Here is a 144,179-nt window from a genome sequence, read left to right as displayed (position 1 = left end):
ACCTATATATACCTGCTGCTGCTACTCTTCTGTTAAACACGAGGTCTTCCTGCTTGTCAACAAAGCACACCTACTCAGAGAAAACCCAAAGCTACCAATTTACATAGCAGATTCAAAATCACTGACAGTGACACAAACAAAGTCAGCTGAATAGATGAGAATACCAATGTTATGAGATGGGAAGAGGTAACTGGCGTGAACAGAGCTTTGCTCATGTGAGGGGCTTCTGTCCCCATTAACGACAATTCCCCACTCCTATGCAGCCCTTGCACCATAGCCCAGGCTGTTCAGAACTATCTCCCAACCCTCTGGAAAGGTGCAAATACGTTACATTGGGTAGGAGGAGGTGGAAGAGCCCCATGGCGCAAAGATCCTTCTCCTTGTGCAACTTTGGATTGAACTCTATTTAACTTTGTGAGAGTGTTCAATGTCCCTCCTTACCAAACTTCACATGCATTCTCTCAGTAATACTTGTGGCAATTCTGCAAGCCAGGAGAGCATTATTCAGTAGACTGCAGCTGAGGAACTGAAAGGGAATCACTTGCCTAATGAGCTCATGATGGTAGAGATGAAATTTAAACTGGGGACTTCCTGGGGACTTCACAGTTACCCTCAAGAAACCTAGCATAATATTGACTCTAAATATTGGCATTGTATAAGTTCCTTCAGAGACCAACGTTGAAAGGAAATGTGGCTATGCAGAGCAGCAACTAAATTCTGCATGCAATTTAACATGCCGTTTAAAAGCTGGAATGCAGAAGAGAATTCTGTCTGTTGAGTTCCACAATGATACGGACATGGAGAGATGCCCTGCTCTCAAGCTGGAGAGATAAAAGGGGGGGGCAGTTATATGGTGGCAACATCTGCAAAACCTTAACCTAGGATCAAACACAGACAGACAGCAGACATGCAGAAGGCATTCCAAACTGCCTTTGAAAACGCATCCATGAATCGCACAAGGTACTCTTAATAGCTGATGAGAAACCCAGAGCCAGTCTAGCTGAAGGTATCCCATGTATAGCAATTAGATTCATTCCCCCCCCAAAAAAAACCAAAGAAAAGAAACAGATGTGCTCTAGCACAGCCCAAGTAGAGCATTTCCTTTCAAATAATTGATTTTTAAAAAAGCAAATCTGTATCCATTTCATTTGTAACAGCCAGTGTTTTTGTACTCTGCTTTTCATAGTCCGTGCCTCTAAATACAAAACACCCAGATGCCTTCCAATTAATGTACACAGCCCACATCGATAACCTGCATTCACCCCACCCCTTGCAACCCAAGCACATGCCTGAGACTGGAAATTACCAACAGAAGTGGTCATTCTTTTAGCGCCTGTGTGATACTTTTCTTCTGAGGAACACAAAACCACATCAGAAAATGACCCCCCTCCCCCCAAAAAGAGGTAGGTTTAATTTGCACCAGCACCATTACCTTGTGTCCACTGCACTGTAGCTATTCTTTCCTTAATGCAAGAATTTGAACATTAATTCTATGCCACGGAACATGAATTAATGAAATAATTAATGAGCTTGTGGAGCTCAAAGTTACACGCCACAGAGGAAGCTGACTATTGCAACTCTCCACAATTTACTGCTTTTATTTTATTTATTTATTTACAATATTTATGTACCACTCCCCATTGAAAATTTCGGAGCAGTGTACATTATGAAAGCGGTATATAAAAGGCAGGAGCCACTCCACTGCTTTATAGCAGTATTGAAGTGCACTGAGAACTGTTGGGGCCCATTGATGCAGACCACATACCACTTTCATACCACTTTCATAGTGTTATATCCTGCTTGGTGTAGATGTGTCATGGGCCCCAAAAGTTGTCAGTGCACTTCAGTACCACTATCAAGCAGTAGTGTAGATCCTGCAGTGCACTTCAGTGCCTCTATAAAGCAGTAGTGTGGCTCCTGCCTTTTATATACCGCTTTCATAATGGAATATCCTGCTTGATGTAGATGAGCCCACTGGCATAGGTTTCTGCTGGTAGGGGTATGCCATCATAATTAGGCAGGCTTACTGACTCTTGGAGAGACGCCAGCTTTCGCTGACGTTTTCTTGGCAGGCTTTATAGCGGGGTGGTTTGCCGTTGCCTTCCCTGGCCATTAATACCTTTCCCCCAGCTAACTGGGTACTCATTTTACCGACCTCAGGAGGATAGAAGGCTGAGTTGACCCGAGCCGAGGCTCATTATACATGACTGAAGGAGAAATGTAGATAATAAAGCTGGAATACAGCTGGGGCATTTGAACTGATCATCATTTCAGAGAATTCCAAAGTGTCACTTCCCAAAGGGAAGCAGTAAAGTGCCACGTGGTTTCAGGCAAGATGGTTTCAGGCAGCCGGCTTGGTTCCACTCAGCCTTCCATCCTCCCGAGGTCAGTAAAATGAGTACCCAGTTAGCTGGGGGAAAGGTAATAACAGCCGGGGAAGGCAACGGCAAACCACCCTGCTTTAAGGCCTGCCAAGAAAACGTCAGCGAAAGCTGCCATCCCTCCAAGAGTCAGTAATGACTCAGTGCTTGCACGAGACATTCTTTTCCTTTTTTCCCTAAGTACAAAAGATAGATATCATTGGGAACATTACTGGGGGTTTTGCACTTGCCTCCTTTCTTCCTCATCCCCCCAACAGAAATCCCAGCTGTTCCACATTAAATGAAAAGGTGGGGAGGGTTTCCTGCTCTTCCCTACCTCTCCTCTTCTCTCCAGAAACCTCTGAGAAACACTCTGGTCTGCATTCTGGTCTATGGTGCAGGAGGATGTTCTGTCATTCTCCTGTATCACAGAGGTGCCTCTCTCCATGCAGCTAGCTGTGCTGCTGCTGCTGCTGCTGTGCCAGCTGTCATTGATGATTTGACAAAAGTGGATGAGAGGAGAAATGGAGGTTACAGTAATGTACAGTAAGAGTATCTTATGGAAAAATTAAAAGGAGAATAAACTGTAAATGAAGAGAAAAATGGAATGGAATGGAAAATAAAGTATTTATTTATTTATTTATTTATTTATTTATTTATTTATTTCTATACCACCCAATAGCCAAAGCTCTCTGGGTGGTTCACAAAAATTAATTTAAAAAATAAGAAAATGCAGTAATGAAATATAAACGATGAAATAAACTGGAATTTAAGGACATAAAAGGGAAAGGGAAACTACGACGAAGATTTATTCAGAAAAAAACATTAAAGCCATAAATATATTTTTTCCTTGTTTTAGTAGGTACTGCTGACAATGCCACCCACAAAGTAAAGGAGTTCTGTCAAATGTGAGATACATATGCTTCCTGGTTTTAGGATAAAAACATTATTCCCAGTAAAAACAGTCAGACTGTATAAATCACTAGAATCAACAGATTTACGTGATTTGGCATAAGGACCTAAAAGTTAGCATTTTAAATTATAGCTATTTAGGATTAAAAGAACTGGGAGGGAGATTGAAAAAGGAGGGCAGCCCTCAGAGCCAAGAAGCAGAAAAATTGGCTGAAGTGAAATGGTGCCTCACATACCAGTCTTGGGTCAGACAACTTTTATAGCAAAAGGAGACTGCTGTCTATATAAAATGCAAAATAACACTAAAAAGTTGGTATGATCTGGTGATCCCATTTTCTCAGATTCATATGACGAGCTAAGTAATGAAATAAACATGTGCCATTGTACAGAACTGCTGCAGGCATAAGTGCCCGACCTATAACCAGTGTCCTCTGGGTGGGTTTGCATGTTCCTTTCCTCTAAAAATGTCCCTCTCTTTTCTTTTTCAAAGCTAAGCATGGTTAGCATTATGAACAGCTGCACGGGCATTTTTACTAACAATAGTTAGCTTCAACCCACAATTTGCAAGTATGGTTAGGAGAGGATTTACAAACTGTGGTTTGGATTGAAGAACAGTTAGCATTATCATCAGTAGATGTAATGTAAACCATGACTAGTTCAGAAAATTAAAAAGAGAGAGGAAATTTGCCCAAAAGAGGAGAGGTCGAACCCGAACATAAACAGCACACCTTTGGTGCCCACACTGCAGTCGGCTTGCAATTTTTCCCCGTTATCATCCTCTATACTCTTAACAGCATTTGCAGTTCTTATAGCACTTAGTAACGTTGTCTCAAATAATGCTCCGTTCTGCTGATTTTTATCTAGAACAAATAACATTAAACGAGAAGTTGAAAAAAAGGACACAGTGGATAGTTGGGTGCTGATTTTCATAGTTACCTCCCAAACAACCTGTAAAACTTTGAAAAAAGGGTTAAAGACATTTACTGCTTCTCTTTGCCCTAGCTCACTGCAGACAGTACACTTAACGCACACTGAGTCACCAAGCTCAATGCCCCCTTCGGTTTGGCCCTGGGTGAGTGGCCAGTTTACCCAGCCCTAAGGCCAGTACCGGGAGCACATAATCCTGTGAGCCACTCCCAAATTCCTAACAAAGGTTTTGGATGTTCAACAGTGCACACAGGCAACATGATGCAATGCTATGGGAGAGGGAGAAGGAAACTTCAATATATTGGGGACAGGGTAATATGTTTGGTAGCTCTGTAGTTTTAATGGAAAGCTAATAAAATATAAAGAAGAGATTAAGAAAAAGCACTCAGTTACGAATTGCAGAAGTCTCCAGCAATTCTACTTGTCCCATTTGAATTCAGGTAATATTATCATATACAGCCAATTTGGATGGCTTTAAAAGGAGGTTGGATAAATTCCTGGAGGCGAAAGCTATCCATGGCTACTAGCCCTGAAGGTTGTGTGCTATCTCCAGTATTCGAGGCAGTAAGCCTGTGTGCACCAGTTGCTCAGGAACATGGGTGGGAGGGTGCTGTGCACTATGTCTTGTTTGTTCATCGCTGGCCGATGGCTGGTTGGCCACTGTGTGAACAGAGTCCTAGACTAGACGGACCCTTGGTCTGATCCAGCGTGGAACTTCTTATGTTCTTATGACAGGATGTTTAAAATTTCACTGGAAGGTGGCATCTCCAAGGAGGTATACCAAGAACCTCCCAGTACAATAGTGCAATGTGAGCTCTGGGGAGGAGCCAAAAGAGGGGTAGTATTCTAGTATTTAGATTAGAAGCAGCAAGCGAGTGCATTTTCTGCCAACAGAGAATCTTCTTCTAGACTCCAAACCAAACCCAGCATTTCCCAGAGGGCAGCAGAAACAATGGTGATGCAGAGAATAACAAGCACTGTGAGAAAAGAAGAAAGCGGGGCAGGATTCCTCAAGGCAGGGAGAACTTTCATGCCCCCCTCCCTGAAATAATAATAAAAAACTCATCCTTGGCAGGGGTGTGAAAGCACAAATTTGCACTCAAAAGGGTTAAGCAAATATCTGTGCCTTTTCTTTCCCTTTTCTCCTGAGCTGTGAAAGACCAATTGCTCTGCAATACATCCTTTGTGTCCCATCCCTATCCCCTTTATGCAGCTAAGCAGATTGGTCTAGGAATGTAATGAACACAAGCTATGCATCTTTTCAAAGAAAAAGAGAAGGAAACCTTGCCTTTTTGTCAAGTGGAGTCATACCTCCACAGTACAACTGTAAGGGGATAAAAATGGCCTGTTAACTCCATTTATTTACACATACATACAGAAAATGGAACCAGAGTACTTACAGAATGATTTGAAGGAAAGATCTCCTTTTCCTCGATTTGATCAGACTACATGCATAGCCAGGGCTGCAGCAAGCAGGATTGGAAACCTTCAAACATTTGCAGTAATCCGACTCGTAACTGCAGTACCTCAACTAGGAGCAAGATGTAGGGACTATGCGAGCATCATCTGATCAGGTATGGTCCTGCACTGTTCAGAGAGTTATCAAGGGTAACAGCATTTTTTTTGAAGCATCTGAATTTGAATTCTAGTATACAGCCAAGGGTGAAATCCGGCAGGCTATTCATCTATTCTCAGGCACCCACAGGACAAAACCTATGCAATGCAGGGCAAAGGAAGAAATGGGATAAAATCATGATCAGTCTATAAAACTAGGTTTATTATGTTTCAAACACTTGTGTAAGGAAGCCCTAATTCATGGGCAGGGTTGTTATTTATTTGGGTAGAACTGCTGCATTTTTGACCCTTTCAGTTTGTAAATAAATATGTTGGTGTATTTTTAAATACATTTCTTTAAAAAAAATGCCTTTTACTGAAAGTGGCCAATACAAATATCTAAAGCAATAAACTAAACCATTAACAATAAATTAAACATTGTAAAAATCAGCAAATAACAGAAAGAGCAAAAGCAGCAAACCAACTAACCCTCCCCCGCCACACACAATTTTTTAAAAGCCGTCTCAAAAAGAACAATCTCAGCCGTTCACCAATGAATGGGGAGTAATGGAGCCAAGTGAACTTCTTGTTGCAGGGTGTTCCACTGTCTTTCCGCCACCAAAGGAAAAAAATGTCCCTTGTGTCCATCTGTCATACCTCAGACAGAGTGGGGGACATGGAGCACAGCTTCCAACGAAGATCTCAAGGTGGATTCATATGAATGGAGATGTTCTGACCCCTTAACACTTTGTATTGAGGCCAGACACAAACTGGTACCCAGTACATTCGAAGTTACATATTCTAATATGCCAGATCCAGTTAGAATTCTGGCAGCCACATTCTGGGCCAACTGAAACTTCCCAAATGGGCTGGTTTGCACAACACGACAGCCCATCATGGGTTAATGAATCCCTGAGGAACAATTGCCATGTGCCGGTCACCTCTTGGAAGATGCAACCCCCCAATCGGGTGTTCTCGTGTCATCCGAACCCAACTGTTGGGGGCTATGCGAGAGTTGTTTAAACCTTGCATAACACTTGATGGGTGGATTTGGTTGACATGATAACTCCTGATCATATTTTGCATATGGAAAATGGCACCCGCGAACACTACAGCTCATGGTGGGTTAAATAAAAAGGAGCTTGTCATGCAAACCAGGTCACTGTCTTCAAAGACAGCCCCGCATAGAGCACCATACAGTGCTCCAACGTGGAAGTGATTTCTGTCTTACTCTTCTTTAGAAAGCTCAGAGCAGCTTACACGGGGCTCCAAACGGTCTCCAGTCCACAACCGCTTAGCATAAACAATGCTGCAATATTGCATACTCCCAGCACCACCTTTAAACTATGTCATCATGTATTTATTTTATAGACACGGAGAGCTGTCTTAACAACAGCTATGTGTCTCCCATAATGCCTAGTTTAGCCTTAAATCTTCATCCCTGTAAGGAGCATACGAGGTCCTTACCCCCACTCCCAGAGTTACATAGTTTCTAGGAGTTTGCTGGCCCAACCAGTAGCCAGTTGCTTGGGAAATCTCGGACTCACCTCAGGAATGGTGTGTGGGGTATGGATAACCACAGGGGATAGGCAATTATCTTGTCCAGGTAGGAAGGCAAAGCAGCCGGCCAGTTCCCACACCAACATGAACAGCCTCAGCAGAGAGCCAGCTGCCACTCAATGACAACACACAAGAGAGGGAGACCCAACCTTTCACAGCTGCTCTCCTTCCTCTTCTGTTTCAGAAGTGGCACTCCAAACAACAATGGTCCTAGAGCAAGACTCAGCTGCCAGCCAAGAAGACACTCCATCTCACACTCAGAGGAATTTCCCTCAGAGGTGGGAACAGTTGGTAGAGAGGACTCCCTACCTTGAGCACGGTGTTGCAAGACTTAATTGTTTAAGGTACAGCCCTAGTGATATTAACTATTAGGGGTTCATAAAGACTTACATTGTGGGAAGATAAAATCTGGCCATCTTTATGCCAAAGGATGGAGGGTGGCTTTGATATTCCCTTCACCAGGGAACCCATGGTAATCCCCAACAGAAATGAAACCAATGCTTGTTTGGGGCAATTGCATTTGGTCACAAACAAACCTTGTTATCTGTTTTTCCCTCCATCGGTTGTCTCCTCACCCATACCATCTATATATAGGGCAAGGGCCTGTCTTTTGCTTGTGTTACACTGTAAAGCATCATGAGTTATATCCAATGTTAGCAATACACAGAGTAGACCCATTGAAGTAAGACTAACATTGGATACAATCCCATGTACACTGATGGCATGATATAAATAAAATAGTAATTATTATTACAAAAATATATAATTTAGTCTATAGTTTTCAACAATCCCACAAAAGAGAAATGATACATGGGAACCACTGTGGTTTATGGACAAATTGGTAGAAAACTGGCTGAAAATAATAGGATGCAACAGGAATTGGCAATCTAGAGATGGAAATCAGAAAAAGATTAACTACTCTCTCAGTTAGCTGAACAGACTGCATGGTTGGATGGGTGCAAATTTCCACTGTCCAGAGAAGCAGCTCCAGCAAGGGGCAGGACTGGCCTCTCAGAGAGATTTGTCCTAAACATCCTCTGATTTAGCCTATTTCATCATCAGGGGCATACAAAGAATAATATAAGCAAGTGTCAAGGTACATCCCATACAGAATTCCAAGAACAAGAAAGCATTAAAATTAGCCATCAATAAAAACACTAAAATTGGCATACAAAGGAAAGGAGCTATTCTATTGACTTGGCGTCATTTAGCAGGCTTCACGGTGTGCCAAGTTTAACAATTCCATCCAACATTTTATTACGTCAAGTATCAGTCTTCTTCTGACCATATTTAGAGTTTCCCTCTTAGATTATAATGCCAAAATCAGTCTGTGAACTAATGACATTATCTGAAATAACACTCTAAGAAAACTGAAAATATCAGCTAAACTAAGGAAGAGGGCTAAGTTCTTTATCTTCTCTTCCTGGCAATTAGCCTATCCTTCAATGTCAGGATTCTCTCTCTCTCTCTCTCTCTCTCTCTCTCTCTCTCTCTCTCTCTCACACACACACACACACACACACACACACACACACACACACACACACCACTTGGCTAAAACAAAGGAATAAAAGGCAGATTCCAAGAATTGAGTGTTTCCAATGCCTGCTTAACCCTGTTCTGGACCCCCAAAGGAGTTCAGGGAGCACTCACTGTGTCTTATTTGCCTCCTTCTGAACAAGGATACACTCGTCACAGACGCATTATGCGAGGTAGGCCATCCTTGAATGTGTTTGGAAACTGTAATAGGGACAAAATGCAATCGTCAGACTGCCACTCAAATAAGAAGAGCCCTTTTGGATTGGGCCAAAGGATGATCTAGTACAGCATTCAGCTTCCCATTGTGGTCAACTATTTGACTCTGAGGCCATTTCTACACCTGCCTTTTCCCCAGGGATCATCCCACTGCATCCAAATGACACACAGGGGATCCCGGGAGCAGGCAGGGATGATCCCACCATTTCCCTGGGATAATCCTTAGGTGTAGAAAGGACCTGTGAAACCCATAAGCAGAGCATGAAGGCAGCAGCTCTTTCCTGCTGTTGCTTCCCTGTTGCTGTTGGTATCCAGCAGCACACTGTCTCTGGACATGGAGACTCCATGTGGTCATCATATCAAATAGCCACTGATAGACCTAACCTCCACAATTTGAACAAATGAAATGCAAGTCCATGAATTGAACACATCAAATTTAAAAGGTGGGGAATCTTTTCTGGCCCAAGGGTCGGACAGCTAGCTGGGCAGTCCCCCAGGGTCCGCATGCCAACAGGGGCCATAGCCACCCACTCGCACACACACCATTCACACAGACAAGCACACACAGTTCCCAGCCTCACCTCAGCTGATCAATGCTGACTAGCTGAGCGGTGTGTATGGCGGGGATATTTCCTGTTCATAACTTTTTGCCTGGGGAGGGGTGTGTGTCTCAGCCAGAGAAAGAAGCTGATGGGCCGGATGGTGAACTCCTACAGGCTGTATCTGCCTGCACACTGGAGGTTCCCCAAGCCTGTTTTATTCCCTTTTTAAATCCATTTAATCGCATGGCCATCCACCCATCTGGTGGCATTAAATTCCATGAGTGATGTGTTGTGTACTTGATTTTATACTGCTTTTTAAAATTATTTGTTGGCTGCCATGTGTTACAATAGAAAGTCGATCTGGTTGTCATCAACATATTTATGGCACCCAACTCCAAATACCCACATGACCCCTTCCAGCACATCAACATCATCATCATCATCATCATCATCATCATCATCATCATCAATTAATTTGTTACCCGCCTCTCCCTCTGGATCAAGGTGGGGTACAACACAATTAAAAACAACATAAAGTACATAAAACTAATTCAAATGTTTAAAACCAGTGCATCATTAAAAGCAGCACACCATTAAAAAAGGCATCTTAAAATTCAGTTGGGTAGGCCTGCCGGAAGAGATCAGTCTTTATGGCTTTCTTAAATTCTGGAAGACTGGTAAGTTGACGAATCTCTCCCGGCAAGCCATTCCACAAACTGGGAGCGGCAGAAGAAAAAGTCCTCTGGGTAATAGTTGTCAGCCTTGTTTTTGTGGGATGGAGTAAATTCTTCCCAGAGGACCTGAGTGTGCGGGGCGGATTGTACGGGAGAAGGCGATCGCGCAGGTAGCCTGGACCTAAACCATGTAGGGCTTTAAAGGTGATAACCAACACTTTATACTTCGCCCAGAAACTAATTGGGAGCCAGTGAAGAGATTTTAAGACTGGTGTGATGTGGTCATCCCTAGGTGTACCGGAGACCAACCTGGCTGCCATATTTTGAACTAGTTGAAGTTTCCGGACTAGGCACAAAGGTAGCCCTATGTAGAGCACATTGCAGAAGTCGAGCCTCGAAGTTACCAGCACGTGCACAACCATCTTTAGGTCTTCCAACTCTAGGAAGGGGCGCAGCTGGCGTATCAGCCGAAGCTGATAGTAGGCACTCCTGGCCGTCGCATCTATCTGGGCTGTCGTTTGGAGCGACCGATCCAGAAGCACCCCCAAGCTGCGAACGCAGTCTTTCATAGGAAGTGTAACCCCATCCAGAACTGGTTGACACACCTCCAAACCTAGGTTATGACCTTTGACAGCAAGCACCTCCGTCTTGTCTGGATTCAGCTTCAGTTTTCATGTAAATATGAAATGACATATTCTACTAATGTATTGTTCTTAGGCTTCTTTAATTGAAAATGTTTATTATAAGCATTTATTTTTCCTCATTATTTTTGAATTATTGTGTTTGTGGAGAAGTGTGCTTTTATAATTACTGTTTTCCCATTAGTGTTCTTTTTGATATTATGTTGATATAGATAGAATGTTGACGAAAGATTATTCAATTTTTTTTTATGCTTTCCTGTTGTCGTGAAGTGCTCCAAGTTCAATTTTGTTGTTGGGAAATGTTTAAACAAATCAAATATTAAATATTAAAACAAATTAAAAACTCAAACTAAGGATGGTTTCCCAACATCCGTAACAATATAAAAAGTATGCCCTAAGCAAACTCTAATATTTGCAAACTCTTCCACATGTACAAAATCCAGAGTAAAGAGCTTTGCACTGCACAATTATTGTTCCAAGAACAAATTTATTACATTTGGCATGATAGTAGGACACTGTCAGATCATGTAGCAAATTACCAGTCTTTCCAACAATAACATATTATATTGTTCTACAATCTCCATTGTAAATAATGTGTATGAGGAAGTCCAGTAAAAACCCTATAGATGAATTAGAAAACCACAGAGTACAAGGCTTTCTTGTGTAAGCTAAACTATATGGAAACTCAAAATGTACTGCCCTAAGAAAAAGTAACTACTTACATATACAGTCAATTGGCAATTCAGAGAAAAGGGAAATATGTGAATTGTGTACAGGAGGGACATGGGCCAGCAGTTCTTCAACTGTGGTCCAGGGACCACCATGATGAAAATAACCAAAGAAAATGCTGACATGCTGTAAGATTCTTTAAATTTTCCACTACAAGCTGAAGTGGTAATGTCCTCCCCCTAATGATGAGAGGTAGCCATGTTAGTCTGTTGCCACAAAAGTAAGAATGAGTATAGCCCACAAATGCTTAGTATACAGGCTTCTCCACATAGGCTTTCACCCCATGCGATTGTCATCCTCCATTCACGGTATTTCTACATGCAATACACAATGCCGTTGTCCTCCAGCAGTTGTCCCGTTCCTTCCCTGTTTTCCCTGTGAAATGCTGTGATATTTACGTATGGAGAAAATGTCGTATTTTTTTCAGGTCACGCTATCAAAATATATAAAAATCAAATTTGACATCCTTTATAACAGCTTGGAAATCCACTTATCAGATTGAAAAGTGAGAAAGGACCTCTGTTTATAGAAAGCCCATCGATGCCACAGCATATTTGAGATTTGACAGCTCCCACCCCTATTAGTTCAGGGGAAACCTCCCATATGGGCAGTTTTTAAGTCTCAGGCGTAACTGCTCTAATGATACTGAGTTCAGACAGGAATCTCACACATTTTCCAAACAACTGAGAGAGGTGCTACCAGGTAAGAGTGGGTACCAATGAACAAGACAAATGAAAAACCATGAGCTGATCTTTTGAGAGGACAGGGGGAAAAAACACTCTCAAAATGGATCAACTGCAGTTTGACATAGACTTATATCACCAGGGAGCATAAGAAAACACTGGCACATCTTACAAAATATCCCTGGCTGACAAGATAGGCCTTTAGTTTCTTTTAAAAGAACAAGGAATATCAGAGATATGCTGGTCAGAAGTTATTTCAATGAGCACAGGGAATGCCCACCTAACCTTTTAGCAGGTGCAACCATGCTTAGGGGCCATCACCCATATGGACATGGCAACAATTGCAAATACACATCTACAACTACCTCATTCAAAAATACATCCAATGGTATAACATATGTCTTAAGACATTTTTCAACCTGCAGCAGTGTTTATGTAATTTATGCCATCCAGTGTACATGTCCAAAAATTTATATAGGAAAATCATCAGACCCCTTAAGAAATGAATAGGGGAACACCTGAGTAATATCAAAAACAATAGACCAGGAACTCCACTCGTACCCCACCTTGGGGAAAAGAAATATCTCTTAACAGATTTTAAGTTTTGGACACTGGGAAAACATAACCATAAGGATGACTCCCATGACTGGAATATAGCAATAGAAGGATATAACTTGTTCAAAAAGAACAGAAGAAGAAGAAATAGAAAGGGAGGTGGAGTTGCACTATATGTTAAAAATACCTATCCCTGCACAGAAATACAGGCGGATGAGACTGGGAGCCCCGTCGAGAGCGTATGGATTAAAATAAATGGGGCTAGGAATAAAAAGAATATGATAATCGGAGTCTACTACCGACCACCCAATCAAGGAGAAGACGAGGACGAAACTTTTGAGAAACAAATTGCCAGTGTTTCAAGGAAGTGTGATGTAGTAGTGATGGGGGACTTCAATTACCCTGATATCTGTTGGGAGACCATTACTGCCAAAAGCGGCCCTTCCAAGAAATTCCTGACATGTATGGGTGATAACTTTCTCCTACAGAAAGTGGAGGAAGGAACTAGAGGATCGGCAATCCTTGACTTATTGACCAATAGGGATGACTTAGTGGATAAAGTGGCAGTTACGGGAACTCTGGGGGAAAGTGACCACGTCATACTTGAATTCTTGATTATGAAGGAGACAAAAGTCGAGCGTAGCCATACACGTACTCTGGATTTTAGGAAAGCTGATTTTAATAAACTCAGAACTATAATAAGTAAGGTCCCGTGGCAAGGGAGCCTAATGAGAAAAGGAGTGCAGGATGGGTGGGAGTATTTAAAAAATGAAATTTTAAAGGCACAGTTACAAACAATTCCAACAAGGAGAAAAGATAGAAGACAACAGAGGAAACCAATGTGGCTCCACAAAAAGCTTAGAGATGACCTGAAAACAAAAAGGGATACATATAGGAAGTGGAAGGAAGGCCAGGCTACAAAAGAAGAGTACAGACAAGTAGCGCAGAAGTGCCGAAATGGCGTCAGGAATGCTAAAGCTGTGAATGAGCTGAGATTAGCGAGGGATGCTAAAAGCAATAAAAAGGCTTTCTTCAGATACGTGAGTAGTAAAAGACAGAGGAAAGAAATGGTGGGTCAACTGCTTAATGAGGATGGCAAATTGATAACAGACGACAAAGAAAAGGCTGAAGTGCTCAATTCCTACTTTGCCTCGGTCTTCTCCCAAAAGTGGGTCTATGACCCCCCTGGAAAAAGTGAAGCAGAAGTTGAGGGGGCAGGATTGCAGTTTGAGATTGATAAACAAATGGTCAAAGAACACCTAATTTCCTTGAATGAGTTTAAATCTCCAGGGCCCGATGAACTGCATCCTAGAGTAATGAAGGCGCTAGCGGAAGAACTCTCAGAACCTTTGTCTATTATCTTTGCAAAATCATGGAAGACGGGTGAGGTGCCGGACGACTGGAGGAGGGCTAACGTTGTCCCTATCTTCAAAAAGGGCAAAAAGGAGGAACCTGGGAACTACAGACCAGTCAGTCTGACATCCATCCCTGGGAAAATTCTGGAGCAGATTATAAAGAAGTCAATCTGTAAACACCTTGAAATCAATGCAGTGATTACTAGAAGCCAACATGGATTTGTCAGGAACAAATCCTGTCAGACTAATTTGATCTCATTTTTTGATAAGGTAACCTCCCTTGTGGACCGTGGGAACGCTGTGGACGTCATATATCTTGACTTCAGCAAAGCTTTTGACAAAGTACCACATGACATTCTGATTAACAAACTAGCTAAAAGTGGGCTAGATGGAACAACTATTAGGTGGATTCACAGTTGGCTACAGAATCGGACTCAAAGAGTACTTATCAATGGAACCTTCTCAAACTGGGGAGAGGCAACGAGTGGGGTGCCACAGGGCTCAGTCCTGGGCCCAGTGCTCTTCAACATTTTTATTAATGATTTGGACGAGGAGGTGCAGGGAACACTGATCAAATTTGCAGATGACACAAAATTGGGTGGGATAGCTAATACCCTGGAAGACAGAAACAAACTTCAAAGTGATCTTGATAGGCTAGAGTGCTGGGCTGAAAACAACAGAACGAAATTTAATAGGGATAAATGCCAAGTTCTACATTTAGGGAATAGAAACCAAATGCACAGTTACAAGATGGGGGACACTTGGCTCAGCAATACTACAAATGAGAAAGATCTTGGAATTGTTGTAGATCGCAAGCTGAATATGAGCTAACAGTGCGATATGGCTGCAAGAAAGGCAAATGCTATTTTGGGCTGCATTAATAGAAGTATAGCTTCCAAATCACGTGAGGTACTGGTTCCTCTCTATTCGGCCCTGGTTAGGCCTCATCTAGAGTATTGTGTCCAGTTCTGGGCTCCACAATTCAAGAAGGATGCAGACAAGCTGGAGCGTGTTCAGAAGAGGGCAACCAGGATGATCAGGGGTCTAGAAACAAAGCCCTATGAAGAGAGACTGAAAGAACTGGGCATGTTTAGCCTGGAGAAGAGAAGATTGAGGGGAGACATGATAGCACTCTTCAAATACTTAAAAGGTTGTCACACAGAGGAGGGCCAGGATCTCTTCTTGATCCTCCCAGAGTGCAGGACACGGAATAACGGGCTCAAGTTAAAGGAAGCCAGATTCCGGCTGGACATCAGGAAAAACTTCCTGACTGTTAGAGCATTGCGACGGTGGAATCAGTTACCTAGGGAGGTTGTGGGCTCTCCCACACTAGAGGCATTCAAGAGGCAGCTGGACAACCATCTGTCAGGGATGCTTTAGGGTGGATTCCTGCATTGATCAGGGGGTTGGACTCGATGGCCTTGTAGGCCCCTTCCAACTCTGCTATTCTATGATTCTATGAGAAGCAGTTGTTGAGAAAGGAACTGGAGTGGATTTTAAAATTGATGAGGAGTTAGAATTTCTACCACTTCTGTAACCGCCTGTAAGTTTTGAGACATTCCCTGGTGTTTTCCGCTCAGTCCAGATATGGGAAGACCTTAAGCGAATTGCTCTGCCATGGCAACACCTGTAAGAAACTCAAAGAAAAAACTTGTACAAATGTAAAAAAACCCCATAGCTTTCAGCTCATCCCATCTAGTCGCCAGTGTAATGACACGAGACATTCCTGCTGTAAATAATTTCTGCAGACATTGTTACAAGGCAGTATTTAATATTTTCATTGTTTTATATTAAATATATGCACAGGCCACGTTTTCAATGCGCTTTCTTAATTGTAATGATTTCAGTTCTTTATTGTCCCATTCATTTGTTTGCATATGCGTTGTTACAAACCCCTGAAGAAGGTCTAACAGAAAGCCACAGGTCAAAACGCGTCGGGCTTGTTCACAATAAAATTGTCTACAGCCCTTTTTCTGATACACCATCAAACCGCCACCACACGCTTTGTACTTCGGCCATAGTGCAATGAGCTTCTTTCTGTGGGTGGTTGCTGGGGCTGTGGATGACGCCGCCAATAAAAACGATGGGGTGGGAGTGTCACCTCAGCTCTTTGCCATTCCACTATTAGTTGCCTGCAGAGCACAACGTGGTGGGAGTCTGCAAGTGCAGTAGAGCGGCATTGCCTCATCGTCCTCCTCCACTCCAGCTGGCACTTTGGCTGCAGCTGCCGCCTCGTCCTCCTCCATTTCTCCATTTTGCCTGCTCCCACCATAGTGGTATATCCATTGCAGTATATAGAATTGCTAAGAATTCATTGTATCTTGTAGGTGTGACTAGTTCTATATGTATATGTTGTGAGATAACTATGAGTAACAGAATATATTCTTCAAAATAGAGAGAGGCTGCCATGAATGGGTTGATTAAGTGCTGGACGTAGCATGTAACTTAATTTAGCAAGGATACCTTCATCTCAGTGTTACTGCTATCAGTGGCAGACTTGGCTACAGGGAATAAAATGAAAATAGTGGTATGAAACTAAAAATGAGGTCATCAGCATCATAAAGGTTATTAAAGGCCAGAGTTTGATCAGTTTAAGAGAGAGATCCTGGAAGAATCAGAAAACTGCCATACATGTTTTAGGTAAATATGAACCATTGATATTAACTGTTAAATTAAGAAGAGCCTAAGTTTTACTACAGTATGTTAACAAAATGCTTGCTACTATCTTCATCATTCTTTTAGTGATTACGACTTGCATGTATTTAGAGATGTTTGTGAACTGCCTCAGCTTAGCTAACGCTTGTTATTTTCATAAACTGTTTGAGCAATAAAAATATTTTCTTTAATCCAATTTCACCCTATTAGAGCAAAAAGTCAGGCAGATCTCTATTTTTATAAACTGAAGATGCACAACTGTGCATCAGCAAAGTAAAGGATAAAAGAACCCACAAATGCACAGTTTCGGATATAAAGTGGGGTGAATTAATGCAGCATCAGAGGAGTTCATTAACACAACCCTGCCCTCTGCCTGGCTACTTAAGAGCTATCATGGTGCCAAGTTTCATCTCTTTATCTTTAAAAAGTGACAGAGGTGTAAGCATTTTTGTTAATTTCCATTGACAGTAGAAGAGCGGTTATCCGAAAATGGATCGGAGCTCTGAAGAAGCTTCAACAGAGTGGAGAGACAGGGCTGCTTCCAAAATCGGAGTGGAGCAACTCCTCAACCCCTATAAAACAGCAGACAACAAACACAGAGTGAGGGGGGGGAAGGCTCCCACATCTATCACAATGTCCATCAACCACAAGAACCAACAAACTGGTGGGGAAAGGAAAAGGGGTGGGGTGGGGTGAGCACAGTTGCGATACCAAAAAGCGCGAGCCAGTGGAGGTGAAAAGGTAGACAAGGTGAAATAGCGCAAGAATGCATGCATGTGAAAATGACCAGCGCTTGATGCGCTAATGAAACAGAGGTGGAAATCACGAATGCATACCAGGAAAAAAAAATAGGTGTGATAGAGTTCATAGTGTACATGGTTAATTAACAAGGGGTGAGGGAAATTATTTGTGTGTGTGTTTTTCTAGTATTATTTACTGCATTTGTGTTGTTTTTCTGGGGCTATGTCCCACAAGCTGCAAAGTATAACTTTGCCACCGTTCTTGTCCTGTTGTTCTGGAATCAAACCTGTTTGTAAGAGATGCAAAGTCAAGCACCTTGGTAAATTAGAGGAATTCTTTGATGGTCTGACTACAAAGTTTGTAAGCAAGAATTATCAAATTTTATCTTTGGTCTAGAGGAACTATTGGTTGTACTGTTCATATTCAAACAGATTACTTGCACATTTAGCTGTATGTGGGAAATTATATTAGTGGTTCCAACCAACCAAAGAAATTATTTCATTTTAAATCTTCGCAAATTTCATTCTAACTAAGCAGGACCCATACAGGCAGAGGTTACATGCACACATAGCAGGAAGGCCCGACTGGTGGTAAGTTCCCACAGAACATGTGGCAAAACCTAAAAAAAATGTACACATTTGTTACACATGATGGCAAACACACAGTGACTGCAATTTCCTTTAAGGGATTGATACCCATGTAGGAAACATACCATATGTAAAGTTATCTTAGGGAATGCAATGCATCTGCTTTTCATTCTGAAATACACTCTGCCAAAACATTAATAAATGCAAAGCTTCATTCCAATATCACTATCTCATTCTTTAAAATTAGGTTGACCAGCATCAAAGAAGAATATTCCTGAGGGAGACTTACACCAAAATACTTAGACCTGAGGCATAAGGATTTCCACCCCCTGTGCAGACAGTGCTTTCAACTCTGCAACTTTTATGTGCATTAAACCTAGTTTTCTATCCCCATAGATTTTATTTCTTCCAGCGCCAAAATGTATTTATAATTATTACTAAATATGCAAGTTTCCTTGCTGTTCAGTGGCTGTACCAATGTGCTAAGTACCCTCAAATCCCTGCAGCTGAGGATGATAAACAAAAGTTTGAATTTGTGTCTTTAAGTAAAAACCAAGGTATAATTTCCCTTCTCTCAGTGTCAGATGCAACAGGGCTAGAACCCGTAGCCTGGTTCCCTTCTCCCTGCTCTGTCAGAGCTGCCAATTAGATGTAAATAAATAATCACCATTTAAATAAGTAAATAAATAATGTGAACCGCCCAGGGAGCTTCGGCTATTGGGCGGTATAGAAATGCAATAAATAAATAAATAAATAAATAAATAAATAAATCAGGGGGTTAATGGCATACCAACAGCGAGGCAATGTTATGCCAAACACTGGAGCATATTTCAAGCAGTTGTCTCTGTGGTGCAAACAAGACAGCCATTTGTATTTTATTTATGGATGTGCCCCATTGCGTATAAAGCAGGGGTGGGTGTTTATTTCTCCCATGAAGTGGAGAGTGTGGGTGAGATGAGAAAAAACCCTCCCTTGCTGTGCTCCGTTCCTTGAAGCACTCTTCTCCAGGCCTAGATTAGATACCAGAAGTGAGATGGGAGGAAATTGCTTAAAGCATGGCATGCAGCAAGGTAAGGGCACAGGGGGAGGGTTGTTTTGCTCCCCTCCCTTCACTCGTGTGCCTCATTTCAGTGAAAATAGATCCCCCACCTGCTTTATATGTGAACAGGACAGATATGTGAATAAACACACATAGCTGCTCTCATGGTCAGCACCAGCCTCCAGTGGGCCTCACTTACTTACGCACTACCCAAGCCATGGCCCCTCCTACCACTGCTACTGCTACCTAGTCAGCCCTCCGACCCTCCTTCCTTCCTTCCTTTCTTTCCACCTGGCAACAGTAGCTGCTTCATTTCCTCCTCTTCTTGCAGTCCCTATCCTCTTCTTAAACTGGCCAGCTCTGTGGGCAAAAGGAAGCGCTCTGGCAGCTGGACAGATGAGCTTGAAGTGACCTGCCATATCATCATCATCATCATCATCATCATCATCATCATCGTGTTTTTGAGTAGCAGCAATCTGAAAAAATCAGACCCTGCCTTTGGCGGGGCAGCCAATGATGGCACAGGAGTGCTGAAAAGATCACTGCTACTCAAAATGTAAGCTTTATAAAAATGGAGCGACGGGCATGGACCTGCAGGTTTGCCTGGCTGGCTGGCTGTGGAGCTTCCTTTGGCTAGCAGGGCTGGCTGGGCTAGGAGCAGGATGAGAATTAAAAAAGGAGGAAGAGAAGCCCCTCACAGGAGCTGCGCTCAGGGCTGGGCCCTTTTGATCCTCTGGGCCCATGGCAGCCGCCCACTCATGCCGACGCCTGTTGCCAGGCCTGGCTGAGGGCTTGATATGTGAACAACTAGACACACAGATAAAGACATATGGCTATGAGTTCACATGCTTTTAAAGCTCAACTAAAAACTTTTCTTTTTCCTAAAGCTTTTAAAACTTGATGTTTTGCGGACTTTATACTGTTAGTTTTACCCTACCCTGTGCCTGCTTACCCTACCCTGTGCCTGTTGGCATTCTCTTCCCCTCCTTATTGTTTTACTATGATTTTATTAGATTGTAAGCCTATGCGGCAGAGTCTTGCTATTTACTGTTTTACTCTGTACAGCACCATGTACATTGATGGTGCTATATAAGTAAATAAATAATAATAATAATAATAATAATAATAATAATAATAATAATAATAACAACAACAACAACATGTTATTTGATCACATGTTAGTTAGAGGTGGAAACAGCAACCTATTAACTTTTAACCAGGGGATTCACAGAATCCACATAGGATCTGGTGACTCCAGTCCCAAGACTGCCACCAGAAGAAACTGCATGAGGGGAGAAAGACTCTGTGTTGAACTTCATGAGCTGGCTGTTTCCACCTGTCCCGTACCCATCCCTAGGAGCCTTCCTGAGGGAGCTGGTGCCTTCTTTCTAGCCTTTGGGGTCTAGTTCTAAATGCTTTTAGTGGGGATCATGAGAGACTGATGTCATCAGCCTTGGGACTCCTTTTGGGATATGATGAAGACCATTGTGTTGCCAGCAGTGCTGCTAGAGCAGGATGTTGGGACAGAAGCCCAGGGCTTAGCACAATGTGCCAGAGGGCCCCTAAACACATAGGGCTGGCTTTACAGTTTGAAGCAGAATTACAATCTAAAGAGTGGAAGAGCTAGTAAAACCGTTAATTCCAGAGTCTAAATTTACCTCACTGCAAGCTGCCTTTAGTACTACATTCTTCATCGCAGGAGCGGGAATCTGTAGCCTGTTGCTACTCCCTGTGCTGCCTGCTGAGTGCCAGGGAGCCTTCCCCACTTCCCACACAGCCCAGATAGACTGTGGGGAAGACAGCTGTCCCATAATGGCTATCTGCAGCTGAGACAGTGATCCCAATCAGGCTTTAACCTCCCTCCCCCCCGCCCCAGAGATCTCAGGAGGGGATTGCTGGGGGGGGGGGGAGAACCTTTAACCTCCCCACCCTGCACTGATCGCATCTTAGCAAGCAGTGTGGAGAGACTTAAAGCTCCCCATTCCTGCCTGTTGAGATGTGGTATGTGGGGGCAAGAGTGTGTTTCTGTTATGGGGGGCTGTCTGAAGTGCCTTGCAGTTATAGGGTTTTTTTTTCTCATCTGAAACAAAATTGGGTTTTTTAGTTGAACATTTTGGCTGTGTTTATGTATAGTATGCTTGGCCTGGCTTAATTGGTATATTTTATGGTCATTTAAACTTTTGTTGTGTTTTAAATGGATTGTTAATTTTTGAACTGTCAATGTTAGATTGTAGTGCATTATAATTTTCATTTATTATGGCTACTGTATTTATTACGTAAACCAGTTTGAGCACAACGTATCTGGGGAAAATACGGTACATACATAAAGGAACTATGACTCCTTCAGTCTGGGCAACCTATTGCTGGAGGAGTGATCTCTCTGCTCTGCCAGACATCTGGTCTTCTATCTGCCCAATTATTGCCTGTTCTCTCTTCGTTCTTGGCATCCAACAGTCAAGGGTTATAAACGTGTGTAAAATCCATAAGACATGATGAAAAATATAATCATGAGCCAAGATGAATAGTGACCACTGCATCCTGGAAAACCAAACCCAAATTCTCCAAATGGAACTGAAGCATTCAGGCGAAACAAGCCAACAAACAAAGACACAATTTGTTTTTCTTCTTCACTTGCATACAGTTAAATAGTCATATTAGTCAGAAAAATGATGCCTTCAATTATTTTAAGACCATGTGATACTCCTGGACTTTGAACTGTTAATTACCAGATGAAATCATGCATAAATCCACTGAATCATATTTGAAGAAAAGAAATTCTTTCTTGCATGGATACTCATAGCAGAAGTAGATTTTCCCTGGTGTATTACGTATATATGCATGTGCGTCTGCATATATTACTGGTATGATTAGTGAAGAGCCCCTCATGTAGCTAATAATAGGATGGTGTTACTTTCTTACTTCAGGAGCCAAAATTACACTCCACATGAACTTTCACCTTGTTCTATCTAAACCTTTAATCTAATTATGTCCTTTTACTGCAAAATACATTATCCCAATACAACACTTCTGTTATGCAATGCACTGTGAGGAAGTTGGAAGAACTAATTTGTATGTTACTTTATTTCTTTATTCTTTATTTATGAGTATTTATAAACCACCTACAACTTTTAAAGCATAAAAAGGCAAAACAAGCACAAAAACATTTATTTAATTTATTTATTACATTTCTATACCGCCCAATAGCCGGAGCTCTCTGGGCGGTTCACAAAAATCAACAAACCATATCTACCTATCCATAAGAATAAAATGCATGGTACACTAAATTTAGGCATGTACAAATCAGCAAAACCTGGGCCTGCCAAATTCCATCTCGAAACTCATTCTATTAGATTACGAGCTTTGCTTTTTTCTTTTCGCATGAAAATCTGCATACTTTTGTGGTATTTTTCAAAATGTACATAACAATTCTGTGCATCTTTGAAATGACGGCATTCTTCTCCCATTGATTGAAACATATTTATGCGAGTTTTTCAAAAGTATGCACTTTTTCCATGCATCTATTTCAAATGTACACATGCTGTTGAAAGTATTTGTTTTGGTCCACAAATCATATTGCACGCTCGGAATTGTACAAACTTCAACTGCAGAATGCATCCCAGTCCGCGTTCAGCCCGGAAGGTGCAAACTGTGTAATTCCCAATCGAAAATGAACTAAAACAAATTTCTTACATTCCTAGCTAAACTACATCAGGAAGGCTTGCATAAATAGCTATATCTCCAACATGGGCCTAAAAATAAGTATTGTCAGTGCATTTCTAGTCTCAGGGGGGAGATCATTCCACATAGTGGTCACCAGAGCACTATATTTCCTGTTCTAAACAACTGCAGAGCAGACCTCTGTAGCATGTGGCACCACCAGGAGGAAGGCCTCACCAGATGGCCTAAAGGATCTAAAGGGTCTACAGGGGAGAATACAGTCTTTCAGGTAACCAGGTCCCAAGTTGTTCAAGGCACTATATATCTTTAAACTTGGCTAGTAGCAAATTGGCTACATATACATATGGTCATGTCTTAATAGTCAATATTTTTACAGGTTTTGCTCTGGGAAGTTCATAAAAGAGACATCAGTTCACTATGTGGTCATAAGACTGGTTGGAACAAGATCACCTACTGCATTATTCAGAAGGCTTCATTGATAGATAGAATTCAAATACTGAAATTTTCAATCATGATCACAAAAAACCACATCATAAAACCATTTATATACTGCTTTGAGAATATATATATATATCCACATATGCCCTGGATTATTGACTTTGATGTATACTTGACCAAGATTATGGTCCTGCAGAAAATTCTCTAAGTTCACCAAATATTTTAGCATGATTTTTTTTTTACATTTCTGCAGTTGAAATAAACTTTTTGCTTGCAAAAACCGTTTCAAATAGAAGGCTGAAGTCCTCAAACTCCACTGAATGATCAGTTGTGTTTTCATTGTGCTGACACGTCTCTTGCCAGCTTTCTTCCTTTGACTCATACAGTCCCCTGCTCTGGGAATCCCGTATGTGGCAAGTGAGAAAGCAGATTCTTCCATTTGTATTCACCAATTCATTTGGATTCCGCTCCCCCTGCAGGCTTCATTCTTGAAAGCTGGCAGGGGATTTGATTTGATGAGAATGCTGCATTCTAAAAGGCTGGCGCATAGGGTCCTTGTCAGTTTCAACTCCTGCTGGCTTGCATGGATGGAGCTGGCTGAGGAGCAAAGGGCTGGCATAGCAGCAGGCAGAGACAAAACTCAGGTCACGTGTCCTCATGCCTATTGAAACTTAACCGCTCAGATGAGTTTCTTTTTAGCTCCCCATTCAGCAGTTAAAGTACTGCAGCATCTCTAAGAGGAAGCACTGGAAGATCTGTTGTATTAGAAAGAAAAGACGAAGGACCTACAGTTTTTAAGAAGACATCAAACATAAGATCTTTTAAGATATGAGTAAATAGAGCTCGCATTGTCAACAGCTATAGAACACATCTTTATATTGCTGCCATCCTGTGGCCATTTTGAGTCATATTATGCTAAAGCTTAAGAGTAAACCACTTCAATCTCAAAGAAGCTATTTTGGCTGCCTATTTGCTACTGAGCTTCATTTAAAGTGCTGCTGCGTAACTCTAAAAGGCTTGGGGCCTAAATATCTGAAGGCGCGCCTATTTCCATGTATTATCATCCCCAGTGGATGCCGTCTCTGTATTCCATCTATACGGGGAGGTACATTGATCATCTGCAAAAGACAATGGTACTCAGCTTTGGAATACTCTCCCCACAGAGCCTGGTGCCAAGGTTGGTCTCTTCTTGGTGTCAGGTTAAAACTGCTTTGTTTGTCCAGGTATTTTATCTTTGAATTTTTATGTGTGTATTTTTAACTGGTTGAAATAGTTCTTATACCTCTCCATTGATGTTTATTTTCAATGCTATTTCTTTTGTACTGAATATCTGCCCTGAAATCCTCTTTTGGCTGAATGCATGGTTTAGCATTGCAAATAAATAAATAAAATCATACAACATCAGAGTTGTTGTGAGGATTACAACAACTGCAAATATTAAGAATTATTTATAGCACAACCCTATGTGTGTCTTCTCACAAGTAAGCCCCATTTTCAATTGGGCTTAGCTGCAGGTAAGTGAGTATAAGATTGCATCCTAAGTATTATATCACATCCACCCACCCTGCTATGCTAAAGTATTTTTCATTTACAATATCGACAAAAACCTATGCTGATTTTGTGGAAATGTTCATCCATGCTAATTTTGCCTCTCACTTTCCTTGCCTCCACTGTCTCCTGCAAGGTCATAATTCAAACTATAAACCCTTAAAAGCAGGGACCTGCATTTCCCCACCCCCTTTTACTCTGTAAAAGCACTGTGAACATTGACCTCACTATTTACATTCATAACAATAGAAATCAAGCTCTTCAGAGGCACAATAGCTTATCTGAATACCCTTTCAAAACCCTAATGAGGACAAGTCTCCTGTTTACATCTGGGTATCCTAGCACTTGAAATGGTCAATACAACCATGTTCCTCTGCTGAGCCACTGAAACTGCTACACCAGAGCAGTGCATAAGTGATCAAACTAAAAGCAAGTTTACTGGAAACTTGTTAAGGAAAGAAACCAATGGATAATATTTTAAAGAAAAGGCATTTTGGAAGGGGGGGGGGGTTTCTTTTCTGCAATGTTTACAATAGATACAGCAAACAACTCAAGTAAGGCTGTGGCATAGATTGGTTGTTTATTGCCAGCATTTTGGTCTGGAGACACATTGACGGTAAGTATAGCTCTATTATTCAGTCTTAAGAATATAAGACTGTGCTTATTTTCTGCAATCCAAAGCATATCTTATCTCATTTCTGGGAAGCAAGCGATGCTTTTATTGCATACTTTTTGTCATTTTGTGGCTAGGTCTGTAAGAGCAGGAGAGAGTTTCACAGCTGAACTACATGCTCCAAGCTGGGAAGGGAGAGAGGAGACCAGGAGGCACTATTGGGGTATTATCTTATACACACATAACTGGAAGTCAGTCCCATTGAATACAATGGGACTTACTTCTGAACAGAGATGTGCATATATAGCAGCCTTCCCCAACCTGGTGCTCTGCATGTGTTGGCCTACAACTCCCAACATGTTGGGAGTTGTAGTCCAACACATCTGGAGGGCATCTGTTTAGATGTGGAACAGTATATAAAGGCTGCAGGACTGCACTGTTAACTGCTATCCCAAAGTTGCAAGGAGGATGTCTGCCCTTTGTTTGTTGATCAAGGAATTACCTGTATTTTTGATTGAAGAATACCATTTGCTTCCCAATTTTAACCCAGAAAAAGAGTGTGCCAGTTATCAAACACGTAGGAAACTGATTTATTACTAAGCCAAGAGCTGGTGCAGTAGCATCTGAAGCTGAATTACTCTCAAAATACGCAGAGGTCACCCCTCCACATTGGGAAAGCAATTTTTTCCAAATAAGAACAGTATAACAAAGTGTCCCCGGAAATGTGTACAATGTCATTTTTTAATTTTCTTTCTTTATTTATTTTATTTATTTAAGGATTTTTATGCCGCCATTCAGCCAAAAAAGGCTCTCACGGCGGCTTACAAAAGTATTTCTTGACAGTCCCTGCCCACAGGCTTAAAATCTAAAAGACATGACACAAAAGGAAAGGGGATTGGGAGGGAGGAGGAGGAGGGGGAAAAGGAAAGCAAACTCAGGCACTACAATCTTAGTTGGAAAGTTCAGCAGTTACAGTTGACAGCAGGAGGGAGGGGGCTCTCATCTGGAGCTGGACCCAGGCACGGTGGAGAGGTGCCTGGCTGCTGCTTCCTCCCTCACTGGTGGCCTCTGCAGAGACAGTTGGTAGCAGGAGAGAGGGGGCTCTCAGCTGGAGCTGGACCCAGGCACGGTGGAGAGGTGCCTGGCTTCTGCTTCCTCCCTCACTGGTGGCCTCTCCAGGGACAGTTGGTAGCAGGAGGGAGGGGGCTCTGAGCTGGAGCTGGACCCAGGCACGGTGGAGAGGTGCCTGGCTGCTGCTTCCTCCCTCACTGGTGGCCTCTGCAGAGACAGTTGGTAGCAGGAGGGAGGGGGCTCTCAGCTGGAGCTGGACCCAGGCACGGTGGAGAGGTGCCTGGCTTCTGCTTCCTCCCTCACTGGTGGCCTCTCCAGGGACAGTTGGTAGCAAGAGGGAGGGGGCTCTGAGCTGGAGCTGGACCCAGGCACGGTGGAGAGGTGCCTGGCTGCTGCTTCCTCCCTCACTGGTGGCCTCTGCAGAGACAGTTTTTTTTATGAAGGAAGTATTTTTCAGTTGCCTCAAAACTATCTGAAAATCAGCTCAGCTGCCATTATCTCCAGCCTCCAATTCTGGCAGCTGGCCCAAAAGATAAAATTATGCTCAGGTCAGTAAAATTCTTGCTGGGTGGACTGCTACTGCTAGCATATGCATACTGCACATTTTATTTCGTTTACCATCCTGGTCTTCAAACTCAGGAACCATGGGAATTGTGATTCTTTGAAGAGCCTAGGGTTCTTGGAGAAAAAAATCCTCAGTGTGGAAAGAAGTACTGTTCCTAGAGTTTTTGAACAGAAGAAGCCATGAGGACAACTAAACAAGTTTCAAACTGTTTTAAATTTGTAATATAGGTATTATCTCAATTTCAACACTTCCAAACAAGGGGGAAGATAACTAACCAGGAATTTCTGTTACTGTTTCAGGACTGCCAAAGTAACAGGGGAAAGATTCCCATATACTATGGACCCAGAAGCTGAAACATTTTGCCAAGAATACTTAGCAAATAAAGGTACAGTAGTGAAGCCTTATTACTGGCTAACAATGAGCCAAAGCTGTATCAAGTGTCCTTATCACATACGGACAGGTGAGGAAGCAAGAGTCCCTTATGTAGAATTTCATAAGGCTTTTGGATTCCCCTATGGGCCAATGCATCACCAAAACAAACACCTTCTCTTTTATGAACTGAGGCACTTAACAGGTAAATTAATCCAAAAGGGCCATGCTACCAACTGCACGGAGTACAACATTCATCCTGAATCCATGTTGTTTGAACTGGGTGGTTATCTAGACTCACTTGTACACAATTGTGAGAATGCTGCCTACATCATTCTTTATTCAAACTATTCCCCTTGTAACGAGGCAGAGCACGGCTGCATAAGCAAAATTTACAGCTTCTTAATGAAGTATCGAGACATCACCGTCTGCATTTATTTCTCACAGCTATATCACACAGACGAGGATTTCCCAGTGTTCGCCTGGAACTGTGAAGCTCTGCACAGTCTAGCCAGCATGTGGCCTCAGGTGACACTGAGCCCACTGTGCGGTGGGCTCTGGCATTCCCTCCTTGACAATTTTGTGGCGGCTACGCCATGGGCAAGTCCTTACCATCCAATTTTGCCCGTAAGAGCATTGGCTGATAGACAAAATGCACAACAAATTAACAGCCTAACAGGAATGAAGTTTCCCTTTATGAAGACCCTGCCTCAGCCAACCTATGGAAACTGTGCTGTACCAAATCTGCAAAAGTACTCGTTGTCCACTTCACACTCTCAGTATCCAGCACAAATGATGAATGGCAGATTGCCCCCGCTGAAGAGGATACCGGCTCCTCATTCCACACCTCCCATTAATGTCCTCCCCCCTTTCGGACAGCAACTGTTAAACCCCAAACCAAGAAACATCGTCAGGCACTTAAAAATGCCAGATGAATCATGGAGCAAAGCTCAACGTTTGAAAGTAATTCCAACGGGAAGGTCTGCTCATGTGGAAAGAATTACTGAGCAATTTCCAGAAAGCTAAGTCTGCAGAGTATGAAGGCCACAGAAAGAAAAAGGATTAAACCCAGCTCATCTAAAACCAGGGCCGGTCAATTCCCTTGGCAGAAATGGCTACACAGGAAATACACGAGCTGGAAAACTGGAGCTAATTTACATTCAAAGATGCTAATTTACAAGCAAACATGCACATTGATTTTATATGTGCTGTGGAATAATGTGCCAGCGCAGGGAACATCAGTGGCAAGCAGCAGAAGGAAGAGCCCAGGACAGACCTTATCAACTCCACTGTGGCCATTGGACAGCATCAACTGCAGCAGCAGAGAGAGGGGGAAGGCAGCTTTCCATTTTCAATTAAGCGAGTACGAGGACCAGTATTTTTTCATTTTAAGATGTTTTCCCCCTTTACAATATTGTTGCACTGATTTGGTGTCACTGCTGTTAGCAGTTTTGATTCTGTTAAGGTGCAATCCAATGCATGTTTAGACGGAAAAAAAAGTCTTTCTACTCCGAGCATGGCAAGCTGGGGAATGCTGGGAGTTGTAGCATTCTCCCCCCCCCCCCTATCTAAACGGTATAGGACTGTGCCCTTAACTACCCTTGAGCATGTCAAGAGAAAGCTAGGATAAATTTATTTAAAAATTGAAGCCAGTCAAGTCAGCCGACACATTGCACTTGGTGATCTTTAATTCCTCAGTCACCTCCAGGAAAAACATCTTAGGGCACAATCTTATACATGTTTTGCCAGAAAAAGTCTTATAAGCATGCTGAGAATTGCATAACTTTTTTGTATCTAGACATGCATAGGATTGCAAGTGGGTCTAGAAAACATCAGAGTTCATTAGCACTTAATTTAGGATTCTTTTTATTTTCCCTTGGTTGACCTTTCAGCACATATTGCTCATAATGTAATTTAGGTTTCTTTTTGATTTCTTTTTTTAAGCTTGTGGCATTTTTTTTACTCAGACATTTTCAAAGATATCCCTGAAATTGTGAAACAGACATTCAAGTACAATCCATACTCAATTTTTCAATCATATCCATTTTGCAACTAAAAATCTAGTGCTTAAATTTTCTCCCCCCTCAATCCCCTGTCCTTTTGTGTCATGTTCTTTAAAATGTAAGCCTGTGGGCAGAGACTGTCTTAAGAAATATCTTTGTAAATTGCTTTTTGGATCAAGAGTGGGATTAAAAAAATGCTATAATAAAATATGAGATGTGTCACAAGTTTAACCATAGCATATGTCATAATAAATTGGTTAGGATCAGACTGTTAGGGCACAGTCCTATGCATGTTTAGACAGAAAAACGTCCTACAACTAACAGCATTCTCCAGTCAGCATGGTTGGGAAATGCTGGGAGATGTAGGACTGTTTTTTTGTTTGTTTAAACACACATAGGATTTCATCCTTAGTCTTTTAAGGTGTGCAAAACTCTTTGTTGTTGATTTGATGGAGCATTTAAATTTAATGTATGTTGGTTGCTGTTTTTTACATTACTTGCCCACTCTATAGCCTTTGAGATGGGGTGCAATAAAAATCTAAATAAGGGGAAAAAAACCTATTCCGAAACAAGGCTCAAAATCTGTAATATATATTATTGCATTTATATCCCACCTTTTTTCCTCCAAGGAATCCTCTTCCTCCTCTCCATTTTATCCTCACAACAACCCTGTGAGGTAGGTTGGGCTGAGAGTCTGTGACTGGCCCAGAGTCACCCAGTGGGTTTCCATGGCCAAGTGGGGACTAGAACCCAGATCTCCCGACTCACAGTCCGACACTTTAGCCACTACACCACACTATCCCACCACCCCCCCAAAAAAATTGAGCAGCTTATCAGGACCCTTAAAATGATCACTTGTTTTTGTTGTAATTTGTTTTCTAGAGGAAAGATTGTAGTCAAAGGGCGTCTCCAAGAAAAGCATTAAAAAGGATTTTTCCTCCCTATGCTTCTTACCAGAGCCACAAACACTGTTTGAACAACTCCAGCTACGTAACACTTATCAGCTAACTAACACAAGGCAGCCCTTTGATTTGAGCAGCCCTATCTAGAAGCTGTCAATCAGCACGAGCTCCACGCCAGGCCCCGCCTACCGCCCACTCATTCCGACCTGCCCTTTAAGGCCGCAAAGACGTCTTTCTCCTTTCTATAGCACATGGGAGACCAGCCCCTCCCCTTTAACACTTTCTAGGCGAACCGGTCAGAGATCACGTGTCAGTCAACAAGCTTTAATTTAACGCCGACCGGATTACCTTCCACCACCTAGCTCGTTGCGCATGCGTAGGAAAAGCTACCAAACTGCCCTCGGGAGCGGCTGTTGTGCGCAGGCGCTTTTAAACCATAACAAAGCGCTTTTGAAGGAGTGGTGCGCGTGCGTGACGTCATCGCTAAAAAAAGATTAAAATTAATAAAATTAAAAATGTGCAGAGGTTGGAAAAGGTGTGAGCCTAGTCTGATATAATCACTCTTCTCTCCCTTTTTAAATATGGAGTTGTATATGTATATATCTATCTGCATAATTCAGTAACGTATTTTGGGCCGTGCGCAGACGCGAAGCCAACCGCTCGCCGCGTGCGCATGCGTGGTGCCGGCTTGGGCGGCCGCGGCTGCTGCTCTTCCACTGCTTCCTCCTTCCCTCCCTCCCTCCCTCCTGACGCGAGGCAGACAGGCAGGCCGGCCGCCGCCTTGAAGGGTGGGTGTCAGCTGCTGCTGCTGGTGCCGCCGCCGCCTTCCTTGGACTGTCTTGAGGCGATGGCGAAGCACACGGTGTCCTCCGCCCGCTTCCGTCGGGTGGACGTGGATGAGTACGACGAGAACAAGTTCGTGGACGAAGAGGACGGTGGCGATGGCCAGGTCGGCCCCGACGAGGGCGAGGTGGACTCGTGCATAAGGCAATATCCTTCTGCGCCCTCCGTTTCCCTCAGCACAGGCCGGCCGGCCGGGTTGCGCCTCCCTCCTCCCTACCTCCCCCCCCCCTTTCCATGGAGGCTCCTGAGGGACGAGCTCGTGAGTTTCCTCCCCGGTCTTGTTCTCCTGCCTCCCCCCACGCCCACGCCCTGTGACAGGCACCTTCTCTCCGCCGCCGCCGCCGCCCAACTCCCGGTTCCTGTAGTCCGGCTACTTCTTGGTGGCCCTTCGCTCCCTCATCCTTCCGACTCGCATCTCGTCCGTGGCGAGCGAAAGGATGGCGGAGACAGCATTGCGGCCCTGAAGTATAGCTGCGTTTCCCTTCCCAGTACTGACAGTATGGATGTCTTGGAGCTTTTCTACAGCCGATGTTTACTCGGAAGTAGGCCCCCGAGTAAAATACACGGAGGCTTATTTTTACCGTCAACTCCCTAGGTAGCCATTGTTGATCGGCCTCTGCGCCCCTCCCATCTATATCACGAGTGGGAGGTAAACCTGGCCTACCTTTCGGGGTTGCTGTGAGGGTTAATTGAACGAATAAACAACAGATACATCAGAAAGCTCTATACACATGTTTATCTTATTACTATTATATAATTTGCATGCTTAGGCTTGGAAGGGTCATAGCTCAGTGTGATAGAGCACATGCTTTGGATACAGAAGCTCCCAAGTTTGAACCCCGGCTTCTCCAGGTGGTGCAAGGAAAGAAATCCCACCTGAAACCCTGGAGAGCCGCTGCCAATCAGTGTCAACAATACTAGGCTAGATGGACCAACGTAAGGCAGCTTCCTATGTTCTTAGGATTGCAGCCTAATCCTATACATGTTTATTTTGAAGAAGGCCTCACTGGTTGCTGGTGGGACTTACAGTAAAGTTCTAGAGCAAGGAATTAAACATTAATCATATATATATATATATATATATATATATCCCATTGAATTTGGTGGGATATAATGTAAATAAATATGCATGACAGACTAAAAGCATGCTAGACAATATTGCGGTCAATAAGAGGAGCACATAAATAATTTCCAGGTTTTAGCTGCATGTTTGTAAAATATGTTATAGCCCAACTGTTAAGGATGACATTTGTATGTGTTACCCACAACATATACAGATGCTTTGCAGATAGGGATTGAGAATGGAGGATAAAGTATTAAATTATTATTATTATATTTATTTGTATCCCGCCTTTTGCCCAATGCTGGGCCTCAAGGCGGCCTTACAAAGTTTAAAATATACATGGGGTGGGGTGTTTCCAGGCTTATCCCCATAGCTGCAGGTCATAAGATCTGGGTTTATGCTTCAGCCTGATAAAGAAGAATTGATGACAGACGATTGTAAGCCACACAGTCTTTGAAACTTGGGTTGAATATGAAAAGGTACCTGCTGTTCCTATAGACTCCATAACAGGGATGGTCATATTTTAGACTCGAGAGATATATTTTATTGTTTTTACTCGAACCCTAAGGTCCAACAACCAGAGCCAAGTACAAAATAGTGGCTGAAGAGGGTGGACATGAGTGAACAAGAGAAACACTTTTCCTTGCTCCTTCATCTACCCCAGGATTAATTGCCCTCTTTCTTCACAGTGGGTAGGGCAAAAGGTAGAACTGGTATTCTTTCTAGAATGACATGCTATTTTGATTAATCAGTTAATCTTGTTGATTGTAGGCAGGTTAATATTGTGGATATTTGATCAAATTTTAATTAGGAACTTTCCCATGTGGAAGGGCTTCATGGTTGCTGGTACTGTTGGGAACTACCTATACACATTTCTTAAGCCAATAATCTTAAAATTACTTTATCCATTTTCCCAGGGGTGAAATTGATGTCTGTGTAGTTAAGGCCACAGACATATATCCAGTTTCCTAAGAGGAAACCCCACTGAACTTGAATGAGGCTTACTTTTGAGTAGACATGTACAGGATTGCACTGTGGATCTTTTCCCTTGATTGTGTGTTGGATTCAGATTTAGATATGCTTAGAGTAGACCTACTGACCAACTCTTCAAAAACAGCTTATGTCATGATGATGTTTGATTAATTACTGATGAAAACCAGGAGATTAATCATTTTTAAAATGTTTAGTTTGGACAGCTCATTTGTCTCTATAGGATAGATTTTCTATGTCTCTATAGGATAGATTTTCTGTTTCGATTAAATAACTTCTCCAATAAGCTTCCACAGTATCTGAAGAGGGAAATATAATTAATATAGCGTATTGTGAATGTCCAAGTCTGAAGTCATATGATGGCAGTATTGCACATCAACATTTATACACGTGTTTTCTCCTAGCTTGCTTACACAGGCCTAATGCATGCCTTGGACAGTGTCAGATCTAATGAAACAGGAGGAAGAAGTCATAGAACAAGATAGCTCTATAACTTCCTCCTATCAGAGAGAAGGAATAGAGGAAGTACATGAGTTCTCTGGGGGCTTTCCTTTTATGGAAATAAATGCAGCTAATCAGTGATGGTGCAACTAGTATTCAGTTCCATATTGAAATCCTAACCACACTTATTTGAGACTAAAGCTCTCTGACCATAGTGCTACCTATTCTGAATGAACTCCAACAAGAGTTAGTGTTAGCAGTCATTTCAGACCAGTTCTTACAAGGAGACTGGTTCATTTAAATCGACTTCAGAAAGTAATGAAGACAAAATAAGGAAGAGGAAATCCCTTTTACAAGTTAATTGTACTCTGTACTGTCAACGTGCTGTCTGAATTTCCTGTATCACTTATGTGGTGTTGCTTTTCTTTCTTATTAAAGATAGCTCTTTTTAATCATATCACTAAAATTTCACAGCGTGTGGCTGAGTCCTAAGGTGCTATGAGTAAAGGCAATAATAAGTATTAAACTCCTAAGCCTGCAAGCTTCATATGTTTATGAAGACTGTGGTGTAGTGGCTAAGGTGTTGGACTGGGAGTTGGGAGATCCGGGTTCTAGTCCCCACTCAGCCATGGAAACCCACTGGGTGACTTTGGGCCAGTCACACACTCTCAGCCCAACCCACCTCACAGGGTTGTTGTTGTGAGGATAAAATGGAGAGGAGGATTATGTATGCCGCCTTGGGTTCCTTGGAGGAAAAAAGGCAGGATATAAATGCAATAAATAAATAATAAACTCCTAAGCCTGCAAGCTTCATATGTTTAGAAACTGATTTAAAATATTTTTTCAGCTCATGTAATACATACCATTGGCTTATTGGGTTTTAATTAATTGAAAACCAATTGTAAATTTGCAGTGGTTGAAGGAAGCCAAAATTTAAGGCCTGCTCCTTTGTTTCTACATCCTAGTAGTGTGCTGATAGTTGTTCCCTTCTTCATGGGTGAACTTAACTGAGCATGGTAGTTGTTTGATATCACTTTTAGGACACTGTTCTATCCCAGCAATGCATAGTGGGAAAGAGTGAGGTATGAGCCAGAAACTCCCCAGTTCAAATCTTACTTCAGCTACAAATCTGCAAAATAGCCTTAGGTAAGCTATTGTTCTCACAGCCTCAGACCCCCTGGGGAAAGTAAACCCCCACCCTGAGCTCTTCAGAGCATGAAATAATACTGACCTACCTTTACAGTGTTATAGTAAGGATTGCTGTTAATGTATCTGAAGCATTTTGAATACTTTTATTGTTTAAAATATTTCTGTACTGCCTGTCAGTAAAACACATTCAGGTGGTGTACAGCAATAGAACCATGCTATACAAATATAAATATATGATATAACTAAAACCTAACCAATGGCCATCAGGAAAAAAAGAGAAATCAGAATAAAAGGCATCACAGATAATCAAATGCTAAGGTGAATAAAAGTATTTTAATATGCACCTGAACTGCATCAGTGTAAGCACATGTTTCAGTTATGGCAGGGAGGATATTCTAGAAGTGGAGTCCACCACAGAAAGGCCAGCTTCCTGATTGTCGCCAAATGTGTTGTATGTGGTACAACCAGGATGGTCTCTGATGATAATTGAAATGGCTGGGCTCATCTGTCTGGGAAAAAGCAATCTCTTCGATATCCTGGTCCCAGGTTGTTTAGGGTCTTATAGGTTAATACCAAAACCTTAAATGGCCTGGTAGCAAGTTGGCAGCCTTTCCAATTCCTTCTATTATAGCATTATATGAAATGTGATGTATAATTATTGCTATATTATGAATTCTAATACCTGGGAAGATTTTGTTGTCCTTAACTGCTCTTTACAGGGAACATGATGGCTGCATTACAGGCAGCTCTGAAGAATCCTCCAATCAACACCAAGAGTCAAGCTGTAAAGGTACCTGGCAAAATATTATGCCATATAATAATAGTAATTGAAGCATGTTCCTGCTTTTCAAAATGTTTTAACTACATCCAAAGAACATGTTATTGAATTACTGCTTCTCAGCAATAATTCTAAGAATAAACACTACCAGTAACCTAAGAGATTTAGTATTTAATAAGTGTACTTTAACTTGGATTTGCACACATTTGATTATTAAAAATGAGAATAATATTTTAAAAATCTTTCATCATGAGCAGAGATCATGCACAGATTCCAGTAGAAAGCTGAGAACTCTAAATGTAATTCTGCTCTTTTAACTATGCACATAAGTCCTTTTAGGAAGCAGTTGTCTGAGCATTGCTTTTTAAAAAATTGAATAATGGGGGTTTATGCTCTTCAGTGATGTTAGGCCAACCATCCCCAACCTGGTGCCCTTCAGATATTTTGAGTTCCCCTCATCCCCGGTGATCATGGTCAATGGTCAGGAAAGCTGGGAGTTGTAGTCCAAAACATTTGGGAGGTGCCAGGTTGGGTAAGGCTGCATTAGACCATATGTTCACATTATTAATATTTTAAAAGCATACTTCCTAATGGCTAAATGTGGAAACTGAACTGGAATGTGGGAATTGGATCATGATTTTTCTGATGTTGACACTCCTGCAGGTGAATTTCTGGCTTAAGTTAATTTAATAAAATATCAATTGTTTTTCTGGAATTACATGAGTTTTCTTGAGAAGAACAAAAAACAAAACCCCTCACCACTTTGAGACAAAGGCTTCTGCCAATGGATTGGGTCCAGGCTTAGTCATGCTTGGAGTGGTCCCATTGAAATAAAAGACACAAGTTATGCACCATTGATTTCAATGTGTCTAGTTCTAAGTATGACTATGTCTGGACCCAAACCAATATTTGGGGTTATGAAAATTGCTTTGCAACATATGTAACACCTGTAATAATGACACATTAAATCAAATCTGTTCTAAACAGCCATATTAAAGTGCAATAAAGGAGGTTATCTATATGATAAGTATGTGTACCCAGTTGGATATACAAAGGTTTTATTCTTCTTCATGGTCTCTGTGAATTACACATATGGGCTCTGCGCCTGTGTAGAGCTTGTTTCGGAAGCAGACATAGAGCCCATATGTGTGAATGCACAGATGGTTACTCGAAGAACTACGGTTACAGGTAAGCAACCTGCATTTCTTGCAAATCAGTTCCTCATTTTTATTTTGTTTAGCTGATGCTATTTGATTAAATAACTTCTCCAATAGTTATGGCACTATGAATGTTCCCTAGATAAACATCCTGATCCTAAACATATTTGCTTATTTGAAGTAAGCTCCCCTGAGTTCAGTGGGACTTATTTTTGTAAACAGGCTGTAATCGTGACTATACTTAAGTGCATGCAATATGCTCTTATAATGCAAGTCTGCACACTTTATAACACAAGAAGTTGAACACAGCCCACAAACCATGTATTGTATCCTCGTAGATTGCCTGAAAATGCTCCTGTTCTTGCAGTCTTTGACAGGCAACAAAAATACATTTATTTTGGACAACATAAGAGAAGAATGGAGTATAAAAGCAGAATTCATTTTAATCTTATTTGCTTATTCTGTGGCTCTAAATAAAGCTTGTCCTGCTTTTAATCCTACTCATTGGCTTCATACATACTATAGTTTAGTGAAAAAGCCTTGGGGCTCCCCTCGCCCCCGCAATCTAGTACAACTGCAAGGAGGAGATTAGAAGTTTTTACTTAATGATAAACTGTGGTTAGTTTAAAAACTATGTCCAAATCTAGACAAACTGTAGTTAGTCTTAATTATTAATTATGAGGGAGAAAGAGCTTCAAATCATGGTTTATGAAGTTGGCTTCTTTCCCTAAGCTACAGTTAAGATTAACCACAGTTTTAGGTTCAGACATAATAAACTGCAGCTAGTTGAAAACAGAGTCAAAACTCCTAATCTCCTTATGACTCTGTTGGAGGAGAGGGAAGCACGTCATAGTTTAGTATTACATCCAAATCATTCTAATGTAAACGTGTTAGACTGTTTTTGTCAAAATAAAAAATGAAGTAAGAAGTAAGGGTCCAGACCTTACAGATTGGTTTGGGTTCTGCAAGCAGAGAAAAGGGCTTGGTGAATAAGAAGGCAAGGAACTGTGTAGGAAACAGCAATAACTTTTATTTAATTTTACCTATTTGGAAAATTACCATCTGCAAGCTAGCTAATTTTTTGGCGTTTTAACTCTAATAGAAATATTCATACAGTCATGTATGGATTCTAAATTAAATTTATTTCTGCAACAATGTTTGTTGAACTTCCACAGTATATTATAATAATGGACCAACCCCACTGGATGTTTATTCAGAAGTAAACCGACTGAATTCAGTGGGACTTACTTCCAAAGTTAGTGCACATAGTATTGAAGTCTAACCCTTTGGATCGAGATGCATGTTAGTGTTCATAGTTCCTTATCTGTTTATGACACTTTCAATCTGTCTCTAGGATCGTGCAGAAAGCATTGTCTTGAAGGTTCTCATCTCTTTCAAAGCCAATGATATTGAAAAGGCAGTACAGTCTTTGGATAAGAATGGAGTTGATCTATTAATGAAATATATCTACAAGGGTTTTGAGAGCCCTTCCGACAACAGCAGTGCTGTCTTACTGCAATGGCATGAAAAGGTATGTTAAGCCCTTCACTCTGATTATTGCACCTCCTGAACTTCTTTACTGGGTTGTTGTAAGTCCTACGCAGGTGTTCAGCTTGCTCATGTGACAACTGTAAATGGGGAGGGGACATGGATACACACTGAAGCCCCACTCACCCCCTGACCTTCCTGAGTTGAGGGGAGCGGTTTGAAAGGAGGTTCTATACTTGTTTGCTTGAATGAAAGTAGAAGCGTCTGCACAGTCAGGAACCCTGATAAAGTAGGGTTCCTGATCGCACAGAGGCTTCTACTCACATTCAACTGCTGGAAACCAGCAGGGCCCAGTGTGTTTACCTAGAGCTGATTCACACTTGACAATGATTGCAAGATCAAGTGATGACTTGCATGTGTGAATGAGCCCTCACAGATCTTAGCATTATAGGTAGTTGGAACATCCAAGTCACCTGATACGTCATCTCAAATTAAAAAAAAATTCATGGAGTTTATTCACACATCCAGTCAACAGATGTTAAGTAATAAAGTGATGAGAAATAAAGTGAGATATATGCATATTTGAAAAGCCAATACACCTCTTAGAAAGCATCTGTTTTCAGAGCTCGAATGCCTTATAGCCTTTTGTATGTTCTTACACACTTCGTAGGAATACTCTACCTATTTTAAGATTTATCTTTCTGTGGACTGTAGTGATAACTTGGATAGATGTAGCAGTACCTAGAGAAAAATAAGATGCCCATCTATGTCATGTGATCGTCAGCAAAGCAAAATAACAAGGAATGCATTTTACTTATTTAGTATGGTTACATGCCACAGAAATAGTACTTGCCTTCATCAGAACTAGTGATAACTTGCACACTGAATTAAGACAAATTAATATACATTAAGAGATTTAGCTAAGGAAATAAGCGAGAACATGTTTCTGCTCTTGATTTGTGTCATAACGCAAGCTAGAGTTTGTGAGAGCCCCTCCCCCACTGCTGCAATGAGATGGATAATGCGTCCCTAGTTCAGAGTGCTGACCCTGATTTCATTTTCTTTGTAATCTCTGCATGAAAATACTGATAGATGTAAATATAATTATATTTGCCTTTGATTGCTTTAATGTGGTTTGTCTAATCATTGCATTAACTTCCTGTTTCTCATCTTCTGTTCGCAGGCTCTTGCTGCTGGAGGTGTAGGTTCCATTGTTCGTGTCTTAACTGCCAGAAAAACAGTTTAAGTCCAGCAAAAAGTGCCCTTCTGCCATAGATGTGGGAAATGCTGGTACAAAGACCAAAACAACCAAATGCCATCACTGCCCTGTGGGTAGCATCTATCTTTAGGCCGGTTTGCATGTAACGCTAAGCCACTGTGGGTTAATTAATTTGCAGGGCTTTGCAGTGCGAGCCAGCCACCATTTTGAATGCACAAGCCGCGGTGGGCATGGCACACACATAACATGGCTTGTTCTATCGTGCAGACCCAGGTAGTGAGGGTTACGTGAAGATTAAACAACCCTTGCATAACCCTAGAACAGCCCCCACCACTTGGGTTCGGATGACATGAAAAGCCGCAGCTTGAATATTCAAAACCTGCCTGGCCCGCACCACAGCGTACATGACTTAAACAAGCCATAGTAGGCAGCATGTAAACCGGATCTATCTCTCAGCTTGCCTTCTTGCTTTTTCATATCTGTGGCATAGTATGCATATCAGACATTTTGGTTAAGTGTTGGCTAATTATAAAAGTGCAATTTTATTTCTACAAAGAGCATTTGGTATTTGTAAAGCATTTCAGTGACATGTACAAGGTTTTGCATAGGATGATTTGCATTTTCAGAAAATCCTGACAAGAAACAGCCTTATTTCCCCTTTTTTTGGCCACACCTGAGCAGATGGTGGGGATTGAGGTCAATGTTTTTAATTCTTTAGCTGGTCAGGCAGCATTCCATGTAAATGCGTTGAGATTCAAGCAGCTTATGGATAATAGAAACTGGAACTCACATTTTCTAGTTAACTTCTGAAACTTATAGCTGTCAAGAAGGGTCTGTTGAAAGACAGTTTGATTATTGCTGTGTTAATGTTTTACATAAGTAAATTTCACAATTTTTCTTGCAAATTATTACATGATAAATCTATGAGGTTAAAATGTCACTGTTTCTGTGAAGAGCCATAAAAGGAAAAGAACGGGAGGGTTGTTGTTGTTTTGGAACTCAGCATAGCAGTTGTCTCTTGATAACCTAGTAAGTGTACACTGCTATTAGGGCAGAACTACACGTTGCTTTTGATGTGGGACTCCTGCCGACATCGCTCAATTTCTCCCCTATCTCCTAAACTTGTAGGATCTCTTTCCCTACGTCCTGATGTCATATGTGCCTGTGCCTCCATCCCCACATCATCGCCTGCTGCTGGCATGAAAATATGTGATATCATGACATGGAACAAAGGATTCTACACATTAGATGGGAGAGGTGGGGGAATGTAACACAGGGGTGCCAATTTGGGTGTTAGCCTTTATCAAATCTAATGTATAGTTCCACCTAAAGATGCAGAAATTCCTTTATCAGTGTTCAGATTCTGGGACCTAAAAGATATTTATCTGTGCTCCTAATGTTATATTCAAGGAGAAATTATTGACCAAGAAAAAATGTGTTTATAAAAGTGGGACTTCCTTGAGTCCAGAGGATGTAACCCATTCCAGACCTGGAAACAGCTTGAATGTGAATGAGTTAGGAGCAAAGCTGACCAGTGTGTTTGATTTATACTTAATGCCAGTTTTGTACTGCAAAACCGGGATGGAATTATGAAACTCTTGCTCATTTTTTATACCTGCTTTTTTTTGTAAAATGAGAAATCAAAAAAATAAAATGGTCATTGTTAAATATGTACTTGCATTTCAAAGTGTTGTTTTGTTTGCTATTAACCCACACTTGGATGGGAGATGGTACTTAATAAGCATTTAAGAACAGAGAATCACAGTGTTAAGATTACAGAGAACAAAAAGAAGCACAATTTTCATGAGCTTGCCCTTATATTATTATGTGAGTAAGGAATTAAGGATAGATTAAAAATGTTCCCAGAGTTGCAAAATAGAAAAACTAAGCTATTTTAGTAGTTACTATAAAGCTCTCCAAAGGGGATTGGGACAAAGCCAGGCTTTTCCATTTAACATGGTTTTCACTGCCTATTCTACCTGTCTAGGGTGCAATCCATGGGGGAACTGCATATGGGATTCTGCATGTACAGTGGGACCTTTTCAACTTTATAGACTTGTATCTGGCCTTTCCACCAAAGTGGCTCTTAACATAAAATGTATATTCTTTAAAGTGTAATAATCTTACGCTTTAAAGAAGTCCAGGTGACAGAGCAGTCTTCACCTGCCTACTTCCATCTCCTGGACTCCTACTCCCATTTGCAGTTCCTTGTGCTCTCTAGAAAGCTATTGTAGTTTCAAGCAGGTACAATGTCAGAGAAGTTGTAACATGACCTAGCTATGCATTCCAATCTCTCATCCTTCTCCCAATTGAACGGAAGAGACATGGTGGGTGGATTGTTCATGAGGAACTGTGGTTGAATCTTGACCATGGGATTCTCATTTGACAATCCCCAGACTCCTCTCTTTCCATTGGCATCATGAATTTCAATGGAAATGTAAAAATAGGTGGTGGGTCACTCACAGAGGACTTCTACTGAAAGTACAAGGAAACCACAAGGGAGAAAAAGAAGAAGGAAGAGCTCTTGCTTCATCGGAAAGTATTGCCTCAATTTGAGCAAAAACTTAAAACAGCATTTAATTTAGCAACAAAGCTTGAGCTGTGACCCAGTAAGCCCTGCTTCAAATGTCACCGTGAATTCACTATTCTTTCAGCCTCAAATCTCCAGCTTTCTGTTTCAACCTCAGTTCTCCCCCCATAATAGGGTATAGGAATACGATACCTTACAGGGATGTTGTAAGGACTTCTGAAATAATGTAGCCAGTATAGTGTTTGTGTGTTGGACTAAGATTGAGGAGACCCAGGTTCAAATTCCTACTCAGCCATGAAGCTAAATGGGTGACCTTGGGTCAATCGCCATCTCTCAGCCTATCCTACCTCACAGGGTTGTTGTGAGGATTAAAATGGGAAGGGAGAGAGAACCTTGTAAGCCACACTAAATAACTTGGATGACGGAAGTGATACAAATATAACAATAATTGCTTATATGAATTATGAAGTGCTTTGAATAAAGATCTCTATATAAATTATTATTATTAATAATTATTGCCTAGGTTTTCAAGTCATTCAACCACAGTGAGCAACATAGGTACTGCTGGGATTTAATATGAATTAGGGTCACTGAAGGTTTCAGTCAACAAGCACAGTCCTCATCAGCGGTTTCTCGAATGATCAGAGTGATTGTACGGAACCAAGTGAACAACATTGGAAATCTTGCCCTTCCACCTCAAAGTAAGCAACCCGGTGCCCTCCAGATGTTTTGGACCACAACTCCCATAACACCTGACCATTGGTCATGTTGGCAGGGGCTTATGGGAATCAAAGTCCAAAACATCTGGAGGGCACTGGGTTGCCTATCCCTGAACTATACAATATCATACAAAGTAACATTGCTTCCAGTTCAGAATTCCTCTGATTTAGAAAGATGATCTAAGGATATTGTTTTTCTAATTTCCCACAGCATTGAGAAATTTCTAGCGGCACACGGTGAGGTTTATTATTTTCCTTTTGGATGAAAATGCACTGGAGATTTGTGGCCTTTTTGTAATATCTGTTTATTTACAAATAGGCATGTTCAGAATGAAGAGGAAAAGAGGCACTGAGAAAGACAGACAGAGCTAGTTTGTTAACCAGCAATAGTAACCCAAAAAGCAAATGGCATCCTGTGGCATTACCCCACAATTGAGTAGCTTGTATACATCTAATTAGTATGTCCGGTGGGTATGGAATGTTAGAACTGAGTGGGTGTGGTTTGTGATGTAATAGGTAGGCTGGGGGGAGGAGTATATAAAGAATGAGGGAGGGGGGAGGCACGGTTGGTTTTGTTGGTGGTTGGTGAGTTGTTGGGGGAAGTGGTGGTGTGTGTTGAGTTGTGGGAATTGTGGAGTGAGGGGATTAATCGCTAGGGACTTAGGACTGGGAGAGAGATAGAGGTGGTTGGTGAGTGGGGAGTTTGGATTAGGCAGGATTGGAAGCATATTTTCATTTGAAGCTTTTAACATTGCAATAAACTTATTATTTTGTTAGCTACCAATTACATGTGTCAGCTTGGCATTATTTACTTGCCTCACAGTTATCAAACACCCACACCAGAATATACCCACAGTACATTTAAAAACAGATCCTATATTTAACCTGTTTCCCTCATAGCTAGGGGAAAGGTTTTATTTAACCCTCTCTCAGGTTTTCAAGTGGTGATGCTTGGCCTGAGAAGGGTTTATGTGGCGGGCCTGGTATAGGTGTAACGTGGCACACCCACTTGAGACACTGGGAAAATTCCTCCTCCCAATCAGCTGCAAAACTCAGATCTCCCTCTCTCTCTTGTCCTCTCTCTCTCTCTCCATCAAAGAGGGCATTGTGTCAAGTAGACTAGAGCACCTAAACAGGGAAGACTCTTCCACAGAAGTGCTGGGGAATGCATGGCCCCAAAACTAATGTAATGCTTAGGAACATGCCATCATCCCCCAGACCAAAATGCTCAGAGTGACCTTGAGATGGAGAATGAAATCATAGAAGGCCTCCAAACGAGGAGGTGTTGTAATAATGGGTGACTTCAATTATCCTCAACATTGACTGGATAAATTCATATTCTAGTCATGACAAAGAGGTTAAATTTCTTGATGTCCTAAATAACTGTGCCCTGGAACAGTTGGTCATGGAACCCTACCAGAGGGGAGGCAACCCTGGACTTAATCCTAAGCGGTGCTGCCCAGGACCTAATACGAGATGTAAATATTGTTGAATCAACTGGTAACAGTGACCACAGTGCTACCAGATTCAATATATACTTAAGTGGGAAATTGCCCAGGAAATCCAACACATTCACACTTTACTTCAAAAGAGGAAACTTCTCTAAAATGAGGGAACTAGTGAAAAGAAAGTTGGAAGGGGGAATCAAGAGGGTTAAATCCTTGCAAAATCCACGGAGCTTACTCAAAAGCACAATAATAGAAGCTCAACTAAAATGTATTCCACAGGTTAGGAAAAGTAGCACCAAGTCCAAGAGGTCACCAGCATGTTTAACAAGCGGGTTCAAGGAAGCTATTGTAGAAAAGAGGCTTCCTTCAAAAAAATGGAAGTCTTGCCCAAGTGAGGAAAATAAAAGGGAGCACAAGATGGCACAAAGGCAATGCAAGGAAACAAGGAGCAAAAAACACACACAATCATTTTGAAGGGCACTTCGCTAATAATATCAAGGCCAACAATAAAGAATTCTTTAAATATATCAGAAGCAGGAAAACAGCTAGGGAAGCAGTTGGACCGTTGGATGACAATGGCGTTACGGGAGTACTAAAGGAGGATAAGGAGATTGCAGAGAAGCTGAATTAATTCTTTGCATCAGTGTTCACTGCAGAGGATACAGAACAGATGCCTGTGCCTGAACTGATGTTTTCAGGAAGGGAGTCTGAGGAACTGAGGCAAATAGTGATGACAAAAGATGAAGTTCTCAACCTTATTGACAAATTAAAAGCAAATAAATCACCAGGCCCAGATGGTATCCATCCTAGAGTTCTCAAAGAACTCAAATATGAAATTGCGGACCTCCTCACAAAAATATGCAACATGTCCCTAAGCTCAGCCTCTGTACCAGAGGGCTGGAAGATGTCCAATGGAACACCAGTTTTCAAAAAGGGATCCAGGAAATTACAGGCAGGTTAGTTTGACATCTGTTCCAGGTAAATTGGTTGAAAGCATTATTAAAGACAAAATTAGTAAGCATATAGAAGAGCAGGTCCTGCTGAAGAAGAATCAACATGGCTTCCGCAAAGGCAAGCCCTGTCTCACTAATCTACTAGAATTCTTTCGGAGTGTCAACATACATGTAGACATGAGTGATCTGGTGGACATTGTTTACTTGGACTTCCAAAAGGCTTTTGATAAAGTCCCCCACCAAAGATTCCTGAATAAACTTAGTAGTCATGGATTAAGAAGAGAGTAACTGGTTAAAGAACAGAAAGCAGAGAGTAGGAATAATTGCTCAGTTCTCCTGATGGAGGGAAGTAAATAGTGGGGTCCCACAGGGATTGGTATTGGGACCAATTCTTTTCAACTTGTTCATAAATGATCTGGAATTAGGAGTGAGCAGTGAAGTGGCCAAGTTTGCAGATGACACCAAATTATTTAAGGTTGTTAAAACACAAAGGGATTGTGAAGAGCTTCAAAGGGATCTCTCCAAGCTGGGAGAGTGGGCATCCAAATGGCAGATGCGGTTCAATGTAAGCAAGTGTAAGGTGATGCACGTTGGGGCAAAACAACCCAACTTCAAGTATAACCTGATGGGATCTGAGCTGGCGGTGACCAAAGAAGAAAGAGATCTTGGGATTGTGGTGGACAGCTCGATGAAAATGTCCCCCCAGTGTGCGGCCACTGTAAAGAAGGCAAACTCCATGTTAGGCATTATAAGAAAAGGAATTGAGAATAAAACGGTCAGTATCATACTGCCCTTATACAAAGCTATGGTGCGACCACACTTAGAATACTGTGTACAGTTCTGGTCACCACCCCTAAAAAAGGATATTATAGAGCTAGAAACCGGGCTGCGCGGGTGAGCTGCTTTTACCCACGCACCCACCCACCCCAGTGTACCTGGGCACAGGGCACCATCTCGCCTGCCCAGTCAAAGCAAAGCCAGGATGCTGGGGTGGGGTGGGGTGGGGCGGCTTCGGAATGGTGCCCCGTCCGGAAGCTGCTCTGGGAGAGCGACTTCCGGGCGTGCCGTTCCAAGCCGCCTGCCCGCCCCAGCATCCTGGCTTTGGCTGGGCGCCCACCCAGCCAAAGCGAAGCCAGGACGCTGGAGTTGGGGGGCGGGGGGGGCTTCCCCAAACCATCCCCTCAACCTCCCTGGTCTGTGGGAAAATTGTCTTCCATGAAACCGGTCCCTGGTGCCAAAAAGGTTGGGGACCGCTGCTCTAGGCCTTTTACCCAATGGGTGACTTTGCCCCAGTCACTCCTGAAGTCATCAAGCACAGGACTTCTTGAGTCACCAGGAGGAGGGAAAATTCTGCTGAGACAGGCCTCGTGGTGTGTGTGGTTTTTTAAAAAAAAATTATTAAGACCTCTAGAAAGTGAAGCTTCGAAAACAGAAGCCATCAATCAGCACAACGAGGAGGAGTCAGCTTCAGAAAGTACAATAGGCCCCAGCAGAAGGAAGTTTGACACTCACAGAGAGTGCTCTGTTGAGAAAACATCTTTTCAGGCAGGCTGCGCATCTGAGTAACTTCCCGTCTTGGAGCTGGCCTGTTTCAGTTATTAGTGAAGTGGGGACATTTCCTGGTATATTTGCGACACTGAATTGCTTTCAGAGGGATACCAGCAGAGCTACGCAAGTTTTCACTGTTTTGTGCAAGAGGAAAGCACCTGAGGGACTGAGACAAAGCGTGGGGTAGGGTGGGGAGCAGTGTGAGGACCCTTACCGGCCCCTGGATTACCTCAGGGTTCCAGCATTGGTTGCCATGTCCCTTGTCGAGACTATCCGGCTTTGGAGCGAGGGAGTGGCTGCAGCAGACCGCAAAGACTGGACGGCAGCCCTGGAAGCCTTCTCTTCGGTTCAAAATCCTTCTTCCAAAATCTGCTTTAACATTGGCTGCATCCACCTGATCATGGGACGTTTGGATGAGGCACAGCAGGTAAGTAGCCAAGTAAAGTTCTAAAATTCATCCACGGAACAATTAGGGAGACGTAAGCCGAATGAAAACAGTCTCATCATGGTGTTTAGATCAGTTGTGTTTGATTTAACTAGCATATGACTGCTGGAGCATCTATGCTGAAATCGTCAAGAACTGGCGCCTAAGCTTGCTTTTTTTTCTTTCCTCCTCCTCCCCCTCCTCTTTTCCTTGTGTGTTGTGTCGTTTCAACAGTAAGTCTGAGAGCAGGGACCATCTTAACCATAATATTTTCAAGCTTTTTGGCTGAAGAGCCGGCTAAAAAGCTTGAAATAATAAAATAGGTGGGTATTTTTCTACATATTACGCAGAATGAGAATACCACTTCATGCTGCAGGTGAATGCTTCCCCCCTTTAAAAATAATCTCCCTGCATGAAGTAAACACGGATCGAGGAGAAAGGTTTAATGTAGCCCTCTCCCTGATGTGCTAGCTTACTACATGCAGGGAGATGAATACATGAGGAAGAAGTCATATCCACCCTCCACATACCGACACCTGGGGCTTGTCTATAAGGCTTGTTCACCCCAACCTAAATGCGCATATTCACGTTTCAGGACACATGACGCAGCCGTGCATTTGCCATAGCGCTGAGTTTTAAATGCAATTATGCTCATATTCGCATTTGCGATTTATGTCCGAGTTTGCCCCGCATTATGGCTATGTGTCTTTGAGGGAGTTAATTCACATTTTGACATGTGGGTGGAGCTTTGAAGGTAGGACAATGTGATTGGCCGATTTCCCACCTATCAGCTGCCTCGTTCCTTCACACTGCTTTTAGTTTGAATTCTCTGATTCTGCGGAGCTCTGCAGAGAAAGTTTATTAAAACAAAGAGGAGGAACGGGCACCCTCCTCTGCTGCCTTGTTCCTTCTCCCCCACTCCCAGTTTGTCTGTTATATGAATCTGCAGTGTTCCGCATATAAAATCACATGGTCTCTCCTCCATAGCATCGCATATGCGCATGTGCACATTTATAACTGCACTATAAAAAAAAACAAATTCAGGAAATAAATTGCTGTCGCTGCTGCAGTGTGATGCTCTTTACCTAGATTCGAATCAATGAAAATTCGGGTTTATATTTAATGAGGCGCAATCCTGTTGTCATATAGATGGGGGCCTTCAGTCTAAAGTGATGCAGTCTACCAACTCAATCTGTGTAATTGAGAAAGGCACTCAAACAATGTAGGACAAGTTGATAGGTCTATGTGTCCTCCCTTGCTTTTCCCTCTACTGCCTAGCAGACAAGGTGTAAGTGCAAAGTTCACTAAACTTTCAGTAGGAATTGAACAGTGAATTATCAGGCTATGATGGCACAATGGTCATATTGTAGAACAATAATAATTATGTTTGATCTGGGATCTGCCTTCAACGAGGGGAAGAACTCTGGTTGCAGAAGGTCCCTCCGCTTGATTTTTGGGGATCCCCCGTCCCCACACACCACAGCTCTTCACATTCAGCAGGGTCTCGTAATCCTCTGTGTAGAATTTTCAAAGGGATGGAGGGGCTGCCATGGGAAGGAGGGGCCAGGGGAGTCCACTTCCTCCAGCGCAGTTGATCTAGTGTATCAACTGCACTGGATCCAACATTGTCAAAGTGAGCTTCAGGAAAGGTTTCAGAGCAAACAAATTCTGAAAGTGTAGGGAAATGTATCAGGGAAACTTAATGTATCATGCAGTTTAATAGACAGATTCAAACTGAACTCTGAGGATGACCTGCAGGCTCTTGCCTGCACGTGTGACTCACCTAGCAAAATGTAGCTCCCCAGTAAGGTAGGGTTGCTGGGTTTTTTAATTTCAAAAACACTGACCCTCCCCTGTTGAGTCTTGGAGGCTGTCTTCATGGGGTTTTCCCTGCGGCATGGGTGTGTCGTCAGGTCCTTTGCAACAGATAATGTCATGGCCAGTGTGCACTTCACCAGCCGCTTCCGCCTCAAAAAACCACAGTATTGCAGAGTCATTTTACAGCGTTTTTAGTTGAAACAGGTCCTGTGCGCTTGCTCTGCAATGTGCCCCCGTTCCTCCACATTAAATCCTGGGCATGCCTGTGACCTGGTCAAGGGGTGGGACTGCTCCTTCCCTCCATCACTCCTTTTCCTAGTGACCTGATACAAATGAGGGCAGGCCTCCTGCAGCTTTAACTGTTGTGATGAAGAGGGAATTTAACCAGGTGCTGCATGCATACAAAGGACACCTGCTGAAATTCCCCTTTTTTATACAACTGTTAAAGATACAGGAGCCCTGTCTTCCTTTTCAGATGGTCACCCTAAATTACTACGGAGAATAAGAGCAATGTGCTTTCCTCTCATGCTCATCAAGATGAGGCCTTGGTGGAATCTACCAGATCAGGGTGGAACAAGGAGAAAACCTAGCAGGCTGTGACTGCTGGAATAGTGATGTCAGGGAATCACACCAAATTGGGATACAGCTAAGGCTTAATTTGTCCTTGGTTTTTTTTTTTTAAAGTGAAAGGGGTCACTCTGAGTGCAGAGCTAATGAATGCCTCCAGGTACATCAGAAATCCCTGGGTGCAAACAGGGTAACAATTGGGGTTGGTGGGATGTTGCCTGGCAGCCAAATAACCCAGGAGAAGCCAGAGTTTCCTGTGTATAAAAAGACTTGTATGTTCAATACGTTCTGTAGTAGTAGTGGTTTCATTCTGTTAGAATCTTGGCCTGATTTGCTCTGCTGTTTTATATGCATGGCTGCTTAGCCAGGGAACTACAGTATCTGTTTACAACTCAGTCAAGTTTGCCAAGTCCTTCACTTTCTGGATTCAGTCTGCTTTATTCAGCTACTTCTGCTAACAGTGGGTACTAGAGCCTGACAGAAACTGACAGTCCATGGCATTGTCAACTCCTATACTGTTTATCTAACAGAACATTACTTTTTTATTGGCCAGATTAGCAAAACAGTGGTTGGTTGGTGACTCTACATTATGATCTGCCAGCTGCTTGTCAAGTCCTCCCTCCACTTTGGAAATTCCCAGATTGGGCCAGCCCTACCACTGGGTAGAATTAGGCGGCCACCTCAGGCATCAGATGCTGGGGGAAAGAGCGGTGTGTGCCATACAGCCTGCCTTTGCTGCCCTCTTATTTTTATTTATTTATTTATTACATTTATATCACACCTTTTTTCCTCCAAGGAACACAAGGCGGCGTACATAATCTTCCTCCTCTCCATTTTATCCTCACAACAACAGCCCTGTGAGGTAGGTTGGGCTGAGAGTCTGTGACTGTGACCCTCTCGCGTCTTTATTAATCTTATCCCCGCTATCCTCCCATCCTTGCTTCACATCATTAATTCTTCTCTGTCCTCTGGTTCATTTCCTTCTGCTTTTAAACATGCTACAGTCTCTCCCATTCTCAAAAAAACCACTCTTGATCGACTATCTCTGTCTAACTACCGACCTGTTTCTCTGTTGCCCCTTGTCTCAAAGATTCTGGAACGTGTGGTCTACTCTCGTTGTCTTGACTTTCTCTCTAGTAACTCTGCTCTGGATCCCTTTCAATCTGGATTCCGTCCTTTGCATTCCACTGAAACAGCCCTTACCAAGATCACCAATGATCTTCTCACTGCCAAGTCTAAGGGCCATTATTCCGTTCTTATTCTCCTTGATCTAACTGCGGCCTTTGACACGGTTGATCACGATCTTCTCTTAGATTCCCTCCATGACCTTGGACTCTGTGGCTCTGTCTATAACTGGTTCGCCTCCTATCTAGAGGGTCGCTCTTTCAGCGTGTCGGCTAACGGCAGCTCGTCCTCCTCTTTTCCCCTTTCAATAGGGGTTCCGCAAGGCTCGGTGCTTGGCCCATTGCTGTTTTCTTTATACATGCTGCCCTTGGGTAAGCTTATTCAATCTCATGGCCTCCAATATCACCTGTATGCCGATGATACACAATTATATCTCTCATCTCCGGAACTTTCTCCTGATGTCCACGATCGTATCTCGGCATGTCTTTCAGATATCTCAGCCTGGCTGCTTCATCGTCGTTTGAAACTTAATATGGCAAAAACTGAACTGCTTGTTTTTCCTCCTAAACCTTCTCCTCACCTCTCATTCTCTCTTACTGTCAACGATGTCACGCTTACTCCGGTCAAGGAAGCTCGTAGTCTTGGCTTTATATTTGATTCCTCGCTCTCCTTTATTCCTCATATCGAGGCAGTAGCTAAATCCTGTTGTTTCTTCCTGTATAATATTGCCAGGATTCGACCATTTTTGTCTGTCTCTTCTGCCAAGACTCTCGTTCACTCACTGGTTATCTCTCGGTTGGACTACTGCAACCTTCTCTCTGGCCTTCCCTCGTCTCACATCAGTCCGCTGGTCTCTGTCCACCACTCTGCCTCTAAGATCATCTTCTTGGCCCGCCGCTCTGACCATGTCACTCCACTTCTGAAATCTCTTCATTGGCTTCCAATTCACTCCAGAATCCAATATAAACTTCTCCTGCTGACCTTCAAAGCTTTTCACGGTCTAGCTCCTGCCTATCTCTCCTCTCTCATCTCACACTATTGCCCCGCTCGTGCTCTCCACTCCTCTGATGCCATGCTTCTCGCCTGCCCAAGGACCTCCCCTTACTCGGCTTCGTCCTTTTTCTTCTGCTGCCCCTTACGCCTGGAACGCTCTTCCAGAACACTTGAGAACTACCAACTCAATCACAGCTTTTAAAACTCAGCTAAAAACTTTTCTTTTCCCTATAGCTTTTAAATATTGAGTTTGTTCTGACTCTATACTGTTAGCCTCACCCTACCCGGTGCCTGTTTACACTTCCCTGTGCCTGTTTGCATTCTCTTTCCATCCTTACTGTTTACTACAACTTTATTAGATTGTAAGCCTATGCGGCAGGGTCTTGCTATTTACTGTGTGGTCTGTGCAGCACCATGTACATCGATGGTGCTATATAAATAAATAAATAAATAATAATAATAATAATAATAATAATAATAATAATAATAATAAGTCACCCAATGAGCTTCCACGGCCGAGTGGGAGGCTAGAACCCAGACCTCCCGACTCTCAGTCCAACACTCTAGCCACTACACCACACTGGCTCTCACTGGCTACACCTTTGGGTGTGGTGGGAGGAGACTGGTCCATTACTAGGGTTGAAGTAAAACTCAACTGCCAGTTTAGTTTTCTTTTGTATTTGGAATGTGGGGAAGAAGGGCAGCAAAATGGCTTGGGCTAGCCTTGCCTGCTCCCAAGCAAGTATCAAAAACAGGTTCATTGAGTCCCTGCTGGGAAACCATACATGGCTGGGTGTGTGTGTGTGGGGGGGGTCATTTTGTGATGGGTCATGTATTGTGTAGGCCTGATCTAAAATGTGGACTAGCCAGTGGAGGCTGGTGGCTTCGATTTCAATGGGGCTGTGAATCCATTTGGGGTTTTAGTCAGAACCAGCTAGAACTCTGAAAAATCTATCAAAGGTGCGAGGACAGGGCTGCTGTGTCTTTAACAGTTGCATAGAAAATGGAATTTCATCAGGTGTCATTTGTATATATGGAGAACCTGGTGAAATTCCCTCTTCATCACAATAGTTAAAGGTGCAGGAGCTATACTAGAGTGACCAGATTTAAGAGGGCAGGGCACCTGCAGCTTTAACTGTTGTGATGAAGAGGGAATTTCACCAGCTTCTCCATATATACAAATGACACCTGCTGAAATTTCCTTTTCAATACAACTATTAAAGATACAGGAGCCCTGTCCTCCTTTTCATATGGTCACCTTAGCTAAGCGCTAGAAAAAGGAAAGGAACCTCTCGTGTAAGCACTGAGTCATTACTGACTCTTGGAGGGATGCCAGCTTTCACTGACGTTTTCTTGGCAGGCGGGGTGTTTGCCGTTGCCTTCCCCGGCCGTTATTACCTTTCCCCCAGCTAACTGGGTACTCATTTTACCGACCTCGGGAGGATGGAAGCCGTGGGGAGAGTTTCAGCTGCAGAAACTGCTGCTTTACCGCTCTGCGCCACACGAGGCTCGTCAGCTAAGTGCTATCCCCAAAGTAAAACCCAGAATGGGTGCACAAGCCCACCGAAATCAGACCCACCAGCCTCAATTGGCACTAGACATAGCTAGCAGTCCAGGAACCACAAACACATCAAGGTATGTGGTGGGGCTACACTTCGCAAGAGAAACCGCCCTCATGCATTCATTATTTCTGCATCTTTCAGGCCTTTATCAGAAGCACTAACAATGACAAACACTTAGCAGTGGCCTACTTCCAGCGAGGCGCTGTGGCTTACCAGAAGGAAAAGTGAGTGATAACATGTGGTATACCCTGCACAAGTAATGCAATATTACCTTAGTTTATGACGTTCATCAGTTCAGCCAATTCCTGCTTGCTCAATAAGTACAGAGCTGTAAGTAATGTGTGTTTAAAAATAAAAGAAAAATCTGTGTTGGTACGTAACTCAGTATCTAGCAATGGGAGCTGTATGATCTGACCTCTCTTTTATAAATAATGCAAATCAAACACATTTGCCGATATATCCTTATTTTACATCATTCATCCTGCTCATTTGGAGGCCAGCAACTGACATGGAAATTCCACTAAGTCTGATGATGATGATGTCATCAGTATGCATGGCACTTTACAAAGAAGATGGTATAAGAAAATGGATCCCTGCCCCGAGGAACTTACAATCTAAAATTTGACACATGAGGAACAGAGGAAGGAAGATTGAGGAAGGGAGACAGGAGCAGTCAGGGGAAGAAATGTATTTATTTTAGTTATATGTACATAAGCTAAATTACAGTAGGGTTCTGAGATTTTGTCAGACGCTGCTCACATATGTACACGGCTGTCGTCTCATTTGTAAAAACTAGAAATGTGTCCTTTTAAAATAAATAAATAAATAAATAAATAAGATTTTCAATTCTGTGCCTGCATAGAACTGATGGAGACGCACAGCTAGTGGAGGCTGATGGCTCCGATGCAGGGGGCAGTGAATCCACTCCAGGTATCCAGGTCAGAACTCTAAAGGCACTATCTAAGGTGTGAAGGTGAAAAGTATCCCTTATGCTTTGCAACAACTTCATGAAACCGCTGTAGTGCCCACAGGCACCATGTTGGAGACCGCAGAAGTAAATCAAAATGATAATGCCTGCTAGAATAAACCACATACAAAAATGTGGTTCATAAAAAAAAATCTTTAGTACTGAATATAATAAGGATGTGCGTTTTTAACGTTGAAAAAGGCATAGAACACTACCAGGCTTTTAAGAGTTCACGGTACGATTCTAATAAATGGAAATAATACAAGGAAATCAATAGTTTGCAAACTAGAATTTCTGTCTTAGAGGGACCGAAGTCTTCCTTGAGGAATGCCAAAGACCAGCCTAGCACAAAAGTCTCCTACTCTGCATTTTGCTTGACTCAGAAGCACTTATTACCTTATCCTTCTTTTGGTTTCCAGTTACGAATCAGCCGTTAATGACCTAAAAGAGGCATTTGCTCAGCTACGTGGGAACAACCTAATAGATTACAAGATCCTAGGGCTGCAGTTTAAGTTGCTTGCTTGTGAGGTAAGTCTGGGCTTTCTCACTGCCACTGGAAGTAGCCAGCCAGAATCACAAGAGGCTGAAGAATGGGGTTCTGGGTCAATGTTGCCTCTTCCACAGGGGTTGAAGAACTAGCCAGGTTCAGCGCATCCCCCCGAGCACTGCACACATCTCCTCAGCATGCTGATTTATAATGTATCATATTTGCATCTGGTCCTTCCTCCAAGAAGCTCAAGATGCCATACATGGAGGTTATCCCGTTCAGCTGAGATGTAGAGAGGGTTAAAGTCATCCAGTACAGTTCACGGATATGAACCCAGGGCCTCTTTGTCCAAATCCAGTGCTCTGTCCCCCCTACCCCATCCTGGCATTCAATGGAAATCCATGGGCCTTGCAAGTAAATACGGTGAATACTTTCTGGGCCTTGCAAGTAAATACGGTGAATACTTTCTGACACTACAGCTGTTTGTCCGGCAGGTGTTATACAACATCGCTCTTGCCCATGCCAAACTGGAGGAATGGAAAAAAGCTGAGGAGCATTTGACGAAGGCAATACAACTGAAGGCTGGTGCCCGGCAGAGCAAAATAGACAAGGCCATGGAATCCATCTTGGTAAGGAAAAATAGAAAAAGTTGGGCAGGGCCACAGGAGTGGAGCCAAAACATAAAAAATCCCAGCCTATTTTAGCGTACAGCTCTTATTGCCAGTAATAATTAAGCCTTAGAAGAGTGGGGAGAGGAGGAACTGCACAAAAGCCAATTGGTTGCTGGTTGGGTGAAAGGGGGTGGAGCCAAGGGATTGGGCATGGACTTCTGGGAAAGATTGGAGGTTCGATTGGGCGCCTGGGCCTGTTGTCTGCACCCCCGCTATAGACCACATGACATCAGAGCTGCCTGAAACTAGTCTGAGGGCCACACAGTTCCGCTTTGCTGACTTAAAGCTTCATCTCACGTACCCGTTTCCCTCGAATTATCCCCATAGTGTAAAGCTGTTGTTGTTGTTGTTGTTAGCTAAATCACACCCCGGGCAGTGGCGCTCCTAAGATCCTTTGCATACCAGGAAAAGGGTTTCAGGGGGAGAAATGTAAAAAATCATTAAAAAAAATCAACGGATTACCCGATCTGATTCAAATTTGGTATGCTTAAAGCCCTCCTTGATATCTATTACTGTGCCAATTTTGATGTTTTTATCTTTAAAACTTGCACAGATGTAATTAGTTGTTTAATTGGTAGTTTAAAGATATCAAATCCTCCTCCTGCGCCCCCAGTGGCCACTCGGAGAACAACAAAATATGTGCTTTTAAAGGGGTAGTAAAATACGACGGTTCTTTTGGCTAAGAAGCACAATTAAGGCACTATGCATGGGACTACTTCACAGTCAAAGCAGATTATAAGATGGAAAACTTCAAAGTCCTTTACACGCAATTTGCAGTGATTGCACAGTATAACGCTGGTGTGATGAAGCTCTTAGAGTAACCAGCATGGAATACAAACCTTGAACAAAGAATGCTGAATGAAGCAATGTTGTTAGCCAATTGCCAGAGGATAAGCAACTGATTTTTGTGTGTTTTTGTATGTACAGAAGCAAAGATTCTTTGAGCCCCTAACGATTCCTGAGGGGAAGTTGTTTCGGCCAAATGAAAAGCAAGTGGCACAGCTGGGCAAGAAAGATTTCTTAGGGAAAGCCATGGTATGACATTAATTTACAGCAAAAGCAGAATGGACAAATTTCATCTCATGTGTGTTCGTAAAGGGATCATTCAGGACAGAGTGTAATGGAGTCGCTAGCCATCCAGAAGAAAAAATAATAAATAACCCAGACTGCTCCTCGGCCTTTAACAGAGGTTTGATGTGCAGCAATCAGCAGATAAAGCTTTTTACTGTATGGAGAGGAACGTTATTACCTGTTGTTCAAGCCACTGTGAAAGGCACAGCTACAGAGGCTGGTTGAAAAGTTGGCAACTTTAAACTGGGATGGTCATGTAGATATTGAAATACAGGATGTAAGCTTCAAAAAACACTCACCACAATAATACTTGTATGTAAGCACCAGACAGGCATGAAATACATGCATACGTACTCACTAACACTTTCAGGTAGGATTTCTGCTTGTAGAATTCAGTTAAAATGCGGTTCACATGATTTGTAAATTACAATTTAATTGCATTTTTAGAAGTCTTAATTTTGTTGCAAGAAAGGCAAACTATTTTGCATTCTTTTTAGAAAAGCACAGATGTGAATGTGGGAGGAAAGGAGGGTGTGAAGAAGGTGGCTGTGGTCTCAGTCTTATTGCATCAAAACCAAGGTCCAAATTGCTTAATCTTTGCCTAAAATTGTTATTATTATTATTATTATTATTATTATTATTATTATTATTATTATTATTATTTATTTATATAGCACCATCAATGTACATGGTGCTGTACAGAGTAAAACAGTAAATAGCAAGACCCTGCTGCATAGGCTTACAATCTAATAAGCTAAGAAACATTACAGTGAATCATGTCATGTGAAGTTCTTTTTCACAGTCATTGGGTAGAGAATGGACTCATCTAGTTTAACTTATTTGCAATAAATGTTGGGGTCGATTCTGGTTGGGCTCCAAACACAGAAGAGAATAGTGGTGCCGAAGGCATTGGGGTGGGCAACTTGTGGCCCTCCAGATGTTTTGGCTTACAACTCTTGTCACCGTTGGCTATGGTATTTAGGGCTGATGGAAACTGCAGGCCAAAACATCTGGAGGGCCACAAGTTCCAAAGCCATAGCCTAGGAGAATAATTTGAAAAGCATGGGGTGGTAGAAATTGGGAGCATCAAAGTTCTGACTTACCAATGAGAATAAAGCAATTTTAAAAAGTGTTTCTCCTTCTGATTCTAGGTTGTGGCATCTGTAGTAGACAATGATGAGTTTTCAGGCTTTGCTCCCCTTCAGCCCCAGGTAAAATAGACTCCCGTCATCTTGCTCACTCACCTGTCCTCTTGTTTTGATCATGAACATTCATCTCTGCGGGCCACAAAGTCCGCTTCCAGCTACATTCCCAGAATCATATAACCTCTCCTACTTCCTATTTTTATGCTTCTCCTGACATGCCTCCTCCCAGTACTATCTGTTGTTGTTTTCCGCTGCTGAAGGCTTCATATTTTCATACGGTGAACCTGGGTAAAGTCATCAGATGCCCTGTATTTAAAAGGACTGTTGCTTAGGGGCAGTTTCACAATGTTCGTTTTATGTCCAGCCTCTCCAGAATGAGGTCAGAGTAGGCAGCAGCGTTCAGTCAATTAGGCTGCACTGCAATCCTACGAAGGTTTAGAGAGAAAAAAGCTACCACAGCTGTAGCATATCCCAGCCAGCATGGCTAGCTGAAAATACAGAGTTATAGGACTTGTTTCTTTCTACACCTGCAGAGGGTTGCACCCTTAATCAGTTAGATTAAGCTATTTTTTAAAGCAAACGTTCTGCAGAATTAAAAGTGTACATCTAATTAACTGGGAGAGCAGATTTTTAAAATAAATTTATTTAAGAATAAAAAAATGGCTAGAGCTGGCTAGAGCTGATCAGAGTTGCAGTCCAAGAACAGCTGGAAGGCCACATGTGCCCCACTCCTGTAGTAGAGGCATCCCCTCCTGTAGAAGAGATGAGGGGAATGCCCCCTTGCTGGAATAAGCATGATCTTGTAGGAAAGGATGACAAACATTAAAAGTAAAAACCTTAAAAGGAGCACCTGTACATGCCCAGGCGCACATCCCCTGACTAAAAAATAAAAGATAAATACCTTGCCAGTCCAGGTGCTGATACTGGGCCTGTTTGCCACAGGCCCTGTCAGATGCCAGCTTCTGGATGGTCTGTTGGGGGAGGGCCTAGCTGCACCACTGGTTTTCAGGGTCTGAGTTAGAAATGCTGGCAATCCTTTACTGTATAGGAAGAGGCTAATGCTGAACTATATTGGTGACGTTTGCAGGCATCAGAACCACCTCCCAGACCAAAAATGCCAGAAACCCTCAGGTACGTCCACTAACATTACCAGACCGTTAGCATACAATCGCACACGTTGGTCTAGAAACTGATTCAACCAGACTCTCCTTTGAATATAGCTATGAAATAGTTAAAATAAACCAAGCATTTTGTTGAGTTGTGAAACACTGAGAAGTTTAGCTGAATTAAGCAAGGAAACTGTACCTCTCAACGGAAGGAAAAAAAGGGGCATATGAAATATGTTTGTGAAATGCAAAATAGTATGCTGGAGAGTTTGGCGCAAACTGATATCTCCCCACCCAGGGGCCAGGATATTACAACAATATACAAATTATTTAAATGTGCCCAGTGCTGAATAGTATGAAGCTACCTCATGAGTACTTCACCACACATCCAGCGCAATTATTCTTGCATTCATGTTGTTGTGTTTTCCTTGGGCTGTGCCATGAAACAGTCAGAAGGTTATTAATGTTTTAATAATAGTACTAGTGTAAAGCCCATGTCACCATGGATGTGAGTAGTCCTGTTCTTTCCCCACTTTTTTGCCCCTCAGTCCCCTCATCACAGAGGGACTCATGAATAGTGAATCCCCCCTCTGAAATTTGCCTATGGCACAGCCACATCCCCTCCCTCTCCCCCTCCCCGATTCCTCCCCGCTGGTGGTGACAGCCTAATCGTGTAGCTGTACCCGGGGCCCACCATACCGTTTGGCCAATCCATCATCCCCCTGGCACAGGAGCTGCCCTGCCAGTTTGGTCTAGAGGAAATTAATTGCTCTTAAAGCTCGAGCATTGAACTTTTTTGAACTTTCAAAATTTTCTGCATGTCTACACTGCTCAAGCTTGAGGTGTTGTTGTTTTTAAATGGACAAAATCAGTCTGGCAGATCTCGAGTACTTAGCCTTACACTACTGTATTCTTATATGAGATTATTAATAATATGTTGCTTTGCTACACAGGGCCCTGCAAGGACAGCCTCACAGAGTCTTGTATGAATTTATACCAGAAACACCAGCAGAGCTTCAAGTCCTTCCTGGAAACATTGTTTTTGTCTTGAAGAAGGAAAAAGACAATTGGGCCACTGTTGTGTTTAATGGGAAGGTATTATAAGGCTGGCGAGGGCAACTCTCTAGCGTGGAAGTAATAATAATAATCTTCTATATATATAAAACGCTTAGGTATGTTACCGTCTTGCCACGCCCACTTTGCCTTCAGGAATTCTAGAATAGCTTCAGCTACGCCCAATGGCATCAGCTGGTTCACTGATCTCATTCCTAAGGCAACAGCTCCAAATAACTTTCCTAACCTTTTTCCGGATTTGCTTCCTAAAGACAACTTCTTAGTCTGGTGCAACGTTTACACAGCTCTCGAAAACGGGAGGAAAATCCCTACCGCTAATTCCTCGCTGTCTTCGTGAGCTTCGACCACCATTTCCTCGCTTTCCCTGGGCTCCTTCGGTTTCTCTTCATTGCTCTCTTTTATTGGATCGATCCGATCCGGTGCTTTGAGCGCGAGCGACAGTTCGGCCTGCCCTCAGCGCCGTTGGGTTCGCCTGGCCGCCCCACAGTCACTGAACGGTGTATGTTACGCCGGGTACAGCTAATAATAATAATAATAATAATAATAATAATAATAATAATAATAAATCTCTTACCCACCTCTCCACTTGGATCGAGGCAGGGAACAATGAATATAAAACTAGGGTGACCAACTGTCAGGATTTCCCCGGATTTGTCCTGGTTTTTGTTCTTTCCATGGTGTCAGGGGGGATTTTCTATAATTTTCAATAATGTCCTGGAATTACACACCTTCCTCTTTAAGTCTGCCATTAGCGTGGCAGGAGGGAATGACATGCTTTCTTGAGGCACATCATTCCCCCAACCCGAGCTCCAATTGAGGTCTTAAAGGGGAAAGTGGGTCATTCGTGGACATTATAGAAAAGGCCCCAATTGGAATGGATGGTGGTGGTGCAGAATGAAATCCTTTCCCCTCCTCCACTCCAATCGGGTTCTTTAAGGTGGCGGGGGAATAACGTACCTTCTGCAGGACTCAGAAAGCTGCTTCCCCACACACACACTAGGTGTCCTCTTTTTTGGTTTCCCAAATATGGTCACCCTATATAAAACACATTAAAACTGATTAAAAACATAGCATACGTGATTAAAACATCCTTAAAACATCTTAAAAACATTCTTAAAACATTATAAAATTTCACTGGGTAGGCCTGCCAGAATAGATCAGTCTTTATTACTTTTTAAAATTCTAAAACACTGTCAAGTTGCTGAATCTCCTCCGTGAGCTCCATTCAGGTGGTCTGCAGAAAGGTCCAAAATATCTGTGCACATTATTATTATTATTATTATTATTATTATTATTATTATTATTATTCAAATGACTAGAGCCAGATGTTCAAACAGGCTTTCGAAGTCCTGGCTTAGGGGTCCATGGTTTTCATATTATGAGAATACTAGTGATACTGGTGGGGATATTAAAAATATTATGTATGTGTTTTGATTTATAGAACACACACAAGGTTAAGCGGTCTGTTGAGACCCACAGCAATGTTCAAGTGGTTTGCGAGAGGTGGGGGAAGAATGTAAGAACCGCTGCTTTAGGCCCTGCTTGTCCCACTGTTGGTGCCATTTTGTGTTGCATTCTGAAGTGTAGGTTACCAGTCTATACTGTATTATAATTTCCACTTGCTACATAGTGAGAAAAAAAACTGTACTGATTTATTCCATTTACACCTCCACCTTCTTCCAAGGAGCTCAGGGCAGTGTCTATGGCAACCTTCTCCAACATGGGGGCCTCCAGATGTGTTGGTCTGCAGCTACCAGCATTCCCAGTCAGCATGGCCAACGGCTGGCTGGGAATGATGGGAGTTGCATCTGAAGGCCACCAGGTTGGGGAAGGCTATTTTATCTCACAACAGCCATTTGAGGTATATGAGTTGCCCAAAGCTGCATAGTGTATTTCATAGCTGAGCAAAATATTCTATTCACTCTAAGCAAAATGTCCTATTCACTACAGTCTCTTTATCAAATAAGTATAGTTAAGTAGTATGACCACATGTTGCTTGCCTGAATGGCGGAAAACACAGTATGAACATTGGAGTGGGATGGTGGAATGAATTGGAGGAGGGATTAATGTTCAAACCACAAATTTGGTTTGTGACCTGGGGTGGAGGTGGGAAGCAAGGCGAAAGTAGTCTTTTCTCAGGGAACGCAGTGGCAGAATCTGGTTGCAGGACTGCCAATAGGCTATTTTGGGGCCAGCTACACTCTTTCAGTTCACATGAAAGCCCTGCTCCCATTGGTGTCATCTGTACACCTTCCCCAATGTTGGCTCGACCTACTTGTTGCTCTGACTTCTGAGCAACCCTCACCTGGAAGCTTTTAAGTGGCTAGTAGAATGACATGACCCCCAGGAATACCTCTGCTAAGGCATTTCCTGGCAGTAGTACCTTCATTTGGCCAGAGCTCATTGGTGACACACAGGCTCAAGCCCTTGGTTCAGGATGTGTTGAGGGCTTGGGTCCTGACATGGAACGAACAACTCTTCCTACAGATAATATAATAAGGTTGTTCCATGATGCTCCTGGACCCCTGAAAAAGAGACATACAACCTTGGGCCAACAGGGGGCTTTGCATGTTCAAGCAGCTGTTTTCCACGCAGGTGAGAAAAGATGCAACGTCCTCGATAGCATTTTTCCACGTTGTGGGTGGTGGAAGACCCACCGAAAGACAAAAGAAGCTCAGAAATGGATGTGGGAAGTTGGGGATTCCAGGCCCCTCATCGCTGCCCAGGCATTTCATGGGAAGGGGCTGGTGCTGCTCTGACAAAGCAAGAATCAGCCAAATCCAAATGCTGCCATTCAGAATTTGAAGATCAGAAGCCAGGGGGAGTCAGAAACCTGTTTGCATATTCTTGGAGCTTTTCCATTGCCCTCTATGTGCAACTCTGGCACCATCCACTCTCCTAACCATTTCTTCTTTTTGCTTTTTGTACAGACAGGGATTGTACCATGCAACTATCTAGAACCAATGGAAATGAAAAACCAGCCTTTAGTCCAGGTAAGAGGATGTTGATTTTGAGGCCATAACTAGGTATGAGAACATACATACATACATACATACATACATATATGCAGCTCCTTGCCTAACAGTGGAATCTATGTGGATAATGTCCCTCGCACCCCCTCCATAAGATCTGGGATCACTTACCCATTTGCGGACATCACAGTGTTGTGCATTTCTCCAGTTCACCCTTGGCTAATGTTAGAACTTCATGAGACAGGTAAGTTGTCCTTCCTCAGTGTTATGGCGAAATGGAGCCAGATGCACAGCTCTCATTTCCAATGGCAGACATACATATATTGTCACCAGCAGTGTAGTAAAGCTGAATGGATTAGGACCAGGCTACATGGAGGAGCACCTTCTCCCATACATTCTTGCCCAATTCCTAAGAATGTCCTCGGAAGCTCTTCTCTGGATGCTGCCAATGGTGCGACATGTGGCTAACCAGAAAGGAGCCTTCTCTGTTGTGGCCCCACCGATCTGTGGAATACCCTTCCCAGGTCGGTCTGCCTGGTGCCTTCATTGTGTACATTTAGGTTTAAACACTCCACTCTTCTTTAAGGAGGTATTTAATATTGGAACTGTGGCCCTGATGGTTAAATTTACTGCTAACTTTTCAAGTTTACTATTGGGTTATTTTGCTACTTTAGTTGCATGTTTAATTTTTTTTATTTTTGGTTAGCATGTTGTTGTTTTCGGGTTTTATGATTGTAAACTACCCCAAGGGCATTTGGCAGTTGGAAGATAAACAAATCCAACACTCAAACAAATAATAGAGCAGAAATGTAGGGGTAGTAGAGCGCCAATATATTTTTTCCAGCTGATCCTAATAAATTGATTAGGATTAATTTATTGATTAATAAATTAATTAGGATTGTTATGTATGATTATTCTGTGTGTGCATGCGCACACACATATATAATCATGACCTGCATTGTTTGACTCCCCGTAGAGGCATTTTGCATAGCAGCCTGCATTTTTTGATTCTTTGGGGGACTGACTATATCTTCTGTGTGCACATGTGCATGCTTGCCACATCTATTTCCAGCCTATTACTATTTCTCTGACACATTGCACATTGTTTAACCATCCAACATTTCTTTTCAGACTGCTGTTCCCAATTCTTAGACAGAAACTTAAGACTAGAAGGCAGTGGCCTTATTGGGATGTAACGGTGATGTCCGGCAGCAATTTCTGGGTTAACCCATACATTGTGGAGATGGACACGAGCCACTTCCTGTTTCCAGTAATAACCCTTGAATGCTGCATTCCAGGGTTGTTACCATGACGGCCAAACCAAGGAACTTGGGGTTGTTTGTGGGTTAAACAACACCCAAGTTAACCCAAGATTGAACCATAAGTTAATTAACACAGAAACTGCTGCTGGATGCCACTGTTACATCAGAACAGGGTCAGTGACTTGTCCAAGAACAGCCATCCCATCTGCCCATGCATGAGTTCAGATTTGCATTGAGGCCTTACTGAATGACTGAAGTGAGTTCCTATCTCCACTCTTCGAGGCAGTAAGCCTGTGTGCCCCAGTCGCTGGGGAACATGGGTGGGAGGGTGCTGTTGCATCATGTCCTGCTTTGTTGATCCCTGGCCGACGGCTGGTTGGCCACTGTGTGAACAGAGTGCTGGACTAGATGGACCCTTGGTCTGATCCAGCAGGGCTCTTATGTGCTTATTCACATTGTGTCATTTTGAAGGGATGGCATGAGTGCAGTGTGTTTGTGACTGGATTATCCATGGGCCCAATAGGCAAAATCCAATACAAGCTTACAGGTTGGTCCCTGAACTAATGAATAGCTGTTGGTAAAAGATTAGACAAGGCTTCACATTGCACAGAGAGGCTGCTACCTTCAAGCAGATATGCTTTCTGCTGGAGTATTATGGGGTAACTCCAGAACTTTCGTACGCTTCAACTTCCAACAAAAAGGGACTGCCTAACCTATTTTGGATTTATTATTTCTGGGATTAACACTGCAGTCTTTGCCAGTATTACACACAGACACATCACACCGTTTGCCTTTTACACAGGAGGAAATCAGTGACAGTATGGACATTCCTGCTCCACCCAGCATTACTGCTCCAGAACGACTTGACAGGCTTCCCCCAGGTAAGGGCAACAAGTACACAATGAGACCTTCCTAAGTCTGGTGCAGGTACAACAGTAGCTTCCTGCAGATCATGGCTTGCTAACCAGGAGCCAGCAGCAGAGGCAGTGACCTGACTTGCACAACACGACAACCCATGGTCACCCTTGTTTATTTCTGGGTGGCTTGTGGTGATGTCCAAACCTGTCTCAGTTTGGTTTGTTAACTATGTGCAAGCCATCCTGAGAACCCATGGCTTGTTTTTGGGTCGCTCAGGGTATCTTGTCCTGACATCTGAACCTGGCAGAGTGGTTTGTGCATGTTTTAGTGCAGTGGTTCTCAACCTTCCTAATGCCGCGACCCTTTAATACAGTTCCTCATGTTGTGGTGACCCCCAACCATAAAATTATTTTCGTTCTTCTCTACACGATCCATTGTCATGGGATGGTTTGCTAATGAAAATAATACATAACAATAGCTTTAATAATACAAAAGATGATACATGACATAGTTCAGTCAATACAGTTTCCTAAGACCATCGGAAATATGTGTTTTCCGATGGTCTTAGGCGACCCCTGTGAAAGGGTCATTCGACCCCCAAAGGGGTCCCGACTCACAGGTTGAGAACCGCTGTTTTAGTGGAAAGGGCTACAGAGCTACCTGGCAGGAGTAGCAAAAAATCTGGCTGCTCCTCGCAGTGCCAGGTGCCCTTCCTCTTCCACCTCGGTGCTTCATTTCACAGCCACCCCATGGTGTGTGTGTGGGGGGAATTCCAGCATGAAAACAGGAGGGGAGGATCTTAAATCGCTCCTCCCAAATTGCCACGGTCCCAAATTGGGGGTGGGCGCACTTAGCCAGAGAGAAATCAATCATGCATATAGGCATAGCTGTGCTAGGAAGAGGAACAGGCTGTGAGGAACAGTCAGGAGGATTGTTTTAATGTAAGGGAACATCTTAAAAAGCAATTCCCCTCACTGGCAGTCTGAGGCAGTGCAATGTATTCTACCGCCTCAGGCTTCTTCAACCCATTCTAGTGCAAGTAGAGATCCAAGCTGTGACAGATACTGTAGGGCACCACTCCAACCTGGTGCCCTCCAGATCTCTTGGGCTACCACTCCTATCATCCCCAGCCAGCATGGTCACTGGCTTGGTGGGAGGAGATAACAGGGGTTGTAGCCCAACACATCCCATAGTTGCCAAGCTGAGGAAGGTAGATATACATTTTACTGAACTGTAGCACAGGGGGTGGAGGCAGCAACTTGTAGTTCTTCAGATGTTTTGGCCTAGAACTCCCCTCAGCATTTGCTAGGCCAGCTAGGACTGATGGGTGTTGCAGTCCAAAACATTTGGAGAGCCACAAGTTACCAACCCCTGCCATAGCATATAGCTTCAGCAACATTCTCTGCCTGGCTAATCTCTATGCATACATTATTATTTAGTTCTCTTCTGTTCAGAAAAAAACCTGTTCTGCTTCTTCTTACAGGTCGGAGAAGCGCACCAAAGGTAAACGGCCTCCTTCCACTGTGAGTTTCTGGAGAGGAGAAACAGCCCAGGGAACTTGCCCAGTGCTCTACACTGCTAATTGTTGTTCTTGGGTGCTCTCTGGCTTCCATTAAGAACAAACACGGCTTCCTACATGGGAATTTACATTGTTTATTTCAGTCTGACATATAGTTGAGGCCTACAGACTCTAACTACAGTCAGCCATCTTGCTAGTGACAACCACAGCAGCTGCCTCTGGGAGGCAGATGCCTCATCCTGCAAATATTCACTCATGACAGTACAGTTCCCTGCACTTCTTCATAGAACGAAACTAAATTTGCAGGAAAAGTTCCTCACATTCTGAGATGCTGAATTTGAAGGTGGCTAGCTAGAAACCCAAGGACCACAACATCTCAGTTTCCATGTTGAGGTTTTGAGTTCTAAGTGAAGTTTCCACTTGAGGCATTGATTTACGCTTCTGGGGAGTTCTGTACGAGCCAATTCCCACTTTGCTGAAGAAGCGTATTAGGTGCCAGTGGTATAAATAAGTTGGGGGTGGGTGGGAAATCCTCTTGCAAGCAGTTACTCTTGTAGCTGCACTCCTCCTCTAACCGTAATGCTATATCCTCAGCCCTCTCATTAGATATTATAAAATACAAAGAAATATTACATAATAGTTAAAACTGATTTTTTTTTACATCCATCTCAATTGGTTTTGGAACAGGAACTGCCATGGTAATCCCGTGAAATGACCTTTGCCAAGAGAAAGTTTGAAGCCTGTTGATTCTCTTGGGACATCTCAGTTACTTTCAGCCATGGCTTCCTTCTGGATAGTCCATGTGAGGCCCTTGAGATACTGCTTTGCTGTGGTTTCACATCTACATTGGTAGCTGTTTCCAGAAGATGGTGCTTGATCCCTTGGCTGTTATGCTTTGGGGTCCTGCTGGGTTCACTCCCGTGTTGTTAGTGAGTGATGTTCAACCTGTCATAGAGGGGTTCACACTTGCTTTAAAGGAGTGATGGGCAACTTTGCCCTCCAGGTGTTTGGGCCTACAAATCCCATGATCCCTCACCTTGGCTATGTTGACTAGGGCTGACCAGAGTTGTAAACCAAAACATCTGAAGAGCCATAAAGTGCCCACTCCTGTCCTAAAAGGGTCAAGGGAGTGCTCGTTGTTTCAGCACTCTCATTAGAGGCTCAAGAAACTTGAAACGTCTTTTATTTGCTTAGGCTAATCTGCCAACTGTGACCCTAGCTAGACAGAGATAGCTTTGCTTTTGTGTACCCATGCTCTCGAAACTCGGTTCACAAACACATCTGCTCATTCTGCCCCACCCCACAGCTTTAGAAACTTTAGCAATCTAAGTTAGGAAGGGAGGGGGGAAAAAAGACTTGTTAACCTTTTGGAAACCGGAAGCCCTTTTACTAGAGCAGTACATTTTATTTATTTATTGCTCTAGATATAAAATAGATTCCAGAGCAGTGAACATAGGAATAAAACAGTAAAAAGTTGTTGTTGTTTTTAAAAAAGGATTAAACCAGCAAATTAAAATCAATCAATTTAAAAGGAAGTACCAATAAAAATGGTGGCTGGTAAGTTGAGGAATGCTTCCTTGAAAAGAAGTGCTGGAAGAAGCATTGTGTTGGTGCCTGCCTGACCTCCAGGGGCAGGTAGTTCCAAAGAGAAGGGGCCACCACATTAAAGGCTCTTCTCCTGGTGGACTCCAATCGGATCATAGGGCCGTGTGGAACAGGCCCTCTAATGATCTCAGTGACTGGGCAGGTTGGCAAGGGGGAAAACGTTTTTAAAAACATTTTGAGTGTCGCTTGATTTTATTCTCTGCTGCTTGAGTTTTTATGCTGCACAATATTCTTGTTTTTAAGAAATATATTTTAAAAAATAATCCAACTTTTGGCAGCAAACTGTTATTTGGTAGCATAGAAATACTATAAATAAATAAAAATAAAAAGTGCCTCTGAGCATGTACACTTTTAAATTTAAGGACAAGGTTTCCATCCAGGACACGTGACAGATCTCTGTTAATGCCCGAGTACCTTTCCTTAGATATAAGGACTCTCTATGTCCCTTGACAGCATCCTGAGAACAGTACTACAATTTTTGAAAGGTAATGGAAGTCCTGCACCACTGCTGAACCAGCTGTTTTCCCCATGGTGAACTGTGAAGAGCAGGGTGCATGTTTGTAAACACATCTTCCCATGTGTTTCTATGCGCAATGAGCATACCTGAGCGAGTACCCCCTTTCTGTCATGGATGTAGCCATTCTGAATACAGACCTACAACTCCTGCTATGTGCGTCTAAAGCTAGATTTCTCTATTCCATTTTTCTCCTCCTGTAGCTTGGCTCTGCCACTCCGTCATACATCATCAAGGTACGTTACAAATACACGGTAGCACTGCAAGCGAGCCCCGAGTTGTCTTATACCAGCTTCATAGAGAAGGTGTGCAAGAAGGTGGAGCTCTCACCCCAGCGCATAAGACTGAGGTAAGAATTGCCAACCAGCATCACCTTCATCTCAGTTAAGGAAGTGGGATGCTTTTGGTCTCACCACGGGTTGTGCAAATCAGCAAAAAGTCCCACCTTGAAACTCGCTCTGATTTGGGTCCATATTAGATTGTGAGCTTTTTACCCCTCCTGCATGAAAATTCACCCATATTTTTTGTGCAAGGTGTTCCAAATGTCCACATCGATGGTGCACGTTTTTGAAATGTCCGCATTCCCCCCCCCCCCCGCCATTGACTATGGTGTGTTTGTATGCCTTTTTTGTTGTTGCACAACTACATTGCAAGCTTCGAAATGGAGACTATGGATTGTGTTCAGGTCCATGTTCAGTTCTGGGAAGTGCGAATCAGAGAAATTTTTGGTAAAAAATGGAACAAAAAATCCTCACCCGTTCCTAGTCTCACCTGCTTCTCTGCGTTATTTAGCTACCGGCCTTCAGATGGTGAGGATCTGGTGCTTCTGACTGAGGACAGCATGAAGACACTGTGGAGTCATGCAAAGAACTATTGCTTGACATTGTGGTGCAGCAACGAGGAGGTGGGTAAGAACAGATTAGAAAGTTGATCACCTCACCAGGATGGGCCACGCATCAGCTCTACCCCCACCCGCCAATATTCCAGGTCCCTTCACTGAATGTTTAGCTTCCAGTCTTTTCGGCACTGCTTATTAAGAAAACGTTAAGAGATACTTAAGCTGGCTCTTTCTTACATCAGGCTGGCAAAGATGATCTAAGCCCGGAAGATGGCAAGGATGCTCAACAGAAGATATTAAAAGCAACGGAAGCAAACCAGGTTGTAGCACGATATACTTATGAAGCCAGCCAGCCAGAGGACCTGGAGTTCCAAAAGGGAGACACAATACTTGTTCTGGCTAAAGGTAAAGGAATCCTAAACCACAGAGCCCTATTTGCCATACATGGGAGACTGCTATCCGCCCCCCCCCGCCCCGCCCCCCCATAGTGACTCCATTTTACAGGTATTAACAAGAGTTGGGATTCTTAACTCTTTATGAAGAGTTAAGCGAACTAAATGGCTCCATCTACTGCAGTGGTTCTCAACCTGGGGCACTCCAGATGTGTTGGACTGCATCTCCCAGAATGCCCCAGCCAGCAGAGCTGGCTGGGGCATTCTGGGAGTTGTAGTCCAACACATCTGGAGCGCCCCAGGTTGAGAAAGGCTGATCTACTGGGAGCTTGAATATCCAAATTCACCAATCAACCCTAACCCAGAATTTCCTGTAGATTCCTGCAATTTCATTATGTTGATAATGTACTTGAAGGCCATGATCTGTATTAAGCACAGTCAAAATTTCTAAGGTGAAGGAGCTGGTACAAAACCTCTTCATACAGCTAGGAATGGCTGCAGGTGGTGCTCCATCTTATCAGAGGTTGCCACCACTTGTCCTTCTGAATTCCTCACAGCCCCACTTCCCAACCAGACCTTCCTTCCTCAGCCAAGGCAACTGCTGACCACGGGTACTTTGCATCACCAGCCTTCCCCAGTGCACTGCCCCAGATGTAGGGGAGTGCAGCATGCTGGAGAAGGCTCTTCTATTGCCTTTTGATCCTGGGCTCTTTCTCTTCCTCCGCTCCCTTGGATGCAGATCCAGAAATGTCAGATTGCAACCTGGAGATCCTGGCTCAGAGCCGTTAAAAGGGACAGGCAGGATCTGGCTGTAATCTGGCAACTTTAGACCTACTATGCATGGTGCCAAAGTAGGCGATTTTTTTTTTTAAAAAAAACCTAGCAGAATCAATGGCTCTGTTTGGACAACTCTGCTTGTCTCCAACACTGCCAAAATCAAGGTACTCTTTTTCATAGATTTCAGTAATTACCGAAGTGAAGGGTTCCAACCTTTGCTTCACTCCCTGCTCTGAAAGACTTTGAGGTCCCCATTTTTCCAATGTATATAAAACATGCATATTTTAGATTCTTGCAAGGGAAACAGGCTATGATTGTTTTCTGTTATGTTTGCACCCAACTAGCCTTTAGATGCTTTCATTCATTCATAGAAGTCCAAGGTTCCCCACTGCCACCCTAGACTTTTTGTAACCTTACGGTTGAGTTTTTACTCCATTTATGCTGCGAGTGATTTAACAAGAGCCCCTTCACACTATGTTTTAACACTCAGGTTTTTTTTTAAAATAAACAAAATAAAATAAATAAAAAATGTGGTTGGCTTTATAAGAACCAAATAGCTTCCAAGCTAAATCCACTCAGCTCAGCATGGTGTCTTTAGCAACTCAACTTCAGAGCTGTCAGATGCTTCCTCCCTAGGAATAATTCGGACTGAGAGACAGTGCTTTGAAGTGTCAAAGATGAAGCAATGTTAATGGATGAAGATGGTTAGTCTGTCAATACTGCATTTCCATTTTTTAAAAAGTGTTCACAAAGGGTTTTTTTGCAGCCTTGAACTATGCAGTTCTGTCCAAATGTTTGACTTAACTTTTTTTCAAAAAGAATTTTGTCACCGCCACTGCATCTGTTTCTCCTTCAATGTACAGAAGGCACATAAGTATTCTTAGCCTTTTACGAACATCAAGAATTGTAAGGTTGAACTTGTTCCAAATTCTTCCAACAATGGTGAGGCTCATAAAAGGTACAACCTATCTGCAAAGGAAGACATAGTCTCTGTACCTTCAGTAGTTGAGAAGGGTAAGAAAAGCTGTACCTGCCAAAATGCCCTCTCGTCCACAGCTAAAAAAAAAAAAAAGGCACACGAGCCCCATTCTTCTTCACATTATGCTAAATTCAGAGGTACAACCATTTTCTGTTCAAGGATCATACGTTACACTCCAATAGCACAATCTGTTACTGATCTTCACATTAATGGATTACATTTGTGACTTAAATGTTATTTTATCTTCTAGTGAACGATGAGTGGTTAGAAGGCAAGTGCAATGGGAAAGTGGGCATTTTCCCTAAAGCCTTTGTTGAAGAGTACAACAGCAACAATTCTCAGTCGGTTTCTGAAGAATAACAAGTTCAAACCCACGAAGAAGTGAGGGGATCCTGATGCTCCCCGCCTCCCAAGGCATCTCCCAGGCATTTTAACAGCATTTAACAACGTTAAGTTTGTTTTTTAATGGACCCCAGAATTGTTGTTTTTAAATGGATACTGTAGTTTTTATACTGTTTTTATGTTTTTTTAATTTTTGTATACTTTTAATGTTTACTATTTTTAATTGTTGTAAACCGCCCAGAGAGCTTCGGCTGTGGGGCGGTATATAAATGTAATAAATAAATAAATATAAATAAATAAACTCATCTCATTACATCGGAGACTATCTGCTTTCATTTGAACCCTATGGGATTATTATTACTATTTTTTTTGGCATGTTATATTCTGCTTAGATGACCATCAGTTGAAATTCTTACTGGAATTCTTAAGCTGTCTCTTAGCGACGGCCGGTTGAGTTATATGAAATAACTACTGGCCGATCCTTTTATGATCCGTCATGGGGTGGCATAGAAATGTAATAAATAATAAATAAATAAAATGCTATGGCTGTCCATTTCTATCTTGGGGATAATGTGAAATTAGAGCCAGCCTTCCATGGTACTACTGTCATGTCACAACCCAGAGAACATGTGCAATGGCCTTTCTATTCTCTCAGCTTCTCCAGTATGTTCTGCCTCTTTCTTCTGTGCCAAGGAGAACACGGAGCAAACTGCCCAGCAGGCAAAAGACGGGGGCAGATAATAGGTCTTGAAGTAAAAGGGGCAGGAGGAGCTACCGCTGCCTCATCTCCCACAGTAGAAGGTACATGTACAGTCTACGGGTTGTAACTACAGGCATCTCGGCTAATAAAACTGTAATGATGGAAGAGCACTGATCGGGGAGGCCTGCCTCCAGCAGGTGGTGGTGACCTGCTAACTAGTTCAAGTTAGTCTGCAGTTTTACCGGAGTGAGTATTACTCCCCACCCCACCCCACAACGTGGTTTTGTGTCATGGTTCTTCCATGTGCCTCTTTTTATTACTGCTCAGATTCATATAAGCTATAAACCAGCTCCAAAGAGTTCAGTCTGTCAAACCCTATAGTATGTATGGTATCCGGGTCCTGGAGTGCTATTTAGTCCTGTGTATGGTTCTTTGGCACGTTGCCATCACTTACTCTTCGGTCGCACTCCGTAACTGAAACAATACAAATCCCAAATAGGTTGTCTTTGGATTGGCACAAGAGATGCAACCTGGCCTGCCTCGCTTTGTCATCATCCACATGCTCGACTCCAGTCAGAACTTGCGTGGCCCTCTAAACTCCTTTCACTTCTGCGCAAAGGATCCTCTCACTACTGGGGATTTCCTCTATTGATTCCCCCCCCCCCCCCCCGCTTTTCTTTTCAGAAGTGTTTCATTAACTACAGCTCTAATGATTAAGAAAGATGTGACTACACAAGGCTGGCTGTAGAGAACATGGTTTAATTAAAGGCAAAGCTGAGTTCAGCAGCTGCAGGTCTCGCACAGACAGACAAAAAACACAAAAGAAGCTTACGACACAACCAGTTTTCTCTGCTGGAGGTTCCCCTTCCGTTGAGGCTCCTGACACAGAAGGTGTGTGTGTAGGGGAAAGGGCAGGGGGAGAAGAGAGAGAACAGGGAGCCCTGCCCAAAAGATTCAGGGGGAAAAAAACATTCCAAACACCAGATTTCTCATGCAGAAATGGGAGCCTAGGGGCTGGGATTCTGGCACTGCTGAGAGAGTGAGATGGTGAACCTGGTCAGGTTGTCTCGGGTGCAAGAATCAGTGGCGGTTCAAACACTGGAATGTTGCAGCTGCTCGGGTGCACAGCTCAAACACAGAACTGGGAGAAAGGGCTGGGATGGCAGCCGGGGTGGGTGGGGCAGAGAGCCAAAGAAGCACAGAGGTTCTCAGCTTAACATTACAACCAGGGCAGGAACTTCATCCTGGAGAGACTTTCTTCTTCTTCTTCTTCTTCTTTAATAAAGAGGAACACGTTTTAGCAATGCAACGCAGAGCAGCAACACTGCTAGAATGGGGAGGCATAGGGGGGTTCAATTCCTATCCTAGAGAGAGCACTATGCATACAGCTTCCCTTTATGTAAAGTCTTATTTTGGGGCTGCTCCCCAACTCCAGCGTCACTCGTGAACCCTGGATGTGCTTTGCTCTGCAGCTGTTTCCCGGCTCACAGATCCTGAGCTCACTCTCTCACACACACACACACACACACACACACACACACACACACACACACACACACGCTCCTGCCACTGCGGCAGTTTATAACATTTAGAATGTTCCCATAGCTACCCTGGGAAACAAAACAAAATGCTGTCCTTTTGTCCTATGCAAGAAGCAGAGTTGCCGTCTTCCTTCTGCTCAATAAATATCAAGAAGAACCCTTTGCCCCATTCGGCACCCTTGGAGGGTTGAGTAGGACGGTTGGCTTCTGTGCGTGGGTTCCATGTTAGATGTCCTCTGTTGCCTTGAACTTCCGTTCTGGAATTGGAACCCTGTGGCTACAGGTGTGTGCAAGCCTGTGGAGTGGGCATACGCCTACGGGCCGGGGAGTATACACATCATCCTGTCCAGGCTTAACTCCTTTGCTCCCCCCGTTATCTTGCTAGAACTCTGTGGGATGCTGTATATGAAGAATAGAACTACTAGCAACCAGCAAGGAGAAGGGAAGGAAGAAAAGGGGGCAAGGGGAAAAAAAAAAGACACAGAAAGCTTCTACCTACCTACATAAAGGAGTCAGGCTGTGAATGCACAGACCAGCTAGCCATTTCATGAGGCTGGTCACTACACTATCATAAAATGTACAGGAATCTGAACCATTTAACTTAAAACCCCATCGCAGTGGCTGGCTTGCCTGCCCTAGCAGGGGGCCCTGCAGTGCTCACTGCGCTTCAGTACTGGAATCTCTAACCCACTCAGGGCCGTCCAGAGATCGCCTTTGAGGAAAAGGTGGAAGAGGTGCTGGAGGGGCCAGATGCTCCTTCACGAAAGCGCCTTCTCTAGCCCAGGAGACAAGACACAAGCCCCCCACCCAATCGGCCACCACCCGCCTCTGGCTGGACCAGCGACTGGAGGGGTTGCTACACACACTGACTACAAAGCACATCTTGTGTATGGAAGAATTCAGTGTGACCTTACTACTGAGATAGTAATAATTAGAAATTTAGATGTTGAGGAATAAATTTCAACTACATTCTCAGTCAGCAAAGCTTATCAGTAATAGATTCCTATTGGCTTCTCCGAAATTGAGAAGGATTGAGAAGTTCTCAGTGGCTTCTCCCATCTGCTCTTCGTTCTCGGCTTTTTATTTTCCCACGTGGCTGGGGACATGCACGATGGAGAAGGTGAGCGGCGGTGATATCGGGTTACCGTGAGACAAACAGCAGTCCCTCTCTCCCTCCAGAGGGCCCCGGAGGGGTGGGAGAGTTCCTGGTGTTGGTTTTCCATTGCACTGCAGACATTTCCGTGCACACTCAGTGGGTTGGTGGAGCACTTACGCCCTCCTGACGGCAAGGAACAGAAGAGAGGGCTGCCACGCGCACAGGGCTGTGTGGGACAGTCCTGCAAACCCAACATGCCATGATGTATGGAGCTTTCGGTTGCAAAGGTTGCCACCCTCTTTCGTTCTCAGTGCGGTGGATTCATGGCACCTTGCCCGCGTTGCTGCTTCTGCTTCTGCTGCATCAACAGCTGCTCCAGGGCAGAAGGTCCAGGATGCATCATGGAACTGGACCAGATAGACTAAGAAATGAAATAAAACCCAGCAAGGTGACAGGTCAAAGCAGGAGCAGAAGGCGAGAGTGCCTAAAACATTCCAGAGCAGTAAAGCCGCCTATGTTCTCGTCACCCTCTCGTGGTGGTGGTGGCTTTTTACTGTCAGTAGCATGCAATTGGTGGCCCTGGGGGGTTTCTCATCTGCCCCACCCCAACACAGCCCCCATCCCAACCCCTTTATTTTTTACAGCACCTTAACTGCTTTCTCCTATGCAAGTCAATGTCCAGGCAAAGGGCTCTTTAACCCCGTCCTTCCCAGTGCAAGCAGCAATGGAGGCTTGGGCCAAAGTCTGCCCCTTGAAAAGTGTTTCTTCACAGCAGGACTGGGGAGTGTCGTGCCCTCCAGATGTTGTTGGACTGCAATTTCCACCAGCATAGCCAGCATAGCCAATGGTGAAGGCTGATGGAGGTTGCAGTTGCAGTCTAACACTTATCTGGAGGGCCACATGTAAGAGATGGGGTTTTTTCAGAGCTCTCTCCTTATTATGCACCTCAGTCTTCTGCCCGTACCTGAGCAATCCAGCTGCATAAGGGAAATGAGGCTCTGCTCAAAGTCTCTGTGGCTGTTTACCCATAGAAAAATAACTGAAGATGCCCTTTGACTATGCCTCAACTCACATGGGAGTGAGTTGGTGGGTAGAGCCAATCTGTTGGCCCTTTCGCTTTTGCTCAACCCAAAATAATGGCTCTTTAAATATTAGTTGCCAAACAAACTAAGGCTATTTAGGAGTATTTAGATGAATTCCTTTAAACCATCATAAAGTAGGTTGGTGAAAGTTTAAATTCTCTTTACCACAATGGTTTGGCCGTATACCAATGATCAGCAAAGTGATAAAACATGTTGGATACTTAAATAATCTGACTATGTAGTTAAGTCTTGTTCATACACGTTTTACCAAACTGGTCTGCAATATAATTCCCAGAGAGCAGGAATCCAAGATGATGCCAGCAAAGGACACAGAGTTTTGCTGTGAGACTGCTAGATCAACCTTCCAAAGGACGCAGGGAATGCCTTTTGTCCTCACACCGCAATACACACCCTACCTTCAGGCTTTCCATAAGCACAGCTGACGAGTCCTCAATGGACGGGCCGTGGGCTGACCAGGTGCCACTGGGAGTGCTGGCTGGGTGCCAGCTACTCTCTGAAGAGGAAGATGTTGCTGGGAGATAGTCCAGGCCAAATCCTCCCATTGCTGAGAGAGAGAGAAAAGAGGGTTTCAGGGATCAGGGCTCCAGCAAACCACTGACGTTACACCTGGTGCTCGAGCCTTCTGCTCACCTGGCTTATCTGTCTTCCACCGATCTGCTACCCTCCGATCCCTGTTGTCTGGCGTCCCAATGGGCCCAAAGTTGGAGAATGGAACAGAATTGTGGTTGTGAGTTGGAGGCGAGCTAGGCAAGCTGCTTGGGTTAGAGGAATGAGGAGACTGGCTAGCTGGTGTTGAATGATCTGTTGGAACCAAAGTTTGGAGAACCAAGTCAACAAGGTGCAGGTTGATTGCTTGAAGTTATACTTGGTTACTTTGTTTGGTTTCCTCTTTGCAACACTTTTTGCACATAGGATTAGACAGGCGAACAAAGTTATAGCAGTCGTGTTGGGGGAAATGGGGCATTATGGGTTCTAATAGTTGACAAAAACAAAAACAGGTTGCTTACCTGTTAACCGATCATGATCCCTGAGTGGACATCTGTACAGTCTGATAAGTGCTTGGTGGTTTGGAGCATTCTAGACTGAATGCCTAAAACTTGGGGTTTATGACCTGTCCTCCCTCAAGGCAAAGTACTAACGCAATGTCACAAGGAGAGGAGCAAATGCCATCCCGTTCAGTTCTCCTCCTAGAAAAAGCAGGAAGTAACGGAAAAGACATCCGCGGCAGGAAAAAAAGAGCAGGTTGTGTGACTGCACAGATGACCACATGAAGAACATCAGTTACAAGCAAGCAACTTGTTTTCTACCCCTGTGGTATTTGTGTGCAGACACTATATGGGAGGCTAGGCTTTCACCTCCTTTAGGTTAAGGAGGGTGCAGCTCTATTGAAAAGGAAGCCTCTGAGCTTGCTTTCGCATCCTACACAGGTAGCTTGATCAAAGTGGAAGGCTGAGACCAGGTATCTACTCTACAAAAGGTCCAAGATCAGGATCCTTCTGGAGAAGACAAAAGAATGGCCTCGCATGGCAGTGTGGAGAGTTATAGCTCACAGCAGAGCTTGATAGTAGAAACAATCCAATGCAATAGGCATTGTGAAGAAAGACACTGTACCTTTTGAGGATTGAGGAATAACTTTCTCTGTTGTGGAAGTTATTAGCATCCTTGAGAAATGATACTGATCTACATAGGTAGAAGACAAGTGGTCTTTGAAAGTCTACAGTGTGGAGGGAACACTCTATACTGTCCTTGTTATGAAGGGAAAGTAATAGCAGAGTCAAATCCTGATTTCAGTGGAAGCTGGAGATCACTTTTGGAAGAAAGGGCCCCACATTAGTGAAGATATAAGATTGCCTGGACCACAGCACAAGGCACATAATTCAGGCGATAAGCTCCGTCCTGACGGCAAAATATGAAGGAACCCAAAATAGCTCTTTGAACTGGATTCATTTCCTGGGCTGAATTCTGTGTTAAGGTAAAGCCCAAGACCTACTAAGGATCCAAAAGGTAAAGTCCAAATAGTCAAGAACCCAATTGTCAACATAGGGGAAGATGGTGGCTATTGTGACTTTGCATTTGGTGAAAACCTCAGGATCAACAGTCCAAAGGGCAGAGTTCAGTACTGGAAACAGTAAGACCTCTCTGTAAACTGAAGGAGTTTCTAATGCTGAAGACAGATGGAAATAAGTGTAGTTCAAAAGTAAGGAGGTGAACCAGAATCCTGCAGCAAAGAGTGGGAGGATGTTTGCTAGAGACATCATACAAAATCTCTTGATTATGTCAGAATTGCTGCAGGTAGGTCTATAGGTAGCAAAATAACTAGAAGAAAATACAGTCTGCATTGGTACTGGCTTAGATACCAGCAGAGATGAACCCACAGCTTGAATATGCATCAAAGGCATTGGTGGAAGGAAGCACAAAGGGAGAGAGGTGGCGAAGTTCAATCTTCAGTTTTGTAAACCGCCCAGAGAGCTTCGGCTATGGGGTGGTATATAAATGTAAATCATCATCATCATCATCATCTGTGTTGCAGCAGCACTGCAAGCTACCTTATGCCATGTGCTAAAAGTCTTCCCATGGGGTGGAGGCAGCACATGAAATCTGGGGAGGAGGACATGGGGAGTAGATAGAAAAGGTAAGGGAGGAAGCCAACAGCAAAAACTGTCACTGAGAAGATCTATTACAATGAAGGTAGGGATTGACCCCAGTTCTCCTCTCCAAAGCAGAGATGCAGCGGTAATGTCCACCTATATATTTGGTAATGTCCACCAATAACGTTACTTGAAAGAGGCTGTTGTGCCTCTAACACCCAAAGAAAGGAGATCTCCCAATAAAAGACACATATGCTAATAAATAATTAGAACAGTGAAAAAAGGAGGAAGCCCTGGAAAAGAAAGAGAGAAGCCTAAAATGTTTGTGAGAATGAAGACTCCACAGAGAATGTGCTTCATGATGTTGCTACAGTGGTGAATGAAAAAAAGCTGAGCATGATGATGGCCCTTGTCTTGCCCCCTGGGCACGTCGGCACATTTTTTCCTCTCAAGTGGGTCTATAAGCAAGAAATGTACGAGCTTTAGCTCTGGAAAATGCAAATGTTACCACGCCATAGACTACCAAGAACCTAGCTGCTATAAATTAACAACAAGGAGCAAGTTCACCAAGGCTCAATTGAGAGGTCATGCCAAACCGTGGTTAAGGAAACTCAAGTTTGGTTTGCCATGCTCTCTGAATTGATGAACCATCATTATTACAGTCATTACTCTGCCTCCAGAGGCTGGTGCATCATAAAAATCCAACAGCCGAGATGATAGAAAACTAAAATAAACCAACACCTCTAGAATACGGTATTTATCTGTTGTACATTTTGGAAGGTCAAACTGTGCTTTGGGTTCATTCTGAACTATGGTTAGCATAAACCATGATCTGGAGCAATGCTTGCCTGGGGCCACTGCGTAACTAAGTTATATGCCATATGAAAGAGTATTACCTGAGCTGGCTGGAAGCGATGGAGACCATGGAGTCCCTTCAAAGAGAGAGTAGAGTGAAGTCTCCTGGTGGGCCACTGATGGAGCGACCTCTGTTTTTGTGCTGGCATTGAGGTTTTTCCCATAAACCTCATTGAACATGCTGTTTGGGTATCTTTCCTACAAAATCAAGACAGAGATTAAACTTCAGCTCAGACCTGTGCAATTCATTATTGTATTGGTGGGCGAAGTCAGTTTTGTTTGCATCTACTTACTCTTCTGAATCACAGAAGATTTGCCTTAGCTGACGAGCAAATGCTGCAGAAGTTACAGCTCTCATAGCAACTGTGTCAAAACTGTCTGAGAAACATACCGTTAAACAAGGACAGTAACCAATATTGAGGACGCAGTCCTGGTTTTGTATCTTGCTTTTCTTTTTTTAAAAAACCCCCTGCCTACCTTACTTCAGGGTGATACGCCCAGTGAGCGCCATATATGAATGAGGTTTAAAACCAAGCAACCCTGAACAAAATCCAATGCTCTTATCTCAGTAATTCCCATTCCCAAGCTTAATATTCGCTGTGGCGCACCAGAATTCCTAATGTGCTTCAAGAAACAAACATTTAAGAACAGTTAAGATGCTTGTGAGCCCCAAGTACTCATCTATAGAAGAGCTACCTACTGCATGTCTGCACAATTCACTGGCCTGGTCTCTTCCACGCATCTTCTGTTGGGCAACAAGCATTTCTGCAAAATCTCCACACTGGGTGCGGTCAGTTCATTCAATCACTCCCAGTGCAGAGGCACAGCAGAATTACCTGCCCCTAAGAGGCAGAATGCCCCAAGCAACGTCTAATATGCAGAAATACAGGGAAGGGACTCCTCTGAAGGCAAGTAGTTCTTTTTCTTATACACTCTTAAGACTGAAGCTAATATTGGAGGCTATATTGCAGTATTAATTCAGCGAACAGATGTGCATAAACCATCAGAAGCTAGGGAAATAGTGCTTTTACCCCAAGACAGCATATACTGCTTCTTAGATAACAGGCTTAGAAAAAATCCTATTGACAAATATTAAAACGAACACAAATAAGAGTTCAACGTGCAAATGCTTGGCCCTCTGGGGGGTTAAGTTTGGTAAACAAGTGCAATGCAAAAGAGAGTGATGGTGAGCCACAGTATGAAAATAAAAAACATGGCTTGTGAAACTGTATGTGCAGCGCACTGCTTCAGACTGCAGCTGGGGGCTCACTTAACAGAGAAATGCCCAGATGTTCTGCACACGGAGAACTAGTGTGGCAGAGAGAAGGCTCAAGCCTAGAACCATTTGCGCTAGGCAGGGATGATGATGGTGATGTTGTATGGAGGAGCACCCCAACGTGGGAACCCCACCAGAAATCTGGTAGGGTACCTGCTAAAATCACAGATTTTCTGTGAGAAGTATGTTGCAGAAACAGTAACACGTGAATTGATGGCTATGTCAAGCAGAAAGAGATGAAGAGGCTTGTTGCAGTTACTTACCTGATTGAGAGAGAAGCCCGTGAGCGACAGGAAAGATGGTGACTGAGACATCAGATCTGATGGTTTCTCTAGCAGCGATTTCTTCAGAAAGCCGGAGACGGGAAAGACAGCATTAGGCGTGGTTACTGAGCAATAACTCGGACTACTTTTCTGCATAACACCAATACACTGGAGACCCTTTGCATAATTTGTTTCATTATACAATGCAAACACTTGGAATACATTGCGTGAAACAATCAACAGCAAACAAAGAGCATCAGTAAATTTGAGAGAGAACTTGGTAAACTGTCTGTTAACTAGAAAAATAAGAGGCAGATCACCTGGGAAACTTCATTTTGATCACACTGTATTAACCAGCACCTCAAAGAATGCACCGGTTAGAAGTGTAAGGGGCTCAGGCTGTAGTTCGTAAATTCTAAGTAACTACCTATTAAGTTGTTTAGAGTAGTAGCGTTGGCCCTTGCTCAAACATGATGGCTTACGGTCTGAATTAACGTGATTTTTTTCCTAGCATAACCACAAATCATTTTATTTTTTAAGAATATTAATGCTACAGCAACTACTCACATTATGTCTGAACCACTGAATTATCAGTCAAAAGCAGTGTACCCATATCAGGTTAAACTCACAAAAATCTGACAGATGCACAGAGCTGCATCTATTTTGTGAGTCTGCTTGGGGGGGGGAAGTGTGGAATACAGCACAGTATCCAGTTTATTACCCTACTTGGCTCTAAAGAAAAGAAATGAAATTGTGTGAGCAATGTCTGCTTGAAAGCTCAGGAGCCACAATGATTTGAAAGCACTGGTTACAGGACTTCAGTGCCCTGCATAGCTCCTTGCCCTTTCTTATATAACACAATTAGAATAACTTATGCAAAATAGTAAAAATGGCAGAATTGCTCAGGTTGGGGAGGCTGCCTCATCCTGCACCTTTGCTCATTTGGGGAGCCTCTTGTTGTGGTTCCGCAGGTTCCCTGGATTCACCTGGCAGCCACTCAAAAAAGAGCACTTTTGGCCTCTGCCCCCTGGAATACTCTGTCCCCAGGATTTAGGCATGTGCCAACAATTGTGAGCTTCGGGCGCATGCTAAAACAATTTCTTTTCACCTAAACCTAGCCAGCTTAATTTTTTATAAATATGTTGCTGGTCACTCTTCTGGATATGAATATGCTGAAATGGACATCTCACTATTTGGGGGTTGTGTCACGGGCCAGCAACAACCTATTCCACGAGTGGAAGGGGAAACAGGTAAAGTAGTTGTGGCCACACTCCTTTTTGCCCTTTCATTCCTGTAGCCAAATCCGCTGCCATCGGGTAGAAATTCTTATTTCTTTGGATGCCTCCACCAAAACAACTTCAAAACTCTCTGGGTTCCCAGGTATCTACTTTAGGAAGAATGGGGTGGCTATCAGAAATAGGGTGGGTACCCAAAACGGAGACTACATATTTTCAAACAATAAGGTTTAAATGTTACTGAAGAAAAATGTAAACAGTAAAAAAATTAAGATCTGAATGGATACACACACAATACAACAAACTATCGTCCCTTCCAAGCAATATTTTGTTTTCATTGCTCCAAGCTCTCTTAAGCCAATTTTCCAGTTCCACCAGCTCTTTCTTAATTTTAGGACTCTAGCTTTCCTTCCTTTCTTCTCTCCTCCCCAGCCCACCTCCTTCTTCTCTGCCTTTTGCTTTTATGATTCTTTTTTATCTCTCGCCAACTCCAACCAATCCTGAAGGTAGTTTCTTGTTCATTTCTGCCAAGTAAGTTTCTGTTTCCTAAGTCAAAACTGTCTCTCTTCCTCTGACCTGTTGAACTTTATAAACTTCTGCTTCCTGAGCAAAACTTCCTGATTTCTATATTCTAACCTTTGACCTCTAAACCAGTAAACTTTTGTCTGAATCTGACTAGAACGCACGCACGCACACACACACACACACTAATCCCACAATACCCTACAACCAAAATAAATACCTCAAAAGGAGGACAATTCTGTTCCTCCACAGTTTATAATTCTGTTTTTGAACTGTGCACCATTTTGGTAAATTCCTTTGCTAACCAGTATATTAAGTAATGAATGAATTAAGATTTGCACAATTTATATAGATCACAATTCAGCTCTTTTTTTTGCAAGAAATTTGTAACTTCAGAATTTTGAATGGCTGGGTGCACAATTTAAACTTTTAAGCATTGAACATATTGCCCAGCTAATATGGAATGTTGAGTCAATGTCACATGTTGCCTTGAACTGATGGTGAATATTGCCAGGTTTGCAGCAAAGGAAGTAATTCCTATTTATTTAATAATTGACATCTCTGACCCAGTGCATATTAGCCTCTGGCTGGGTGGTACCTAAATGCCTTTGTTTACACAATTCGGGCCAGTTGAATAATCCAAGGCATCAATCCCAAACTATGGCTGGGAAAGGGAGGATTAGGATATTTAATAAAGGTTCCATATTTGATGGTAGGAGACCAATGCTAATGGGTGCTACTTTGGGATACATAATTATAAGAACTTAGGATTGAGTGGGGATTTGTCAGTGACCCTGCTACCTAACAAATATTGGCTAAGCTGATGGAAGGAAGTTCTGGACTGGGTTTCCAGAAATCACTGGGAAATTTAGACATTGACTTCAGTCAGTCTTATCAGTGATCTGGTCAGGGACTAGAATGCAAGGCAGGCTTTGGCAGACACCACAATCGCTGATAGACACCCTTTTCCTATACTTTGTAAACAGAAATCACCCTGGTTTTATGGGAGGAAGCCAAGGTTCTTGAAGCAACTAGGAAGGCAGCTAAAGCATAGTTGGTTGAAGACATACCAAAGCCATACATGGAGCCAAAAGCTATTCTACTAAAATGAATAATCCAGCGTTACTCATTCAAGTCTGGTACCTTGCCTGTGTAATTTGCCAGTACCAGAAGCTTCAGAAAGGCCACTGTTCCCAAATACAGAAGAGACATACATGCAACAATATAGATGGTAAAAGGGCAGGAAAGTGATGAATTATCCTGAACACACACTAGAGGTAGCATGTTCGATCTATGCAAAAATAAAAGGTAAAGGATGCTGTGTAATTAGAAACTACCTGCCCTTTTACAACTTTACTGAAGTCCTGGACTGGTAAAACTGTCATGTATGAGTTCTGGAAGGCTAGTTTTGGATACAAATCAAGCATTCCCTTGATTGAATGAAAATATTTAACAGTCACCAAAAGAGCTCTCAGCACTTTCTCCCCCAAATCTCAAATTGTATGGATTATCTGACCTCCCTTGTAATAAAAAATCTTGAATCAAGCACCAACAACAGTTTTGTGGATGCATGAAAAGGAAATCTTTCAGCTTATTTTAATGCAGTAGGAACAGCAACTGTCATAGCAGGAAACAGTACACGTATCTTCCGAACAATGTCATACGTAACTTTGCATCAATGGACCATATACATACGTACAAGCACACATACAGAGTGCACTCACTGGGTTGGATCCAAAGCTGCATGGAACCAAACTCCATGAACTGGATGATCCCCACCCCCAACGCCAACCCTGGGCTGCTCTCTTCTGCAGTCCCCTATGCTGGCTGACAGCCCTCCAAAATACTATGCGTGCTGGAAGCTGCAGGGAGAAGGAGGAAGGGGTATATACTCTATCCTACCCCCTTCCTCCAGAGGAGGGGCTCTGCTGAATCCTGATTTGCTTCACTCTGTTCAGAGACTGTAAACTCTGGATCCTACCCATCATTTTTAATTTCCAGGTTCTTTGGGACCTCCCATTGTGTCAATCTACGCCATCACTCTATGTGTTATCTCTATTTCACAGGGCAGGAACTAATGCTGAAAGACACTGATGTGCCCCAGACCAGCCACTGAGGGCCAATTTAAACAGGAGAGGCACAGATCCTGCAGTGCTGAAAAGTACTTTCTGATAGTGATGTTTTGGTTGTTGGCATAATGCTCAAGAACCTCTTGGGCTCTCTGTGCTGGGCTAAACACGGGCAGTTTCCCAAGCCAACACCCATGGTGGGAGTTGACGTGCAACAGTTTCATGCGCTTGAATCACCACATTATGGGGAAGGGTTTTGGGGCCACCTCACATTCCGTTGACTTCTGAAGGTAAAAACATGAAAGTTCTCCCCACCGAAGGATAAATGTAATATACTCCTCCTCCTCCAATCCACTGGTGCATAAATACCACACAATACAAAAGTTCTATACTTCAAAGCTTGACAAACTATTTTTAAACACATAGAATTTTCTCATTTATACTAGCCTATTACACGAAAAGAATTACATTCTTGGAGGATACGTTTATCAATAGCTATTACTTCTCCAAGTGCAGGGAAGTATACTCTTGAGTACCAGAGGCTGGGGACAAATAACAAGAAAGGCAGCTACCTTCGAGCCTACTTCTGAGCATCCAGAAGCATCTGCCTGCCTGCCTGCCTGCTGCACAAGGATTACATGGACCCTTAATCTGGTCCAGAAAGGCAGTTCTCCTGTTCTTGTTCTTACCATGAGCACCTCTGAGTATCTTTCACAGATACCTCAAATACTCTTAAGTGGACTCAATGAATTGTTTATGTGGGCACCAGAGGATAAACGCTGAAGCTGATCGCGTATCCTTCAAGAGAGGAATCAATGGGCCACATGTAGCCTGTGGTTTATATTCCACACACCCCTTTCCAAGAATAAGGTCTCACATCATCAAAAATCACAAAGTACTGCAAAACTGAAAATTAACTTTATGCTCTGTTGTACAACCTCTGACCTCTTTAGATATTGGCTTTTTATTCTGATACACTCTGAAGGATAGGCTGTATGATTTTGTACAAGACAGACAAAAAAGTTTTACTTGGAAGTTCTCAGCAAGCCAAGAGATCAGGGTTTGGGTTATTTAGGGCCACAACTTTCTGACTCGGAGACTGTGCCTGCTTAAGAGCTCTGGAGCAGGCGCACATTCCCCTGGTTTCACCTGGTTGCAGGAGGCCGGCCACTCCCTCACTGCAGAGTGGGCCTGGAAAGTCAAGATGCCTACTGCCAAAAAGCCAAAAGCCAAAGTCAGGCGGGGGTAGCTTCATAATGGCCCCCTTTCCAGAGCTTTTAAGGAAATCAAGTGTCGTATCAGAAAGCAGCAACCCTACAATCAATGAAGTATTTCACCTGCGTAATCTTTCAGCAAGGGACATGATTTTACATGTCCCATTGACCTGGCGGGGGCAGGGGGGAGAAATAAAAAGATATGCCAAAATTAGAGTGAGAAGCAGCAGAATTAAGTCAAATACATACAAAGAGGCTTCGTCCAGGAAGAGAGGCGAGAGGCCCCAGCAGAGCTGGGTAAAGATCAGGAGGATTAGAGAAAATCAGCTCTTCCTCCTCCTCCAAGGCAGCCAGACTCTTTAACAGGTCCGGAGGAAGCAGAGGGGAGCTCTTGGGGTCCTAGTGACAGAAAGGAGCACAGTGAGATGCAGCAAGGAAAGAAGAGAAAGCAAGAATAGCAGTAGGTAGGCAAGGAGGCTACAGGAACAGAAAGAGGGCCCATATGAAGCAGAAGGAACGCAAGGCAAGTTACTATGCAAGAGAAGGGAGGGCAAAGACAGATACGCCAGCATGCAAAAGCAGCTCACAGAGGTAAAGAGCAGGGGAAGAAGAAATTCAAGGGGAGAGAGAGGGAGAGAGAGAAAAGTTGAGGCAAACAAACTTATCTTGTGCTGTTCTGCTTTAGGAATCACTCTGCTTCCCACCAAGTTGGAACTGAAAGACCGCGCAAAGCAATGGGATCTACACTTCTGGATCATGTGATCTCTACTGTGTTAATAATCATTGACCCCGTTCAGACAACACGCCAAACCATGCTGCTTAACCACGAAATGCTTAAGGGAATGCATAATGCGTTCCGTTAACCATTTTGTGGTTAAGCAGCATGGTTTAGCGTGATGTTTGAACCATTATGTGCGAACTAAGGCAGTTTGTTGTTCAGCTGCCCAGTATTGTAAGTTGCAGGAGAACCAAGGTGTGTTTCTATGTAGGGTACCATCAATATTCCCTTGTTCTCATGACCATAGCTGGATGAACTACAGGCAGCGTTCATCTACTGCATGAACACCAGACTTTTAAAAACCACGCAACCAGGTTTCCAACACTTGTTGGAAGGCGTACAGACTGCTCAAGGATCAGATCTTTTGCTCCTTTTCTTTCCTCCTTGGTGTATCCACATCCCTTCCATCTTTTCCACACATCTTCCACTACCCAGCATTGCTCCTTGTCAAAAGCCCCAGAACTGCAGCAACAAGGCTGAGGTCTACACTGAAGGTAAGTGAGACTAACCTAGAAATACAGAACTTGATATCCAGGCACATAAAAGATTACGGTTTGGCCTTCATACCTGAAGGCAAACCTTGGGCCTCTGTGCCTACTGAACTCTCATAGGTTGGTCTTAAGGAACAAACAGAGCTGGCTTCCTGCCTCGGCTTCCTTGCAGCTACTAACGCAACACTAGCAATTGGAGCTCCCGGTTTGTTCTTCGGGCTGAAATTATAAAAAGAAGGAAGACGCTTTGCTGAAGGCACACTGGCACATCAATTGGCAAAGCAAAAGGTGAGAAAAAGCAAGGCAGCTGTTTGTGTCCCTAAGTGTTTTTTGCTCTCTGATGGAGCTGCAGCCAGCACTACTTATGAGGGCTATTTTTATGGCTGGTTTCTGTCAGGATAAACTTGCCGCTGTACTCGGAAGTGAGAGCGATCTGCTCATGCAGAACATGGTCTCAATAGGGCTTTGGTAGAGTGGTTTTGAGCCTTGATCACTTCCATGTGTTTGAAATACTAAACAATTTCAAGGCAATGGTATTAGCAGTTGCTTGTTTCACAGTTGCCACGGTCAGCCCAAGGGCCATTTCTAAAAAAATACGAGATTCAAATCATTTGGTCTCTAATCTGACTGAGCCCCCATTTATTTGGAGGTGCAGACACAAGTCTTGATGGTCTCCTGTTCAAAGCGCCCTACCAACCCATGCCAAGTGCTGGGACTGTTCCTCTTTTTCACGAGGTTTTGGTTTTCCCAGCAGTATCTACTCTGCTACCATAAGTCATGCTTTAGGTCAGGTGGGTATTTCTCCTTTCACCGCCTTCCTCCCAGATTGCGGATAAGGACTGGTGCTGCCAAAGGGACTGATTGTATTTGCTTTATTTACACTTAGGGAGTGTCTTAACAATTTTAATCTTGACTTATGCAGGCTTATGGTGATAAAGTTTGAAAACCTTCATATTATGTTGATCTGTAAAGTTCTGGAGGAAATCCATGCTCAAACTTGAACTTTACAACTTTCTACAAGATCAATGTTCCATCCCTGTTCTCTTTCCAAAATAACTTACCAGGTACTCCATTTCAGTTATGGAGAGACAAAGATTTGGGCGGGGGGATTATAAACAAGATTTAAAAGCCTATGGTTGTATATATATTATATTTTTCTGCAAAAAAGCAGAACCTTAAGAAAATGTGCTATGGTTATTTTTTTGCATTGCATTACACACATGCACATAGTATGCCATTTTTCAGAATGGCGGGGGGCAGGGAGAGATGAAACAGGTACATGCTTGAAATTCAACTGAAGTCCTCAGCTCAAGGCCTCAATTGCTTTTTCCCACGCATGTAATCGAGGCCTTACATTTGGAGACACTCCCCTTCTGTGCAGTAAGGCACTCAGATCATCCCTGACATTTAATCTCAAATTATGATTAACACCTGTGTAGCAGATTGATCATTTCTACAGTATGGTATTAATGTATTGCTTTCAAGTCTGATTTCACCATATAGTGCATTGTCTCTTTTTAGTCCTCAGGAAGGCCATTACTAAAATATTGGGACAAAACACGTTGGGCTTCTTAAAGAGTAGAATGACTTTTCAGCATCTAGAGATTAGCTTTTTCCTTTTGGATCTATTATGGAATGCTTTCTAGTTTTCTCATACTGTCCAGATATGAAACAGTGACGTTGCTGAAGTTCAATGTATGGGGGAGGAATGATGCTATTGCAGCTACTCCCAAATGAGCAACTCTCCATCACTTAAGACAATGCAGGTGCTTTCCTGAGTCCTATTAATAATAAAATGGACAAAAACTTTGCCCTGTTTGAAGCCCACAGAAAAAAATCAGAAGGGGAGGCCTTTCTATGTCCTGCAAAACAGGGCCGGTAAGTTGGGTGACCTCTTTCGATTCAGCCCTAGAATAAGCAATGTTATCAAATCAGGTCAGACAACCTTTTTAAATACAAAAAAAGAGAGAATGTTTTGCCTTTGGAATGCATACCTAGTACATCAGGCCATTTGATTGTTTGTAACAATGGCTAGTGTGTAGAATCAATGAGCCAGAAACATAGATGCTTCTGATTAAATGTTATATGGCAGGAAGATGGCTATCAATGCCAGTTTCAGGTCTCTGAGGGGGCCCAAGGCAAGATATCCTCAAGATATCCTCATAGAATCATAGAATAGCAGAGTTGGAAGGGGCCTACAAGGCCATCGAGTCCAAACCCTGCTCATTGCAGGAATCCACCCTAAAGCATCCCTGACAGATGGTTTTCCAGCTGCCTCTTGAAGGCCTCTAGTGTGGGAGAGCCCACCACCTCCCTAGGTAACTGATTCCATTGTCGTACTGCTCTAACAGTCAGGAAGTTTTTCCGGATGTCCAGCTTGAATCTGGCTTCCTTGAACTTGAGCCCTCAATGGGCCCCCTCCCTGAGTGAGTCTGCCTTCTCACCACCAATGTCACTGGCTGCTCCTGCTCCTCATCCTCTTTCTCATCATTGCAATGACTGCCTTGCTTGACAGGCAGAGAGCAAGTAGGCAGTGGCATTCTATGGCTTCTCCGTCTCGCCATCACCACTGTCTGGGCCAGAGTAAACAAGTAGGCTGCTGTTGCAAAAAGGAAGAGTAAGTTGACGGGGCTCTTGATAGTGGGCCCCTGCTAGGGTGTGGGCCCTCGGCAGGTGCCTGACTATGCCTATCCTTGATGCCGGCCCGATCGGGATGCCCCACCCCACCTAATCTAACTGGTGTCTCTGAGAGTCGCTATAAACAGCCTCACTGTAAATGAGTTCTGGGTACAGAAGAAACTGCTTTTCTCTTTCCAAGTTTGCCTGCAACTCATCAGTTAAGTAGCACATTTACCTCAAAACCCATCCTAGGCACTGGATCCTGCTCTGGGCGGAAGACTCCTTGCTGACGTTTCCCTCTGCGGTCCATGTTAGCTTGCTGCTGTGCCATCACAACACGGTTATCAGCCATGCCATAGGAGTCCCAGTAAAATTCTGGCACCTTGACCTCTGAGGGATTCTGGTTATATGGCTCCATGGGGAAAGGCTTCATTTTCTTCTCCAGAGGCTGCTGCTGCAGCAGGGGAGGCTGCAAGGACTGTTCAAACAGTTTTAAGGGGTCCTGGCCCTGAAGATAGTAGGGCTGCTTCATAGACATCATCTTCCCCAACGGGCCTTGGACCTGAGGAGGGTTCCAGAGCTGCTTGGAGGAGTCTGTCTGGGGATACTAAGAACAAACACCCCAGCGTTCAGTATAACAATTCATTGCTTAAAACCAGAGATCCTCTAAATAAGTTTAGGTACCGATTTAGGTTTCTAGCCACCATGGCAGATAGTATATTCTATTTCTGCCAAAAATAATCTGCGGTTTTACTTCTCTGTTTCACTTCTCTATTTCAGAGTTGACCGGCTGACTTGAACACCCTGACTCGATAAGTAAACTCTTTCTGTCCCCCCTAGTGCCTGAAGAATCTACTTATCAAGTCAGGGTGTTCAAGTCAGCTGGTCAACTCTGAAACAGAGAAGTGAAATAGAAAAGTAAAATTGTGGATTATTTTTGGCAGATATAGAATGTATTTTTCTAGGACTTTTCTCTACACAAAAATGTATCCTGCATTCTCAGTGTACCACCTGATATTAAAAAAATGTATAAACCACCACCCACCCAAACACACTTAATGGGCCGGTTCACACAGTCAAAACAAGGCACCATAGTTTAAAGAAGCCACTGCGGCTTGTTGTGAGCCCCCATGCAGGGTGCAATTTGCATAAGCACTGCCCGGCCATGACGTGTCATGTCCTTTGATCCCAGGTGGCATGGTTTGCTGGAGGATTAAACAACCTTCAAATAACCCACGGGCTGTCGTAGGATTATTTGAGGACTGTTTAACCTTCCAACAAGCCATGCTGCCCAGATCCAGTTAATATGCTGAGTGAATGTGACAGCCTGGCGCCATGTGACAGCCCCTGCAGGTAAACTAAACCACAGTGGGCTGTTGTGTTCATGTGAACCAGGTCTACATATTTGGGGCAGGACTGCACATTTTGTGACACTGAGCAGAACCCGCCACCGCGTGGCTTTCATTTTTAGAGAAAAGTTCTGAGGAAAAAGCTAGGTTAGACAGGACCTATACAAGGATAGGACAGCCTTCCAACATTCGGGCTCTCACCTTTCATCAACAGAGAACGATTTCAAGCAGACATGGTTTGCCACGTCACAGAGCGTAAAAAGTTGCACCCACCACAATTCTTGCACGGGTGGAATGGCAGTAACAGTAATAATTAACATTTGTATAGCACTTTCAAGTGTTTTAAGCACCTCATGTGTATTATCTAGTTATAGTCTACCCAACCATCAAATAAAGTACCTGGTATTCTTTAAAATTACAAGAAGCTTAATATGAAAATCTAATATTTAAAAGGAGCTTTTTTGGAAGGTGTGTATCAAATCTAATTTCTGGAAAAAATCTGGACTCTCAGGCATACTTGGGCCGGAAGGAGAGAGAAGTATTACTAGTGAATAAAAGGCTCTGACATTGCTGCGCTGTCCCTCCCCTGCAACTGTGCTCTTATTTTGTCAACCTCCTTCGTATAGATCTCTCTCTCAACCCCGCTTGCCCATTCCTTTCCCCCTTTCTTATACTTTTCCATTGCGAAGTTTGCAGAAAGGTAAACACTGCAATCAGATGTATTCATATTTGAGTGTGAATCTGTATCCACAATAATCCAGTCCAGCGCTCCATTATCACTTGAAGTTGCAGCCCTGCTTCAGGCTCACCTGTTGGAATCCAGAGTGGTGTGGAGGACTCTTCCCTAAGGCCTGCACAGCTTTTGTAGGCGACTGTTGCTGCTGCTGCTGCTGTGCCAGAGCCTGGACCTGTAACTGGCTTGCAGACTGTGCTGTTGCCTGAGCTGGTATAGATGCAAGGGACTGCTGAGAAGGGGATGGTGTCTGCTGAGGTCCCTGGTTCATCGGGCCTGGTCCAGAGGGCCGCTGCTGGCTGTAAGGAATGTGGGATTGCTTCCCAGCTTGCACCTGATTGCCTGCAGGTGAATGAGCTGCAGGCTGAAGAAAGGTTCCTGGGACAGAAACGCCACCTGGGAAAGTGTATCCTGAGCTCATGGAGAAAGCCACAGGAGGGGGGATAACGTAGGCAGGAGGTGGGAAGCCTGGAAAAAAGGAGAAGTACACATTTTGAAAAAGGAAATCATTTGAAACCTTGACAGACAGCGAGTAGGTCTTTGGCTCATTTCCCTGATCCCGCCCCTTTAAAGAGAGTTTCATTGTGCAGATGTAAGAAAATACTCCATTTGAATACTGGTAAGACATGTGTGTGTGTGTGTGTGTGTGTGTGTGTGTGTGTGTGTGTGTGTGTGTAATACGCAAACAAACTTGCAGCTCCACTTCCACCCTCTCTTGGGAGAAAATTCCAGGATGGAGTGGAGGTACAACATCCTAGCAGGCCCTTGGCGGTCAGAGAATTTTGTATTTCTTTGCAGTTGTATGTTACGCATAAAGCATTAAAAAAATGTGGGTTTTTTGGGGGGGTTTATTTGAAAAACAAAATTCTGGTTTGCACTTTCCCCCCCAACACCTGATACATAATCTAAGTACCTGCAGCAAAAAAGATGATTCCAGTGCTTCAAAATGCACAACTCTTCAAGCAGAGGGAGAATTCATTCCCATGTTTGAAAAGGAGTCGATTTTGTGGCAGTGGAATAATTTTTCAACCGCAGGTACGCAGATTATATATGAGGCGGCTTCTTAATTTGTGCACCTGTGCTGTGGCACACTGTCAATTCAGACAACGCAAAAGATGGTAAAACTGTGCCTGGTAGGGATCCCACGGTGTAGCACTAAGTATCCAAAGTGACCACACCTACTCATATTCCAGTTTCAGAAAAATGAATATTTCACAAAGAAGCTCTTGCAAGACATTGGAGGACTTTGAAACCAATCATTTTAAACCACGCCAAATATGATTATAATTCAGAGAAGGATAGTTTTACCTGGCCGGCTGGGAAGAGGAGGGAAAGCTCCTGGATGATGGATGGGGATGAACTGAGAGTTGCTGGCCTGGTTTGGGGACTGAGTCACTGGAGTTTTCCTAGCTTCAGACACTGGAGTTTTCCTCAGCTCCGTTTGGGATTTTACCTAGGAAGACAAGCCACTGAAAGCATTAATACTAGGTTTTCCCCTTGGCTTCTTTCTCCACACCTTCTTAGACAATAAATAACATTAGACAACAAGAAGACCACCTTCTTACACAATAAAGAACATTAGACAATAAATAACATTTATTCGAGATGTAACCATTCTTTCCAAATGGATTTTAGATCCTTTCCCCTATTAGTCGGCAACCAAAATCGCTGGGTTGGCCCTAGCGGCCAACCAAACATTTGTGGTCAACCAGGACCCTGCCCTTGCACTGTGCCTCTAAAACCCAGCAAGCGGGCAAGGGCAATCCCTTCTCCCCATCCTCAGCTTAGAAACAGGGTAGGGATTAGGGTTAGAAACCTGACCTCGCCCCATGCACGACCTCCATCCATACTGGAGTTGGAGAGGGCAGCCGGGGCTTGCTTTGGTTCTGCACTTCCAAGGCATGAGGAGGGCCTCCAAAACACAGCCTCAAAACAAGCCCCAATCTTGGAGCTGGGGATTTTCCCAGCAATATTTTATTTATTTATTATTGCATTTATATCCCGCCTTTTTTCCTCCAGGGAACCCAAGGCGATGTACAAAAATTCTCCTCCTCTCCATTTTATCCTCACTACAACCACCCTGTGAGCAGTGGGGCTGGGGGTTCAGAAGCATGTGTAACCTCAAGGCTGATCCTTGCTCCCTTCTCTAGCCTCATGCCCGGGAGATAGCCTGGGGCTCATCATGCTCAGAGGCAGGTAGAACACTCACCATGGTTGAGCAAACCTTTGGACCTCTGCCCATTTGTTGAAAAAAAAAACCCGTGAAGAATAAAACCAGCTTTTAAAGATAGCTACAACACTTCTATAGTGTTGCTCCAGCTCAAATGGGTTTGTGTGATTATGCATTTTTACATGTAAACCTGTTGTGTTTGAAAGATCTCTTGCGGGTGCAATGGTACTTACTTCTGAGTAGACATGTACAGGATTGCACTATTAGCGAAAGTAACTCATGAAAGCATAACTCGTCTTGCTCATTCCTATCTACCACAACCTGGCACAGTTCTATTATTACTGTATGCTGGGATTTGACACATGTAATATTTGCATAGGGCCTACACAGACCTATGCATGGTGGAATTTTATGCCTGTAAAACGTACGCAAAATGTTATATCCAATATGCAGAAGCCCTGTGGGCCCAGAGGCTGGGCAGGTATGCCCAGTTGGTTGAGTATGACCCTGGTTCCCAAATGGACTTACAGTCGTGTGAAAAAGAAAGTACACCCTCTTGGAATTGTATGATTTTACATATCAGGACATAATAACAATCATCTGTTCCTTAGCAGGTCTAAAAATTAGGTAAATACAACCTCAGATGAACAACAACACATGACATATTACACCGTGTCATGATTTATTTAACAGATATAAGGCCAAAATGGAGAAGCCATGTGTGAAAAAGTAAGTACACCTTATGATTCAATAGCTTGTAGAACCATCTTTAGCAGCAATAACTTGAAGTAATCGTTTTCTGTATGACTTTATCAGTCTCTCACATCGTTGTGGAGGAATTTTGGCCCACTCTTCTTTACAACGTTGCTTCAGTTCATTGAGGTTTGAGGGTATTTGTTTATGCACAGCTCTCTTAAGGTCCCGCCACAGCATTTCAATCGGGTTGAGGTCTGGACTTTGACTGGGCCATTGCAACACCTTGATTCTTCTCTTTTTCAGCCATTTTGTTGTAGATTTGCTGGTGTGCTTGGGATCATTGTCCTGTTGCATGACCCAATTTTGGCCAAGCTTTAGCTGTCGGACAGACGGCCTCACATTTGACTCTAGAATACTTTAGTATACAGAAGAGTTCATGGTTGACTCAATGACTGCAAGGTTCCCAGGTCCTGTGGCTGCAAAACAAGCCCAAATCATCATCCCTCCACCACCGTGCTTGACAGTTGGTATGGGGTGTTTGTGCTGATATGCTGTGTTTGGTTTTCGCCAAACTTGGCGCTGTGCATTACGGCCAAACATCTCCACTTTGGTCTCGTCTGTCCAAAGGACATTGTTCCAGAAGTCTTGTGGTTTGTTCAGATGCAACTTTGCAAACCTAAGCGGTGCTGCCACATTCTTTTTAGAGAGAAGAGGCTTTCTCCTGGCAACCCTTCCAAACAAACCATACTTGTTCAGTCGTTTTCTAATTGTACTGTCATGAACTTTAACATTTAACATGCTCACTGAGGCCTGTAGAGTCTGAGATGTAACTCTTGGGTTTTTTGAAATTTCTCTGAGCATTGCACAGTCTGACCTTGGGGTGATTTTGCTGGGATGTCCTCTCCTGGGAAGATTGGCAACTGTCTTGAATGTTTTCCACTTTTGAATCATCTTTCTCACTGTAGAATGACGGACTTTAAATGGTTTGGAAATGGCCTTATAACCCTTCCCAGATTGATGGGCAGCAGCAATTGCTTCTCTAAGATCATTGCTGATGTCTTTCCTCCTTGGCATTGTGTTAACACACACCTGGATGCTCCAGACCAGCAAACTGAAAAAACTTTGGCTTTTATAGAGGTGGTCATACTTGCTGATGATCAATTAATCACGGGCATTTGATTAGCAGCACCTGTCTGCTACTTAGCATCTTAATTCCTATGGAAGCAGTAAGGGTGTACTTACTTTTTCACACATGGCTTCTCCAGTTTGGCTTTATTTCTGTTAAATAAATCATGACACGGTGTAATATGTCATGTGAGGTTGTATTTCATCTGAGGTTGTATTTACCTAATTTTTAGACCTGCTAAGGAACAGATGATTGTTATTATGTCCTGATACGTAAAATCATACAATTCCAAGAGGGTGTACTTTCTTTTTCACACGACTGTATTAGCCTCTACAGACGAAGGCCTGGTTCTTGCATAACACTAATCCAAGATATAGTTTGTTAACCACAAACAATCCAGAAAGAGAACCCATGGTTTGTTGTTGAGTTGTGAACTCAGGGTTGTTTAAACCATGGGTTGTTGTTTTGTGCAAACACCACACCATGGTTTGTTCATGGGTGATTTCGCCAGGCAACAGAGGCAGCAAGGAGGAGCAATAAAAAAAAACCTAGCCACTCTACATGCCAGTACTACAATGTCTCAAAGGCATTTCAGATACAGGCAGGGAGTGGGAGAAGGAAGCGGGAGACAAACAACCCAGAGATTGAAAGAACAAACCAGTTTGTTTTATCATCTGCTAGACAAACCCTGAAAAAGGCAACAAACCATGGGTTAAATGAACTATGGATCAGTGTTACGTGCGAAACAGCCTTAATGAAATATGAACTGAGCCTTAATGAAATTAATGCCTGATTCTCATCCTTAGTACAAGCTCCATTTCTGTCACGATCAATTGCAGCCTCAAAGTACTTCAAACAAGATTTTCATAATAATGAGATTTAGAAAAGTCTAATATTACATTTTTATAAGCCACTTAGCCAACAAATAGCAGAATCAAGTGGATGAATGGGAGAATTTGGCGATTAAGGAGAAATCACCAAGAATCTTAGCTAGAGATTAAAGGAAATGCTCTAATACAAGAGGAATGCTAAGTGATTAAAGATGAATGCTAAGCTCACATCAGCCTGTGTTACAAGTCATGTACCTTGCCCTGAATATTCCTTCCTTTAGGACCTAGGTATGCTGCTTTTAGTGTGTGTGAGGACAACGACTTACAATTATGGTCCTTTTCATCTCTCTTGCTTCAAATGCTGGCCTATGGCATAACCCCCTTCACACTGTGCTGCTCCTCGCACTCCAAAAAGATGGAGGTGCTGACCTGCCTGTCGTTTTGAAAATTGATGCAGTGAAGGAAAATCCCCAGGTGATCAAAAACTGGCCAGCTTCAAAAGCAATGAATACGCTCCCAAAGCTAAATAACGAGACCTAGCAAGAATTAAATTGAGTAATGACTTGAAGCAGAGACTATGGCCAAAAGAAACTGCAATAAACTGCATCGTGAGATACTTTCACACCCTTTTTATAAATCAGCAGAGCACAGGGACCTCTGGAAGGAGCTGCGCTTCATGAGAATATATGGCCCTCTGGAAAATTGATCAGATAGGATCGGTCCATATTCAATAGCATGCTGGCATAGGAGAAAATTATTTGAAAACTTCAGAAACTTCATCGAGAACTTCTCTGCATTGTGCTCATGTACTGACATTGGCAGTACAACACGCTTCACTTATATTAGACCTATTTATGGCAGTTGCTGGTTACCACAAAGTACTAACTATCTGCCATAGTCTAACAATGTTGAAGGTTACTAGATCAACCATACACTTCTTAAAAATACTAAGTACCTAATTTCAGAAAATACAAATACACTGTTAGGCCCTTTTCCAAAACCTAGCTCAGATTTTAGATGGATCAGAATAGCAGTCTGCAGAAGTCCCTACCCTGTGCCTGCTTACCCTTCCCTGTACCTGTTTGCATTCTCTTCCCCTCCTTATTGTTTTACTATGATTTTATTAGATTGTAAGCCTATGCGGCAGGGTCTTGCTATTTACTGTTTTACTCTGTACAGCACCATGTACATTGATGGTGCTATATAAATAAATAAATAAATAAATAAATAATAATAATAATAATAATAATAATAATAATAAGTTAACTTATGTGTCACTATTGTGCTGTAGACTAGTTGATCTTTCTCTTGATACATTCATCCTTCAATCTCATAATCCATGAATGCCAGAAGTTATCCTTAATAATATCCAGGTTTTCCATTAAAAATGAGTTCTCATGCTCTCTCCTCCATACTCAAAGTAAAGTCTTACATGCATGTCTACTCTGAAGCAAGTCCCACTAAATTCAATGGGAGCTGCTACCAGGTAAGCATTCATAGGCTTGCAGCCTTAACCATCTAGCCTGTAAAGAAATCAATAGAAATGCACGCATTTCAACATAACTTCAAATGTTTGCGGAGAATAGAAGGGCTGATGAAGACTAACTCTCGAGCAGCCACAAAGTCAGGTTGCTTACCTGTAACTGAGGAACTCAGGGTTAGGCGGGAACCGAAGGCACATGCGCAGTACAAGTGGGGGTTGGGTTCCCGCCGAAACGTTTTCCTCAGCTATTCGAAGTACCCGAAGTGAGGCTCCGCGCAAGCGCAGCGCCCAGATGTATGATGCATAGAGACCACGATGAAGAACAAATGTTCCCTCATCCACAAAGCGCCAGAGAACGATACAACTAAATTGGCATAAGTTATGTTTGCGGAGAGGGTGAGAATACCAAAGAATTAAGTTGTCTATAGTATTGCTATACAATGAAAGATGGCAGCTTTTAAAGAAGAACAAATCGAACAATGATACGGGGCCAGTTCACGAATTACCATTCTGATGAGGGGCCACACATACAAAAGCCTCTTTGTGCCTGGAGTGGCTACTGCCAGTACAGACACCTCTTTTGGGCTCTTACCATGCTTTGTCTTCAGCTCCTGTCGAGGAAAGAGCTGCAGGGCACTCACCTGCTTTATCTTCCTTCCCCCCCTCCCAAATGAAGCAAGATCAGCTAAGAGAAAACCAAGGATACCAAACCACTATTTCCTTGTTCACCCATCAAGAAAAATGAGAGAGTGTTGTCAGGCCAAGTAGGAGGTGATTCTCCCTTTGCCAGAACCACGGAGCAAAGTGGAAGGCAAAACGACTTGGGGCCAGGCTATCTTAAGGAACGCCTCCTCCCGTATGTACCTGCCCGGACCCTAAGGTCATCCTCAGGGGTCCTTCTTCGCAAGCCCCTGCCAAAGGAAGTGAGGCAGGTGGCTACCAGGAGGAGGGCCTTCTCTGCTGTGGCACCCGGCTGTGGAATGAGCTCCCTAAGGAGGTTCGCTTGGCACCTACATTATATGCTTTTAGACGCCAGGTGAAGACCTTTTTATTCTCCCAGCATTTTAACAGTCTATAAATCAATTTTAACTTGGTGTTTTAAATTTGTAATTTTGCATTGCTGCTGTTTTTATCTGGTTGAGCTTTTATATTGTATTTTATATTATGGTTTTATACTGCTGTTTTATACTTTGAATGTTTTTAATTTTTGTGAACCGCCCAGAGAGCTCCGGCTATTGGGCAGTATAGAAACATAAATAATAAATAAATAAGTAAATAAATAAGGAGGTGTAGCTGCAAGTACCTGAAATGGTGGCTCAGGGAAGCGTCCGTTCATCCCCATGCACAGGGCAGCATGTGAACCAGCCCCATCTAATGCTCAAAGGTCAACTATGCCCACATGCCTACACTCACGGGAGCTTCAGGAGCTTTCCGGGACTGAAAATAATTCAAAGGGCTGCATGAAAATTTTCACAAGGACGACACCAAGTATGACAGCCTTACCTGTACCGCCACGTTCTGCTTCCCTGCTTCCTGCATTTTTTCCATGCCACATTTCTTGATCTCATTCTTCCTCTTGTTGTTGTTGTCCTTCTTCCCATCATTTTTATTGGCTGTAATTCCTTTGCTATAGTCCCGTCTTTCCCTACCCACTTCCTTAGTTAGATAACTTCGGCTTTGCTCTCGGTTTACCTCTCGTGGTTTAATATTCTCTTTGAATGTCACCATTGGCTTATCTCCTGTGTCGCAGCTGCTGCTCAGGTTCCGACCTGTCGACAGCACTGACTTAAGTCCTGGGCTCCCATCTACAAACTGTGGCTCTGATGCTTCCTGCAGAACATGACTCTGTTTGGCTTCGCTATGTTCCTCAAGTAGCAGTTCTGGGATCTCCGTCAAAAACAGGAGTTTCCCAACCTCGTTTTCACATTGGATCAACCTTTCAGAGAAAGACAAAAGGAGTTGACCTCATGTTACTGATCAGATCTTCAGGGACAACATTCCACACAGAATTAAATGAAAAGCAAACATACAGCTTTCTGTGTCAGACCCAGTTCCTATGAATCTGAAAGGGAGGTGAGTCAAAAGCAGTGGGGAGCTAGGTGAAGGCAGTCCGTACCCAGGAAGGGTAAGTCTCCTATTTGCTCAGATCAGTGAGTAACCCTGATGAGCAAGTTTTTCTAGCAGCCAGCAAATATCACCTGCTGGCACCAAACTCCCTGCAATTCTCTCCTTTGGTTGGAGCTAAGTGGTGACACATAGGCCAAGGTCACTAGCTCCCCAACTATAGGTTGAGCCCCAAGATCCGTAGACTAAGAAAACTACACTAAGTCACCTCAACTTAGTTTTTGCATCTGTATTGGAGCACATGAACACACAAGACACCCATCATAGTGCTCTTGCTAATGTTGCTGGTCTGCTTTGCTGCTTCTTGCCCAAAATGTTTTATATGCAGAATGAACAACAAGCCATCTTTTACAGTACTTTGATGAAGTTCTCAGATCCTTTAGGCACAGCAGGCTAAAGATTTGAAGAGGGCAACTTTTGTGGACTTGTTTACATGATTATCCAGGAGTAATTCTGGGATTAACAAGAATTCTCCTCCTATCCTAGTGCTCATGTCTGTCCACTGTTCCACTCCCCATTGCTCTATTTTAATTATCCTAATACTTCAGTATATTAACCTAAGCAGCAAGGTGGGTGGGGGTCACACACACACCCCTCTCTCTTCCTCTGTACTGAGTGGATTGCTGGAGCAGGAACAGATCACTCATAGCACAGGCCTGAAATGATCACCTGCAGAGGGCTTCTGAAATTAGACCAACAGCCACATGCAGGTTGTCCACCCCGATCAAGAGCAACCTTTGGATGCACAAAGTCCCAGTTCAATCCCCAGCATCTCCTGTTAAAAGATTTCAGGCAACAGGGCTGGGAAACGGAGCTTTTACAGAGCTGCTGCTAAGCAGACCAGACAACCCTAGGCTAGATGGAGCAGTGGTCAGATTCAACATAAGGCAAATTTATTTGTTCAAGTCTGCTTCTTCCGTGCTCATGAAAGATTTGCAAATTGGGTTAATGATAATAAATTAAAACAAGCAAGTTAAATGAAACCCTACTAACTTGAGGTAGACTTTTATCATTGCCTTAAGCACTGCACAAGCTATCCATCCCTTAAAAAACTTAGTATTATGTGCATTTTTAGTAACTGCCTAGCGTGACTACCGTACTCCCACACACTGCCTTATGCAGTGTTAAATATAGTGTCCGACAACACATCTTCCTTTCAGCTTTTAACACCTGTCATTATCAACAAGCAACAGCAACGCTAAGTGGCAAAGAGAAACATCATGCACAGAAGGGTGAGGGATGATGCCAGCAGCTGTGCAGATACCTTGGCTGGTTGTCAGCAATCCATTTGCCTGCGAAGATCAGGCGCTGCTGCCGTATACGCCGATGCTGCCCTTCTTTGTCTCCGGTTATCCCCTGATGGCCTTTGGAGAAATCTAAGTTCCTAGTTGTTGACATAAACAGAGAAGGGAAAGTCAGGCTTTGAACCAGGCGCAAGAGACGTAGGTGAGGCCAACAATAGCTGGTGCATTTAACTCTACCCAAAGTCTTACCTTCCATATCAACCTATACACGTGGAACTTGAAAAGGCTAGAACTCTATTTTAAGGTAATTTTACAGTATTGTTATGCAGATAAATGCCCACACAGTATGCCTCTGCGTTTCATAGCAAAGGATGAAAGCTCATGCTATATATAAATCCTTGTGTTTATTTAGATTGTAAACCCCTCGGGGTACAGACCTGTCAAACCTGTTCTTTATAAAGAGTCATGGTATTACAGACAAGAAAACAGCAACAGAGTATCTTGCCCTGAGATTCTATACAAAGAGGACAGATCAGGAACAGGCCTTTGGTTTTCATATTCCCTACCAATAAGTGAATCAGGGAGATCTTGTGTTAATTCAAACACGAGTTCTACCTGGCCCTGTGTGGCAGAACACTGATCTCCCTGGTTCACTTGGTAGTTTTCCCATTATGGGGTGCAAGGCAGGGCATACATGATCCCAAGCATTACTTCCCATCTGCCCCTAGGAAGAACAATCCCCATGAATCAAAGATGCTTTACACCTAGATCCACAAATATCCATAACTAGATTCATCTCAAGAACCACCCCAAAGGGGGACAGAGGTCACGAGTTCTGTGCAAAATTTCTAATTTAGCATGATTCCCTGCTGCTTCCTCCCCACCCAGCCCACTGTCTTTTGCTGATGAACAGCCATCATTCCTCTTCATTATGACATGTTAAAAAAAGATGTTTGAAACTGCTGTTATGCCCTCCCGTTTACCGAGAAGGGGGTGGAGGACGACGAGCTGGCTCCCACTATTACTCTCCAAAGTGGTCTATCAGAAGGTCCCATGCTACCACCACAGCTCCCTCCATAATCCCCCTTTGCCCTTGAATTGGCAATGGAGAGGGTCAGATTTGACTCCCAAAGACCACCAATTATTGGTCCCCAATGCAAATTAGTCTCAACCAGTTCCTTCAGACCTTTCTTTACATTACATTTTCACAATCTCATGCTTGCTGCTGTCCTCCAACTCATCCCCATGTTAACATAAAAATGTGCATTGCAAGAACGGATTTCAGAATTTTTCATTAGATATATTACAGTATATAAAGATGCTATGCATACATCTAAAGGCCAAGTTAGATATGCCAAGATATTATAATTTTCCTCTTGGACTGATCCAGGGGAGATCCCAAGTAGCTGCTTTCAGTCCCAAGACTCCCATCAGGTTTGGGGAGAGAAATCCTATTACTGTGACAAATGGAGACACACTGTCTAAACCCTCCTTTCCTCACATATTGGGTTGCATCCTTTTGCCTCTAAAAGACTCCAAAGAGATTAAACTCTAAATACACTAAAGTAAGAAGGAGCTTGAAGAATTAGAACTGGGGTCATAAGAAGAAAATATAGAAAAAAGAATGAAAAGAACTGAAATACAGAAGGAGGTGGGGACAGAAATAAGACACAGCAGGTTTTGTGTCTTGCTGATGGTTATACTAAACTTAAACAATCATTGCTGAATATTAATATCGTTCAAGTGCTATTGATCAAATTCACATGTCACCAAGGTAAACCTGCTACCTCCAGCAGCCACTCACCTGAAGGAGGGTCTCAAAGCTAAGAATCCCTGCAGCTCAAACTCCTCTGGAAGAGGGGTAGCTAGTAAACAATTAGACAGAAAAAGATGAAAAAATGTGCAGGACTGCATTTATCGCCAAGCCTAGTCTGCTATTAAATGAGGACCCCAATCCAGTCAAAGTTAAGCACTCTCAAGTCCCACCAATTTCTACTGGAGAATCAAGTATATGCTCTACAAATGGTATCAATGCAACATATAAAAATACTTACCTTTATTGGATTGTACCCTCAATTACATGCTGTCCTCCATAAGGTTTAATAAGAAGAGTTTAATAAATGAATGAGATTCAATCCAAAGGCAAAATGGTGGTTCATAGTTTGGGCGGTACTGAATATTCTCCAGTTTTAATAATCACTTGGAAGTAGAACATCTGATGCAGCCAAATTACCAAAAAAATATATATTCATGTCTTTGAACATTCGCTGCCATTAGTTTCCCCAGCTGCAGCTGCTTTTTAGTGCCATTTTCTTTCTTCTTTGCCCTCACTGTCATTTAATATGAATGCATGTGGTAATCCATGTGACTTTGTTTACAACTGCCTGTGACATCATCATGGCAAGAAGTAGTATTACAGTGCCTTGGGCTAAGTCATGAGAGTTGCAACTGCCGACCAGATTTATCAGCAGCGTGGGCAAATGAGGACAAGGAGAGTAAGGGCAAAGAAGAAGAGAATTAAAATAATATCAGTGCTGATAAGACACAGGAAACAGGATGCGCTCTTCAAAACTTAAGAAGGCAAAAATGAAGTAAGCAGTTCTGGGTCGGCCCAACTTATGATCAAGTTGAATGGTGCATTCGTACTGCAAAAGGTTCTAGTTTCCCCACAACCCCATTCATCACCGAAGCACATCTTCCATGGAACACTTGATAAGGGAGTAGCCTTACCATTAGGGCAGGAGAGATCTTCCTCACGAGGCTGGAAACTGTTTAGAAGGGAGATCAGCCAGGGCCAAATGCTGCAAGCAAAGAAGAATTTTACATTGATGTAATATGCTAGTGGTCCACTTATACCACTTCCACGGCTTCCTCTGTACTTTCTGTCAGGCTTCCTATTGTGCCTGAGCAGCCTTCACTCCCTGCCTATCCCTCCTTGAAAGCTAACTCTTATCATGTTGTTGCTGCTGCTGCTGCAAAACCCACAGTGCCCATAGAGCTGTGCATGAGCCCTGATCTTGACAGGGATTTTGTCATTTCTTTTTCTAGACCATGTCAGCTCCCTATTTATCCTAAATATAGGCTCAGGTATAATTCCCTTGAAAGCCAGAAAACACTGCTATAAACTCTACAGGCCAGTTTCTGAGGAACTCCAGGGGAAAGTATCATCATCATTTCATAATCATCTAGGTCTCCAATAGGCTGGACGTGTAGCCTTTCATTTTCTCCATTCACTTAAATTAAAAGTGACGCATGCCCAGATCCTTTCTGGCAAAGGATCTCTTCCTAGCTTAAATGGAGCTGGGCAGACTGCAAAAGGAAGACGCAGCAGTGTTCCATTTTCAACTTAGCTTGAACCACAACTGCAATTCTTTTCTACTTCCTCCTCCTTTAGCCTACCCAACAAGGGGAAAGAAGATGGGGGCAACCTGGAAGTACGACATTTCCCTATGGGGCTTACTACCGTATTTCTTCGATTGTAAGATGCCATCGATTTTAAGACGCACACTAATTTCAGTACTACCGACAGGGGGAAAAAATCTAAGACACACCCGCGATTCTAAGACGCACCCCATTTTTAGAGATGTTTATATGGGAAAAAAGTGTGTCTTAGAAGCGAAGAAATAGGGTATACATTTTTCTATCTTCAGAGGAAATAAACAGGCAATTGGCTGCTTGATGTTTCACCCAAATTCCTGACAATGAAAGTGTGGGGGAAAACATGCACTGGTGCCTTTATTTCGCCTGTAACGGGCAAACACTACAAACGTTGGTGCTACTCCTTGATTTTAAGAGTTTCCCTGTTTTATTGTAATGTATGCGTTTCATCAGGTTTTGAAAATTATATTTTATTCTTTTCATGGTTTTACTGTAAATCACCCTAAGCAGTCAATGAGTAGAGGACCAATTAAAAATACATTCAATACTGTAATTCAGAACCTACTATAAAAACCCCTTCTAATTTGAAGGCTGCCCCATAGTTTATTCAGGCTATGCAACCTGGGCTACTGGGGAGTTAAATGCACAAAGTAGTACAGCTGACTGACACTATTCAAAAAGACATGGACTGGGTTAGTATGCATCTCTAAAACAGAAACCTGTTTCCTTCAGCTCTTCAGAGGAACTTAAATAACTGGGAGAGAAACTGGTGTGGATCCCCTGAAGAAAAGCAACCAAGGATTGCTGCATGCAGGCCTTGAGTAGAAGGAATGCTGCTTTTCAGGACCAAGTGAAGTGCAATTGATGACAATCTGAGGCAGACTCCTACAGAGTTGGCTGCAATTACATGACTGCAGGTATCATTACGGTATTATAACTTATTTATTACATTTTTATACCACCCCATAGCTGAGGCTCTCTGGATAGGATAAAATAGGATAAAAACACTTAAAAACAATATACAAAAATTTTAAATCACAAAAACATACAATTTAAAACTACAAAAACATACAAAACCAAACCCAGGCTAATTACATATTGCTAAATGCCTGAGAGAAGAGGTAAAGTAGCACCTTGAAACAAGACATCTGTGTGACTCTCTTCTTGCAAAATACTGGTTTCTTAGTTGAAAGCATTTATACTCATATCTATTTGGAAGTTTCACACAGTTAGACAGCACTGAAAATTGTTGGGTTACAGGGAATCCCGATTCAGGAGTTCAAGGTCCACTCCCAACCATGTACATTGATGGTGCTATATAAATAAATAAATAATAATAATAATAATAACCTTACTACACAAAGAGGTGAAATGAAGGAAACAGGATTCAAACAGCCCAGCCCAGGACACTAATGAGAGTTCATTCTTATTTCGTTTAATAAAGCACAGACACATTAAGGGCCATTTCACACATCATGTACAGGCAAACCTGGGTTTACCACTGTCTATACTCAACAGTGAGTTCCATGCAATCACTGCATGTTATTGCAAACATGCATTCCATTCACACATTAAACATCTTAACAACGGAGGCCTGGCACCTACGTTGATGTCATTTGGGCATCATGCAATGACTTTATTTTTCCAAGATTTTAAAGCGGTTTAACTTAACTTATATTAGTTTTATAGTGCTAGTGTGGACCCAGTCCTCTGCTAAAATATGCAATATGACAGGGTAGAAAATTATTTTTAAAAGGGGAGGGGGAGACTTTAGGAGTAATTGTAGGTTCCAGTTTTTCACAACATAATCATGGATGCGCTGAAAGGCACCAGATTTATGGGCTGTAAGATATGAGTACTACAACTCCCACGAACATTTGTGCAGCAAAATAGCATGCCCAAGAACTTGCAATTAGTATCACAAACCCCAATTCCATTTTATCTCTTCTCCCCTTAAAACATTTTGTCTACTTTTCTTCACAACCTCCAAGATGAGGGAAAGTGTAGCTTTTTGGGGGGGGCCAAAGCTCAAGCCGAATTGCCCTTACTGATAAGGCTATATATCATTCTGGAACACACTATAATCTAGTCACCAAAATCTACTTTTATCTTCTAAACATGCCTATTAACAGCCACTACTAGTGTTGGAGCACACACACTGGAAGTAAAACAAATCAAGACTTAATTGCTGTAATTGAGGATGTCAGCTTATTAGAAAACACCCACAGAGTAAACAAAGCATGTTCTGGATATAGAGCACGAAGCACAGTACCACCAAAATATGTCACCTGCAGTGATACATGATCATCGGCTAAAGTTTCAGAACTACACAGTAGAATTGGCAGCTTCGACTGAAGTGCCATCATCTGGCCTTGAACAAATTGATTTGTTTCCATCCATTTCATCATCTTTTAAGTTTGTCTCTTAGTGGGTACAGCCTGCCAGAAAAACCTCAAAGAGGCTGCACAATTCTAAACAGCGTCTGGAGATTCAGCCACGGAACAATTATCATGGCACATGTACTTGAATTCAGGAAGTCTCCCACACTGCCACAAGACAGGTATGGATGAAGCTCTACCTATGTAGAGCCTCAGTTCAAAGGGGGACACTCACAGCTGTCCAACCTCACCTATTGGGCATGCATCTGCTCCAACTCCTGGCCAGGGCACAGAAGGTATATCCACAAACCATGAGCCCCTGCCAAAGGAAATGAGGCAGGTGGCTACTAGGAGGAGGGCTTTCTCCGCTGTGGCACCCCGGCTGTGGAATGAGTTCCCCAGAGAGGTTCGCCTGGCGCCTACACTGTACTCCTTTCGTCGCCAGCTGAAGACCTTTTTATTCTCTCAGTATTTTAACACTTAATTTTAACTTAAATTTAAATTTTACTGTTCTAACTCTGTATTTTAATCTTATATCAATTTTGCTGCGTGGTTTTATCCTGGTTGTGCTTTTCATACTGTATTTTGTATTTGTGCTTTTAACCTGTTGGTTGTTTTATTATGGTTTTAATTTTTGTGAACCGCCCAGAGAGCTTCGGCTATTGGGCAGTATAAAAATGTAATAAATAAATAAACCATGCAGCTGTTTTCCAGATTTTTATGCATGTTACCTGCCTGGTTTGGGCCTATGACTGCTAGACTTTATGGACATAGGCCTCATCCAAACATTACATTCAATATGTGGATATTAAACAAAGGTCTGAAAAACAGTCGAGGCACACTCTGACTCCTACTTCCCCACCAGATGTATGGCTTTAAGTGTGTAAAGCCTAAAGAACAAATCTGGTTCCAGCTTCGAGACTGAAGGCACATGATTCCCCCAACCTCGCTTAAGCTAAGCAGTTCTGGATCTGGTCACTGCGTGGATGGTAGACTGCTAGGGAATGCTATTTATACCACACTGAATTTCATCATGGAGGAAGCGTGGGATGTAAATTTACCAAAATAGATTGTTGCATACAGGTGACAACCACCCCCATTTAGGGAGCAAGTGCCCCATTGTTGGTTGGGAATCTTGAATGAGGAAAACACTTTGATAGTAGTCTGAAGCTACTATTTCTTCAACCTAGGCTAAAATCAAAGAGAAGCAAATAAAGCCCCCTCAGTACCAACCATGCACTATAGAGATTGCCTGAGACCAAGAAAAATTTTTAGGAGGCAGAAAAGAAAACGTGGCTATAGAAGAATTTGGGGAGCAAGTGGCAGAAGTTCTTCATTATTGGGGCTTGCTACAGAATTCTGGGGGGAGGGCCCAGGTTCTGCTCGGTAAAGAAAACATGCTAATGGGTCAATAGCTGGATGTTTCTGTTCTGAGAAACGGTGGTTCGGTGAGCAGTAGTTTAGTTAGCTAAAGACAGTGACCACACCACTGATATGACAACTTTTGTCATGGTCCGTTACTCAGACACTTTTAGAAGAATATGTGAGGAAACTTTAAGCATAAACCATCACAATTTATATAGCACTTTAAAGTACTCAATGTACCTCACATTAATTCTTACAACCATCCGGTAAGGTGGGACATTATTATGATTTACATATTGCACAAAGAGGGTCACAAATAAGAGATTGTGGCTTACTTAAGACTACCACTAGATAATTCATTGTAGAGGCAAAATTTGTACTGGGTTCTTTCTGTTTACACCCCTTAGTCACTATGTTATACTAGTATTCATACAAATGTCTCTCGCAAATCCTTCATTGGTAACTCATTTAATCAAAGCATCTGACAAACAGATAAACAAAATATGAAATAACATGAAAACCCAAAACTCACTATTGTCTTTCATCAACCACGGTCTCCTGAAATACACTGGGTCTAAGTTTCAGCCAGTCCATTGAGACTTTGAGTGCAGGGAGGGGATAAGAACCCCAAGACTCTTCCTGGTAATCATTCTGGAGTGGACACTTGCACAAGATTCCAAGAAAAGACACTGGGAAAAACAGAAGTATTAAATACTTTAGGTGATTCAGCCATGCTGGCAACATAACTTTGGCTATGAAAGCTCACTTTGAGGACTGAGGGAGGGATCAGCTTAGGCTCCCTCAGTGTAACAGAATTAAGAAAGGACGTGCCACCACAAAAGTTGACCTCTGTGGAGAATACTGAGAAAGGCAAAAAGGTGAGGACATAATGCCTTCAACAGCAGAACCAGGCAAAGAGATATGAACCCTAGTCAGGCATTCAAACATATGCAAGCAAACTGTGAAAGGAGAGAGATGGGGACTGTGCTTGTTGACCACTCCCTCCATCACATTCATATCGCTCCTTTTGCTTGTGGGAGGGGGACCTTTAGCTGCGGGGAGCTGGTTGGACTTGCCTAGGTTCCCCATGCAATCCAGAAACCCAGGAAGTGAGGATTCTAAATCACATGGGAAGCCTACACACAAACTCCACTTCCAACGGGTGGAAGATGTGGCAAGGACACAACGGAGGGGGCGGGGCCAGTGCTCTCCCCCCCTCTCTTCACATGATTTGCATCACTGAGGGCTTGGGTCACGGATAAATCTATGCCCATGCCCCCACCAGCTTTCTCCTCCTCAGGTCAATGTGGTTCTTGCAGATGACTTCATAGCAGGCTGCAGCTAGAGTGGTAGCCAAGAAGCCAGATACGCTATCAGTGGCAATACAATGGACTATCCAGGCGCCAAGTTGCAGTGGGAGAGTGATCCCGATTTAATCCCCATGCCCAGCTTATTCAGTCTCTCACCTGCTCTTCCATTCAGCAGTAACTGGGAAGTTATGCCACTGCTAGAGCTGCCTCCTAATTTAAGGATGTTGCAAGAGCTGCACCAGCAGCAACTCCTCCTCATGTGTCCCACGAGAAATTGGCTAGCAATCACCCGGTGAGAAGTGTTGCCCACCACCTGGCTAGAACATCCCACTGTCCAGCAGATTTGGCTACCCTAAAGACAAGCTTTGTTTCAAGATCAGCGAATTTTAGTACTTACTGAAAAGCGCCAGCAACTGTGTCCAGCAGAGCTGCTCGTCCTGACTGTAACTGTGCTGTTCAGTCTCATTGCTGAAGTCTCGTAAGTGATGCAACTGAAACAGGTTGATGACGGTAATGTGGACTAGCTGTTGAGAATTAAAGGTCTTCTGGAACAGCAGCCTCTGTATCAAAAAGGAAGCACAGACACTGCAGCCTTCCCAATATGAACAGCTCAATCTGACTGGCAGCTACTATGCAACATCCATATATTTTACACACAGCTTGGCCAAGAAACAGAATTCAGGATGAGGCTATGATTCTTGGTGAATAAGGTCACTGGCAGAAGATTTAGCCTCGCCCCAACGAAGTCCTTTGGCTTGTGTGCTTGTTGTATTATTTATCATTATCATAATTAACATTTATTAAATTGCCTTTGTACAGAAATCCAGTTCTCAAGGTGACACACATTGCTGCAGCAAAACAAAACCTATGACTCTAAAAATAATTAAAAACTAAGCAATAAGAAAAAGGAGGTCAGGCCAAAACAGCCTCAATTCAACCAGCTATCTGAAAAGCTTGCAGGAAAAAATGGATCTTTAACTGTCAATAGAAAGAAGTCAAAGACGTCTCTTGTAGATCTCCCTGGGTGGGATGCTCCACAAGGCAGATGCTAACGTAAGTGTTTGTCCTGCTCCATGGCCACATCAATCATTTCTCAATAAAGAAAGAAATATGGAGCAAGGCATCCCCAATAGATATTTAAAAGCTGGGGTGCGAACAGGAGAAAGAGCTCTGAAAGACACTTATCTATGTTCCTTTAACAAGGGAATTATCAGAGTACCAATCGCCACATGGACATTAGTTTTACAGGGAAAACAGGTCACATTTTGTAAAACCAACCTTGAACTGCTCTTCTAATTTCTCACGAAGAGGATTCAGTTTCTCCAAGTTCTTACTCAGATACACATGGCCATGGAACTTTATAAATGCCTTAATGAAATCAGACACTCCCCATTGAGTCTTCACCTCATCACGACTGCAATCAGAAGATAAAAACTGTATATCAGTGTTTCTAAACAGATATACAAGGCAGGAACAATGCTCTTTACTACACAAAAATATAACGCTCATTAGTTTCTTCTTTAAGGCATTTAGCATGTGTGAAACAGAACAGACAGTGGCTGTGGTTGACTGCTCCTCCCAAGACAAGTGCATTGCAGATAAAAGTATTAACATTTAGAATCTCTCAAATTAATAGGATTTTATCATTTGGATTACAGGGACAGCCAGTTTCTGTAATCTCAAGGCCTATGCTTTTCAGACAACAATTCAAGAACAGGAATAAAAGTTGGCTCTAGCCAGAAGAATTTAGACAAGTATGTACATTTACCTACTACATACAAAATTGAAAAAGAAGTAGTAACACTGCAACCTAGAATCTTTTTCTTACCACTTGGAAACATTATATAAGGCTGCCAAGGAACAGACTGAATTGCTTTGGGAGCTACATCCAGCCCACAGACCACCAGTTGGCCATTTCTGGTCTAGACCATATCAAAACAATGATTAAAGTGGAAGTCAAAGTTCTCTTATCCTGATCACATTTCTGGACATATATTTGATCCTATCAGTGAGTAACTGTGAAAAATATATGCATATGCACACATATATCAAGGCCCTACCCCAAACATACCTGGATATAAAGAAATTAACTGAAAATCATTGGCATTTTATTTATTTATTTATTTATTTATTACATTTCTATACCGCCCAATAGCCGGAGCTCTCTGGGCGGTTCACAAATTTTCCATTGAGTAGCTTATTTACAATGTACAATCACAGGCAAAAAGGTGTTGCTACTTCTAGCCTATAAGAGGCACAGGGAAAAGGAAATTACTGATGTGTAAATCATGTCCTTTGCGGTGTAGCCTTGAGGAGGAAAGATCTATAATGTGGCCCTAACCATACCCTAAATCTTAGAAATGACTATTCACACCCAGAACATATCAGGCTCACCTTTCCAGTGCTTTAGAAAGTGCTTTTTGTAGGTTAGTAGAGGCAGCTGGGAAAGGGAACTTCACAGCAATGCTTCTACAGTAGTAGAAAATGGTGGTCAGGTGATCTCCTTTGGAGGATGCTAAGATAGCCAGCTGATTGTAAGGCTGACCTAAAGCAAGCGAAAAAAGAAAAGGACAAATGAAAACTTTTGGAGCTCAGGACTCAGGACTTTTGGAGCTCAGGACTTATTCTACAAGTACAATTCCAGCTGCCTTCCTACATTCTAGGGAACATCTATTTTTGCTTATCTCTGTTCAAAAACCAGACATATGTCTACTTCCAACCTAAATATGTTTATTTTATGTAAAGTTATATTGCCCTGCCTTTTCAGAGCTCAAGGTAGCTTACAAGATCATGAATATTTTTACTAATAGGGAAAAAAATCCATCATCACAGCCGTGGTTATCTGAGACAGTATCTCAAAGCCTCGGGGTAACAGCAGTGAAGGAACTGCTCTTGACAGCTGATGTTCTTACCTCAAGTAACAAAGGCACAGGAAGTAAGGCCAAACCTACTGACCACAACTACCATGGAGGCTCATATAATAAGAAGTAGTCTTTGAAGTATGCAGATCCCAAGCCGCCACGGGCTTAGCACCTTTAACTTGGCCCAGAAGCAAACCCTCTAAAGAACAACAATTTGTATTTGCTATTATCTTGCCCAACATTCCTAAGGAACAAAACTTCCCAACAATCTACATCTCTGACTCCACCTCCTCTAAACAAGGATTCCTTCTAAACTGGTGTAGCACATCCTCCCAAAATATCCAACTTTGCATGATAGAAATGTGAAATAAACTAGGGGAAGGGACAACATGAGAGAGTGTGGGTGCCATGTGTTGTACACAGGCTGAGACATTACACAGGTCAAGATTTTCTAAAGCATTAACAAAAAACAAACTTTAATCACCAACGGGTCTGATATTTTATGTTAATTACACCAACACACCCATGAACTTATTGCAAAACAAGGAAATTAACTTTTAAATAAATTGTACTGAATTATAGCTTTTAACAATGTTAGCAAACATTTGTTTGTTTTTCATAAACGTGAACAATTCAATGAACAGTTCCCTTCTTTGGCTTTCATTCTGAAACGTTTGGGCATCCTGCAGTTACATTTTTTTTAAAAAAAATCAAAATAAACAAAAAAGCAACAACTGTTAAATACACCACATCATAAGGTGCTGGTTGCTGAAGCAAGCTATGTAATTTTTGGTGGTTCCCTAGGTAGACATCTTTGCTACAGATGCCACTTTGTGTTTCGGTTCAGAGATGGCTGTAATTATATCAGGTGGCCAGTAGGAGAAGCTGAGTTATGCGGCTTGGTTTGCCCTCATTGCCGGCAGGGCGGGCGGGGGCAGGCAACCTCACCCCTCCTGCCACTGCTCACAAATGATACCATAATGAAATTAAAAAAGGTAAGCACTTTCGGCTTCCAGGACTATCTAACACTATTTGACCACTGTTAATAATCAGCAGTTAACTGACAACATGCCAACCCTCACATAACAAAGCGGGTTGCTACAAAGCTTGGCTCACTAATTGTTTATCTCCTGCGGGAAAGGGACTTGCAACTAACAGATTGGGCCTGCCCCAGCTGGCATGGCGGGGATGGGTCATATAGATGGAGGAAGGGATTCTATGTGTGTTCCAAGAAAGTGTGAATCTACAGATGGCTTTAACGGATAGTTTAACTGTATTTTATGTCAGCCACTACAGAGATCCTTCTGGATCAAATGTAGAGCGAAATTAAATAAAAATAAATAGCCAGGTCGTATGAAGCATAAATTCTTAACTTTGTCTACTATTAATTACTACAAAACAAATATGCTATATTACATCCTTCTTCCAAGGGGGTCAGTTGCCAATTTTGCACTGAACCATAATGACTCATTTCCATAGATATTTTCAAAAACAGAGATGGGAAGTGAAAAAACCATTCCAATGGGATTTTAAATCAGCATTTAGTAAGTCACTATTAAAAGTAGCATGTGAATCGCAAAGAATTACTTGACATGAATACAAAATTCTCAGCAGTGATAACTTTTGTCTAACCACTTGGCATTAGAATCTCCTTTGCCTTTATCTGAAAGACAGAACAACCTGGAAATTTAAGTATTTAAGTCTACAATCTTAAATACACTAACTGGGAAGTAAGCCCCATTGAACACAGTCAACACACATAGGATCATGTAGCACAGCACTGATCAGAAACTGCCAAACTCAACCATATGGATTGCATTTCACAAACTCACCATTGGAGGGGACAAGCTGAGCTGCGTGCCTATAGTAGGACTCAGCCTGGCTGGTCTGATTTCTGTAGCGAGCTGAAAAAACAAGATTAAAAAAAACATTAGAACATTGGCTTACTAGTCTCACCATTTCTAAAATAATTAAGAGTTTGTTGATGATATCAACAGTCCACAGAGGACTCTTGATATACAATAAAATCTACACAGTTTGAGCTTTATGGTCAGGATATGAAACTAAAGACAGAACCATGCAGTGGACAAACAGGGACGACCGCCAGCAGTTTGCCAAGAGGCATCAGGCCTGGCTGCAATCAGGAGTAGAGTGTTGGACTAATAGTCCTTGGTCTGCTCTAGTCTGGCAATTGTTACGTTCTTATTCTCTTTTTCCTTCTCGGATTACAATTGCATATTGCTATTAACACTCAACACAAACTCTACTATTTATATCTGTCCAAAAAGGCACTGGTTGTCAATTTTCTGCCACAATTCCTTTTGTACAAACCTCCCACAAAGGATGGTACAACTCAAATATCCGGTGAGAATATAGGTCTCATGAAGACTGCTTGCACTCTGTTCCTTCAGCAGAGAGATGACCTAAGATATATTTAGCAGAAAATCCAAATGTTGCCCAGAGTTGCAAAAACTTTGTATCTGACAATTTGCTGCCCTTTAATGGCATCCCAGAACCTGCCAGCTAAGATGAAGTGTTCATGGTGCTTAATGCCAGGGCCAGCTCTAGCTCAATCATCTGGAACTCCTATTTCTCTTTGCCAAGAAGCCATAAGATACTTTCCCTCACATGGTCTACTCCTGTCCCCACCCCACCCTCCTAAAACTGCACAGCTTATGCACACCTTACTCTTGCAGGTGATACTATGCAGCACTCTTCCTGGTTCTACTACTCACCAATGTCTCCAAGGTGGACAAGGCAGTGCTGGCATATATACGAGCAAGAGCTAGATTGTGGCTTCACAATGGCGCTGGTGTGTGTCTGTTTATTGCTGATAATTCCCAGTTGGGAGGACTTCACACGACAGGGCAAATCTACGTTAAACACTGTGCACAGCTCCTGCAGTAGCTGCAATTAGAAACAATCAAATACATTTAGTAGCTGTATTACATACAGGAGACCATTTTTCTAGGATTCAGATTCTCAGTGAAAGCCAAACAGTATGCTCAAACTTTAGTATTATGGGGTGTTGCTTTTTTTAAAAAAAATTACAAATACACAAAACATACAAACCATGCAACTTCAAAATACGCAATTCCTAAAAGTCTTTATACTATGAATTATTCATAGGAAATTCACAGTTATTCATAAAGACAAAAAATGCAAGAGGTTCAATGGCCCCATCGAGAGCATCTGGATTAAAATAAAAGGGGCAAGGAATAAAAGGAACATGATAGTCGGAGTCTGCTACCAACCACCTAATCAAGGAGAAGGATAAAACTTTTGATAAGCAAATTGCTGGTGTTTCAAGGAAATGTGAGGTAATAGTAATGGGGGACTTCAATTACCCCAATATCTGTAGGGAGACAAATTCTGCCAAAAGTGGCCCTTCCAAGAAATTCTTGGTATGTGTGATTGATAACTTTCTCCTACAGAAAGTGGAGGAAGGAACTAGAGGATCAGCTATCCTTGACTTGATATTGACCAAACAGGATGACTTAGTGGATAAAGTGGCAGTTAAGAGAACTCTGGGGGAAAGTGACCATGTCATACTTGAGCTCTTGATTTTAAAGGAAGCGAAAGATAAGTATAGCCATACACGTGCTCTGGATCTTAGGAAAGCCGATTTTAATAAACTCAGAACTATGATAAGCAAGGTCCCATGGCAAGTGACCCTAATGAGAAAAGGAGTCCAAGATGGGTGGGAGTTTTTTAAAAAAGGAAATTTTAAAAGCTCAATTACAAACAATTCCAACAAGAAAAAAAGATAGAAGACAACAGAAGAAACCAATGTGGCTCCACAAAAAGCTTAGAGATGACCTGAAAACAAAAAGGGATACATATAGGAAGTGGAAGGAAGACCAGGCTCCAGAAGAAAATAATAGACAGGTAGCACAGAAGTGCAGGAATGGCATCAGGAAGGCTAAAGCTGAAAATGAGATGAGGCTCGTGAGGGATGCTAAATGCAACAAAAAAGCTTGTTTCAGGTACATGCATAGTAAAAGACAGAGGAAAGAAATGGTGGTTCAACCACTCAATGAGGATGGCAAATTGATAACAGATGACAAAGAAAAGGCCGAAGTGCTAAATTCCTACTTTGGCTCAGTCTTCTCTCAAAAGCAGGTCTATGACCCCTCTGGCAAAAGTGAAGTACAAGCTGAAGGAGCAGGATTGCATCTTGAGATTGATAAACAAATGGTCAAGGGACATCTAATTTCTTTGAACAAGTTCAAATCTCCAGGGCCCAATGGACTGCATCCTACAATGAACTGGCAGAAAAACTCTCAGAACCACTGTCTGTTATCTTTGCGAAATCATGGAAGATGGGTGAAGTGCTGGACGACTGGAGGAGGGGGCTAATGTTGTCCCTAACTTCAGAAAAGGCGAAAAGGAGGAACCTGAGAACTATAGACTGGTTAGTCTGACATAAATCTCTGGGAAATTTTTGGAGCAGATTATAAAGCAGTCATTCTGTAAGCACCTTGAAAACAATGCAGTGATTACTAGAAGCCAGCACGGATTTGTTAAGAACAAATCCTGCCAGACTAATACAATGTCATTTTTTGATTGGGTAACCTCCCTTGTGGACCGTGGGAATGCTATGGACATAATATATCTTGACTTCAGCAAAGCTTTTGACAAAGTGCCCCACGACATTCTGATTAGCAAACTAGCTAAACATGGGCTAGATGGAACAACTAATATGTGGATCCAGCGTTGGCTACAGAATCAGACTCAAAGAGTGCTTATCAATGGTACCTTCTCAAACTGTGGGGAGGTAATGAGCGGGGTACCACAGGGCTCAGTTCTGGGCCCAGTGCTCTTCAACATTTAATGATTTGGATGAGGTAGTGCAGGGAATGCTTATCAAATTTGCAGATGACACAAATTTGGGTGGGATAGCTAATACCCTGGAAGACAGAAACAAACTTCAAAGTAGTCTTGATAGGCTGGAGCGCTGGGCTGAAAACAACAGAATGAAATGTAATAGGGATAAATGCCAAGTTCTACACCTAGGAAAAAGAAACCAAATGCAGTTACAAGATGGGGGATACTTGGCTCAGCAATACTACAAGGATCTTGGAATTATTGTAGATCACAAGCTGAATATAGGCCAACAGTGTGATGTGGCTACAAAAAAAGCAAATGCTATTTTGGGATGCATTAATAGAAGTATAGCTTCCAAATTGCGTGAGGTACTGGTTCCCCTCTATTTGGCACTGGTTAGACCTCATCTTGAGTACTGCATCGAGTTCTGGGTACCACACTTCAAGAAGGATGCTGACAAACTGGAGTGCTTTCAGAGGAGGGCAAGAAGGATGATCAGGGGTCTGGAAACAAAGCCCTATGAGGAGAGATTGAAAGAACTGGGAATGTTTAGCCTTGAGAAGAAAAGACTGAGGGGAGACATGATAGCACTCTTCAAATACTTGAAAGGTTGTCACACAGAGGAGGGCCAGGATCTCATCTCAATCATCCCAGAGTGCAGGACATGGAATAATGGGCTCAAGTTACAAGAAGCCAGATTCCAGCTGGCCATCAGGAAAAACTTCCTGACTGTTAGAGCAGTACAACAATGGAACCAATTACCTGGAGAGGTTCTGGGCTCTCCTACACTAGAGGCATCCAAGATGCAGCTGAACAGCCATCTGTCAGGTATGCTTTAAGGTGGATTCCTGCACTGAGCAGGGGGTTGGACTCAATGGCCTTATAGAGGTCCCTTCCAACTCTACTATTCTATGAGTCTATGAATGGCATCCTGAATGTTACTATTCCATTATGCAACAAACAAAATCTCATAAAGCACTCAGTATTAACTCCCCTTTCAGTTTCTCAAATAACTAATCTTAGACATGACCGCAATGCACCTTATCTTTAAATAACAATCCAAAGAGGAGCATTACTTTCCCCCCTTATGAGTGGCTTTACAAATTTTAGCTCTTGTTAATAAATTAATTACTAACTCTAAATCAGATTCTAGCATTATATTCTTCAAACAACATAGTATAACCACTTTGGGATCTACCAGTAAAGATTAGCTTAAAATTCCTTCAATTATCCTAATAGCCTTTCTCCAAAATTGATTAGTAACTGGACATATGAGATGTGCAAGATATATGAAACAAATCAGCAGGTGATGAGAAGAACATCGCCAATGCACATTTTGTCATGTATTACAAATTAAAGATATCCTATGAGGGGGGAAGGTAACATCATTATTGAACTTCCGATTTTTCCTTAAAATGGTAATTTCCATCTTATATATTTTTTAAATTTTGCCAATAAGATCCTGATTTACATTTTTTGATATTTCTAATTCAAATGCAGGGTCTCTTGTTTCAGGTCCCCATATTTCCTAATTAGGCCCTAACGTTCTTGAATTGAAAATCAACCTGGGGTGGGGTCTATTTCCACCTAATAGCTCACCAATTTCTTTCAAGGTCAAAATACTTCATTACTAAACCTGTTCTTAATTGATATCATTTCAAAATTTATCCAAATGGAAGTGTCACTCAGCTGTTCTCTTACTGTGTTCTCTTGATCGTTACATCAAACACAAGTTAAAGGCGATAATCCGGGACTCAATTTAGCTTTATGTTTAAACCATATTTCAAGAGTAATTTGAACTGACTTAACTTTACAGAATTTAGTTCTCCAGGATCTCTCCTCAAATCACATTGAACTAACTAAGCTATGATTTAACACCTTCTGTTCAGCTTCAATATCTTAGCCTGGGGAAAACAATTCACTCATCAAAGCCACCGTGCACCCACACTAATAAACACTTACATTTGGTAAACCCATGCCACCCTTATCCTCTTTTTTTACAGAACATTTTATGTGCTACCCTTAGATGTTTTCCATTGCAAACAAATATTGAGATAAATCAAGTTATGCCTAAGTGTTTCCACTTTACAATCCTCCACCATCATCTCCTTGAACAAAAAGAGAGCTTCTGCATAAGACTGAAAGTTCATGAAAATTTAACAAGCACAGAGAATGTGTTTGATTATTCTAGACTTACTTCACCTCTCCTCAGCTAAAATTAAGGGGGAAGAACATATGTTTTGTATGCAGAAGGTCCAGGTGCAATCTATGGCATCTCCAGATAAAAGAAACTTAGATTGCAGGGATGAGAAAGGCCTTGAAGAAACTGCTGCCAGACAGGAGTAGACAGTACTACACAAGATAGACCAATGATCTGACTAAGTTTAAATTATGTCCATATGTTACCGAATGTCCCTACAAAGGAAAAATACTGCAACAGAATGTCGGCAAAAGTAATATGGAATAAATACATATGCACAAGATCCCTTGTGCATCAGATAAAGACCTATATAGTCCAGCATCATGTTTTCCACAGTGGCCAGCAAGATGCTTATGGGGAAAACTAAAGCAGGACAGCCCTTTCCCTCCATTATTCCTCAGCAACTGGTACTCAGAGGCATGCTGCTTCTTATCCTGGACTGGTAGCTTCACTCGCCATCAATTTGTCTACTCCCCTATTAAAAACCATCATATCTTGAGGAAGCAAAATTTAACTATGTGTTGTCTAACATATTATTTCCTTTTCTCCATCCTAAATTTCCAACTATCTGGCTTCATTGGGTGACCCCCAAGTTCTAGCATTATGAGAGGAGGATTTTATGGAAGCCACCTTGCATACAGTTGTTAAAAGATTGGCTATGAATAACAACCTGAATGCCTTTGGAAGCAAAGGAAAAATGGATTCCTTCTACTTTAGTATTAAAAACCTACAGCAGAGCAGTAAAACAGCAGTTTCTGCAGCTGACACTCTCCCCACGGCCTGAGTTCGATCCCAGCGGAAGCTGGTTCTCAGGCAGCCGGCTCGGGTCGACTCAGCCTTCCATCCTCCTGAGGTCGGTAAAATGAGTACCCAGTTAGCTGGAGGAAAGGTAATCATGGCCGGGAAAGGCAACGGCAAATCACCCCACCATAAGGCCTGCCAAGAAAACGTCAGCGAAAGCTGGCGTCCCTCCAAAAGTCAGCAACGACCCAGTGCTTGCACGAGAGGTTCCTTTCCTTTCCTATATCTTAATAATTTAATTAATGTGTATACCTTTGGTATTTCAGATTCTCAGGTGTTTGGAGGGGTTTTGTTTCGTTGCAGAATTTTTTGGGTGGGTGGGTGGTTGTTGTTGTTTTTTGCATGAACAATTTCATGCCAACCAGCTCTGCAATTCTCATACCCCATGGTCAGTGTCCCTTGACTCACCTGTGTGTAGAAGCCACTAGCTGCCTCTAGGAACAGAGAGAGGTTTGCCTGAACTTCACTCCGATTTGGATTTGATCGGTTTTTTGCTTGACCCTGTAGAGTTGTGATCTGATTTTTAAAGGCATGATTCCACCTAGGGAAAGAAAGAAAGAAAGAAGCTTCACGCTGTTCTACATGTCACAAAAGTGACTCACTAAATGACACTGGCCTCCATGAGAATGGGAAGGTGCTGCTTTTAATGCCACTTACGAAGAACCACAGAATAAAGGCATTATCACAGTTCTTCAGGTTATTATTTCATCTGCACCCTTTAAAATTATTATTTTATTTATTTATTATTTATTTATTTAAAATATTTCAAGAGCAACTTTCAGATCAAGAGCCCTCTCAAGGTGGCATACAACAATAAATTCATACAATAAAAAATAATGCAGCAAGAAAAATAGCAGACTTAAAAACAACACTCAAATACCAGTGTAAGACAAAACATACTACATACAATTGCAGCTACAACCCAGTCCAATAATTATTATGTCCAATGAAACATAATCAGGAGATGGCCAAAGTAAAAATAAAAAATAAAAAATTCAGGGCCTTCCTAAAAACCTGCAATGAAGGAGCCTGGCAGACCCATAATATAAAATTATCATCAAGACTGGTTAGTGAAACAACATTGTGTTCCGTACTTCTTTTCGTATACAGATTATGGTGAAAACATTTAGAATGTTTCTACTAGAAACAAGTGTACTCAGCCTATCTCACTAAATTCTATGCCTGGCAATGCTATGAACTTGATTTAAATGTTAGACAGCAGTACTATGAGGTGTTGCTATCCATTTCAATGCTCTAACTACCGCATTATTATGGCTTATAACATGTCTTAAAAAAACAGAAATTTCAACGCAGTCACTATGGAATTCTGTTCATCGTCAAGTTCCTTGTCAAGGAAGAAGTGGATCAAATTGGGCATTCAGATTTAGCAGTTCCTGGGTCAAATCCCCATCCTACAACTGTGAATAACCAAGGCAAACAAGGGGCATGGCAATGGGGATTTTGGTCTCAGGGATTGGGACTCCGACCTATTAACCTGAGTTGCTTTTCAAAGTGGCCCTCTGACAGAAATAATGGCTGATCAGGAGTCTAGAATGACTAAAAAATGGGCCCCAAGTAGGAGTATGAAGACAAGGAATGGCCCAGTTCTGAGACCTCTGAGAGTAACCCTCACCATATCTGTGCAACATACACACCCTCCCTCCGTTTTCCACCACCACCCAACCCATAACTACAAGGGACAGTTCACTGTTTTAAGACAATCCAATGCTAGAGTTATGCTTCCACCAAATACAACAACACAGACAAAGTGGTGAGCAGAATTAATTCTCATCACAAACCTCAATGTGCCCTTTAAAAAAAAACCTAAGATATTTAATGGCTGAAAACATGAGACAACCCCTAAACTACAGTTTTTATAACTGTCTGTAAGACCCAGATCACAAATATTGAACTTCTCCAGTTCAGCGAAACTTATAAAGCACCTCAGCTTCCTTGCAAAGTACTTTGCTTTTAGCTGGCATACTCCTACATTATCTTAATAACCAATAATTTTTAGAAAGCATCAATGGAGAAAATGAGCAGCGCAAAGGCAAATTAGATTTCAAAGCAGGAGAGGGATCAGTCTTAAGTTTGGCTTTTATTCCCAAAGTGACTGAGTGAGAAGCAAGTCTACAGGTCAGAATCATCATTTTTAAGAGTAACCGTACGAGAGTCTCAATGGATATCAGGCTTTAGAAAGTCCTGGTTCAGGGTCTTACAACTCTTGACGCCTATTCAATTAAAAAGCTTCATATAACATTTCATTTAAATAAAAATAAATATTTGCATTTCAATAATATCTTAGGCATTTGTGCCACATTATTAGCAGGTACTTGTAAAACAAAAAGAAAAGAACTGGAAAGTATACGTCACACCACACATTTTCAGCCAAATTTCAAGATTAGTTTTCCAAGCGATACGTTGAAAATACTGCAAGAACAGTAGACCTTTAAAGCTTACACACTCAAAGATAGCAGCATTTTTTAATAAATGGCACCAATTCTTCCCGAAACTGTTAAGCAATTCACCCTCCCTTTGACAAACCATAAATATCTGAGTTACTTACAGATCTTGTTCCACTTTTTTGTCCAATGCATACTCCAAATCTGTTACTAGCATTTTCTGGTATAAGTCCTGCAAAGCTTGTCTGGATGTCCAGGCTTCAGCTGGACCCAGCTTCGAATCTAAGTAAAATGAAGAATATTGATTTTTAATGCTTATCATTACAACTGAATTTTCCCCTTTCAAGTAAAGATTTACTAAGATACAGAACATCAGTAAAACTTGTCGCTCAAAACACTTATCCCCATAACATGAGTGTGTGATTTAGAACCTTGCAGGGTGCAAACTATGGGTATGTTCAGACGACTGTGCAGGAGGAAGAAAGCCATCGTGGTTGCCATTTGCATCGTTGCCCACGATGCAGCACAAGTTGGTGTGTCGTCTCAAACCAGCATTTTGCATGTCATAGGTTGTAAGGTGGGTACAAAGCCCTGCCCTACTGCACCCCACGGTGGGTTCATACAACATGCCAACCCAGGCTGCATCATAGGGAATTATGCAAATGGTGGTTGCACGGGGCACACCCAAAGGCAGGGGGAAAAGCCACAGTTGCTTCTTCCCCCTGCACAATCGTCTAAACCTAGTTGATGTGCAACAGTTAGGTACCAATGTATGGATTCAGATACTTTGCCATAATGATAACATATTAGCATAGCTCTGAGATTTCTTGGATAGTTTTGCAAGATAAGCTTCTGCTTCTCATGTTTGTTAGCTTTTTGGGTTCAGGAGATGGAACAGATTAGTGAGAGTGGCACAGCTAGAAGCAGAGGCACAAAAATGAGTGGAAAAGATAGGGTTTACTGATCCCCCACAGGTTCACAAATTTGAGCTGGCCTTGCCAGGCAAACCCAAAATTGTACCACCTCCAACAGTTAAGCGGTCCAGATTATTTATTTATTTATTGCATTTCTATGCCACCCAATAGCTGGAGCTCTCTGGACAGTTTACAAAAATTTAATGGATGGTTCGCAAAAATCCCTGCCCACCTCTTCATCTTCAAAGTTGGAGGGACGATGGCTGTGCAACAGTGGCTGGTATCATACTCACCATGGCAAGCAGATTTATGGAAGCAAATTCATGCATTACAAAATCATTTGCTGAAAATAAACCACCCAAGTTCCTGGCAGCTTTGCAATGAAAATATAGCTCATTACCTGTCATGTCAGCCTTCAGGACTTCTGCCTGCCTGCAAGTGGAACACACAATAATAATAACTATTAAAACAATTACAATAATAAATTACAATCAGTGAAACTTATCTGAATTTCATTCTGAAAGTGTATCTTGATGTTACTAGCAGGCTAAAGGAAACATATCACTTGAGCATTTCCTTATTATTTATTCCCACATTTATTTGATGCTTAAAAATCATCATCAGAACAGGATACATTCGACCAACTTACTGAAATAATCTTTAACTTTTCCTTGTTGGGTTATCTCAAAAAACTACCCCACAGTGTATGTGGCCTAGGGCAGGGTTAGTGATTCTTTTTTTTTTACTTTTACTTTCATCCTATTGGAGACTACCCTGAAGACTACTGAAGATCAGCCTCACAATCTTTCAACCAACAAGATGCTTCCCTGCTACCAAAAACTCACTCAAACTTTCACACATCTGGCTACTTACTTGCTTTTTTGGTTCTGAAAGGAATGCTATGCTTCCCAGCAATTCTACCTGGTACCTTTAGTTTTGTATATACCGTTGCTGTTATGTAGCATGCTAACAAAATGATTCCATGCAGAGACCTGCAGGAGTCGAACTTGTAATGGCATAAGAGAATTAAAGTTTCAGTGAAGTATGTATGACTGTTTAGCTATTGAACCAACTGTTCATGCACATTTTGGGATGGTGTTTTACCTTACTGGCCACGGGTATATTTCACCCAAACAAATAATAAAAGGCAGACGTTAAAGGAAATAAAAGTTATCAAACATACTTCTAAACAACATCATGTACATGCTAAGATAACCAAAATTCTGCAGAAGAATGATGCATTGTGTAGTAGTTTATTTATTTATTTATTTAATTAATTACATTTATATACCGCCCCACAGCCGAAGCTCTCTGGGCGGTTGTCTGGTTCTAGCAAACTGGTCTAGTAAATATATGGGACAATGTTTTGAAACTGATGTATAATCACCTGATGCTCACACTAATATTGGTGAAGTTCTCTGCCATTCTGAACAGCTCTTACAAAAGTGGTGCCCAGCATCAACCATGAATCTTTTCCTAATGACCACCTACCCAACTCTAGCACAATGTGACGCTGACACACACAGAGAGAGTGCATCACCAAGGAGACCAAAGAAGAAAGGAGCAGCATTTCACTGTGCACCAGGCTTAAGCAAAAAACCCTCTTGCTTCCCCAACCATTGGTACAGGCAATTCTCCAACTTTCATGTGTCTAAGGCACCCACTGCACAAACAATTTGGAAGACATTAGAGCACTCATAAAATGAGTACAATGTATTATCTAAGGCAGCTCACAAAAAGCAAGAGGCTGACATCATTCAGGACTCACTATAGTTTCTGAATTATCTTCAAGGTCACTCCCAAAGAGCACATTTCAGTAGTCAAGTTAAAAAGTCCCCAACCCATACACTACAATTGGTTGGGAAGTCCTTGCCATCCACAAAGAGGCACAGCCTGGCACACCAGTGGAAGCTGGTGAAATGCACTCCTAGCCACAGCCATCAATTGGGAGCCGCGCAAATTCAGGAGTGCTTCCACAGTACGAGAGTTGTCTTTCTTGGATCGGGTTGAGTCTAGGGTTCCTCAGCTCCTAGCATTAACAGCAATGTCCCATCAAGTGCATTACTGATTCCAGATAGATACTCAAGGAGAGGTGTCCACAGTTCTACTCACTGGTTAGCCAGGGACAATTGTCACAGGTCTCTGATGAAGAGGACTCTAGCAGCCTGTGATAGACTCTCTTTGCATTTCAGTTTGGAGAAGGAAAGGAGTCTTAACAGTCATTTCTTCCCTTCTCCCAGCTGCATTACGTGAGACAAAATAGTATTTCTCTCAAGCTGCCTTGCCAGATGGCTTGAGGTAGGGGGTTTCATACATCCCTACTGCAAGTCATGAGTTGAAGGGTGGGTGAAAATTCACTACACATACACACACTAGGTTTAGGTGACATGGCAATTCATGAGGCGGCGAGGGTAATTAGGGTAATCCCAGTCGCACAAGGGGCAGGAGAAAAAACCAAAGCTGCATTGTTTCCCCCACTGATGGTCCAAACCTGGACAGAGTCTTATCACATTGAAAGCAGCACACAAGTGATACAGGACTCCATTTCTCTTTTGAGCCCCCTAGCAAGCAAACTTGGACAAAAGACTGACTTCTCTCTCACTTGCAAAGCAGTCTAGAGAAGAAAACAAATAGCAGACGAGACACGTGCTACTTATTGCCTTGCCCCATGCTACCTCAACGTGAATAAGAGAAAACCCTGCCTTTTCCCAAAGCACTCTGCACATGCATGGGGACTTTAGGAGAGATGGAGCTGGTAGTGATGACAAATAGAGGCTTGCTAAGGAAGCTAATTTGTGGGCCAGCTCAAGAACTATACTTCAATCACAAGGAGCTGTTATCCAGATATTGGTAACACTTTACCCCATTTTGGGGGAACCTCTTGCAGGTTCTCCTACCTGTGATATAGGAGAACAATCACTGCAAAGCAGTGCCTCCAACTTTCACAGGCAATCCAGGAAGATATCGTGGTCAACAGTATCAGAAGTTGCTGAGAGGTCACTCTCTCCCAGAGAAGGTCATCAATGAGGGCAACCAATCTTGGCAGAAAGCCAGATAGAAATGGATCTATAAAATCTGCTAAACCACCACCCACTTCTTCACTGCTATGGCAAAAAACATGAAGGTTAGAAATCAATCTACAGTTATTCTTAAAAGGATCAAGTGCAGTTTTAACCAAAACAAACAACATACACACAGGTTTCAGAATAGCTCCTTTTAATGATGGAAGTTTTCCCTCTCTCAAGGGGGCATTAATTCGCTTCTGAACCCAGACTGCCATTCCCCCATTAATAAGCTACTTCTAACCAGGACTGACATGGATTCATGTAAGCAGGATGAAGCCCAGACGTCTCCAACTGTCCTGTCTACATCCTCAGGTGTGAACTACCATCACATACAATCATTTAAAAACAACACTGAAATTAATCAGAAGGAAACAGACCATCGACATATTGGTTACCTGGACAGCCTTATTTTAATCGTATTTATTAAATTACATCTAGAAATGCTCTTTTCTTATTGAAAGAGTGGAATGACCCTAAATATACAGTTTCTGCAACTGCCACATTCAAGATGTCTGAGATGCCATTTAGTAACAAGAACATTATACGACTATAGTGCTTCTTGTATCATCCACATCGCTGTCATAAGCTTTAGTCAATCTGGCATCTGCACAACCAAAATTCACTGTAAGGTGAGAACAGAAACAATTAACTTTTGGTGCAACTAGAGAGACAGCTGCTCTTTCATCTACCCACCTCAAACAAACAAAAAAACTTTCTTACTGCTAACACTGAGTGGCATCACACAACTCTGAACCAGCTTAAGTTAACTTTATTCGTACTGATATGCAGAAGCATATCAGTCTTATGAATGGTTCAATGCTGTTCACAAGCCAGTCTATGATTAAAAGTCCCTCATGTTCAAGCTATCTTTGGAACCCACATGGAACAGAAGTATTTTTAAACAGAGGAAAGCTATGAAGTTGAAGACTTCAAGGGAAAGATTTAATATGTTTACTATTATTTGTACAGTCCACACAGAGGAGCATAATATTCATATTGTGCTATTTCGTAGAAAACAGTTATCCCACTACAATAATCCCCATGCAAAAATTCCAGGGTATTTGTGCCAAATCCTTTGATAACTCTTATATCAGAGTGAGTTGAGTGAGTTGGCCACTTCCAGCAGTTGATTTTGGGTGTCGTGAAAGGACGGCAAATTGTTAGCTGTTTAATTTATTATTACTTTATTTGTACTGCTGGGGGAAGGGGGGAAGTACTTGTAGGATAATCTGCCTGGCTTTGGGTACTCTGTATCTTAACATGAGGGGAAGGGAAACATTTGTTGCTCCATTTCAGGCAGCAAAATGTCTCGGGTCCTGCATTCATGAATCTTTATTTCTCTCTACCACCTTTTCCCTTTTATTTCTCTCTACCACCTACATACTGATGATAGCTCATTTCAGCTTTTGAATTTACCCATTGAGCAAGTGAATAAACCAATGTTTGAAGCAAGTTTAGGAACTGCTGTGCACACAATCTTGTCATCCTGGGACAAAACCAAAGTTACTCTCTATACAGCCAGTTTACAGAAAGAAGTTGCCAACATGGAGGACAATTCAACTTTAGTGCCACTTTCATCGCCAAACAACATAGTTGTTCATTCAGCTATGGCAGTCCACTACTATCATGCAGCTATTTGTTGCCCAGGACATCTAATGTGACCATCACGGACCTTACAACCCCAACTTCTTCTAAGTTTTCTAAGCTTGGATAGACTATCAAAATTTACTCATTTACCCTGGAGAGATCTGGGCGTGGTTGCTTTTGCAATAGAGTGGGAAGTACGGTCTACATAATCTTGAGTGGTAAATTAATTGAACGATAGCTTTCCCAAGTGAAAACTTGGTTTGGATGTAGGCAGTCTTTTAAAAAAGTGACAATCGTAATTTTAATATTAATTTTTAAGTTTATATTTTAAAAATATATCTGAGTCCAGAACAGTAAAACCAAACTAAACGGCTTTGGTTTAACAACCTCCTACTTCAAAATTATATCAGTTACACAGTTAAAGAGTCGCTGGTTACCAACATAACATAATTTTAATAGTAGTCTGATTATTCAGACTGGTGAATACAAACCCATTCATTAAGCTGATACCTTGTCCTGAAATGCAAAAATCTTACTACACTTCTGCCCCTGATCAGAAATCCAGGAGAGTCATTACAGATCTCTTTGTACGGTAATACCAACTACCAGTTTACAAGTGGTTACATGCATAGCTACCACTTGTTAAGTTGTCATTTAGCTAAATTTCACTATCCATAAGACCTCAGGTGTCTAATAATCTACTATAGTTTTTATATGAATTAAGACTACAAGTCTTTAAATTGAAGAATCATAGAAACCACAACATCTTATCAGTGATTTGTTTTTTTCAACTGATCCATAAACCCACATCTCTCTTCAGAAGTATGCAAATAAACTGCTATACCTTAAACAACTTAAAATGTGAAACCCAGCATCTAATATGTGGATGCTATAACTCCATAGTAAGGAAGCTCAAATTTCTGCACTTCCTAAGTGTCCCTGAAAACATGTCAGATAAAATCTGCACTGGGTTTGTTATCATATGAATTGCAGAAATCCTATCTGCTGCTTCTGTTTATTCAGTGTTAAAGAGAACTTATTTTCTACAAAAATATGTGCACCTTTTTTTCATTTCAACAATTTTTAAGAATGTATAGCTTTTGCAAAGACAATATTCACAACACACAAATAGATTGCCATGCCATGCTATGTTTGTCCACTTTCCCCTAAAAATAGTCATAACCTTGAAGCTCAAACACCTGCTGTCAATGCTCCTGCCTGCCCTAGGCCTTGCTTCCTGGCAGCTGGTACCTTCACCCCAACATACACCCTCCAATTCCTGCTCTTTACTTTAGCAGTTCCACCCACATCAACATTATTTAGAAGTAACTGGCAGTACCTCCCAACAGAATAAAACTAAGTAGAGTTCTCTGAAATCACTCCTACTGCTGAAGAAAGGATATCAAGGAAAACAGCAGCTCCTTAGTAGCTAAAGTTGGGACATTGGGAAAGGCCCCTATGCCCCATGCTTTGAAAAGGATCTATCTTCTTCATAATGCACTACTAAACTGAACTAGCACATCAAATGGATCAGAAGGATTAACTTTGTGATAGGCATCAAAAGCTGCCCTGCATGTGGGATATTTTGTATGCAGATGGACCCAAGATCAATTCCTGGAATCTCCAGTTAAAAATAAAGGATCAAGTAGCAGATTATTTATTTATTTATTAAAACACTTGTATCCTGCCCTATTATCACTGGGATCTCAGTGCGGTGTACAGATAAAATCAGAACAATATAAACATAAATAATTTACACAGCTAAAATATATATTAAATCATTAACAAATTAAACCAGTAGAAAAAAATTAAAAGCAATAAAATAATTAAAACTATGTATAACCATGGAGAATTTAGCCCTCGGAGGCTTTGATAAAAAGCCACATTTTAACTTGGCGCCAAAATGAAGCCAGTGTCGGCACCAGTCTGGCCTCCAGGGGGAGGGTATTCCACAAGTGGGATGCCACAACAGAGAAAGCCCTTTCCCACGTCTCGCGTTGGTGGGACGCAGAGGAGAGCTCCTAACAGATCGCAAATCTCGGGCATGCATATATAGGGAGAGGCGCTTCCTCAAGTACCAAGGTCCGAAGCCATTTAGAGCTCTGAATGTCATTGCCAACACCTTGAATCCTGACCAGAAGCGTATAGGCAGCCAATGCAATTCTTTTAAGAGCTGTATTATATGATCTTTGTAGGATGTTCCAGTGAGCAGTCTAGCTGCTGTATTTTGCACTAGCTGCAACTTCCGAGTCGTCTTCAAGGGCAGCCCCACGTAGAGTGCATTGCAGTAGTCTAATCGGGAAGTTACCAGTGCATGTATTACTCTGGCTAGGTTATCCCTGTCCAGGAAAGGCCATAGGTGGCAGATCAGCCGAAGCTGACCCCAAGTACTCCGGCCACAGAGTCCACCTGGGCCTCCAGTGACAAGGATGGATCTAGGAATACTCCCAAGCTATGCCCCTGCTCCTTCAGAGGGAGTGCAACCCCATCCAGAACAGGTTGCTTACCCAACTCCTGGACTTGAGAACCACCAACCAACGGAGCTTCCATCTTATCTGGATTCAGCTTCGGTTTATTAGCCCCCATCCAGCCCATTAAAGCTTCCAGGCACTGGTTCAGCACCTTCACTGCCCCAGCTGACTCCAGCAACAAGGAGAAATAGAGCTGAGTATCATCAGCATACTGATGACACCCAGCCCCCAAACCCCTAATGACCTCACTAGCTTTACATAGATTTTGAACAGCATGGGGCATAGAATAGAGCCCTGTGGCACCCCACAGCTTAATAGCCATGGGGTGGAACAGGAATCCCACTCTCTGGAATCGGCCATGCAAGTAGGAGCTGAACCACTGTAACACAGTGCCTCCTACTCCCATTTCACAGAGTCGGTTCAGTAAGATACCATGATCTATGGTATCAAAATCCACTGAGAGATCCAGGAAGATCAACAGGGTAGCATGCCCCTGTCTTTCACCCAGAGTAGGTCGTCGGTCAGAGCAGCCAAGGCTGTTTCAGTGCAGTGCTCTGGCCTGAAACTAGACTGAAATGGGTCCAGATAATCAGTTTCCTCCAAGAACATCTGAAGCTGCCCAGTCACCACACGCTCAAGCACCTTGCCCAAAAAGGGATATTAGCGACAGGGCGGTAGTTCTCACATACCTCTGGGTCCAAGGAGGTCCTCTTCAGGAAACGGTGCACAACAACCTCTTTAAAGGGAGTAGGCATCACCCCCTGACAGAGTGTGGCATTTACCATCCTCTGGACCCACCCTGTCAATCCACCTCTGCTAGATCATATTAGCCAGGGAAAGACCTCTGCCTGAGACCCTGGAGAAATGCTGCCAGTCAGAAGAGAAAATACTGGGCTAGATGGACAAATAGTCTGACCTGGTATAAGACTATCTCTCATGTCGGAATGACTTTGTGGCAAAGGCACATTACTTACTCCCTCTCCGAGGGATCCTTGCAATATACGTTATGGATGTTTACAAAATGATGAAAGAAAATGATGTTGAAGGAAACACTGAAAATGAAGAAATATGAGAACGCTGTATTGCCAAAAAAGTTGACCTGTGATTTATTACAGAAATATATCTTTTTGAAGATCTGCTATCTAAAAGCCACAGGAAATCAGATTCCAGCTGGACATCAGGAAAAACTTCCTGACTGTTAGAGCAGTACGACAATGGAATCAGTTACTTAGGGAGGTTGTGGTCTCTCCCACACTAGAGGCCTTCAAGAGGCAGCTGGACAACCATCTGTCAGGGATGCTTTAGGGTGGATTCCTGCATTGAGCAGGGGGTTGGACTCGATGGCCTTGTAGGCCCCCTTTCTAACTCTATTAATCTATGATTCTAAGTCTAAAGTTTGTTGAGAAACAATAACTTTGATTCAAATGCTTGAAGACTACAGAAATATATTTATTATTATTAATAATAATATTTATTTATAAAGCGCCATCAATTTTCATGGCGCTGCACAGAATAAAACAAAACAAGACAATCTGCCATATGGCTTACAATCTAAAATCACCGTAACAGACAGGGGAGGGAGGGGAAAAACCAATAGGGGTAGGGGACATTAAAACTAAATATAGACTAGTATGACCACGCTACGGTTAAAAAGCTTTCGAGAAAAGAAATGTTTTCAAGTGAGATTTTAAAACAGAAATTGACGTCGTGGTCCGCAAATGCACTGGAAGAGAATTCCAGGCAAAGGGGGCAGCGAGCAAGAATGGGCAAAGACGAGCAAGAGATGTGGAAACTCTTGGGCAGGTAAGAGACATGGTGTTATTGGAGCAGAGGGCACGAGCAGGGCGATGAAGTGAAATAAGGGACAAAACGTAGGGAGGAGCCAGATTATGACAGGCTTTAAAAGTAAGAAGAAGAAGAAGCTTGTATTGGATTCTATAAGAGATAGGAAGCCAGTGGAGGGATTTCAAAAGCGGGGTGACATGATCAAAACGTCGAGGCAAGAAAATAATCCTAGCCACCGAATGATGAATGGAGACCAGTGGAGACAAATGAGAAGAGGGAAGACCGGTCAACAAAAGATTACAATAATCCAGGCGAGAAATAACCAAAGCATGAACAAGGGTCTTGGTGGATGAGATGCTATAATATTTTGAAGCAAGTAAATATTATAAATATTATAAATCTTGTAAATAAATAAGTCAGTTCCACTGAATCCATGATTTGCTAGTTCAAACATTACATTTCTCTACACAAGGATGTAACCATAAAATATTGACATTGCTCCCGTGGCAAAATAATTTAATTGCTACCTGCTCTCATCCCTACATTGGCCTTGCGGACATCAGCATTCTAGTCAAGGCCATACATATTCTGCAATTATCACACACCTTATCAATTATGCAAATTTAGCAAGTTTTCACTATTTCTTTAGTATGTCTAATATATTTTGCTTCTGCTAGCCATGAGGAAAGACAATGAACTATGCAGGGCACTGAATCTCCGCTTGCTAAAAACTGGAGACCTTACTTTAAAAAAAACATCTGCTGTCTTTATTTATTTCAATGGGCATTTGCCCACACACAATGGTGAATTAAAGTTACTTAATTGCCTCTCTCATATCTGACTCTTTGGTCTGGTTCAGATGACACCCTGGGCTTTGTGGTTACCTTAACCATGTTCAGCTGTGGTTAATGCTAACCACATGCGGAATACTTGCAGACAACACTTTTAACCCTTTTGTGGTTAAGTTTTCCTTAGTGAGCCTAACCACAATGTGGTTAACGGGGCAGATGGTTAGGGAAAACATGTGTCAGATGACACCGTAAACCATGGTTAAGCGTTCCGTTAACCATTTTGTGGTTAAGCAGCATGGTTTAGCATGTTGTCTGAACGGGGTCACAGTGGTACAGGAGGAAAGCATTGGGCAGGGGTATGTGCCCCTTTTCCTGCAAGCCTTTCACGAGACATTTTTCTGCAAGGCAAGGTTCCAAGGTGTGACTGTCATGTCGAGGGAGGTACCTGGGACAGAGGCTTCAGTACACAACCCTGCCTCTGTATCTCTCCTGCAAATCACCACGTACCCTCCAGTTTTCTGCAATAAAGATGCAGCTAGGGTTTGTGACCCATGTTTATCATTGAACTTGTAGACTGCTCCTGGTCACAAAATAAAGATGAACACAAGCAAATAGCTATAGGCCAATAGCTGAGTGCTAACACCACGATCTACAGGTTGGGCAAAAGACTAGCAAACATACATTCAGACAATCTCTCAAATAACAGATGTGTATTTAGATGTTCAATACAATTATTCACGCAAATCCACGTAGTTTAGTCTTCTATCTTGGCTTCCCCCGTTAGCTAGTGAGACATGCTGTACAAACTATGACCCCCAAGAACACAGACATCCATGAAGATAAAAGAACCAATAAGAATGCAACAGAGCTCCTGTAATCATCATGGGCTTGGGGGAAATAGGGGAAACCGCTGACAAGCAAACCTGCAGTGAACCTCTTTCTGAAGCCCTAAACATCAAGACCATCGTTAGCTTTAAGAAGGACGAACAAGAGCAGCAAGCAATGATCTCCACGTTAGAAGAAAAGTTGTACATTATCATTGTTAGCAGTTTTTTGACATTAACAGTCTGAGAAAGTATATAAGTCTCTGGCAGCATAGCCAACTCATCAATGCAGTATTTTCTGCTTCTGTCTAACAGATTTAAGCTTCCATCTTATAGTAAGCAAATTGAGACCCAATAATAAAGGAAACATTTAAACATGACTAGTTAAGAAGTTGTATTAAGATGCAAAAGGCAAAACTGAAATGTTTCTGCCTAATGCTTAATCACACCCTTTTAAAAAGACCAGTATATTTTTTCACACATCCAAGGCTTTTGGAATAGCATTATGGAGGTTGCAGAATCTTATTAAGGAAAATACTGCAAAACCACCTTTGAAAACCACTGGGACAGCAGCAGGACTCAGGCTTAGATATTTCACCCTTTGCAGCAGTCCCCCATTAATTAGGACTACCTTACTATACTGAACGCCTGGGGACAGCTAACGTGCTATGCAGCCTTCACTCCTCATCACACATTTTCTAGAGCTTCAGCGCTCTTTGACTACAAGTCTGAAACTCACCAGGAAGAATTGGCCAAAATCCATCTTTGTCCATCTATGGAAACTACCAGTCACCCCCATTTTTCTAATCCCACAGAAACAGTTCCTTAAAAGTATACATGGCATAGAAAGCTCAGACTAATTTGCTGGGTGAGGACTAAGTATAGATCCCCTCAGGTTGTCAAAGGGTATTCTATATGAAACCTAAGCTGTATCCATACATCACACTAACCCATGGTGGGTTGCAAGCTACACTGTTATGCAAACAATTGGGCAATCAAGCTATACAGAGTAGTTTATTTCAGTCTCCCTTACCCCTCCTCCTCTCGTAGTCTTCCCACCGAACTGGGCAGGTATCCCAGCTTCCTTTGTGGTGGGAACAGAGCTCACTTGAGGGGAGCAGAATGGCATCAGAGTTTTTGGGCACTCCTGCCAAGCAGCTCTGTAGGCGATCTCCGTAACCCAGATAGCACACTACCCCATCATGGGTTGTTCCAGAAAATAAACCATGACAGGTTAGTGTGTTATCCATGGGTTAGTGTGCTATCTTACTCTGATAATTAACCTGCCCCAACAGTTGCCACCAAAGGAAGACTGAATGCAAACATTTATGAATACAGATTTAAGCTGGTGTTAAGCATGCAGAATGAAGAAAATCAAGAAAAAGGGGGAACATGCAGCCTGAAAAAAGAACATGTGCGGCCTGTGGGATCCAGATGGAACTTTAAGACACCCACCCAAGCATGAAAACAGTAGGGAACTGTGTCTCAGTTATGAGAAGATTTATATGAGTCCCCACTTGCAGTTTGACATCTCATGTTTTCTAAACCTGGGACATAACATCAAGGGTCTGCAATATCATCTGACTATTCGCTGTTAAGATCATTCTTAAACATCATCATCCCAGGGTGGTCAGAAAAGTCAACTAGACACAAGATGACACCTCACAATGGCAAGGCATCTAACATATTTACGTAAGATGTCTCAAATTACTATTAAATCCCAAAATAGGCTTAGATCCAATGTCGCACAAACAGGCTTCTACTCGTGCAATAGGACTTCCTTATCCTCTCCTCCCCCTGCACCACAAAATCTGCTCTAGAGAGTTCTTTGATATACCAAAACAGATTTGGGGGCAGTGGGGGCTGCAGGGGGAGAGGAAACCCATTCCATCAGTGGTCTCCATTTCACAAACACAACACAGAAATTCACCAAGCCTTCTAGATCTTGATGTTTCCAATACAATAATGCCAAACAGATTTCCAGCTTCAGAGCTATGGCGACTTTCTAGTTAAGGCAAGATGGGACCATTAGAAACCTGAGTCAAACTGATTTCTTCTAGTTTCTGCTCTTTTTAGATCTCAAAGACACTGCAATGATATTTTGCCCCCCTCCTCCCTGGCTACGACAATGGACTGGATGAGGGATAATAAATTGTAACTCAATCCAGACAGGACTGAGAGACGCTGTTATTGAGTGGTTCTTCTGACCAGATAGAGGCTCAGGTGGCCTCAGTGGCGCAGAGTGCCTTCTACCAACTGCTTGGTAGCCCAGCTATGCCCCTATCTTGAAAGGGATAACCTGGCTTCAGTTGTCTATGCTCTGGTAACCTCCAAGTTAGAGTACTGCAATGCACTCTATGTGGGGCTGCCTTTGAAGGCGGTTCAGAAGCTGCAGCTTGTGCAAAATGCAGCAGCCAGTTTAATAACAGGAACCAGAAGGTTCGAACATATAAGATCGATTCTGGCCTACTTGCAATGGCTGCCTGTATGTTTCTGAGCCCGATTCAAGATGTTGGTTTTAGCTCATAAAGCCTTACACGGCTCAGAATCACAATACCTGATGGAATGCCTCTCCTGACATGATCCTACCCGTACTCTACGCTCAATATCTAAGGTCCTCCTCTGGGTGCCTACTCCAAGGGAAGATCGGAGGATGGCAACAAGGAAGAGGGCCTTTTCAGTGGTGTCCCCCAATTATGGAACAATCTCCCTGATGAGGCTTGCCTGGCGCCAACATTGTTATCTTTTCGGCACCAGGTCAAGACTTTTCTATTCTCCCAGACATTTAACAGCATATGTTGAGCTTTCTAACTGACCCCAGATCAATATCTGTTTAAACAGATATTGTCTTTATATATGTTTTATGTTTTTATAGTTTTTATATTTTGTATATTATCTGTTTCATGTTTTTACAGGTTTTAAATTATGCATATCAGTTTTCTTAAGTGTTCAATGCTTTCATCTTTGTGAACCGCCCAGAAAACTTCAGCTTTGGGGCAGTATATAAATGTTATAAATAAATAAATAAATAAATAAATAAATAATAGTAAATATTTAAAGTTTTCAAATTTCCTACAAAATAGCATTTCTTTTTCAGTTTAAGATCTTAAGTTGTTCATGGTGCTATACCCCATATATTTCATAGTTCAAACATCTCAGCAGGAACAGACTTGTGCTCAGAAATACTGCTGCTGAATCAAACTGAGATTGTGCAAAAACAACTAGCCATAGCATTAGAAGCTGAACGACAAGATTTCCCCTCTATCCGTTCAAACTACTGCTTATTTCTTCACACTCCTCCACAGGAAAATATTTTATTACAATACTGCTTAATACTAAAGTATGCTTTAAGTTAAGTATGAAATTTTATTTATATCCCGCTTTTCCTCCCAGGAGCTCAGGGTGACCTACATAGTCATGCCTGCAATTAATCCTCAAAACAACCCTGTGAGGTCCAAGAGTTATGATTTGCCCCAAAAAACCCGTAGCTGCGAATTATGTTTTAAAAATCATGCTTTTTCACCCCATTGATGATGCATAATTCACTTTAGCCAGATTATGATTTTTCTCACACCCTCGAAACATCACAAATGTATCCTGAGTTTTGCAGAGGATTGATTTAGTTTTTGTATTGTAAACTCCCATAGATGCTGAGAGTGTTGGGGCTGTTTATCGTGCAAAAATATGAGTGTTTATACAGAAATAAATCTCACTGTCTTCAATGGGGACTATTCTCTAGTAAGTGTGTTTAGGAATGCAGCCTTCAAGATATTGTGTCCTATACACTACCCAGACACTTGCACAATTTTTGACAGTGTTTTAAGGACCTCTAAGAAATTCCCTTCCCTTCATATTACTTTTGCTTTGTTGCATACAATTAACACAAACTTGTCTGTCCTACAACTTTATCACTATGACCAATAGTAGCCAACAACTACTGGAAATGTGCCTATAGCCATAGAAGCCATATTTCCCCCAGTGCAATTGCTAGTTAATAGAATGCTATTGAGGAGATATCCAGGAGTGGTTACATCTGTACCTGGCTGAGTCTGCATTCAGTAACAGGGTGTGATTTAGAGAGGGGCTAGAATGCAGCTTCTTTCTCAGATGGAATTGACAGAAAACTGCTCTAGAAACCACAGCAATCTGCTCAATGAAAAACCAGGCTGGGTCGAGGATGACAGCCAAGGTTGCTGACTGAGTGGGATAAGTACCCCATCAACTGCCAGCATATTAACTCCTCCAGAACATGAGGATTTCCCACCTGCATCACCTCTGATTTATCTAGATTCAGTTTGTTTGTTCAACTTCAGACTTCCACATAGGTTCAGGACAAGAATGGGAGCTTCTGGATATTGAGATGTAAAACCAGGCATCATTATGTAGTGATAACACCAAGCTCCAAAGATCTAGAGGTTTCATAAAGACGTTAATGAGTCCTGATGAGAGCTCTATGAAATATCACATGCCAACTCTCATGGGGCTAAACTCACCTTTCCAATGATCACTCTGAGTCCATTCAGACTAAAAGGAATGAAGACATCAAAGAGCAAGCCTTGACACCCTGACCTGATATTCTGAAAGGTGCCAGAGAATGGTGTGGTAAGTAGTATCAAAAGGAGTATCAAAAGCAGAGACCAACAACAAGATCAGCAGGGACAATGTTTCCAATGTCAGTCATCAGATGCAGATCATTCATAGGGCTTTCAATGCCCTCTCTATCCCAAAACCAGATCGGAAGCCGGAATAGAAAAAAGGATCAAGGGAGTAGCTCTTCTACCACCCATTCCAACAACTTCCCTAACAGGGGAGGTTGGACAAAGGCCTAGAAATGACTAGCTCCTTCTTATTCAGAAATGCTTTTTCATTTTATTTTTTTAGAAGAAGGCAGATAACAGTTTCTTTTAAAACAGATAGTAACTAGGCCTAGTTCACACAATCATATCTCAGCTTAATAAGCAGAGATATGAATGAACCTTTTCCCTAAATTAGGAAAGGTAATTACTTGGGGGCACTTGGAGATGTGTCAATCTAATGTGCTATTACAGGGCTACTGTATGACCTGGATAAATTACAGGAAGTGAAAAGTAACAATAATCTAGACTAATATAGCATTGATTAACATAGGAAAAGAATGTACAGTCATATCTGAGGCATGTCTGACTGAAGAAGGGAAACATCATTTGCTTTACTCATGGCTATGTTGTTCTAAAACTTCAAGATATATTTACAGTATCACACCTTACAACAAATATCTCCTGGATTATCACCTCTTCTGCTACCAAGGTCTACTTGATGTTTAAAATCTTTAGTACAAGCTTAGATGAAAACGATATGAAGCTACCAAAACACAAGTTGTAATTTGGAATCCAATTCTACAGCAGCTTAAATAGGGGAGTACTGACTATGAAGCCCATTGCAGTTACAGGTTTCACTTTATACCTGAGGTCAAATACTAGTGCTATTTAACAATGTGAGGCAGAAATGCATAACATGACTTTGTAGCACGTCTATTCAGTATAGCAGAATTAAAGGAGAAAGACAAGTAAATTAAAATACATCTATGACAGCAAAGTTGTCATGCACAGCCTCTCATTTGCCACTACACAGCATCTTTCAGTGATCAAGGGTCTCTCACTTCACTTCCTTAAGAGCCTATTGCTCTCTACCATGCAGTCTTCTCATTTGCTCATCCAACCAACCTCTCTCTCATCAGCAATGAAACGTCAGCACCCTTCTGCACTTATTTCTCACTGTGTCTCCTTTCTCAGCAAGAGCACTGGAAGATTCCCTCCACCATAAGATAATAATCCAATCTTATCTCTTTTCTTTAGCAGCTCCTCTACACACACACACACACCCCATTTGATTTATTTCTAATATTCAACCACTGCCCAGCCCACAGGGCTCTTGTAACAGGATTCGGTATGTTTCAGGTGAGTGTAGGTGCACGGGATTGGGAAGGGGTAAGGAGGTGGAAAGGAATCCACATTCCACTTCTCACTTTGTCATATTAGGTTTTATTTTTAGGTACAGCTGTGTTGCCCCCAAACACCCAATTGTGGATACTAAGGGGGGAAATCCAGACTGATGCTGTTACATTCTTGGATGCTATAACTGCTAACACATTCACACAAAACAAATAGAAATAGATAACTGATTTTAAACTATACATGCTACATGGGCATATGAGAGCAAAGGCAACCAAAACCGGAATTTCACGATGTGAGAAGTCTCTCGTCAGAGAATACGCTCTTCCATTCCTCCTCTCACGAATGCCACCCCCCTTCCCCACCTGGTAACCTCCCTTCGCAGGGCTCCTGAAACACACAGCATCCCTTCACATGCACGCTGGCCTCCCCCAGGCCTTCCTTTTCACGTCGAGGGGCGGGGGGTGATCGTGACGGAAGATACAGAACGGGGGCACGCCCAGGCCACCCACCTTTCCCAAGGGCTATTATGAACACGCTCCCCCGGAGAACCCCCTTATCTGCCCCCATCCTCATCCCCAATATCACCCCCTCGCTCTCCTCACCGGAGATACTGAGCGCAAAGCAAGCTCATCCTCCGCCGCAGCTCGCTGCCCGCCCGCCCGTCCACGCCGGGGTCTCACAGCTCGGGCCCTTCCGCTGCCCAAGAGCCGCCGCCGCAGCTGCCGCTGCCGCCCCCGGCCGCCGCCATCTTCCCGTGTCGGGCCCAGACTCTTCCTGGAGGGGGGGGAGGAGGCGGAGGAGGCGGGAGGAGGGAAAGAGGCAGCAGCGAGGGGAGGAGAAACGGCTCCGCTCTCCGCCTCCTGACCGAGGAAGGGAATTCTCGCGAGACGCCGCCTCCAACAACGCCGACGCCGCTTCCGCTCCCTCGCGCGGATCAAGCGGGCAGGCACTGGCCAGGAGTCGGACCAGCTTCGCCGTCGATGCCGCCGCCCCCACCGCTCAACTCTCACTTCCGGGCGCGGCCCAAGCTCAACGGGACACACTTCCGTCTTGGTGCGCAGCGAAACCCTTCCCTCGTCCTTTCGCGCCCTGCGGGCCGGCCTTCCAATCCGGCTTCCCATTGGCTCAGCTGATGTCATAGCAACGGGGAGTGCGTGGGGGTGGAGAAGGGAATGAATAGCGGTGTGAGTTGTCGCCATGGCAACCACGGCGCGGCTCAGGCTGGCGCTCCGTGTCTGTCCCCGCAACCCGAACGTAGCCACCTCGCGCTCTGGCTTTCCATCCCCGCCTTTCCAAATCTTTCGTTTCCACCCACAATACACGAGTCCAGCGCAACGCGAGCCAAATTATGTTTACTGAGAAACACTTCCCACCATTTCAGCGCCTGGTCCAGTTGGACTCCCCTCCTTTGGGAGCAGGACAATCCCATCAGCCCTGTTCCCAGTCCACTTAATCTCTCTCTCTTTCTTTCCCTCTTCCCTCCTGGACTCCTTTTCCTTGTGTGTCATGTCTTTATTAGACTGTAAGCCTTAGGGCAGGGACTGTCTTTTTTGCTAACTAATGCCATAGCTAGACCTAAGGTTTATCCCTGGATCGTCCAGGGGTCAAACCTGTTCATCTAGGTGACACACAGGGGATTCAGTGCTCAGGCAGGGGCGAACCCTGGATGATCCCAGGATAAACCTTAGGTCTAGCTGTGGCCTATGTGTAAGCTTCTCCGAGACCCTTTTTTTTGGCTGAGGAGCGGGGTATACATATGATAAATAAATAAAGTAAATAATTTCTATGCGACTTCCTCCTAGACATGCACACAGAATTGCACTCTTCCACCTTAGGGCAACCTTTCCCAAGTGGTGCCTTTCCCGTTGTGTTGCACTACAATTCCGATAATCCCCCATAAACACGATAAGGGAGGGAGCCTAGTTCAGTAGAAGGCCTCGTGGTCTCACGCAGAAGTCCCAGGTTGAATCCCAATTCCTGGCATCTAGGGAAGAGTCCTAGAGAACCAAAGGTCTGAATACAAAGGCAGCTTCGTAGTCTTAACACATCTGGAGGGTACCAAGTTAAGGAAGGCTGGCTTTGTACCAGGTTGAGGGAAGCTGACAGAGTGCTTCCAGACACATGTCTCCTAACCAGGGCCAGTGCTACCATTAAGGCCAACTAGGCAGCTGCCTAGGGCACGGATGTTGGAGGGGCGCAGACTGCCCCCTCTCCCTACTCCTGAGGTCGTAGGGTTTTGGGGTTGGGGGGTTGGCTTGCGTGTGCCCCCCGTGTGGCCAGCCTTTTCCTGCAGCTGTAATCAGAGGCCCCGGAGTGGTGCCGCTCGTTTCCGCTGTCCGCGGGGTGGGTGGGGGTGTTGCTTGTTGCAAAACCCTCAGAGACAACACGGAGGAGATGGAAGAGGAGCGGGCCGGGGGACAGCCAAAGGCTCTGTGGGCCGGGGAGGCGGGCGAGGAGGACGCAGAGACAGGCAGCCCCCACGGAGCAGCCTCGCTATGCTACCTTCCCTGGTGGGGGCTGCAGCCGCTGGAGACTGAGCGGGGACTGCGAGACAGAGACCACCACCCCAGGCAGCCAGGGCTCATTTGCAGCCCCTCCTCACAGGGTGCAAAGAGGTGCAGGAGCAGCCGCACAGTCGGGGGCAGAAGCGGCGTGCCCGGCCTTGCTGCTGCGCCGCAAAGGAGGCTTGGACGGGCTGCCCTTCCAGAGCTGGGCGGAGCGGCCCTCAGGGGAGCATGGAAGAAGTGGCACCCACGGGCTGCCCCTCAGAGTAAGGGGCGGGGCTGGGCCCCCAGTAAGCTTTGGGACAGCGCAAGTGACACTCCCTCACACACACACCCGTGAAGTAGCCCCCCTCCCCGCCCAGAGCTCGCCTTGCCTAGGGCGTAAAATATTCTGCCACCAGCCCTGCTCCTAACACTACCAGTCAAAAGGTCTTGTGCCGTTTTCCACCTTTTCTTACTGAACAGTTTTTTTTTATGTATAGGAAGAAAAAAAGAGGGGTGGGGAATGGTGGAAAAACACAACAGGATTTCAAGTGAAAGACAATGAGCTCCATCACACCAGCGTTAGCCCGCTGTTGCTGTGCATTGCATGCAAAGGACTCAGATGATGTTGTGCATGTCCTGCTGTGATCACAGTTCTCCCCCCCCCTTAGCGATGTTTTTTGGCGCGCAGAAAGTTCAGCTCTTCCAGTAATGCGAAAGCACACCGCTCAAGCTTCAGTGTGTATTTTCATCCATCGTTTTCAATCCAATCTTCTGTGGGTGTGTTTTCAAGGGGCGGTATTGCTGATTAAAGTGTGTTCAAGTGGCGGTATTGATGACAAAAGA

The 144,179-nt window shown here is 42.9% G+C and overlaps 4 protein-coding genes across 5 annotated transcripts; 3 read left to right on the top strand and 1 right to left on the bottom strand.

The window, feature by feature from the left end:
* Window positions 1-27,518: 27,518 nt before the first annotated feature.
* On the top strand, window positions 27,519-28,577 carry APOBEC4 (apolipoprotein B mRNA editing enzyme catalytic polypeptide like 4). Its single transcript, XM_063131105.1, has one exon. It carries the CDS (start codon window positions 27,519-27,521, stop codon window positions 28,575-28,577), a length of 1,059 nt encoding a protein of 352 aa, XP_062987175.1.
* A 2,624-nt stretch (window positions 28,578-31,201) lies between these two features.
* On the top strand, window positions 31,202-41,258 carry ARPC5 (actin related protein 2/3 complex subunit 5). The gene is made up of 4 exons (XM_063134662.1): window positions 31,202-31,447; window positions 35,661-35,732; window positions 38,232-38,408; window positions 39,549-41,258. Exons 1-4 carry the CDS (start codon window positions 31,304-31,306, stop codon window positions 39,609-39,611), a joined length of 456 nt encoding a protein of 151 aa, XP_062990732.1. The 5' UTR covers window positions 31,202-31,303; the 3' UTR covers window positions 39,612-41,258.
* Window positions 41,259-46,798: 5,540 nt separating this feature from the next.
* Window positions 46,799-71,975, top strand: NCF2 (neutrophil cytosolic factor 2). Its single transcript, XM_063134627.1, has 15 exons — window positions 46,799-47,209; window positions 53,413-53,495; window positions 54,658-54,766; window positions 55,220-55,354; window positions 56,324-56,431; window positions 57,619-57,678; window positions 58,700-58,743; window positions 59,672-59,813; window positions 62,723-62,785; window positions 64,829-64,907; window positions 66,368-66,387; window positions 68,726-68,871; window positions 69,315-69,426; window positions 69,603-69,765; window positions 71,759-71,975. The coding sequence occupies exons 1-15, from the start codon at window positions 47,036-47,038 to the stop codon at window positions 71,866-71,868; spliced, it is 1,548 nt and encodes a 515-aa protein (XP_062990697.1). The 5' UTR covers window positions 46,799-47,035; the 3' UTR covers window positions 71,869-71,975.
* Window positions 71,976-73,289: 1,314 nt separating this feature from the next.
* SMG7 (SMG7 nonsense mediated mRNA decay factor) lies at window positions 73,290-141,608 on the bottom strand. 2 transcript variants are annotated; one of them, XM_063134605.1, is made up of 23 exons: window positions 141,450-141,608; window positions 124,792-124,823; window positions 123,642-123,759; window positions 121,484-121,616; window positions 115,983-116,154; window positions 115,080-115,151; window positions 112,781-112,931; window positions 111,665-111,800; window positions 110,784-110,946; window positions 109,609-109,765; window positions 104,686-104,756; window positions 103,760-103,820; window positions 101,976-102,095; window positions 100,091-100,523; window positions 93,591-93,735; window positions 92,359-92,750; window positions 90,436-90,807; window positions 86,562-86,711; window positions 81,273-81,353; window positions 79,775-79,931; window positions 76,921-77,091; window positions 76,686-76,834; window positions 73,290-75,608 (listed from the first exon to the last, which is right to left on the bottom strand). In XM_063134605.1, exons 1-23 carry the CDS (start codon window positions 141,476-141,478, stop codon window positions 75,495-75,497), a joined length of 3,579 nt encoding a protein of 1,192 aa, XP_062990675.1. In that variant the 5' UTR covers window positions 141,479-141,608; the 3' UTR covers window positions 73,290-75,494. The 2 variants fall into 2 exon arrangements, with proteins under 2 accessions (XP_062990675.1, XP_062990684.1); XM_063134614.1 differs by lacking the exon at window positions 86,562-86,711.
* Between the last annotated feature and the right edge of the window lie 2,571 nt (window positions 141,609-144,179).

This window comes from Elgaria multicarinata, chromosome 1 (assembly GCF_023053635.1).
Source record: "Elgaria multicarinata webbii isolate HBS135686 ecotype San Diego chromosome 1, rElgMul1.1.pri, whole genome shotgun sequence".
NCBI classification, from domain to species: Eukaryota; Metazoa; Chordata; class Lepidosauria; order Squamata; family Anguidae; genus Elgaria; species Elgaria multicarinata.
This window is presented reverse-complemented; position numbering and strand designations above follow the sequence as displayed.

Coding starts and splice junctions, on each gene's coding strand:
- APOBEC4 (XM_063131105.1), top strand. CDS start 27,519: ATGGACCCAGAAGCTGAAACATTTTGCCAAGAATACTTAGCAAATAAA.
- SMG7 (XM_063134605.1), bottom strand. CDS start 141,478: ATGAGCTTGCTTTGCGCTCAGTATCTCCG. Junction 111,801..112,780: donor CTTTCTAAAGCACTGGAAAG/GTGAGCCTGATA, acceptor TTCTGATTGCAG/TCGTGATGAGGTGAAGACTC. Junction 102,096..103,759: donor GCTTTGAGACCCTCCTTCAG/GTGAGTGGCTGC, acceptor GTCAACAACTAG/GAACTTAGATTTCTCCAAAG.
- ARPC5 (XM_063134662.1), top strand. CDS start 31,304: ATGGCGAAGCACACGGTGTCCTCCGCCCGCTTCCGTCGGGTGGACGTG. Junction 31,448..35,660: donor TGGACTCGTGCATAAGGCAA/TATCCTTCTGCG, acceptor CTGCTCTTTACA/GGGAACATGATGGCTGCATT. Junction 35,733..38,231: donor CCAAGAGTCAAGCTGTAAAG/GTACCTGGCAAA, acceptor ATCTGTCTCTAG/GATCGTGCAGAAAGCATTGT.
- NCF2 (XM_063134627.1), top strand. CDS start 47,036: ATGTCCCTTGTCGAGACTATCCGGCTTTGGAGCGAGGGAGTGGCTGCA. Junction 53,496..54,657: donor GTGGCTTACCAGAAGGAAAA/GTGAGTGATAAC, acceptor TTTGGTTTCCAG/TTACGAATCAGCCGTTAATG. Junction 55,355..56,323: donor AGGCCATGGAATCCATCTTG/GTAAGGAAAAAT, acceptor TTGTATGTACAG/AAGCAAAGATTCTTTGAGCC.